Source organism: Archocentrus centrarchus, unplaced genomic scaffold, assembly GCF_007364275.1.
Source record: "Archocentrus centrarchus isolate MPI-CPG fArcCen1 unplaced genomic scaffold, fArcCen1 scaffold_24_ctg1, whole genome shotgun sequence".
In the NCBI taxonomy this organism is placed as follows: Eukaryota; Metazoa; Chordata; class Actinopteri; order Cichliformes; family Cichlidae; genus Archocentrus; species Archocentrus centrarchus.
The window spans coordinates 1,703,123-1,847,301 of NW_022060254.1; the positions used below are offsets into that span (position 1 = coordinate 1,703,123).

Genomic DNA, 144,179 nt, shown 5'->3' on the forward strand with positions numbered 1-144,179 from the left:
GAGCAGGCATCTTTTATTTCTCTGAGCCTAAAACAGTGTATATGGAACATGTTAATAATATGCATTTATTTATGTTTGCTGATATACTTTAGACTATGACAGGGACTGTACTAATTAGAGTAGAGGATGTTATAGGGAAAGAAGTGTGTATTTAATACACTTGTTAACCACTTATGCCACCTTCTTAATTCTCTGTGACTAATAGCCTGACATGAGGGGCCACTTGCTGTTTTAATATAGACTCCAGAAGTAATTGTATCTCCTCAGGACCTGCAGTCACTAGGCTGTGCCACTAAAATGGTGGGCTAAATTTAACTTGTTGTGCTGCTGGGCTTACAGTAATTTAGCTCCAGTCAAAGTCTGAAGAAAGGCTGTCATACTGTCTGACAAGCTGACAGCTGAAATTTCATTAGACCTGTGACCTTAAAAAACCTCTATAGAAGGGCAGATGTTGTGAAACAAAAAAAACAACCTTCTTACATTCTTCCAAGTAAATTATTTCAATTTCCTGAACTTGCAGTGTTGCTACACTGCTACACTGCAAGTGTATCTAAATAATTTTGTTCTATTTCTTCCCACTTTCCGCTGAGCTGTCTTATATTAATTTTGTAAGCAATGCAAGACTATCCCTCCTTCCTCTTTGGTTAGCTGTAGAGTTTGTAAGCTAACCTGAGGTCTTTTCTTGCCCCAAAGAAGTGTGTGTGTGTATGTGTGTGTATGTGTGTGTGTGTGTGTGTGTGTGGGGGGGGGGGGGCATGATGGTTCAGTTGTGATGGTAGTGTAATTGCATTCACATACAGAGGACAAATAGTGTATTTGTATTACTAGAAATTTAATTGCTTTATCTTTCCATTTAAATTTATACTGTTCTTGAATATACTCCAATGGCTCAAAGTTAAAAGAGCCATTTAATTACTTTGTAATTAGAGTAGAAGCCAAATTGCCTCAGTAGTGATAACAGTTTATGTAGACTCCATCTCATTGCATGTGGTCACTGAGGTGGAGAGCCTTCGTAACATTACCCAGTGTTTGTCTGTTTTTTTTCTGATGACGGTTTGATCTATTATTATCTGGGATTATAATTTCCAGCTTGCTAACATTGATAGAAACAGTGTGTGTTGAGTACCGATAGAGACTGAGATGGTGAGCTCAGGTGGAGTGAGAGAAAATGTTTGTCTACCATCCAAAACACCAGCGCTTGTTCCTGTAATCACAGTTAAAATGACCTGTTCAACAAGCTCCAATGTGAAGAAAAATTAACTTTGTTGCTGCTCCCACCCACCCCTGTTTGTTTTACATGACGAAAAATCTACAGAAAAGCTAGAGAAGGTCAAATCAAATATGCAGATCAACTGTAAAATTTGTCTGATACCACATTTAAATTAGGCAGCCTGCTGAAGGCTGTTGGCAACTTTCCTGCTTTATATGACAGTGAGAGCTGCAGCAAGCAGGGGTGAGTCTAAAGGGGGGCAGATCAGTTTTATTTATATAGAGTTAAATCACAACAATAGTTACCTCACTGTGTGGAAGAATCAAAAATTAATAATAAGTAATGATGGATGGATGGATGGATGGATGGATGGATGGATGGATGGATGGATGGATGGATGGATGGATGGATGGATGGATGGATGGATGGATGGATGGATGTGCATATCCATCTTTCATATCCTGGGGAAAAAATACTCCCATGTTTCCTCACAGTGTTACTAGAGGCCAAGGTAACACCAGCCAGTGTAAGTATCTGGTTAGACATTGTGTTTCTAAGATTTGTGGGGTCATCCACGTGTTTTTGGCTCTAAGACATTCCTGCAGTTTAACTAATTGGTGTGTGTCATCTGGCTTCATGGATAGATAAAGCTGGGTTTCATCTTCATAGCACTGAAAATTTACGCCATGCCTTCTAATAATACTTCTTGAGTAAATATAATGTAAATAGAATTGGTCCTAGCACAGAACCCTGTGGAACTCCATAATCAGCCGTAGTGTGTGAAGAAGACTCCCCATTTACATGAACAAACTGGAGTCTATTAAATAAATATGATTCAAACCACTGCAGCACAGAACCTTTAATATCTATGGGATGCTCTAACTAAATATTACCGGCAACAGTATTGAACGCTGCACTGAGGTCTAGCAGGACAAGCACAGAGATGAGTCCACTGTCAGAGGCCATAAGAAGATCATTTGTAACCTTCACTAATGCTGTTTCTGTACTGTGATGAATTCTGAAACCTGACTGAAACTCTTCAAATAAACCGTTCCTCTGCAGATGATCAGTTTTATGACTACCTTCTAGATGGAAGGAAGGTGCTATTTACATCGACTTTTTAAACCAGCTGGGTCAAGTATTTATTTCAGAAAGTGCTGACAGTCAGGGAGCCAGTCGTTTAAACTGCTGCTGCTGCTCTCTTCAACAACATACCGGAAGTTCCAAATATCAGCTTTCTTAAAATGAAAAAGAAAACCTGTGTTAATTTCCTTTAATTTTTGCCATAAAGACTATATGAACAGTACATGGTGGAATAAATAGTAAATGTACTGGTACTTATATAGTGATTTTCTTGTTTGAGCACTCAACGCACTTGTACAACAAGACTCATTTAAGTGATCACACACATATTCATACAAGCACTTTCTTTTTCTATACCCAAGTGCCATTCACACACATGGACACACCGGTGGCATCTTGGGGTTCAGTATCTTCAAAGGATGCTTTAACATGCAGACTAGAGTAGCCAGGGGAGCAAACCACAGACCTTCCCATTGATAGATGGCCTGCTCTGCCTCCTGTTGCCCAAATAATGTGTTCAATCTGTAATCTGTAATGTTGGGGCAGCTTTTACCAACTGAGAATCACTCAACTGAAGCCAGTTTGTCTTTAAAGGATTTAGAAACTGCTATCCATGTCTCTGTCACCCCTGAGCTAGAATACTGTAATGTATGTTGTACATATTTTTTAAACCTTAAATGGGTTAGTTTTTCCTTTACCATTTTATTCCATAATTATTATAATTATTTTCTGTTTTGGTCTTAATCTGAGTTTTGATGTTTTAAGTCTTCTGGTTCTTGTCTTAATATGCCTTCAAGCTTAATTTTAGTTCTTGAACTTTTGTATTCTGGGTTTGGTAGTGCTTCTTTGTTTTGATTCCTGGAGTTTTAGATCATCCCTGCCTTCAGTGTGTCTCCCATTAAGTCTCCGTCTCTGTGTTATATGTTTCCTTGTTAGTTACTTCCTGTTTCATTTTGACAGTCTCTTGTTTCATGTATTGGGTTCAACATTCCTTATCTCTTTTATCTCTGATTTTTTTCCCCACTGTGTTTCTCAACTGTTTTCCCCTCGCCTGACTACCTTGAGTATATATTGTGTGAGTGTTCCCTTGCTCTTTGTCGTGTTGTCCCTCTGTGCTGTCCCCTGCATCATGTTCCTTGATTCTGTGATTTCTAGTATTTGGTTCTCCTGGCCCTGTTGCCATGCATGGTTTTGGATTTTGTTTGGTTCCTGCTCTGACAGCAATAAAACTGCGTGTTGAGTTTACACTGTTTCCTGAGTCATGCATTTGGGTCTACATCTGACCTGACACACAGCAAACTCTGACAGAGCAATATGACCATGATGGACCAAGCAGACACGGGACTCAGTGAGTTTGAGTATATTTTCACCGGATTGTCAGGATCTGTGGACTATGGTTTCCTTCCTTCACTACTGAGCAGAAAAAGTCCATTCTGGCCAGCTCAGTTGGGTTGTACTGGCAAACCAGGCTATGTGGAGCAACTGCCAGATCTTTAAAGATTCTGTCTTGTCCATATACTCCCTGCAGCTGGCTAATACTTCACTGCTGCTACTCCTAGATGACTCCTCATCATCACTGCTGCAGCAAACACTGACAACTGGCATATCTGGAATATCTTCTGGAATATCTTCTTACTACTTTTATTTGACTATTTTTACTATTGTCAGATTTTATTTCTGCATTTCTTTTTATTTTTGAATTATACAGGTGTTTTTATATTATTCTATTACTATTTTTCACATTTTTATCATCATTTAAATTTTTGCTTTTTTTTTCATATTATTATGTTTGTTTATGTGAGTTTTGTGCTTTGAAACTCGTTTCTCCAGCTCAGCCTCCTGTCTTTTTGTCAGTGCCACCTTCCCCAAACCATACATCATAGCAGGTCTCACTACCATCTTGTAAATCTTCTCTTTCAGTTTTGCTGTCACAAATCACACCTGACGCTCATCTCTAACCACTTCACCTCTCTTCTTCACCTCTTATGCACTGCCCATTGCTTTGAATGGTTGAATTGTTTTCTAGAGTTCTCCCATTAGTGATGGTGAGATGAAACTTCATGAAGCATTGAAGCTTCCCATTCAGTTGATGCACTCATGAGCTGAAGCGTCTTGGTGTTTCATTTGCTCTACTGTGCCATCAAGTGGACAATAAATGTAAAACAGGCAATGATTTAAAATGACTCTATGGCTTTGGTGTGTGAAGATTTGAGTTGAAAAAAAAATGAATGAATGATGTGTGTGATGCCAGTACATAGATTTTGAACTTAGTGTCTGTCTTTATGATACAGTGGTGGGGTCAAAAGGGAAAGAAGGAAGAGGGGCTTTTTTGTATGACAGCAGCACATGTAGAAATTAGTGTCTTCTTGGCATCTGCTGCTTTATTGGGGGCTAAGGAAGTCTATATTTTTAAACCTTGGATCAAGCAGTATCAGTGATATGATACTCATTGATTGCAAAGTATATCACTTCTCCCTTAACTGTCTCCCCAGACTCTCAGCCACTGACTGCTGTGCTCTCTGGAGTTTGGACAATTCCCATTTCCTCCTGCTGTAGTGCATCGTATAGTAGTGATAAAAGGGGAATGACTTCTGATCCTGACACACGTAGCGAAACGATCCACAGCTGTTTCTTTTGCCCGCCTCCAGCCCCGCCCCTGCAGTTGCAGCAGTGACCACCATCTGGTTCGGGGATTACCACTATGACAGGCACCAACCACCTTCCAGCCACTGCTCTGAGCAGCAGCCTCAACAATGGAGGTGTGGAACATCGTCCATTGGAACTTGACAACCTCAACCTCCCTCGAAAAGCTGTTGAATTTCTGCCAGAGGTGGGAGTTGAAGATCTCACAGACTGGGGCCTCTGCCAGGCATTCCAAGGGCACCTGCAATCTCACAGCATCCTCCCCCGCCACCTGATCCAACTCACCACCAGGTGATGATCATTTGACAGGTCAGCTCCTCTCTTCACCTGTGTGTCCAGATCATATGGCTGCAGACCTGATGATACAATTACAAAATCAATCAACCTGAAGTGTAGGGTGTCCTGGTGTCACATGCACTTATGGACACATTCAAACATGATGTTAGTAATGGATGAGCTGTGGTTTGCACAGAAGTCCAATAACAAAACACCACTCAGGTTCAGATCCAGCAGGCCATTGCTCCCAATCACACCCCTCTGGGTCTTACTATCATTACCTACATGAGTACTGAAGTCTCCCACTGGAATCATCGGCTGGAGCACCCCTCAAGCACCCCACCCAGCAATTCCAAGAAGGCTGGGTACTCTGTCATTGGGCGCGTAAGCACAGACAGCAGTCAGGACCCATTCCCTCACCCAAAGGTGCAGGGAAGCAACTGCAGAGTGGTAGGAGAGGATACTGGACAGACTTGGCACACCAAGACTTCAGTATGTGAAATGTTCAACTCCCACCTCTGGCAGAACTTTGACAGCATTCTGAGGGAGGCTGAGGACATTGAGTGCAAGTAGACCATTGCTGAAGCTGCTGCACAGAGCTGTCCCTGAAAGGTGGTTGGAACCTGTGGTAATCCCTGAACCAAATAGTGGACATTGGGGTGAAGGGAGCCATCAAGCTGTAGAAGTCATGCCTGGCTTGGTTAGTCTGTGCCACTTCTGAGGTAGCTGATGGGTATCGGCATGCTGAGCAGAATGCAGCTCAGGCCAGCGACTGAAACAAAAGTTTGAGTGTGGGAGGACTTCAGTGAAGTCATTGAAAAAGACTTTTGGTCTGCCCCAAGCAGAGATCTGGGTCAGTGTAACTGGAATGGCAGAGTGGGGTGGTGGTGGTTCCCATCTTCAAGGATGGATCACACTCTTCAGGTTCTCTGGGAAGGTCTATGCCAGGATACTTGGAAAGAAGAGTTTGTTGTCTGTCAGATTCAGCAGGAGGAACAATACAGTTTTTGTCCTGGTCATGAGACGCTGAATCAGCCTGCATGGAAATTTGTCCAACCAGTCAACATGTGTTTTATGTACTTGGAGAAGGCATTCGACCCTCAGGGTAGCCTGTGGGTTTGCTGCAGAAATAGATGCAGAAGTATATGGTGCCATTCAGTCCATGTACAACTGCAGCTAGGGCTTGGTCCACATTAGAGGCAATAAGTCAGACTTGTTTCCAGTGGGTGTCGGACTCTGCCAGGGCAGCCCTTTGTCACTGATTCTGTTCCTAATTTTTATGGACAGAATTTCCAGGCATAGTGGCAGAAGGCATCCACCATTTTTTTTTTAAATTTAATTAATTAATTTATTTTTGTGGATGATGTGGTTTACTTAGCTTCATCGGGTGGTGGCCTCCAGCTCACACTGGAGCAGTTTGCAGCCCAGTGTCAACCGGCAGGTATGAGAATTAGCACCTCTAAGTCTGAGGCCGTGGTCCTCACCCAGAAAAGGGTGGAGTGCCCAATCTGGGTCAGGGACAGTTTGCTGTTCCAAGTGCAGGGGTTTAAGTATCTTGGGGTCTTGTTGAAGAGTGAGGGGAGAGGGGATGCTGAGACTGAGATCACAAATACAAATGCTGGAAATTAGTGTTCTCAGAAGAGTGTCTGGAACTTGCTATACTCACTCAGATTCCTCCCTGAGGAGTGCACGTGTGTGTGTGTGTGTGTGTGTGTTTGTGTTAAAAAAAAAAAATATAATTAGTGTGTCAATGGATGGAAGTATATGAGGTTGTAAAACATCTCCCACGGTCATTTGATGTGCTCTCTCTCTCTCTCTCTGTTGTCCTGCTGCCTCTTTCTCTCCTCTGTTTTGAGCAGACATGCCACTTCAGTTTCCTGTGAGGGGGCTGGGACTATTCAGTCAGTCACACTTGGAATATTTCTTCATGTGGTGAAGTCATAACTGGTGCTCTGGGCTGAGGAAGTGCTACACATATTGCAGCAATGTTTTTCTGCTTCTGCTTGTGAAGGATGGTGAAGTAAGAATCGAGTGTCTTTGTAGTGGGAGAAAATTGTTGCACTGAGCTTCAAACTGCACCAGGAAACATGATTTTCCTCAAACTCACACCCACAACTCGGCAACTTCTCTAAATTGGACCAAAAGAAGGCTTCAGGAGAAGAATGTAAGTGATTACCTAAGGAATTTTTGTATTTTCAAGGCGAATGACTAACCTTATTAGCTGACAGCCTTAAAGTTCATGGAATGTTCTAATATAATTCCCAAAAATTCATTTAAAAAACAAAACTTTTACTTTAGAGGGTCAAAGATTAACCAGAACTTGCTATACTCACTCAGATTCAGACAGTAACAACAGTGACAACATTTTAGATTTCAAGATTGCATCAGCGAAATGTACCTAAAGCTGCACCAATCTTTTTATATTACCATTTGATGTGTTACTGTAAAGGAGGCACTCAAACCTGTAGAGACCCAGCCTCTGTATTTGCCCTCAGTTTTGTAGGGTCATCCAGTGGTACACTATCCCACCATTGTCTTTGGTCATCAGTAGCACAGTTTCTGCTGGCACCCTGCTGGCCAACAGCAGTGGAGGTGGTTGCTGTTAATCCTGGCCCCGACCAATCCATTATGGAAGTCCACATGTTTGACTTGGCAAAGAGCCAGCTTATTCCTACTTCCAGTCCCGAGAGTCAGGATGGTCTGTACAACACAGCAAGCCATAAATCATCATCACACTCAATAATACTCAGCTTATGAATGAGCCAAAAACACTCTCTAGCTTGGCTTCCAAATGGCCCATACACTTGCTTTTTTATGCTCTGTGACTTATAAAATGAAACCTCTGTGGATTAAAAAAAAAATACACAAAGGTTGAGTGGCAGTACAGTATTCAGCCAGACCATGGAAGAAGGTTGCTACCAATATGACATTTGTTAACAGCGCAGTCACCAGTGCAGATTTATAAAGAATGATAGTTTGGTCAATGACAACCGATCCTAAAGCCACAGATTAGTGTTATCAGAATGAAAGAAACCTACATCATACAACATGCAAATCTCGTGCCACAGGTCTTGATCATCATGATATAAACTGAAGAATAACTCCTCTGTGTCCTTTTATCCTCTTTTGCAGGTTTAGCTTCAGGCTCGTCTACGTCTTCTCATATAACTTGCTCCAGTTCTGCGGCCACACATGGATACTGGCTAATACCATCGCCAGGTTTCTTATGTTTGGTCAAGGTAAGGCTGAAGATCAAAGCCAATAAAAGTGTTTCTGATTATACATTCAGATTATAATTTTAAAATTATACTGAAATAGCTCAAATCAAGCTAACATAAGCTTAAAAACTCCTTAAAGCATGTTTGCCTTCACTGATAAAACTTTACATTCATTAAAGACTTGAAAAACTGAACTCTTATGGTATGGCTGTAAGAGACCAATCTGTCAGTGAAGGCTATTTCATCTATTAGATGAAATTATAGTTAAACTGGGGTTTTTCTGTAACTCTATCTGAACATTTTTTTATCCAGTAAATCTTCAATAAAAAATTAGCTTCTGATAGCCCATCAGTACATTAAATGTTTACCCTACTCAACTTTTATTGTCAATTGCAGCCAGAATTGCATAATTCTGGCTGGATATTTGACCACTCTTCTTGGTTTCCTGGCACAGACCTGGCTTTTAAGCATAGTCTGCAAATTTTCAATAGGGTTGAGGTTGAGGCTTTGGAAAGGCCATTTCCAAACAACTGCAGATTCCAGGATCAACAGTATAAACAATTATCTTGTATTTACATTGGATTTGTCACCACATTCGGGACAAATCTTCCTCTGAACCTTGGCAAACTGTCACCCTCAGATGAGAGAAAATTAGGTAGGATATTCAGGAACAACCCAGGAACCACAGGGGCCATGAATGCTGGGACACCAACGTCACCATCCACAAAGTCTTGCATTGTCATGGACTCAGAGGGTACCGACCAAGACGGAAGAGCCAGCTCTAAAATCAGCACCTTCAAGCTGCCAACATGGAGAAGCCAGATGCCTGCTGTTAAGATAAATGCCATGGTGCATACTGATACTGTATGCATTCATATTGCTTAGTCCACTGGATTAAAATGGAGACGCTGCTCTTCATTTACCTGTTGTCATGGAGAACCATGGTATCAGAGCTCAGCTGTTCATGGCTTTCTTTCTCTAGTCATGTGCACACTTAACTCAGGGTGAACCTAGTCAACTGAACTTACTGTGATCACTGTTTCTGCACCTGAAAACTCAGCTGCCCATCTCAGAGTTAATCAACTCTGATTAGCTGTGAGAGTTAATCTCAGATTTAGTCAGCTCTAAGATAGAACTCTATGACATGGCTTGGAATTGAAAACAATGTCTGGAGCATTTGTGATGGTCAAAATGAAAATAAATAAATAAATAAAACGATAATTAAGACCTGGAAAGTGTCAAATCACTGGGTCTGGATGGATGTTGTATGGATAAATTTTTGAAAATATTTTGGGCTGCACAGCCTTATTTTGCCCCACTCTCACCCCAGTATAGAAGAATCACCCTTTTAACCACTTAAAGACTCAACATTCCAGGCTTGGTTGTACCGAGAACAGGCAGGCAAATGACAATTAAAAATTTTTGTAATTTACAGACTTGCTTGCAACATTTCAAACAGCAAGCACATCACCTCCAGTAATTCTTTTCTCGCAAAGCTAAGACAGTAGATATTATCTACATTCACCAAATTCTCCTCTGAAAACTTTACTTGGAACTCTTATTACTGTAGATCTCAGAGGAGGAGTTCATGGATTAGAAAAGCATGGGAGCATTACTTGGTGTTTAATATCTTGCTAGCCTAGCTGTTAATCTTCTTATACTGTAAGCACACTTTGCTCATATTGCTTGCATTTACCCATGGATTAAACTGGTTCTCTGTAATGTAAAGCTTTTTTAAAAAAACAAAACAAAAAACAGTCTGAGGTCTATGGAACTTTGTGTTTTTATCTTTTGTAGACTCTAGATATGCCTGACGACTGAGACCTTTTAACTGGTAATATTTTTTATGATTTTTATTTTTTAAGTTGTATTTTTCCTTAATTTGTGTTTTGTTACCTAAGGCTGGGGTAAGATGGGGAAACAGAGGGTCTTTTCTGTAAACGCACACTGATCCCCAATGAAGTTCACACTTAAAAAAAGCTGCCCTTTTGACTTCATAAGATTACTAAGAATTGTGGTGACTAGTCAGTAGGAATGAGACTTGCATCTACCAAACAGCATATGATTTCTGACTGCAGATGCTTTGGCAGACACATTTTATTCTGTTGGCTTTGTGATGAGTCTCTGCCAGCTGCTTTCCATTCTGGAGCTTTTCCACATTGCAGATGGTATTGAGAAAGCCAGACTCCTTCCTCGCTTCATCCAAGTGTGTATCCACAGTTCACTTTTTAATGAGATTTTACCATCAATCATGTTTTGTTTGTTTTTTTCAACCCAGGCTCGGTTTGACTGTCTTTCTATTTTTCAGGTTATGGAGAAGAACCTTCTGTTGATTATGATTATCATGCTGGAGGAGCTCCAGAGTAAACCAGTTGTGTGTGCGCAGTTCTTCTTCTGGAACATTCTGGACCTCTTACGGTAAACATTACAGTACAAGAATGTAGCTGCATGTTTTTTTTTGCTTTTGTAAATGCACAGATTTTTAAAAATAATTTTTTACATAACCAAAATAACGTAGACCTAGTTTTACACTGATGTAAATACAGATTATGCTGCCTTTTCAAACACCAACTTTACTTTGCCAAATCTTTTGTGAGACCACACATAACAAAGAGCTTAAAGAATCTTTCAGTTCCTTAAACTTGAACACTAGTCCCTGGACTTGTAATGAAACTTGGCACAGTGACCTAACGTAACCTCTTATAAAAGCATGATGGTCTCACATTCCTTCTAAAGAGAAATCCAAGGCAGGTACAAAATAGCAGGAACACTTATACAACCCCCCCCTAAATGGGGCTGTTTACATTCCAGTGTAATGTCATGAGGCGGTGTAATTCAGTTATTTCCAAGGCTGTGAAAAACTAACAAAAGAAAAAGGAACCAACATCCACTGCTGATACATTGTTTGATATGTCTGCTAGATGGCAAATTTTAGGCTGATGTCATCTGAAAGGTGAAGACTTAACCAGTCTGTGTTGTACTATACCATCAGTAATTTAAGGCTGGCGAGAAGAACCTAATACAGAAAATCTCCTGAAAAAAGACAATAGTGGTTCCTGTAGTTGGATCAGGCTTAAATGTGCAGGCTGCCCACATTTCTGCAGTGGAAGACGGCATCATTTCATCCTCTGCAAAAATAATTTGCCCAAAATAGCCCCCCCACCCCCCAAAAAAAAGTTCATGAGCCTTCTTAAACTACTTATGAAAAATCAGAAACAAATCTCCCTGGAACATCATTTCATTTGAACTACTGAGGGCATTGTTAAATCTAATGATGAACAGAAACTCTTCTTACAATGAAATCCAAGTTCTTACATAATTACTTAAACCCTTGATTAATATTTTGATATGTACAGTTAGGTCCAGAATTTGTTTTTTGTTTTTTTGCCTCTATGTACCACAACAGTGCATTTTAATTCAAATAATGTGAAAAGGGCACACTTTCAGCTTTCAGTGGTTTTTTTGCCCAAAAAAATGCAGTAACTGTTTAAGAAATACAGCCGTTTTGTCCTTGTGTTTAATGCTTGGACGAAAATGCAGTCAGTGACTGCCTGAAATGCTGTAGCTGCACTCAGTTGCTGTTTGTTTGTGGGTCTTCCTGCCTTCAGTTTTGCATTAATAACTGAAAAACATGCTCCGTTGGGTTGAGATCATATGCACCCGACTCAGCCATTAAAGAATATCCCATTTTTTTGCCTTGAGAAACTCTTGGGTTGCTTTGGCTTTGGGTCATTATCCATTTGCACCGTGAATCTGATCAGTTTTGTTGCATTTGGCTGAATCTGAGCAGAGTAAATTCTTGTACACTTAACAGTTCATCCTGCTATTTTTTATCAACTGTCACATCATCAATAAACACTAGTGGCCTGTTTCCACTAGAAGCCATACATGCCCATATGGTATGGGCATGTATGGCTTCTCTTTTTGTTTGTCCTTACATACCATGTGGGCAGCCATTATTATGGGAATGTACAATAATGTGGCATGCTTTGAATCATGAGCTGGTTCTCTCCTTCTTATTATTTATTTTAGTTGTCTTCTTTGGTCTTTTAGGACCTTTGGTATTGCTGAGCTGGCCAGTACATTCCTTCTTTTTAAGAGTGTATCAGATTGTTGAGTTGGCCATTCCAAGTTTTTCAATGTTTGTAATAGATTTATTTAGTTTTTTAAGCTGAATGATGGCCTCAGTCATTTACACTGACATCAGTTTGGAACTTACAGTTAAAATTACAGTGAAAAGTTATAAAGTAATATAAGATTCAACATGGCTGTAATTACTTAAAGGTTTATGACAATTTTTCGTAAAACCCCTTGAATTACAAAGTCACACTTTAATCAGATGTTTTTTTTAAATTAAATCAATTGGCAAAATGTCTTGTCCAGCACATTATGGACTTAATTATGTGGTTTGATAGGTATCCTCATGAGCTGCTGTGTATTATGGAAAAACCCTCCACCACCATGTTGTGGACTCGCTACTCACTCTGGATCCCTCTGTACATCCTGTCAGTCATCATCGAAGGTGACAAATCATTATTACCTTTGGTTATTCCATCAAACTGTGAAATCTGAATACATTTGTCTTTTTAATTCTTAAAATTATGGGCTTCACTGTGTGATATTGTGTCAAAGGTTGGGTGTTGTGTAAGGGAAGCAGGGCAAGCATACAGGAAATGGGTTAGCCAAGCAGAGCAGATGATAAAATGCCAGGAAATGAGTGGGGAAAATACATTCCAGTTGAGTGTGTGTGACCTGCTGCTGACTGCAAACACTCTAGGAAGGTTCTTGTATATCAGTGGCTCACAGGCAAAATCGTTAGATAACTCACTCATGTGCTCAAAGCCAAGAGTTTGATGGTGTATAAAATAAAAGCATACTAAATTAAATATTAGTTCCTCTTGTCTCACTAATGTTATAATTATGTCTCTCTCAGGTGTCACTATCTACCAAGCCCTGCCTTATGTTGAGCAAACAGCCTCCCACTGTGCTCCACTGAATTCTACAATAGCTCCAAACATCCACCTTCCCTTTGTCCTGGTGCTGTACCTCCCTGTTCTCACTCTTGGTAAGATGGGTTATGGAGACAGAATACAACACTGTGTTGATGAGACTGGGAAAGATTTAAACATTACACAATAATTACCTGCCGTATAGATGTACATATATGGTGCACAGTAGCACAGCATGGTTGAATTGATACACTATTGCTTGACAACTAATAGTTCCAGCTCCTCGTTAACTCTAATTTAAACTACATTTGTGCCCATTGTAGTAGTCTTCAGTCAGCCAGTACTGTGATGTATTGCATATACTGAATAATACACCTCCCAAGTCATTCAAATTTTTTAGCAGGTAAAAAAAAAATCAGATGTTTTGTTTAATAGCTGAACATTCTGGATTTGTCAAATATATTTCAAACAAATGTAATTAAATTATGACTTAGGTCTTTTTTTTCCAGATCAAGCAGAGAAAAAAAAATATGAAACCACTCTGGAAAAAAAATGTGGAATCACAATTTGTACTTGGTTGCACCTCCTCTGGCTTTTATAACACCTTAATTCTTTGAAGCATGGACTTCACTAATGGAACATAGTATAAAGGTGGTACCAAATTTCAGATCGACAGGTCACTACACTGCACTGGGATGTATCATCAGTGATGGTCCTGGCTTCATCTGGGATTTTGAGTCTTTCAACATCACACCACTTTTCCAAGTGGAGGCTTTATCTGCTGCTTCAGTGATGGAACCCTGCCCCTGTCACACCCAGGAATGTCATAGCTTTGCAGAAGGAACTACCCAAGAAATCTTGGCAGCCCACCTCAATGGCCTAGCAGTGTGCCTGCAAACCATGGTTCCTGCACTCCTCAATAAGTCTCTGATACTTGCTCATCTTCCTTTCATTGGCCTCCTCCATGTATTCTCCCCAAATCATAGTGAGTTCCCACATGTTGATGTTCTCGATGGAGCCAGAGTGTTGTATGGATGATGTGCTCGGGGAATTTCATCTGTTTGCCAAGGCCCACTCGCAGCTGCCTGTCAGGAGCCAGCTCTGTTGTGGAAAGCAGGGATTTTCTCCTCTGTCGTGGTGGAGATTCTTGCCCAGTTTGAGGAAGCTGATGAAACACTCTCTAGGATGGAATTCACTGGTATTGATGGCTGTGCGGACCCACTTTGCAACTGCCTTGAGTACCTAGTCTTGGCACCAATGATAGCAGACATTGGCCAGGGCCTTTAGAGAGCTACTGAGCAGGTGTTGCAGGGTTCCTCTCCCATCACAGTGAGTACAGGTGGACACTGCAGCTTTCCCCCATGTATGAAGATGTGAGGGGCTTGATAAGGTGTCATACACAGCCTGGACCTCAAACCACCAGGAGTCTGGCCAGGTGATCTTGCACTGCACCACTTTCTCCAACTTTTTCCGGGCTTCTTGTTGACCCAGCCTCACCACCCTGACCCATGTTTCCTTAACTCCTATGGGCAACAACTTCCAATTGGAGTTGTTGCCTCTCTTTCCCAGTGATTATGCTGATGTGGCAACTTAGGAAGTAGCCCAGACCTGCTCATCAAGATCCAGTGGTCCCAACTAGGGCCTCCACTTATGACACTGGGATCCCATAAAGAAGCAGAGGCCACAATACCCTGCAAAACAGCATGCTGATATACCCACATCTTGAATTGATCCACTAGCCCAGATTTGTCAATCTCGATTAGCCAGGTGTCAAGATCTTTGCCGGTCTGCTGGATGGCAGCTCTGTCTCTTTAGGCTATGGCCAAAGAATTTCCCCAGACTTTTCACTGGCTGCTCCAACAGTGTGGGAATGCAAGCTGCAGAGATGGTGAATTGGAACTTGTACATAAATTTGCCCTTCTTGATTACCAGGGATCTTGACTTTGGTTTGAAACTCATTATGTCCATAAGATGAGCTTCTCAAGCAAAATCCACCTACTGCCAGGAAATGATGTTGTCAGGCCATCCATGAAGGCTTGGATGGCAGGGAACGGTACACCAGTCTTTATCAGTGACTCATGGCACTCTGCTGATTTATCTACCATACTCATAGCCAGGGCTAAGAGGATCACTGAGATCGTGCAGCAAGTTATAATTCCCTTTTCAAGCCTGTGCCAGTCTGATACAATAGCCCTAGAAGTGACTCTCATCTGGAAGTTGCTGTAGTAGTCCAGCATGAGGGTTTTTTTTTTTTTTTGCGTTTTTGGCCACAGCAGCTTTTGTTAGCAGTGGAGAGACACAGGAAAATGGGGGAAAGATACAGGGGAAGACACACGGGGAAATTGGTGACAGGCCGGGATGTGAACCCGCGCCGCCCGCACTGCAACGCGGCGTATGTATGTGGTCGCCGGCTTCACCACTAAGCCACCCAGGCGCCCCCAGCATGAGGTTTTTGATCTTGCTGGGAACATGATGTCTCTCGAGGGCCACTTCCACGAGCCTTCCACGTTGAGCAGTGAGATGGTGCTGAACTGCCCAATGGCTTTTGAATTCTCATCTTTGGGAATCCAGACTCCCTCAGCACATCTCTACTCCACTCCTCCTTTCCTCCAGAACACTTTGAGGATCTTCTATAGGCGGTGGAAAAGCTTCGGACAGTGCTTGCTTGGAATTCTGTTTGGTCCTGGGGCAGTGGCTGATCTAGCTGCTTGGATGACATCATCGATGTCTTTCTAGCTTGGCTCTCTCAGGTTGAACGTAGCCAATGGAGGGTCTGAATCTATCATTATGTTATGTGTTATGCAGGTAGGTCTTGACTTCTACCACAGAGCACTTGAGGTGCCCATTCCATTTATCTCCAACTTCTTAATAAAGCCAACCGGATCCTTTATGAACAGGCCCTATTTCTTGGCTCTTTCCCTTCCCAATTCCTTATGCCACTCATCTCTGTGAAGAGCCACAAGCTTGTTGCTCAGGATTTCTCTAAGCTCAGCAAGCGGCTGGTGCTTCTGTTCACCAGCTGCCTTAAACTGCTTCTTGAGGATTTTAAGCTCTTTCTGCAGTTGCTCTATCTTCATGGCTCTACAGTTGATGGCAAAGGGTTCCTTTTTCAGCCTCTGCTCATCATAGCCAAATCTCTGTTGCACAGCTGACTAGAATGGCAGTCATCATCTGCAGCCGTCACTCTGCATCACATTTTTTTTTGTAGGATCCCACATACATCTTCCTCAAACTGGTGACACTCTTTTTTTGTTGTTAGCTGGGGGACACCTGATCCACTGCTGGACCACTCTGCCTGGATTGGGAACTGGGGTGCATCCTAGACATGCTCCTCCTGTCTCTCATTGGGATATGGTCCTATGTGCTGCATCTGACACTCCTTCTCCAGGTATTTAATTCGAGCTTGGTGGATTTTGAGCCCACACACTCCCCCTCATTTTTGGCCACAGCGTCTTTTATCTGTAGTAGAGAGAGACATGAAATGGGGAAAGACACGGGGGAAGACATGCGATAGGCCAGGAGTCGAATCCGTGCTGCCCGCACCACAACGTGGCACATGGTCATCAGCTGCACCACTAAGCCACTCGGGTGCCTGCCCACACACATTCTTATGATTCTGAAAAATGCCTTCATCACTACCAAACCTACTTTCTATCGTTGGAATGAGAAAAATGTCGACAATTTCAGTGTACATCTGTGCATTTACTGTTGAGGTAATGACTGCTCTCTCCACTGAATCCCTAACTGGCATGCATGCATGCACCTCATCTAATGAAGTGGGACATGGTTATTTTCTTCTGCTTGGGAGTGGGACTAAGCGCTTGTTTTATTTGGCCTTTATTGTACGTCAGTTTGATTCAACCCATTTCTTACAGTTCTGTGACAAACATTGTCTCCTAATTCTGCACATTTGTTTTTCATTTTCTGTTTTCAAGGTACTCTGCTTTGAGTTTTCTGCCCTGACGCTGATACATCTCCCAGCATGTCCCATTTTTATAACCTTCTGTCTTTTTGTACTTGCCAAAATTTTAAACAGCCACCTGGAAAAGACCAATATCTCTTGCAAAACTGCATATTGAATTTCTTTTTTGAAGAAGTTGTATAATCCTTGTTAGAGCTGTCCTTCCTTTGTCACTCAGGTACAACAGCTTGTTAAGGTCTACAAACACTCTTGACTGCACACAGTTCTGCATATTTCTGTGTTGCGTAGATATCGGTTTTAGAAATGCAGATTACAGTGTGATTTTTTTTTTCTTTCCTCCTCAAAATTGACCAATGCTGTAATTTGGTTGTTTTGTGAGGTGTGTTTCATGAAGCCAGAACGTTCAGCTATTGAAGAAAAAATAGTTTTGTGTCATATCTGGGTTTGTTTAATTGTTACAAAGTAAAAACTCTGACCATCCTCCAAGTGTGGTTACACTTTCCAGGGGTTACAATAGTCATAGATCCCAGTTAACACTAGAGACTTTGGTTATCATTTCAGCAGGATAATTTTCACCTATTCTTTTTTTTTTTTTTTTTTTTTTTTTTTTTTTTAAAAAAAAAAAATTTTTCACCTATTCAAATATCTACTAGATAGACTAGCACAAGTCATGAAAATGAAGCTCTTATGTTAAAATGGCAATTACAGTTCTTCCAGTTTAATTCTACTTCTCTACTCCTCTGAACATCAGGGCTCAATTGCACCAATACTTCCCAATTAAAGCAGCTAAAAGTCCAAGTTGAGCTGCAAGTCTGACTTTGAGTTTGTGACGCGTGTCCTGTGACCACATCTGTCATAGTTTATCTTGTAGAAACTAACCTAAACCTGAGACACAATACTCCCAGTACAACACATTTTACTTCTTGAACCTTAGCCGACCACTTTAATCAACTTTAGTACATCTAAGGACCCCCACCTACCCACCCACCCCAGTGTATAGCAATGGGTTGACAGTTGGTACCCCCCCCCCCCCCCAGCAGTTTTTAGCTCTCTTCAAAAGTACAGAAGATAACCCAGTAAAAAATTTCAGGGCTTAAAAAACACATTTACTGTAAACTGTTTAAAAACTGCAATCAAATCAATTTTACACCCACTTAGAGTATCACAATCTAAAGCTGAATTTTGTTTTTTTTTCTTCAGTGTGATTTATTTTTTAGGCTGCAGTGAGTGAGAAAGCAGGGCACTGTGTAGAAGTACTTTACGACTGTAAATGGAAATACTCCAAACAGTGATGCGTGTTGGAAGGAAATTTTGTGGCAACACCACCAACATTAAGACATGAAAGACCATGAATCAGAGAGCTTCATCCAAGAATGAGCAGCTAAAGAAACAAAAATAGGAGGAAGGAAATCCTTCTGACCCAGAGGTCCAGCACAGAGACCGAGCCCATTATCACAGTCCTTTTAGAGAGGCAAAGAACAACCAGGTAGCTCATACAGTAGGGAAAGTAATGTTTCACTCATGACTCATGTCAGTTCTTCAGCATTAGTTAATGTTAAAGTGTTATTCATCATCATAGTTGTTACTTTAGCATATATAATATGCTATACTCAGACATTCAAATAATATATCCAGCCCACTGAATTAGGTCTAAAAAAAAAAAAAAAAAAAAAAAAAAAAACTCAAAATGCTCAAAATTAGAAAGGTGTGAATTATTGTGGAAAGAAAAATTTGTGAGTTAGTGGTCATTAAAATTTGTGCATAATTTCCGGTTACCTTTGCTCCCAAAACACAGAAAGGATAGGTAGCAACCGTCTGCTTCTCCTGCCATACGCTCGCATGCTCTGAACATAGCATGAGGCAAATTGTGTGTTATCGCTGTCTGTAGTGTGTGTTTAGCGTTAGTTGTTTTTATGAGAGCTTGGTTCGCACTGCCAGCAACAAGTCAGACTCATTTCTCATGGGTCTCTGCCAGAACTGGCGTTTGTCACTGATTCTGTTCATAATATTTAGAGTCAGAATTTCTAAACGGAGCTGATGGATGGAGGGTGGAGGAAATGCACTTCCTACGAAGGGCCTCTGAGCTTTCCCGTAGAGATGGGAGGAGGAGCTCAGAGTAGAGTCACTACTACAGCGCAGTGAAAAGAGCCAGTTGAAGTGGTTTAGCAACTGACCAGAATGATTCCTGGGTACCTCTTAGGTGAGGTGTTTCGGGTGCCTGGATGCGGTGGTCCTGGATTAGAATCCACAACCTGGCTGGGGCCTTTCTGTGTGGACTTTGATACAGTCCAAAGTCATGCAGTCAGTGGAGCTGGGTTAATTAGTGATTCTAAATTGGTGAATGGTTGTTCGTCTGTATTAGCTATACCCTGCCTCTTGCCCTATGGCAGCTGGGATAGGCTCCAAGGGGATCCCACAAGGGTCCAGTGGGGTTGAGATCAGGACTGCAGGCAGGCCATTTCATCCTGTCCACTCCCAAATTCTGGAGGTAGTCTTTGATAAACCCGACTCTGTGCAGGCGAGTGTTGTCATTTTGGAGGATAGAGTTCCTTCTCAAACTGTGGTGATATGGGATTGCCACAGTGGTGGCAGAATCTCATCTCTCCAATGATGACAAACCTGACTGTCAGCCCTTACGGCACCAGAAGCTTAAAACAAGAGTCAACAGTAAAATAAACTGTTTGGCACTGGCAAAGAAGATTCGGCAAGTTTTACTCAACGCAACCCACAAATGAATTTTCCTTACAAATATGCACCATTTAAACAAAATAGGCTTTCCAGTGGTATATGATTTATTGCCAAGAAGCACTGTTCCAACAAAAAAAAATAGTCAGCCAAAACATAAATTTCCTTACTTTTTGTGCTAAGTTTATGTTAGCAGGATCAGAGTAATGAGACCATTAGTTGTAACGTTGTGAGGCTGGTATACAGCAAACATATTTAGATGAGAACTTTAACTGAGAAAAAGAGAAAAGTAAAGACAAACAAGAATCTGCCACTCTAAGATACTTTATTTATCCCAAAGTTGGGGAAATTCCTTAACTTTAAACATGGAGGTCAAGTCAATCAAAAAACTTAGATGAATTTTGGTTTGGAATACAGACTGAACGAAAGGAACCAAAAAAGTTCTCGGGTTCTCCAGCTTCGAGACTATTGAGAAAAGATGGCTAAAACAATAAAGCACGAGCAATTACTGTTACAGGCCTCACCATCTTAATATTTGGGGAAAAAATAAAAATAAATCACTGACTGGGTCAGTGTCCTTTCTGACGAGGACTCTAGGAATATGTAATTTGTGTCACAAATGAACAGTTACTATGTAATTGTAAAGTCGTGCAAAATGCTTTTTTTTTTTTGTTTTTTTGCCAATTTTCTAAATGTATGAGCTGTCGTTTCAGGGGCCTCTGTAACAGTTTGGCAGCTGCTGAAGGAGAGACAACACCAACTGGAGAAATGGAACAAGAAGAGGAAGTAAGGTGGAATGCAAAGACTGAAAAGGAAGTTCTGAAAAAAAAAACTAATCTTTTTTTGAAGTAACAGATGAGACTGAAGCAGAGTGTAGAGATGCCAAATTGACCAACAGTCAACACTGTGTCCATGTCCTTTCGTGCACATGCAGCACAGATTCCACTCATGCACCAAAGCTGGACTGTATGCGTCAGCAGGTTATTGGGGCTCTTCTGGGCTACCAGCCATAAGCTCTGGTCCACACGGCTTTCTTCTTGAACTCAGCAGAGGACTTGAGAGCGAACAGAGCAGCTGAAAGCAGACCATAGGAGAAATCAGCTGGGCATTCCAAACACTTCCATCATTTTTTTTTTCCATCATGTTTTGCCTGTATGGATTTTTGCAAATAAGAGCAAACACTGATGTTTGTGTAAAACTCTCAGCTTATGCCACAATCCCACTCACTACACCCGGTGCAGTTCTTTTAAAACAGATCTGTTTAGTCAGTGTTTCTGTCCAGCACCCATTGTACTATCTAATAAATGCCTTTCTTGTAAATACAATTTTTGGCATATTTTGAAACTGACAGCCTCAATTTATTTCTATAGCTGAAGGATAATCACAGAATATTATAGATGCTGCACAGTTGTTTCTTTCACTTACTTCATTTATCAGTGTATGCTTAAAATCCACATTTTTAGCCCTTAAATACATTTTTTTGTGTACTTTGAGTGTGTAGGAGTGCAGAAAATTTAAATGCATTCTATCCCAGTGCTGCGCAGATATCTTTATATTCTTTTTGGGTCATATTTTTCAGTCTGTTCAGTTTTCTCTATTCCCTGTTATGTTTTCTTTCCTCTTACGTCACAGTATTTGCTGTGGAACTGCTAAACAAGTTCATGGTCTTCTGGATAACCACTTCCGTCAAACTGCCAGTTTTTCCTCGCAGTGATTTTGTAGTCCAAGTTCAGTTATGCTGAAGTTGCAAGTAGACATGTCAAAATGTTCGGTTGTTGGTGTATTCACGCCCCCCGGCATCAGAGCCTCTTCAAAGTGCCTGTTTCTCTGCCGCTAGATAATCGTATCGCTGCTATGAAACTACAAAAATGGCTGAACAGGGTGGAGTGGAACGTTCTGCGACCTGGAGGGGGGGGCGGGGTGTGAAATGTCTCATTCACATTTAAAGAGACCGCACCAAAACGAGCTGCTGTAAGACGCGTCTCAGAAAAGGTGTAAAACAGGGGTCTGTGGAGCTACAGTAACCAGGAATTCAGACCAAAGCATTGCAGTTCTACTTTATATAGACCACAAGTGAATGATTTAAATCCTTCCTTTTCATATGTAAAAGCATGATATGTCCCCTTTAAGCACAGAGCTGCAAATGTAAAGACTGCAAAAGATGACATGGATGAATCAGACGAGTAGAATGTGATGCTTATTTGGTGAAAAACAAATATTGCATTTAAGCACAAACCGTGGCGGTCCGTGTTTTGGGGCTGTTCTGCTGTCTTTGCAAATATGATTGTACCTACAAATACAAACTCAATGTCTCTGAGCAGAGGTTCAGCTGAAATTCAGCTTTCAGCAAAATAAAGACTCTAAATGTGCAAAGAATACATAAAATGCACCGTGCATTTCAGAATAAGATTTTACCTTAGCATACAAATAGACAACAGTAAACTAAATAGTGTTTTAGATTCAGATTTAGTGAAAATACAAAAATAGTTTTGTCCTCTTGTATCTGAGTTTGTTATGTTACATAAGGAAAACTCTAACATGATCATGTGGAAAGAAAAGGAACAAAATCAGTCTATCAAACTAGACTAGCTGCTGGATGCTATGTGATTTATTTTTTTAATCCGGTTCAGCTGCCTTTAAATAGATTTTTACTGGTTTGATTCACTGGTCATTTCATAAAGTAGCTGCTTGGCACAAATGGTGAAGAGAACAGCCCGTTGATACTGCCGTCTTTGTGTTATGCAGATGCTTCAAACTGCAATATATGAACGATTCTAGATTTTATGTAAAGTCTGTGATCATTTTAACAATCCAACAAAATAGAAAAAAAAAGTGTCTGTTATTCACCTTTGGCTGTGCTGACAGTCGTGGTTGACAGATTCTGTTCAGGACCTTCCATGATGCTGAGAAGCCAGTCTATGAACTGAGACACAACATATGTAGTGTTACCATATCTGACCCAGATCTCTACTTCATATAATATTCAACTAATGCCAGATCTTAATTTACCAGGTGGACACAAACATGACTCCAAATTTAAGAACAAATTAAAGCCTTAGTTGTGTAGGATGCTTTTTCCTGTGCCCCCCTCTGCCCTTGCACTGGCCCCAGGTGGGGCTGAAAAACAAACTGATCAGTCAGAAGCAGAAGCACTAACCTTGGGGGTGTGAGTCCTCCAGGGCTCTTTGTCCAATAGCCGAGGGAGGCTATGGGACAATCCTAGCAGACACTGCGGCAGGGCGCTTTCAATGGACGACTCGTTGCCATAGAGACTGTGCGTGACCGTTTGAGGCTTGGGGTCTGGCTGCCACGGAAACCACTGGACCCGGATGCCAAAGAGGATCGGTATGATGTCGTCACTCCAGGAAACTACAACACCAGCAAAGAGCTGGAAGAGGAAGTCAGTGGCCTGCAGAGAGTAAGTTCTCTTTTAAAAACAGCAATACAGGCGTACTTCACACATTGGTAGAATGCTGTCTTGTTGACATTTTAATTGTTTTCTTTTTTTTTTTTAGCTATTCTTGCACAAATTTTAGGCTTTATGAGATCATGACAAAACTGTAGTTTTACAATGAAGACAAAAAGCTATGGGACCAGGATTTCTGCTAAAATGAGACAATCTGTGAGCTGACATGATTCAAAACCCATCACATGAAGCATCATTAGGTTCAAAATTTCTGAATGATGACAAACTTTTGGTCTTTGCCTCTGGACACCATCACAGTGGACTTTAAAATCAAACAGTGAGTGAAGTGCAAACTTTTAGATTTAATTAAATGGTTTACCACAAGGACTGCATTAAATGTTGAAGAATTACAGCTAATTTTATACACAGTCCAATTTTCAGAGGTTCTAAGTTATTATCTTACTGAGCTAATGAAGCTGAGATGTAATAGGTACTTTAATGATTACATGAAATAATTTCAGCTGAGATCCTTGAACTGCTGAGTTCAAATACACAGTGATAACCAGCTAAGCTACATAAACAGCTCTGATGTTGTGCTTAAACAAGATGTTTTCTCACACAGAAAATGATTACTTAAGGAGTTCACAAAACCGTACACAAAACCTTAAAAAAGCACAGAAAAAGAGGAAGTTCCTTCAAAACCAAAAAAAAAACAAGACAAAACAAATTCTCCAGAGACATGATGATCTAGTTCCAAAGTTAAAATGGTATGGAAGTTCAGCACTGTACTATTTTAAGACCTGGAGTTAATAACAGTAATTAAAAAACAAACAAAAAAACCACTGTGGCTCAGACACATACCATTTTGGTGTCTCCACACTGGACGACTGTTACACCATAGGCAACATTTCTGATATGTCCCATTAGCTCCAGGAGCCACTCCATTCGTTTGGAGATGCCTGCAACAAGGAAGCAAGCCAGCGCAACATGCTGATTTAGTCAAATGAAAATCATAAATGATTAAAGGATTTTATTTTCTTGCACCCAATATTTATAACAATTATATAACACAAAGTTGCACCACAAAATTGTAATTCATTTTTTAGATTAGAAGAGAAGAGTTTTTCCTTTAGTTCCACTTTTCTTAAAATAAACGCAGCAGAAACATGGTTTCTGGTCCGACCTGTATTGATGCTCTCTGCCAGGCAACATTGGTAAAACGTCTGCAGGAGGAGCCAGCCCACTCTGTGGCTTGGCCAACCGCGGAGGACCCCAGCAATGACATCATTAAGACTAAGGAGGGGAACCCTGCCCTGAGAGGTCAGGTAAGCCAGGATGAAGCAGGTCTTTTCCATTTGTGCCTAAACAGAGCAAAGTAAGTTTTATCTTTATGACTTTAAAGCCATACTACACTGTGTTTGCAAAGTAACAGACTATATATCAGAAGGTAACAAAAGCAAACTGGCATTTCTTTTAACTTAATTTGTGACTTTAACCGTACATCAGTTCACTATATGACTGTTATAAAGCTTTAGCACAGCAGAAGTGACTTCTAGCTTGCACAAATACAACTAAACCTGACCCATAACACATGACAACAACATTTACTATAAAATACATTCAGTAGCTAAGATGTAAACTCCATCCTACACTTTAGCACGTTAACAGTGGATACGGCTCCTTTGTTACTTTACTTGTGGTGTATGTTACACAATAGTGTACCTCCGAGACGTGTGTGATCCTCTCAATTTCTGTGTCAGACATCTCAGACAGACACTTGGCAATGCCCACATACAGGTCCACTTCATTATCCTAAAATAAATGTATCATGAGAAACAATTACCAGCCAGCAGGGCAAAGATTTAATCCTGTAGCAGTACGTAGGGGCGTCATAACAGGAGGAAAGCGTGACTGACTACCCAGGGTCCAGTAGCAGGAGGGGTCCTTGCAAACCTGGAATGAAGTTTTTTTTTTTTCCTAAGTAATTAGTGTCATAATTATCCTGCCTGATAAATTGGTAGGATAAATTAATTCTGATTCAAAAAACCAGTAGGGGCTCTCTGATGCCACTTTTATCCCAAAACTCCCACGGTTTAGTCCACCCCACACTCAGACTAAACTTTACAGCAAAGCTAATTTATTATATTTAGACGACTGTTAATGACCATAAGCACAACTTAACACTGTGGCAGCACGGTGGAGTAGCGGTTAGCACTGCTGCCTCATATTCTCCCGGTGTCTGCGTAGGTTCTCTCTGGGTACTCTGACTTCCTCCCACAGTCATCCCACTGACATGCATGTTAGTGGGTTTAGGTTAACTTGGCTGTAGGTATTAATGTAAATATGAATGGTTGTCTGTCTGTGTTAGCCCTGCAACAAACTGGTGACCTGTCAAGAGTGCACCCTGCCTGTTGCCCCATGACAGCTGGGTCCAGCCCCTGCGCAACCCTGAGTTGGATAAGCAGAAGAAAATGAATGAATGGATGGAACTTAACACCATTAAACTCATGGCCCTTAATTTCAGAAATAGCCAGAGGGAGTGAAGCAGCAACAGATCCCTCTCCAAATGATGGGACACAAGATGAGCTCATATATCGGCAACTAAGTTATTAAAGGCAATCAATTGTATCAATAGCAGTTTAAACTCGAGCTTGGATCATGCAACACTAAAAGTAAGTAGCATTAAGCTTTATTTTTAAGATTAGGCTTAAAGCTTTCCTTTATGTTAAAGCTTGTAGTTAGGGCTGGATCAGGTGACCCTGAGCCACCCCTTAGTTATGCTGCTATAGGCCTAGGCTGCTGGGGGGTTCCCATAATGCACTGTATCTTCTAATTCACTTTTTTTTTTTTTTACTCTGTTTATACTTCACTCTGTATTTAATCATTAGTTATTATTAATCTCTATCTCTCTCCCTTCAGCCCCAACCGGTCTCAGCAGATGACGGCCCCTCCCTGAGCCTGGTTCTGCTGGAGGTTTCTTCCTGTTAAAAAATGTTTTTCCTTCCCACTGTCACCAAATGCTTGCTCATAGGAGGTCGTTTTGATTGATGGGTTTTCTCTGTATTATTGTAGGGTCTGTACATTACAATATAAAGCGCCTTGGGGTGACTGCTGTGATTTGGCGCTGTATAAAAAAAATTGAATTCAATTAGGTAGGTAGGCCATTAATGATGATGGAGGCAAAATGTGATGTCAAAGAACAGCAGGCCACTAATTGGCCAGGGAGTGTTGTCACTAGCTGAGCCACAAGAGCAACTCCTTCACCAGAATCAAATGTGGCATTTTTAAAACCCGAAAGCAAGGAAAATGGAGACACACACACCAACACTGTGATCCAACAATGAGGTACAGATGTCGGGGGCACATGAGCAATGAGAAAGTGCATCAGGAAGTTTCCAAGCTAATAGACGTGTTTGAATCACATACAAATTACGTCAAGTGGAACGCAACTGTAATGGAAACAAAACAAAACCATGTTGAGTTGAGTTGAGTCAAGTCGTGCTGAGTAGGTACTAGTGGAAATGCGGCAGAAATGTTCTTATAGCTGAGAACAGGCCCTTTGCTAGCTAGACTTATCTAGCTAGCAAAGGGCCTGAAGGACTAAAGCTACTGTAATGATGAGAAAGGTCTGGCCACACTCCCTTACATTGATGCTCCTCAGCACACCCCCAGTGGCAATAGTCACAAGTCCTTGCTTTGGATAAAACAAGTATATGCCCTTTTTAAGCTATCCTGCATTATTTCATTTATTTCCTTCAGTGGATGGGAACAATCAACAACAGGATATCATGATCCCCAAGGTAAAAACATGGGACAACACCACATGTGAAGTGTGAGGATCCCATGGCTTCTTGGCGCCCTTGTTCAAACATAAAAGTGGAGACAAAAATATATAGTTTCAAAATCTGCAACAGTTATACTGCACCTGGATTTGGTTTGGCAGGAAAGTGAAGATCTTCTCCATGGTAGAGCAGAGAATGGCCCAGCAGTTCTGGGGGGGGTTTGGGAGGGACATGGCCTGAGCAAGGCCCTGCAGCAGAGAGCGACACAGGGACATACGCTGGGGCCGGAGGTCCTCCTGAAACTGCTGCACCCCCAAACTCTCCAAGTAGACCTGGAACTTGTCCTCAGCCACATGCTTCATCCACAAGCCCAGAGTCTCATAGAGGTGGGCCCGAGTCTGGTACTTGGGGAGACAGACTGTCAGTGAGGATCTCTAAAGCCATTCCTGGGCTTTCTTATAGTAACGCCTGAGTATTGAACTTGTTGTAGCGGAGAAGGTGAAACTGGATGTCTGTCATGGTTAAAGTGTTGTATACTTATTCCATTTCTTAAACCAAATATTCTTACGCTTTGGTTTATTTTATTTAGACAACCTTTATTGAGTGCTAACCATGTCTTGACACTATGTCAAGACAAGATTAAAGAACGTATGTAAAAAAACATGCTTTTACACACAAGCAATATACAGGCGATGTAATAATATACGGTGGTGATAAGTCCAAAATCTGAAACTTGTAACTTTATGCTTCATAAAAGTACATTAAGCATATTTTTTCTCTTTTTGTCTGTGATGCCTATGCTTTGTGAATCTCTTGCTAATGAAGCGCTTTGAGTGCTCAAAGTAAAGTAGAAAATATTAGAACTAGTTCATTTACCATCTAATGTTAGCTTATCTGTTAAACTAGATGATTCAATAATTACCCAACATAACTAGCTTGCTTTATCAGTATTGCTGTCAAAATAAGATCCATCTGAAGCCACATCAGTTTTTAGTTTTAAAATCTGTGTGAGATCTATGCAGTGCTGGGAGCTGGTGGTTTGCCAGTGTACTGCTTTGGCTAACATACAGTAGTGTTGGTCACAATAATGACTACCGATGAGAACTTGATTACCTTTAAGAACACCTACAGAGATGATAACCTCCTAAATTGTAAGCTTGATCAATATCAAGAAATATTTGATGAAAGTGGGGAAAGCAAACAATCATATAAATCTGACGGAGAGTTTGATATCAACTTTGAATATGTCCGTACAGACAATTTATTTTTCTACTATAAAAGCACTAACACCCGACCCTACTCAAATTGAAATTCAAGAAGAACTTACACTGAGACTGTGCACAAGGGGCGGTGACAGCCAGGAACCCAGAAAGAGAGCAGCGCTCTGGGAAGACTGAGCTTGACAGGCTGCTAGTACAACACACTGATGCTGTACATCCTCTCCTACAAAAGACAATGAAAAAATTGATTGAACAAGGTTCTCTGATTGTGCTTGCCTTTTGGCACAAGGTGTGTGAGAAGTCTTACCAAAGCTAAGCCTCATTAAAGGTGAAAGAACAGCGCTCCAGTTAATGGGAGGATACTGGAAAGTGGCTCCAACTGATGCCAAGGGGGCCAGAGCAGTCTTAACCAGAGCTGGGTGGAAGAATTGCGGACCTGGGTAAACAGGGAGAAAGGACTGTTGTGCTGTTATGTTAAAAAAAATAAGGCTATAAATACTGCTTTTCTCTAATGGATTTTTAAAACCCCACAAACCTTTTTTGCCAGCTTCAGTGATAAATTCAGTGATGGATCTGATGACACTTCTCTCTGTCAGGTAACTAAAATCTGGAGGAACTGAGAAAAAAAAAAATAAAAAAAATAAAAATAATTCATAGCAAATAGTTTAGCCCTTAGATAAGTCCAGTCAAAGGTTAGGGCTGAGTCGGTGGCTAATTCATGTCATGCAGCTAACTAAAACCTGAAGTCACAGTTTGTGTTGTATGGATTTGGGGGGCTATGGGTCAGGTGGTAGAGCGGGTCATCTACCAATCGGAAAGTCAGTAGATCGATCTGCCAGCAGTGTGCTGAAATATCCTTGGGAAAGATCCTGAATCCCAAGGTGCTCCGACGCATCCATCAGAGCGTAAGTGTGCGCGATTGTTAGAAGGTGTTTAGGCAATGCAGCCCACAACTATTGTGATTGGCCTGTTCAGTATCATCGATTCCTCCTTTGTGTTCCCACTTACTTTTTCACCACAGTTTTTGAATTTAACAGTGAGAGAACAACAATCATGGTCGTAATATAAGGAATAATAATCAAAGCATCAATATAAGTTTCTGGAGGGAGAAGGCTGAAACTATTGGAACGGGTGTGAGGGAACGTAAAAAGAAGTGGAAAAAGGCCCTGAAGAAAAAAAAAACTGACCACAACAAAGAGTTGGGGCAAAGGAGGGAAAAAAGCCTCAGCATTTTATTTGTTTCTATTGGCTTCACCGTATAAAAACATTGGGACACAACTACAAGATAATTAACACATAATGCACCAGCACAAGCCTAAATACCGGCAACGATGTCACCTATTTATGTAGGTTACATAGTAGGCTCTACAAAGATTCGCCGCAGAAGTCTAAATCAGGCCTAAGGGTGCATATAAATGTGCAAGTGTTACATTCAAGTTACGTGCAAAATAACGGCATACATTAATGAACTGCCCTCAAACACGCAGTTTCTATATACAAAAAACACAGAAAAAGAAACATTACTTTGTATTTCGAATAAATATTTTTAATCAATCACTATATAGGCGTTACTAATCTCTAGCAGCTTTACCCTAGGTAGTTTATACGGTTAATTTTCATCAAGATTGAACCAGTCTAGGAGGAGTTCAGGAACACACATGCAGACCGCTACAATCATTATAGTATAATGATGATGATGATGATGAGCTGGCAACATCATCATCATAGTATAATGATGATGATGATGATGATGATGAGCTGGCAAAAATTTGTTGAAATCACCAAAGGAAAAAAAATTGAGGATTTTTTTTTTTCCAGCCTGTTATTAACTACTTATTACTACTGTGCGTGTGGTTCAACAGCTGCACAGCAGCAGACAGGAAAACACTCCAGCGAATCATCAACACGGCTCAAAAGATCATAGGCTGTCCCCTGCCCTCCCTCCAGGAACTGTTCAATGCCCGCTGCCAGAGGAGGGCACAGAACATCCTCCAGGACCCCTCACACCCTGGACACTCCTTGTTTCAGCTACTGCCATCAGGCAGACGTTTCAGGACAATGAAGGCCAGAACAAACAGACTGAGGAACAGCTTTTATGCCAGGGCTATCATTGAACTGAACTCTGTGTGGTTTGGACAGTGATGTGGGGTGGTAGTGCTGACTGTGTGCGTGCGTTGGTGTGTGTATTGGGGCTAGATTCATCTTAATTTACTATTGTGCACTGTATTTTAGTAATCATTTTTATCACTCATATTTTTATTATTTTATTATTTATTGTCTGAGGCACCTAGAAAGGAATGCATTTTAAATTTCGTTGTGCAACTTCTGTGTACAATGACAATAAAGATTCTGATTCTGATTCTATCAGGCTGTCCTAAAAGCTCCCTGAAAAGGATGATCCCATATTGGCTTCTCTTCATTGGCTCCCTGTTAAATCCAGAATTGAACTTAAAATCCTTCTCCTCACATACAAGGTCTTGAATAATCCGGCCCCATCTTATCTCAAAGACCTCATAGTACAATAGAGCACTTTGGTCTCAGACTGCTGGTTTTCTTATGGTTCCTGGGGTAGTTAAACATCAAACGGGAGGCAGACCCTTCAGCTTTCAGGCCCCTCTTCTGTGGAACCAGCTCCCAATTTGGGTTCAGGAGACAGACACCCTCTCTATTTTTAAGATTAGACTTAAAACTTTCCTTTATGATCAAGCTAATAATTAGGGCTGGATCAGGAGACCCTGAACCATCCCTTAGTTACACTGTAATAGGCCTAGGCTGCTGGGGGGGTTCCCATAATGCACTGTTTCTTTTTCACTCACCCCTTTTCACTCTCTCTGTGTTTATATAGCATTTTGCATTTAATTATTAATTATTACACTAGGTAACAAATTTCCACTTCTATCTTGTCTTTGGGTTTAAATTATGTTTTCCTAGTTCTATATGTAAACAAACTAAAAAAAAAAATATTTTTGATCACAAAACTTTGCTTTATATATTTAAAACACATTACATATTATATGTATAATTTTCTCATCCAGTGCCAGTTACTAGGGGTTTTCATTTAGGTTTTAACCTGTTTTCAAGCTGTTTTCTCTTCAAAAATTGCCTAAAAATATTGTAAAAATGGTCAATTATAGGAAAAAATAACAAATTGATGTATTTATGTATTTTAGGGCAAAAAAAAATCATTCTAAAAATACCCCACAGCAAAGTTTGACAGGAAAAATATTTTACAATAAAAAGAGTTAGAAAATAGCACTTGCTTGACAAACACAAACATCGTGTTACAGTGCTGTCGATCTCTGTCTCTCTTTCACAGCATCTTTTGTCCCGTCTCTCTCCCCTCATGCCCAGTCAATCACAGCAGATGACTGCCCCTCCCTGCGCCTGGTTCTGCTGGAGGTTTCTTCCTGTTTAAAGGAAGTTTTTCCTTCTCACTGTCACCAATTGCTGCTCATAGGGGGTCGTTTTGACTGTTGGGGTTTTCTTTGAATTATTTTAGGGTCTTTACGTTACAGTATAAAGCTCCCTGAGGTGACTGATGTTGAGATTTGGCGCTACATAAATAAAATTTAAATAAATTGAATAGTTATCTAGGCAACAGGAGCTTTGAACATCTGCTAGTGACCAAGAAACTGTTTTCAAGTGGCGCCTCGGGTAAAATCAAATTGCATAATGACTGAAGAAACATCGCTTTTAGTGATTATGCAGCACAGCGTGGGGACCAGCTGCCTGCTGGTAGAATGCCATCTACTGCAACTTTTAAATCTAGACTGAAATTTTTCTCTCTGACTTCTAACTAAATGTTTTTAAAAAAGCTTTTAGCATTACTGTATTATTACTTTAAATCTCCATTCAAAATAAGTTATTTTTAATCTATCGCTTCCCTATGTTAACTGTGCAGCAACTACAAGCCCAGACATGCACCATACACCCCTGTTACCTGCTGTGTGACTGTGACTGGTGGACATGTGGGCCAGATGCAAATGGCCCAGCAAACAGGCACTGTTGGACTGCAAACCAATGGCTCCGGAGAACGTTACAATCTGCACAAAAAGAGCAACAATAGACCAGCCGATGCAAAGAAACAAGGGGCATACAATCCAACTACTACAAGATGAAACAGAATACAGTTGTCCCTCACTATATCACGGTTCACTTATTGTACTGTATCGCAGGTTTTTATTTAAAATATATATCTAATTCTGTATCGCAGAGTTTCACTATATCATTGGGATTTTGCAGATATTTCATCAGCAGATGAATACTGTACTGTACACAATGGAAACGCAGTACTGTACGCCACTACCGCAAGTTTGCCAACATGAGATTGTACACGGCACATTATTGGCTGACGGAATAGAAGGCGACCAACCACAGCACTGTGTTCTGTATCCTGGGCCCCGATTGGCTTAGTGACCGTAGCATCGGTCTGTTTGCTCCCCCACCAGCATCTCTCCTTGTCCACTTCACATCGACATGTGATCTCTGAGCGTAGTGTAGCTCTGCGGTGTTGTGCTGTTGTGAAATCTTTGTGTTTAAGAGCATATGAAGTGTTTATAAGAGAGTGGGAAAAGTTTATAGGAATGCGGGATGGGTTTATAAAGCCTTAAAATATATATAAATAATAAAATAAATATAACGCTGCTACTTTGGGGATTTTCACCTATGGCGGGGGATCTCTGGAACCTAACCCCTGTGATAGGTGTGGGATCACTGTACACTGAAATGTGCGCACAAAATGCCATGACTGAATGCAAGAGGAAAGAAAAATGCATTCGACTTTCTCCATGGGAGTCATATTTAGTACGCTTTTTTCAACTCTTACCTGTGTAATGGCCCGAATAACCTCATTCAGTCTGCTCTGCTGCTTTGAGCCAAGCTCAACCTCACTCTTCAGCTGCAATCAGAGGACAATCAAAATGTATTCCTGTCCTCAGTGTATCTCAAACACATATGTGTGGACTTCTCACCTGAATGAGATAACTCTCCGATCCTACTAAAGCCACGAGGCCGTTGACAGCAGCCAATCGTTGCATAGTGGGACAGCCCTGTAATATAAAGAGACACCATAACGGAAAGAAAAGCTGAAATCCCAAACATAACTTTGACTGGACAAAAACAAATGTGTGATATATTGTTTACTGTGAGCAACAAACACTAAAATTTAGACTGAGCAAACATATAAAAGTAAGGTATTTGTTGTACCTCAGCGAGTAAGATTTTGATCCAGGCAGCCAGCAGGTGAGGGTGGATGCTCTCTGCTTTACCGTGGCCGGACACTGACAGGCCATGGACCACTAACCCGAGAGCCAGGGAGAAGCCTGGGGTCTACAAATATAGGGTAAACTTCAGAATCCAGTGAAATTATACTTATTCCTTAACTTGACTGAATTTACCTTCCACTACTGACTGTAAGTAAGTCACTACAAACTACTTCTATAGCATTTTGTAACCACATCCATCAGAGAGGCCTGATTGTGGCTTGTAATCAGACCATCCTGCCTTTTGTAACCACACGCTGGTTCATTTTCACAGCCTGTGTATGACTAACGTCCACTGAAATCAAAGGTCAGATCACATATTGTTTTAACCAAAGCAGAAAGGATTACAGCAATTTACAGAGGGCTGCTGAGAATCTGATATCAAACACAACAAGTTGATCAATAAAACCAGCATTAAGTGCATTCATCACCACCACAACACCAACTTCTTACCTGCTGGCTCTCCTCAGTCAGCGTGCGAAGAGTGTCCATGACCTCCTCAGCCTTGGCAGCGTCAATAAGACCGCCACTGAATGCTGAAACGCTCACACATGCAACAGAGTATGCCAAGACCTGCACGAGTGGACACATTTATTTAGTCCCTACACATGTAGTAAAGTACAGTAAAAAAAAAAACTGAATGGTTGGAATTACATAACTATACGTATGTCAACAATAAAATAATTAAGAACAAGAGTCACTTTGAGTGTGCAATATTTACTTTCAAGGGAATAATATTGCATTTTATATATTCATCTTGTTTTCTTTATTCTTTTGAAATTTACTTTAAGAAGCTTGTAGTGCTGTAAAAATCAGGTAAGGGTGGCATGACAGATGTTTACTTTGATTACACAAACATGATGTAGGTGTGGGTAATGAATATAGGTACTGATTTGTAAATAACTGGACATGAATAACTTTAGCTTATTATATAATATTCTACAGTATATTTCTAACTAACTAGGCAGTTCATTCTTTCTTTAAACACATTTTGGGGTCAACTTGAAAGAAAGGCAGATATAAAATGTAAACGTGAGATCAAAAGTCAAATGTGACATGATATTCGATTGAAAACTATTATGTGATATTTAGAATTCCCCATATACCAACATAATTCCCTAAACGTTGCCAATACAAACAAAAGCAGAAGAATTTTAAGCACAGGTTTCAAGATAAAAGATATATGAAAATGTAACCTTATTTGACCTTGAAGAAGAGGTTAGCGGTCCAAAGTAACATGAATCCCCATATATGATTCCCTATATGTTCCCTATGTTGTCAGTACAAACAATGGTAATAAGGAACACAGTTTTAATGGCTCTATGTAGCATTGTTATCACTTTGAACTTCAGATAAATCTACCGACATTGAAGGAAAAGTCAGAGGTCAAATGTGAAATTACATTTTAAATCTTTATATGGTACATTCTACATGTTGGCAATACACACCACACTTTTAAGAATCATAGTTTCTAAGTTATAAGGCTTGTTGTCAATTATCGACCAACAAATCGTGAAGGTGACCTTGAAGACCTTGGTGGATGTAAACCAAATTTTAATGGATTGTTAAAATGACCCCACTCTACACCCCTACAAAGTTTTATCAGAATTCATGCAAAACATTTCAAGCTGTCATGTTTACAGACAGCATGACACACACACACACACACACACACACACACACACACACACACACATATCCACATGCTACCAAAAACAGAACCTCCTCGGTGGAGGTAATAAAAATAAATATGGAACAATGGCAGCACTGCCAGTCACATAATTTATGATGAGCCTTTCTTACAAATGTTGTGTTTTATTCTTTTTATCAGTATAGAAATCGGTTCTTAAAAACAGATCTGTCACTGCATGATGTTTGGCTCAGAAGAAACAATGTAATATACTTAAAGGTTCTATGTGTAACATTAAAAAAATAAAATAAAATAATGTTTTAATGAAATGTCACTGACAATCACAATGTTGTTGCCCAGGCTCTTTCTACTTTCTTATTTTTACACACACACTCTTTTACACACACACACACACACACACACACACACACACCAGTATAGCTCACATTCTCATCAACATTATATTTTCTCATTCATTAAAATGATTTGAATTATTTACTAGAATATAATTACATTCTATAAGAATTATGCATGATTAACTATTTGTACAATCACACACAGATACACTATTTTTTTATGGTAATCAGTTACAGGATGTTTCACCACATCCTGTAATTATGCACCATCATTCTTGACACACGACTCCATTTGCACCATGCTTACTTCCTGTTTTCCTTTTTTTTTCTTGACATTGCACACTTCTCTGATTCTAAAATCATTACAGAAGGATTTGTTACATTTATAATGCTGCATTTCAAGCAAAATTACCATTAGCACAATCACATGTATATTTATTTACTACTTTAACACAATCAAAGGGCTGGATATTAAGTCCCTTATTTAGACAGGCCCTTGGGGATCTCTGCTTTTTGTTTGTGTGTTTGGAAATTTGATTAGAAACAATCTAATTTCGGATTATGCACTATGCTATCACAGGAACTGCTGAAATAATAAAGGCTGTCATCCATCCATCTATCCATCCATTTTCTTCCGCTTATCCGAAACCGGGTCGCGGGGGCAGGAGCCTAAGCAGAGAAGCCCAGGCTTCCCTCTCCCCAGCCACCTCCTCTAGCTCATCCGGGGGGACCCCAAGACGTTCCCAGGCCAGATATAATCTCTCCAGTGTGTCCTGGGTCTGCCGCGGGGCCTCCTCCCCCTGGGAAATGCCCGGAACACCTCACCCAAGAGGCGGCCAGGAGGCATCCTAATCAGATGCCCGAGCCACCTCAACTGGCTCCTTTCGGTGTGGAGGAGCAGCGGCTCTACTCTGAGCCCCTCCCAGATAGCTGCACTCCTCACCTTATCTCTAAGGGAGAGACCAGCCACCCTTCGAAGGAAACTCTTTTCTGTCGCTTGTATTCGCGATCTTATTCTTTCGGTCACTACCCAAAGCTCGTGACCATAGGTGAGGGTAGGAACGTAGATCGACCGGTAAATCGAGAGCCTCGCTTTTACGCTAAGCTCCCTCTTCACCACGACAGACCGGTGCAGCGTCTGCATTACTGCAGAAGCAGCCCCGATCCGTCTGTCGATCTCCTGCTCCCTTCTCCCGTCACTCGTGAACAAGACCCTGAGATACTTGAACTCCTCCACATGGGGCAAGAACTCGTTCCTGAGCCGGAGAGGGTACTCCACCCAAAGGCTGTCAAATACAGATTAATATTTAAAGAACTGTTTACGAATCAGGATAGAACCAGTCAAAGGTTTGGACACATATATATGAATATATATGAATGGGTGAGCGGTCCAAACTGTTAACTGGTACTGTCAGTCAAAGTGGCAGTGGTAACCACCTTATAAAAATTATACAGGAGTAGAAGTGCCTGAGCAGAATGTTACATCAGGTTAATATATAATCAAAAGGGTGTGGAGAATTAGATTTCATGTGACCTGATGCTACTGCTCTATCAAAACTACAGACTTTAGGACCTGCCCTTGGCTTTTGTGTCAGTATGTGAGTTTTGTGGACGGCTGTGTTACCTCCTGCACCATGCGTCCCTGTCCACTGCAGTCCTGCAATTTGGCCAGTAGCTTGTCAAGTGTTTGGGTGACGCGGACGTGCTGATTCGTCTGTCCACTGCTGCAGAAGGCAGAGAGCACTAGACCCAGACCCAGGATACAGCCAGTACTGAGGAAGATAAGGAAGTGAAAGGGTAAAAGTAAAGACCACCCCTAAGATCCTGATGTAATAATTGATATACTGACAAACTACCACTCCTATACGCTTCCAGACTTGTCTTTTGAAAAACAAGCTCTCACTTATTTTATATTGTTTCCTCCAGTACCAATGAGTTAATGTGGCCTAATATCCAGCATTTTTGTACGTAGCAAATTATATTCTAATCAGCCCGCGCTAAAATGTTTAATAGGCATATACAACACAAGCATCAGAGTACCAGCATCTCACACCAAAACAAATAGCTCCATCCACCAAACAACACTCATAACCAGTAGGCACACACAGGCAAAGCAACAATATGTAAACTCAACACAGGAAGGCCTGGAGATCACAAGATTCAAGCCCAGAATCTTCTAGTTGTGAGGTGACACTCTCTCAGCTTCTTTTTCACTAAGTATACCATGTGAGTATAATGGATTTACTTCCTTGCTGGCTAACTACTCTTCTCCTGTATGTCATGTCTATACACAGAGAACTAACTTGTATTCCAAGTTGGGGTTGAAGGAGGAGCTTTCCAGAGCATCCAGAGAGCTGAAGATGAGATCTGCATCCTTCTGGGCCAATTCTTCGCTGTATACCAGACAGACAAGGCAGTGAGTAATGGGTTACTCTATGCGTTTGAATCAGAATCTCTTCATGCAGACTGTACCTGAGGCATTGGTGCTGCAGACTGCACAGCACCATACCGAGCCCAAGACCAGAGTGGAACTGGATAGCTTGGGAGTCATCTGCAGTAGGGGAGCCCGGTAGGCTGGCCTGCAGCACTGACAGTACCTGGATCAGACCATCTCTCTGCCACGCCATGAGCACTGAGACAAGCAGCGACAAGGACAAGCTTGCACAGGAGCGAGCTATGGCACTTGCTGTGTTCTCACCCGAGTAGGAGCGCTGAGGATGACAAAGAGGAGGTGGTCAAGTATGCTTGTGTGTACAATTAATTTGGATGCCGTTTTCAACAGAGCTTAAATGTGTTTTTCACCATAAAAACGTCATGTGGCTATTTCCAGTAGTTAAGTTATGAGGATATAAGTTAAGGGCAATTGGAATAAAGGTACAAAACCCAAGAAAACTGGGACGTGGCTGAGGCACATGAGAAAGACGGCAATGACAAAGAAGTGGCATACTTACAAGGATTTCACATTATATTATACTTGGGTGTACAGGAATATTACTCCATAATGCACCCATACTGCAGAATTACCTGATATCAATACATTATGTATAACATCACTATAATCATAAGGCAATCATGTTGTTTACATCTGAGCAATATTGCTGAGTGGTCAATATGTCTGTACTTTTTGTGGTCATTAATCATCCCTGACCAACATATTAGACAATGTTCAGCCAATCAGAAGTTGGCATCACAGGCTAATTAATAAGGTTGCAGTCTAGATAGTTTTTCTATAAACAGACTGACTGGCTCTTTACCTAGTTTCTCACTATCTAGCTACTGCCAGCTGTTCAGTGACCTAGGTCAGTTGTAGATATGGGGACTCATCACTTTCTCCATTTCAGTCAATAATGGTCAAGTAGTTATAGCCAATCACACAGTATAATATGATCACATGATTAGGCTAAGCCAATCAGGCATGAGAAAGAGGATGCATATCATTAGCATAAATTATCATAGCATTAGCACCCTGAAATCCTCCATGTTCTTTACTCTCCACTTTAGATAATTACAGCCAAAGTGTACAAAGGGTACATATAAACATCCAGGAATATGAATATCATGTTGCCAGTCTTTGAAGGGTAAAGAACTCCTTGTGGTTTTGGAGTTTATAGACCAAAAAGGTAAAACCTCACAGACAGACAGACAATATGATCACAATATCCTCCCGCTTTATTCTGCAAGGGAGGATTAAAAAAAAGCCATCGTGAAAAGATGGTACAAACTGGACCCACCATCAAAAGACTGATTAAAAAGTGTTCCTTTTATTTTTTTTATTAGAGTATAGTATCAAGTCAATTAAACTTCTGAGATATTGATCAGGTTAGTTAAATAGCAGAGGGGGTGTTAATCGGTTTTAGCTGTTTTAGTAGTCATTAAAATAACAAGGTGGCATAAGTTGCTATGGAACTGGAAGCTTACACATCGAGAAAGGCACCATCAAGGTTCAGAGGTATAAACAGGATTTAGAGAAACATATGCTCCCATCCAGATGAGGCGTTTTTTCAAAATACTCAGCCGATTCTGTGGAGTCAGGTGGGAGAAATGCTCTGATTTTTCTTGAAATGGTCCAGTGAGAATCATGTCACTGTCACAAATTTCGAATATCTGATAAAGGCTTTAGAGAATCTCCAAATTACTACGTTTCTTATTTAGAATTTTCTCAGCATTCAAATATTTTCCAAAACAGGGTTGCAAAATACTTGGATGAGACTTACATGCAGGAACCAGGGGAAAACTTGACCTTTTGCCTTGTAGCTGCTGCTGATTATGCTGAGCAGGGTGTCAAGCACCATAGTCAGCCAGGTAGCAGTGGGAACAAACTCTGGTCCAGCCTGTTGTGACAAGTCAGAGTTTTCTGTTAATGCTATTGCACTAAACATTAGACTCAATTGTTCTTTTAATTTTATTAATTTTATTTTTTAAATAAATTAAAAAATAAAATAAAATAAAAATAATTTTAAAAAATTAAATTAAATTAAAAAAATAATTAAAAAAAAACAACAATTTAAAAAAAAAAATGACTCAACTGTTCTAAGTACCACTGATTTAGACAGTAGGAAATCTATATATGTAGCACATGTAGTTTTCAGGTTATGGAATGACATATATACTGTATAATAAGGCTACACTCACACTGCAGGCCTTAATGCTCAATTCCAAATTTTTGTGAAATCCTGATTTTTTTTCTGCGTGGCCGTTAACATTTCCAAATATATGCGACTTGTATGTGATCTCCTGTGCGAACGGCAAACAACCTCAAAGTGTCCCGCGTGCGCAGCAGAGGACACAATAACGTCACACGTAGCGAGCGTGCTCAGTGTTTGCGGAAGTAAACATGGATCAGTGATGTCTGTCGAGTGTCAGTGACGTGCAGGTCGAATGAATGCGACCTGCCGTACAGACACAGGTCACATTTGAAAAGATCTGATACATATCGGATTTAGGACCACATATCCAAGTGGCCTGGGTCGCATTTGCAAAAATCTGATCTGTGTTGTTCAGACTAAAGAAAAGGGCACAAAAAAAAACAAAAAAAAAAAAACAGATTTGGGTCACTTCAGGCTGCAGTGTGAACATAGCCTAAGACACAGTTTCTTACCCCAAGGCTGCCATCGCTATCAGCAGGCAGGTTGCTCTCATACTTAGCAAGAACAGTAGCCAGGCCACTAAGAGCCAGGATGGAGTTTCCCTGAACAACAGGACTGTCTCTGAAAAACACACAGAACAATCCAGCAAAAAAGAAAAAAAAAAAAATTTGACAATGCTTCTGGTTTTACCTGAACTTCAACATCAGGCTGTAAACTACAGGCCTCATCAAGAATTTTTCTTACGAATCTAAAATGTTGCAAACACACGCAAGGTACTCACTTTGCAGCACCTTTGATGACGTCTGCCAGCTGATCTCTGGCCCTACGGTCCAAAAAGAGTGAAATAAAGATGAAGAAGAATGGATATGCAAAAATAGAGAAATAGTGAGTACTGTCAGTATTTCATCTGGTTCACGCGTAGTAATGTGAGAACTACTTTAGTCTATTTACACCCCCGATTCTAAAAAGGTTGGGACGCCATGTAAATAAAAACAGAATGCAATGATTTGCAAATGTTATAAACCTGTATTTTATTCACAGTGGAGCATAGAAAACATCTCGTGCTTAAATTGAGAAAATCAACCATTTAAAAAAAAAAAAAAAGTGAGACAAATACTATTGTGTAGCATCCCCTCTTCTTCTAACAATGTCTGAGAACTGAGGAGAACAGTAGCTGGACCTCAGGGAGAGGAATACTGTCTCAATCTTTCCTGGTATAGGATTCTAGCTGCTCAAAAGTCCTGGGTCTTCTTTGCTGTGTTTTTCCTTTTTGGTTCAGAAGATGCGGCGTCCGTTTTATGAAGAATTTCACATTTCAGTTTGTCTGACCACAGAACACTTTTCCACCTCACCTCAGTCCATTTTCAATTAGCTTTAAAGATGGCAGCATTTCTAGAACATGTTTGTGGCTTTTTCTTTGCTTTAACCCACATTTGTTGATGACACAAAGAACTGTGTTCACAGTCAGTGATTTATGGAAGTGTTCCTGAGTCCGTGCAGTGATTTCCATGCAGCACCACCTGAAGGCCCAAATCACAGCCATCAGATACTGATTTTCGGCCTCATCCCTCATGCGCAGATTTCTCCAGATTCTCTGAATCATTTGATTGTGTACTATAGACGATGAGATTTAAGTCTTTGCAATTTCACATTTAGAAAAACTATTCTGAAATTGCTCCACAACCTGTAGACAATTTTCTGCCAATTGTTAACTTCTGCCTATACTTACTTCTGAGAAATGCTGCCACTCGAAGAGCTCTTTATTTCTCCCCCAATCATGTTATTGACCTGTTGTCAGTTATTCTAATTAACTGCAAAATGTCCCACCAGCTCTATCTTTTTAGCCCCACACTTCCAGCCTTCTGTTGCCCCACCCCAAATTCTCCTGAAACACTCTGCTGTAATTAAATTCAAAATGAGTCTATATTTTTTTCTTGAAATAGTAAAATGTCTCAGTTTAAACATTTTATATGTTTTGTGTTCTACTGTAAATAAAAATGGATGGATAAGGAGATATGGAAATCATTGCAGGATTAAAGCAAAGTTCAAATGCCAAAACGATCATATGAAGCAAACATCTCATTTTCTAAGCTTATCGATTACTTGACATTTTCTTTTCTAATTTAATTTACAACTTGTGCTGAATAAGCATTTTGAGTTTTCACAAAATGCTTGAAATTTTCTGAATGACCCTAAACTTTTGAACAGTAGTGTATAGAGCATCCTAACATCAATTTTTCTTATTTTGAGATAGAAACTCTCGAAGTTAATATTAAAGAAAAATATCAGCCATGTGATAATGATAATTATTCTGTGTAACTGGTACTGTGAAATTTAAAGTATGTCTTTCTTTGCGCTCGATGTACTCAGCAGAATAAGCAAACAATTGTCCGTTTGCATTAATATGAAAACAGACAGCCATTTTGGTGAACAGATAATCATATGAATCGTTATCTGGCAGTAGAGTACGGTAAAGTACCATACTCATAATCAAGCAAAAATTAAAGCTTAGTAAAGATTTGACCTTAAACATAACTTAGTAAAACCAATCCTGGCAATGCTATTATCAAAATAAACACCTTCCAGTTTTTTAACAACATTCTTAACTTAATACTATAGATAAGTTTCTTATAAGCGCTTACTAATGTCTTAAAAGAGCACAATAAATATGTTCACATGGCCCATAAAATGTTATTAAGCATCTTATAAAAAGGACTTACAGGTGCTCTGTAACCTTTTATTAATTCATATTACAAGGACCTTAATTAAAAGTGCTAACATATATAAAAATAAGTGATTCTCACCACAGCCAGGCGCAGTGCTGTTTGTACTGCAGCTCCTGTGGGTTCTCTTTGCTTTGTTTCTGCTGCATCTCCAATTCAGCACGTCGACCCTGTGAACACAAATCAGTTAAATCAGAGTTAATCGCTGTACATGATCAAGCAGTGATTTTTGTCTTATTGTTTCATTCTCATCTTTCACCAGTTGTTCAAGAGTTTAACTGTACTGTTGAGTATAACTGACATGTTTGTTAGTGCATGCAGGAACATAAGAATGTGTCCCATCAGGAAATCAGTACTGTTATTTTACTAGGAATAAAAAATAAAGTTTGCTTCCGGTGACCCTGCTGGGTGAGTTTCAGACCCCCTGGTCATCTTTTCCTCGGTTTTCATTCCTACGCTGATGACACTCAACTCTATCTTAGTACCACACCCTCCTCTCAGCTCCCCCCTCAGTCCCATGTCAGTTGTCTGCATGAAATCAAAAACTGGATGTCATTGAATCTACTTAAGCTAAACAGTAATAAAACAGAGCTCTTGGTTGTGGCCCCCAAAGCCCTACTTCAGAAAGTTGGAGACCTACTCATTGACGTAGATGGTTCCCCCCTCTCACCTTCACCAGATGTTCACAACTTGGGTGTCGTCTTAGACTCCATACTTTCATTCAAGAATCATATCAAATTGGTCACTAAAACAGCTTTTTTCCACCTTATGAACATCTCTAGACTCCTGCCTCTACTTACTGATTCTATAGCAGAGACCCTTATCCATGCCTGTGTCTCCACCCGGCCAGACTACTGTAATGGGGTCTTGTTCGGGATCTCGGGCAAAGCCCTGGACAGGCTCCAGTATGTCCAGAATTCAGGTGCCAGGCTTTTAACCAGCACTAGGATCTGGCAACACATCACCCCCACCCTTACGGAGCTACTTTGGCTCCCCGTAAAGTCTCGCATTGTGTACAAGATCCTTCTCCTCACTTACAAATCCCTCAATGCTTTGGCCCCTCAGTATTTGTCCGACCTCTTGCACCCATACAAACAGCCTAGGACACTGCGGTCCTCAGCCATGGGTCTGCTCTTTGTCCCTCGCACCAAGAATAGAATAGAATAGAATAGAATAGAATAGAATAGAATAGAATAGAAAAGAACAGAATGCCTTTAATGTCATTATACAGAATGTACAATGAGATTGGAGGGCCACTCCTGTTCAGTGCCATGCAATAGAAAGACATACGTTCAAAAATATAAAATAGAACTTCTGAAAATATACAGAAAATAAAACAGAATGTATAAAAACCTCCATCACTTTTGGGACAGAGCCTTCAGTGTGGCAGCCCCTACTCTCTGGGGTAGTCTCTCCCTTCTCAGCTTCGCAATACCCCATCAGTGGACGCTTTTAAGAAACGGTTCAAAAATCACCTGTTCAAAAAGGCCTTCAGTTCCTAGTTTTTGTTTTGTTTGGTTTTTTTGTCCAGTGTCATTGGGTTTCTTGAAAGGCGCTATATAAATCTAAGTTATTAGTATTATTATTATTATATTTTCTTCTTTACAAAATTAAGTACTCTTCACAATCAATTAAAAAAAAAATTTCCCTGCCTGCCGGGTCACCCCTGAAACACCTATGAGACTACAAGTGAACGTAATGTCCATCCATTCTCTTCTACTTATCCTGTTCAGGGTCACGGGGGGGCTGGAGCCTATCCCAGCTGACAGAGGCAGGGTACACCCTTTACAGGTCATTCACCAGCCTGTCGCAGGGCCAACACAGAGAGACATGTCCAAGCAGTGACTAAAAAAGCCTGATGTGCAGTCCTGTCTGTAAGTGATTTTCAATTCAATGTCTTCAAAGGTGACTGGATGTTGGCTACAAAAATATCCCTGTCTCCAATCTGCTCTTCTTTTCAAATGAGTCATAATGATGTAAATTGCTAAATCTGGGCTTCTTAATACCTAATCTGTAGTCATTTTGAATATTAGGCCTCACTGATTTTAAGGTTTCATGGACTCACACTTCTGAACATTTTCTGTCACTTACTGAGCATTAATTTATCATTTTAAGTTCACAGGCCTGTGGGCTTGTAGATAAATACAGGCCTGTGTACAGAGAGGCTGACATTTCTAGCAAGCTTGTGTTGCTTCAGTTCTAGGTAGGGTGTGAACAGCAACAGCCAGCCTGTCTGTCTTACTACATTGCGCCACATGGAAAGACAGCACTGACACTTCACTGTGTCCATCTTCGTCTATGGGAAGGTTAACACATGTTGGCTTTAGACATAATTCTCTCTCTTTATACCATGTAGACAACAACATCTTTCTAGAACACATTTTTTGCAGCATACTTTTGCAATAAGCTGCCTCTCACATGCCAGAAGCACAAACCTCTAGGACAGCGTAGAAAGCTCGCCTCATGAAACCCCTCCAGGCCTGTGGCAGGAGGAGGGCACGGTGCCACTCAGAGGGCTGAATGTTCACCTATACACCAAAATAAAGCAGAATGAGAGATTTACTCATTCCAGTGCTGCAAAAAACAGAAAAAAAAAAAAAAGTGTGAGAGGCAGGGGAAGAAGGACAATTTACATACTTCATGAATGAGGGCTGTCAGGGTCTGCTGGTAGCTGCGGCTGCGGCTGATGAGGAACCGACTGATTGGTCTACCAACGCGATCAGTCTGCACAGGTAAGTTGTACGAGAGAAGTAGCCCAGCTACAAGACAGAGAAAAGGGGTGAGCTATAATGGTGTTTCCACGCTGCATTTTCAGAAAGCTTGACCCTGACTGCCAAGACTCAAACTCGTCTGGGATTTTTAGTAGCTGCATCTACATCCTAGGTCACATCGTTCTCAAGTTATCGTGTTCACAAGACTGTCTGAAAAACTTGACCTTTGACGTTAAAGTCAAGGTCCCTGAGATTCAAACTCGTCCGAGATTTTCAGTAGACGCATCTGGGGTCTGAATTTGAACATCCTATGTCACATTCTTCACAAGATTTTCAGAAAACTTGACCTCTGACCTAGACCTTCAAAATTTAGGTTCCTGAATATCAGCCATATGGCTTGAGAAATACAAGCACAAATTGAAACTGGAAAAACCAAAAGTTTATTACTTAAAGATATCACACAACCTCTGGATGGATAAAACAGTGAAATGCAAGAATAAAACACCAATTACATTCAAATGTTACTACACAGCATAATATTAGTCAGATAATCTAAATGAGAGATTTTAATTAATCACCTGCTAGTCCTGGCTTCAGCCCAGGCTGCTTGTTTTTCTCATAGGTCTTCAGCATGAAAAATGGGATTCCTGCCACAGTTTTGCCCTGGTCTGAACGTAGGCCACCCCCTCTCAAGGCTGAGAAGTATATTCCCCGTGGCATCTGAGTCATCTCCTGCTTCACCAGTGATGTCAAGAAGAGCTCAAAGGCTGGGGCAAGGTAAAAAAAATCAAGATGAGCATCTCTGTATAACATGGTGATATGACACCTGAAAGTTTACACATGCTCCCGCCAGTGAATTAGCAGTTCACTCGAGAGAGCACTGGCCCCTGTTCATCAGCAGTGATTGTACTCAGATAGGTTAGGTGAGTTAACTGACTCCAGACAGGATCCACCCCAGAGATAGTCCCTATTGTGTAGACTGTCATTCCACTGTTTACTTCAGCGGCCATTGCTGGGTGAGAGGCGTCCACCTTTCTTTACTCTGGAGGAGGCTGTAAAACTTTGTGAAAGGAGTCCGATACAAGTCGATGAGTCAGTGATGTTTACTTCTGACTGATGACAGCGATACTGAGTTGAGTTGTTGAGCATAACTAGTTAACTTACCTAACCTTTTTGTTGGTAAGCACTGTTGTTTTTTGCCACTGTTATCTTCTGTTAGTGAAACAGTCTTTGAAGTGGAAGTAACATTAACGGACTCTGACGCTTAGTGCATAAGCCCTGAGACTGTAATCAGACTGTTTATCAGAGTGAAAGTGTGATCTTTAGGACACTCAAGCCTAAGGTTAGCTAGCATAATGTTAGCTTATAACCAGCTGTTTTAGCCAGCTCTTGTAAGCTCTCTGGAGACAGAAGGATCATGTGTCTAATCTGCCAGCAATGAGCTATTGTGAAAATACTGGGATTAAATAAGCATGTTTATGCACATTTTTGTGTGGTAGAGGCCTGACTTCAGTTCAGGAGATTATGCTTGAGGTGAAGAGGAAGAAGGCGATGTTTTATTAAGATGCCGGTGGCGTTGTCCCTTTCCTTTGTGTTTTGACTTCTTTGGTGAAGGGGACCCTTTCTTAAATGATAAAATGTAGGTATGAGCCTTCTTCAGTCTGAAGGTGAACACACAAATTTAAATATCCCTCCACAGCACACGAATGCCTACAACTTGTCTTCTCCTCCGCCTTTGGCGTACAGCGTATGTGGCCGGTCTATAGCCACATCTGTAAAATGCCAATAGTTGGAAAGGAGATGTCCTTCCAAGTCATTGTATTCAAATATGGTGGGGAACATGGATGTCCACTCCAATGTATGTTAAATGGATTCATATGAGTTCGTGAGAATGCATCAGTTTGTGGGTAAATATAATTACAAACTTATCAGTGTATATTTATGAGTACAATATCCTTTTTTTAAATTAAATAACCTAAAAAAAAATTACTGACTGTACCTTTAAGTTGGTGCAGTGTTGCTATGGCATCGATGGATATAAAAAAAAATTGCACAGAACACAAAAATGAGTGAAATTCTTGCATGGCTATCTCCTTCACACATGAAGTACTGAGGGTTCAAAAATATTTGAAGGTACTCGATATTCTCAGTGTGCAATGCTTCCTTCTGGCACTGCAATCCCCTCACTTCTGACTACCTCCCCTCTCTTTGTTGCCATCCCACTATAATTCTCCAGTCTGAATGACACTCCGATGTTGTTGCTGTAGATCATGTGCATGAATGCCCCGTTTACTCCTGGCATACACTTGATGTAATCCATGTAGAGTAGATGGCTAACGTTTGTGCCATTCCATAGTTGGTATCTGTAGCCGGTCTTACTGATCTGGCTGAGGGGGTTCAGGCCTATGCAGAACAGCAGTGGGGACAGAGCGTCTCCTTGGTAAATCCTGCACGTCATGGTGACTTTTGCATTTGGCTTGGAGTTGGCCTCTTGTGTTTTTCTGTGCTATTTCAGGGATACTTTGATAGCATCCCGCTATTAGTGGCACCAATTGTGTTTGATGGGTTGCCTGGCCATATATATAGTCTAGAGATGCAAAAGAAGATGGCCTTGAAGGGGAAAGTTGCCAAATATAAATTAGGCAAATTTTTGATTTTTTTCCTAGAACTTTTGATCAAACTGTGATCATAACACAACTCAACTGAAGGCACATGCTTTTATCTTTAAACCATTTGTATTCTGTATTTGGTTCTTCTCTATTGTATCCAATTTCAAAAGATTCAGTCACTGGATACAATGGGATACAAACCGTGAGGACTGAAGACAACTCTAGTTTACCTGGAAGAACAGATGGGGCAGTAAGAGCTATCAGCTTCACATAAGATGAGCCTGGGATGGAGAGATCCTGCTCATTTTCCTCTTTTTCTTTACTCTCTTCATCATCCTCATTTTCAGGGAGCTTTGTAGCTGGTCTGGCCTACCGATCAAACAGAGTAGCAAAAACAGAGTCGTCTGAACAACCAAAACAAATTAAACAAAGAGCTGATGCATGGCAGTCTATGGGAACTTTCTGAACATGCTAAAATAATATCTGAAAATAATGTCAATATCTGAAACAGTATCAATCTGACAAGACTGAAATGTGGTAGGCAACTTTCCTGTAATCTAGTAACTCAATTATATTTGGAAATTTCACTAAATTCTGACCACAAATTAAGAAAAGAACATTGCAAAAATTGTCTGGCTAATATTATGGAAACCATGAGTTACACAAGAGCAATTTTGGTTTAGAGGATGATGATGATGAAGAGGTTAGTGCAGGCCACAACTATGCATCAAAAGTTGTTCTTCCATTTTGAAAATGGAAAAATGCTAAATTAAAAAGTATAGACTTGTTAGTAGAGTGGAGCAGGTCTCTTAACTGCCTCAGGAAGGTGATTTATGGTGTGGTCCACTTCAGGAAAGTTTGCTAAAGCCCTGTAGCCACAGCTGGCCACCTCTGGATCCTGTAAAAGATACAAACAAAGCTTTTCCAGTGTTCTCTACAAATTTTACTGAAAAAATATGAAATATCAGAATACATTTGTAGATGCAGTAGTAAGTGCTATGTCACTTAGTTTTGAGCAGAATTTGAGAGAAACAAAAAAGAATGAGCATCGAATGTGTGTGTTTCAGTAGACTGACCTCGCTTACAACATAATTCCAGAGAAAGCTGACCACCTCTTCTTTCAATTTCTAATAAAAAAAAGAAAAAAAAAGAAAAAGAAAATGTCTTTTTAATCTAAAAAAACAAATAAAAAAGAAAACACAACCACAAAAAAAAAGCACTACAAGCAATATAGCATTTAACTTTTTCCTATTCTGCAGACTTTCATTCAGCCCAATGACCACACCCAAGACTGATCCAAAAACGGTCTTCCTACACTACATTTTAAATGAAAACGAGAATTAGGAGGAATAAAAAACTAGCCTGGCTCTGTCCATAGTTTAAAGCTACACATGTAATACAGACGTAGACAAATTTGTTGGTACCCTTTTGACAAAACCAATAATAAAATATTGAATATTAACTAATGAAAAAAATCAGAAATCGCTTTTGAATTGTGGTTCAGAATTCTTTTATAAAAACCAAGACCCATCATTGATGGGACCATCCTCCCGCAATTAATGATCGTTGGAGTATTCTGTGTATACATGTATATATGAGGGTTTTTATAGGTTTTTTTTTTGTGTGTGTGTGTGTGTGTTTATGTGTACTGCTGCTGTGCAACACAGGAATTTCCCCTCGGGGATGAAATAAAGTACTCTCTCTTTCTATCTATCTAATGAAAATATAAAATAAATGTAGAAGTCAGGATAACATTACAGACCCATTTCATAACAGAAAACCCAAGCAGACATCTTTTTACCTTCTGCACTCATTTGGAAGAATTTCCCTAAACTTTTATCTAAATACCTTTAGTAACCCCTGGGTTAGTAAAGATAAAGTACAAATTCCAGTAAAAATATGCAATTTTTTTTTTTCAATATTAATAGTACTCATTATTTTTTTAATTTTAAGCATGCTCTAAGACAGTGATCCATCCATCCTCTACCTCTAACTGCATGTCTTTGGACTGTGGGAGGAAACCAGAGTACCCGGAGGAAACCCCCGCAGACACGGGGAGAACATGCAAACTCCACACAGCGAGGTCCGGGCCAAGGTGGAACCAAACTAGATGTCACTCTAGCTGTGAGGCAGTAGTGCTAACCACCACACCACCGTGCTGCATCATTCACCGAGTGATGTTCTGTTATTATCTTCTACATTCCTACCGAAACTTTTTGGTAACCACATCCTAGACCGGACAAAAAAATTGCTTCGTAAACAAATTAGAGAAAGTACATACTGCACAAAGGTGTATACTACATAAAGTCTTTCTACAAAACTCATATTACATAATCTGCTGATATCATCCCATCCATCCATTTTCTTCTGCTTATCTGGGGCCGGGTCATGGGGGCAGCAGCCCAAGCGGAGAAGCCCAGACTTCCCTCTCCCCAGCCACCTCCACTAGCTCATCCAAAGGGACCCCAAGGTGTTCCCAGGCCAGCTGAGTTTTTACACATTTTGTTAAAATTTTAGATCATTTTACAGAGAATTGACCATGTTATTAGAACATGATATGATGTCAATTTTTTGAGGGCACCCTGTATAACACAGAGTTTCACTTACGTAAAAAAATTTGAGTTTCTGTTCGACACTGTTAGCTCCTTTTGTTTAAGACAGACTGAGAGGAAGACAGAAACATGGATATACACACACACATTAACAAAGAGTATTTAATGAATTAGATCAGGTACCTCATACTCCTCTGACTTAACTGTGAGCTCGGGAACAAGAGCCAGAAGCTCAGTTATGGCTCGAATCACCACTGGCCGGGAGTCACAGCTTAGCTCAGGCTGAAGATTTCTCCATGTTGAGATAATATCTACTACCTGAGAAATAAGATATTTAAAAATGAATTACTGATGTGTATCTATAATTAAGACCATAACTTAAATTCTGCTCCTACAATCAACAGAATCACCCAGATAAACGAGTAAACCTGATTCTTGAAGAGTACAGGAAACTTAAAAAGACAAAAATGAGCACAGTACAAACACAGTACCTCTGCGCGACACAGCTCCTGTAGTCCTTGCAGGGCGAGAGCAGCAGGAGTTGCCAGGTCTGGTCTGTTGCACCATTTTAAAGTGAGTGATATGGCAGCCAACATGTCACCTCCATGCTGGTAAGGCCTGAAAAACACACACACACACACACACAAACATGAACAAAAGAAAGTGTGTGTGTGTGTAACTTTGTAAAAGTAAGGTGACCAGGGCATGTTCAATCCAAACAAATTAAGGCCAGCTGCCAAATACTGCCAACTATTGTTGCATATGGCTGCAAATATTTCACAATAAAAGCAAAGCAATGCATTTCTGGATAATTAAGGCTTTTAAATTGAATTTGTATTGTAGCTGTGCAGGTTGACTCCTGAGGTTTACTCTACCAGGCCCTAAAGCTGCTGGGGATCAGGGGGAATGAACAACAAGAGAACCAACAGGCACATCACTGATACAGCTGAGAAGGCATCAAGATGGATCAATAAAAAGCGGTGACCCATGGACCACTCAAGATACCCATTCAAAAGCTGAGAACTGATCACCCCTAGTTGGGTCACCTGGGCATGAGTGCACGATGTTAAACGATCTGATGACCCCAGGTTACATCACCGATGATGTGTCAATGCGATCTGCAAGTCTTGGGGGAAAGGCTAAAATGCAGAATAAAATCATTGGAAAATGCAGTATTATAAAGTCTTACATTTCTTATATAAAGGTCTTCTGTATTTCACCTGTTGTAAAGTCAATCACTGTTATTCAATGTGTAATTTTAGACTTGCTGGAAAATGTGCTGTTAATTTTTTTAAACTCATAAAGTTGAAGCATGTATTTGTCACACACAGGCCAGGTTGTGTTTTATGATTAATTAATCTTATTATTATTAGAAATTATTATGATGATTATTTTGCAATTATTAACATTTAATTTTATAGTCATAGGAAACATTCCTGCAGTTTAACTCACTGATGTGTGTGATCTGGCTTCACAAATCCATAAAGTTGGGTGTCATCTGCATAGCAATGAAAATGTATGCAATATTGCCTACAGGAAGCATGTATAGTGTAAATAGGATTGGTCCTAGCACAGAACCCTGTGGAGCTCCATAACTAATCTTAGACTCCCCATTTACATGAACAAATTAGGAATCTGTGGTTACATTTTTATTTGTGAAGTAATTCATAAAGTCATTACTAGTTAAGTAGTTCTCGGCTCAACAGAGCTCTGACTCTGTGTCAGCCTGGCTACACTGCTGGAAAAAACTTGGGGTTGTTCTTATTTCCTTCAATCAGAGATGAGCAGTAGGATGTCCTAGCTTTATGGAGGGCTGATGTGGGGTACCAGCTTTCCTATCAGACTACTCAGCCTTTTGGCTAGAATTTGTTCGAATTTTTCGATCTGTGTTTAGGCCTGTAGTTGCCTACCTCCCCCAGATCTTTCCCTGCTTTTGGACCCCCCCTCCCCCCTTTTTTTTTTTGGAATCAGTAGTTATAGTAATAATTGCCTCATTCAGGGTATGGGGAAGTTCCCCTATCCCAAGCACCTAAACAAACATTTCATTTAAGTGGGGAACCAATAAGTCAGTAAACTATTTGTAAAATTCATTACCAAATCTATCAGGTCTTGGGCTTTTGCCGCTTTTCAAAGACATTATGGATTTGGCAATTTCCTTGGTTGTAATCACGGCTCCCTAAATAGTCACGGTCAGTTTAGTTTAAAGTTGGGAGCTGGCACTGATTCAGGAAAGCTTGAGTATCTCCTGGTGGTGCTTTAATTTTTGATGCATATAACCTCTCATAAAACTGTTGGAACCATTTATTTACATCTTTATATGAAGTTAGAAGTCCTCCGGTCTCTGATTTAATCTTGTGAATTGAGCGCTCGTTTGCTAGTTTATGCAACTGTCTGACTCAAACTCAAACAGTTTCTCTTTTTAAAACATAAAGGCTTTACTAATTCTGAGTGTCTTCTATTTATGAAGTAGTTCAGTTAAAATCTGATTAACTTTCTTTAGAAAGGTGTTGTGCATTTTTTTACATCAAGCTTGTGTATCTGATCATCCACTTTTAATTGTGCCTCTTTGCTATGTCTCCACCTAGAGGTCTGAAATGAAATGATCGTCTTAGTCCATCATGCCCATTAATTTTTTAAGTATGGGGAGGTCTCACCTCTCTTTGCAGATGTCCCTGATGCAGGCGGCCCGGGCCAGGATCTGCTCCCACTGGGTGTCCCTCCCCACCATTACTCTGCTGTCTTGCTGGCCCATTAGACGCTGCAGGTCTGGGTAGACCCGGTCCTTGCAGAAATGAAAAAAAAGAGGTGCACATGAAGTCAGAGGAAATTTTTTACAGAAGGTTTAAAAATATGAACATGATATTTAGTGATCACTTATTATTGCAGACCTGTTTCTTCCAGAGAGCAGTCATGAGGCGCATTGCCACTGGTCTCAGCTTGGGGCAGCTGGCCAGCATGTGAAGAGCGTGCAGCACGATGGGAAAACAGAGCTAGAATATTGAAGCACATACGGTCAGAGCCGAGGAATTTGTTGACACGAAACATGCTTTGATAAGAATTAAATACATGTTCAAAGCTAAAGAAGATACACACTAGAAGTGAGTGGTTCATTGCATATGAAATTAAACTGGACTGGTCTCCATTATTACTTACCACTTAGAGTACTTTACACTACCAGTCACATTCACAAAGCACTTCATGCACTATATCTATCTTACATAGAGCTTACACAGCTGTGACGGCTGCGGCTCAAGTGGTAGAGTCCAATCGCAAGGTCGGTGGATCGATCCCTGGCTCCTACAGTCAATGTGTCAAAGTATCCTCGGGGAGAATACTGAACCCTGAGTGTGACAGTGTGTGTGGATGTTTGATAAAAAGTACTTAATAAGAATAGATAAAGGTAAAATGACTACGAATGTGTGTGTGTGTGAGTGAGTGAATGAGATTTGTTGTAGAAAGCACTTTGAGTGCTCGAATTGAGCAGAAAGGTGGTATATAAGTACCAGTCCATTTACACAGAGTCATTTTAGCCACCAGTTATTCTCCTTAATCTTGCTGGATACCTTATGAGTCCCAAGGTTTGGCAGGCACTGGAGGACAGCATGAGCTAGGCATGGATTCTTTTCCCTGGTCAGTTTGAACAAAAGAACCAGCATGAGGGAAGGGACCTGCAGGGTGAAAACACTCACATCAAAAACTGAACTGCACAAACACCAAATCTACTTTGGTTTTTTTCAGAGTCACAGAGGCTGTATGATTGGCTTGACCTGTACCATACACAAACCCCAGCAGGTTGAGCTGTGGTGACAGGTTCAAGATACACAGATGAAATGCTTCAGGCTAGAGTCAGCCCTGCCTCCTGTTTGTCATTATAAACCCTTATACACTCTGGTTAAATAAAGATAACAAAAAATATATAATAAAGTCACAAAGAAATATGAAGTCCTAACAAGTGATGCTCAGCAAGGAGGTTAAAAATAAGGAAATAGTGGGAAATCATTTAGGTCCTTAGATACGCAACAGCTTTGCAGTGTAAGAGCCTTTAATTAACACCAGGCACTTAGTGCAACGCTGTGACTCACCCGTTGCAGAGCAACCACTTCACCTGCATGTCTTGAGAGCAAGAGGGAGGGGCAAAAAAATATATAGCAGAGATTTTTCCACAAGTTTAATCCCTGTTGCTGACTCAAAAACCATCCCTTTTAATCAATAAATACGATTCCAGTAAATTATAATGTAATTTTTCCTCAACACCACTTTGTGTCTTCACACAGTGGTTAGCTTTGCTACTACTATCACCTTTGTCTTCTCTTGTAACAATGAACTCCTGCAGACTAAGTGCTGCAAGTAGGTAGATATTTGGCACTGAATCTAGTGAATTCAAATATGCCAATAACCTCCTACCAATGCATCAAAACACCAGCGTATGTGGCACTCTGGGAGCAATTAGAGCAGTAGGTGAATACTCAGGGGCCTTGTACAAGCTTGAGTAATGAGGGGCATATAACACCATGTGATATTTCACATCATCAGCTAGAGCTAGCAACTCCGTTTACAGTCCCAAAGGGAAGTCTGTCACCTTAAACCACTCTCTTTTTACAGTGGCAGCCTACCAGCAGTCCAAGACTGATCTTAGTGTTGGTGGCATACCATGTCCAAAACAGCAGTGTTTCAATATCTGTGTGCTTACTGGTCTAGAAAATTTTGATTCAATATCAAACCACAAAATTCATATAAAGATGAACACAAGTCAGCTCTCTAGAAGTAGTCAAAATATTAGATAGATCAATTTTCCCTAAATATTCAAGTCACTGACTTCAGAGAATCAACTGTGTGGGTTACCTGGCAGGGGTCAGCAGCAGCGATGGCCTGGCTTGCTTTCAAAGCCAGCTGGCAGACGTCTTCCTGATCCGTGATGATGAGATGAGTCACAATGAGGACAAGGGGGGAAGACAGGCGCTGGCTGGACGACAGGGCAGAGCTGACCGCCAGCAGCCAATCAGCTGCTGATGCTGGATCGTTAGCCACTTTGCGCAGTATGGACAGAGCCACGCTGAGCTCGCTACACCAGGAACTGAGAGACTGCGGCAGTGAGGGGCCAGGCTGAGGGGAAGACAGATTAATGAATAAAATCAGTATCATGCTAAAAATAAATTAAACACATTAAGAAAATTAATGCCAAAGAACACACAAAAATGACAGCTATGGATATGCCTTCTACAGAGTTGCCAAACTCACTGAATCCTGTATATTAGTGAAGTTTACCGTAATCAACAGAGTAAACAAAGCATCAGAATGAGAAAATATTCCTCTCACAAAAGTCCAGCAACTGGTTGATTATGGACTGTTGTTGAAAGAAGAGGCAATGCTACACAGTGATAACAACTTTGAGACATGTTGCTGCCATCAAATTCAAAATGTTTTTCTTAAAATGGCATATTGTCTCAATTTAAACATTTAAGATGTTTTCTATGTTCTGTTGTGACCAACATGTATATGGAGGAAGTGGAAAAGAGGGCTCTGTTATGTCCTGGAACACCACTGAGCCATTGGTTCAGGTATGTTGATGACACCTGGGTGAAAAATCAAATCTCAGGATGTTCCACAGTCTACTGATCACATTAACTCAGTGGACAAATACATCGAGATCACCAAGAAGGACATGGAAAAAGGTAGGCTGGCTTTCTCGGGCTGTGAAATTTCCATCAGTAATGGACATTTGAAAGTGGACATTTTTTTCTGAACACCGCATCTCTGTAGCTTTCAAACCACAAAAACATGCTACTACAAAAATGGGTCCACCCCAAGGACTGAGTACTCCAGCACAATTATTAATAATTGGCTGTTTTTGTTTTTTTTTAACTACTTTTGATTTTACCTTTAAAAAAAACATAAACATAAAAACATAAAATCTGAGTAGAAAAGTAAATTTTGTACAACTATTTACAGAACAATCAGGCGTCAATAAGATAAATACCTGGGTCTCTCCACCTTTTTGGTTTGAGAACTGAGCCTTTCAGATGAGAGATGCAACATCTTCAAGAAACTTAAAGTCCAGTCGCCTTTTTTCAAGCTCCAGAGACTACTATGACCTGGATGACTGAGAACCTACACAGACAGAACCTTTACCACCTTACAATGCTGTGATTGCAGTTATTCCTCAACTTTCTGTGAATAGTACTCACTGCCACTGATTAATGGTCATGACAATGTATATTTTAATGATCATGAAACTGAGCTCACGACCCACTGTTAAGCAATGGTGCTAGTTCCAGTTGTTATGCAAATGTACTGTTCATGAGGTTGGGGAAACCTGCAGTCAGCTGAACTGAGGAAGTCACTTGAATAAACGATGAAAAGTTTCTCCCTCTGAAAACGTTATATCCAGATAAACAGAATCAACTTTCGGGGATTTCCTTACCTGGAGGACTGAGCATGATTCAAGACATCTACTGTGAATAAAATATAGGTTTATGAGATCTGCAAATAATTGCATTCCACTTTTATTAACATTTAACACAGTGTCACAACCTTTTGGGGATCTGGTTGCACCTTAAAGAAAGGTGTGTGGAGACTGCACACAAAGGGCAGCATTCGAACTTGTCTGTTGCCTCATTTTAAGTGAAAACTTGTGTTCTTCATTTCACAGAACGTTACCTGTGGGGGTTTATCTGTTGGCCTGCTGATGCTGCGCAGCAGGCTGTGAGCCAGGCTCTGGTTGGTGCTGTGTGTATTCTGGTCAGACAGCGGCTCAGTGAGTCCCAAACAGGACAACACCTGCAGCACAGGAAAAATCAGGACCGGACTCAACCAGGGCAACACCTCCGCCTGTTCAGGGGCCAAACTCAGTGCTGTGTTGAGCGGAAAATGCAAAACAGAAAATCCCATGTAGGTTAAGGATATAACCTAGCTGTGCCTCCACTAACCCTTTTTTATTGCTTCAAAAATGTGGGAACAGTTATATTGTTAGTTGTTCGACTTATACCTGTAAAAATCAGGCTAACACCAGGAATACATTTGTCCAAAAATAATCACTTGTTTTAAAGGTTGTGTGCTGTAGATTTTGTTTACCAAGTCTTAGCAGGCCGGTCTGTTGTTCTGAAGGGGCCTCTAACAAGAGCAGCGCCACACCCATCAACAGCTCATCCAGTAGCAACTCCTACAGAAAACAAACAGCAATGGCAGATCGATACATTAGACGGTCTGGTGTGTGAGATGCTAATGATGACCAGAGGCACTGCATGCCACTGAGCAAAGAAAGGCAACTGCATGGAGCCCCAGGCCAAAGGCCAGAGGCCACTGGTAAGCACAACTCATCTGCTCCATCAACTAAAGAAACACACAAACCTAAGTTACTAAGGCTTTTTGGGCTTTTAGTCACATTTCTACACGGGGAACAGTACACAATGAACACATCTCTCCTTTTCCTCTCTGAGCAGTGCGCACACAGAGCAACATTCGTGTTTCTTTCTTTCTTTTACTTTCCTCGATTGCCACTACTGCATGAAATCGGCCTTTCAAAATGCAGCTTATAAAATTGGACTGTGTTAGTGTGTTAGATTAATGTTAGAATAATTAGGATTAGATTAGATTAAAATTGACTTTGATCAGAGAACATAACTTTGGAGCACTCAGCAGCAGTCCAGTCCTTTTTGTCTTTAGCCCAGACGAGACGAGGACTGCGACAGCTGAAACCCATGTCTGCATACGTCTGTGCGTGGTGGTTCTTGAAGCACTGACTCCAGCTGCAGTCCACTCTTTGGGAATCTCCCCCACATTTTTGAATGTGTTTCACAATCCTCTCCAGGGTGCGGTTATCCCTATTGCTTGTACACTTTTTTCTACCACATATTTTCCTTCCCTTCGCCTCTCTATTAATGTGCTTGGACACAGAGCTCTGTGAACAGCCAGCCTCTTTAGCAATGACCTTTTGTGTCTTGTCCAAAAGATGACCTTTGACACCTTGCACAAGGAGGGCAACTGTCAAATCAGCAGTCTTCCCCATGATTGTGTAGCCTACAGAACTAGACTGAGAGACCATTTAAAGACCTTTGCAGGTGTTTTGAGTTAATGAGCTGATCAGAGTGTGGCACCAGGTGTCTTCAATATTGAACCTTTTCACAATATTCTAATTTTCTGAGATACTGAATTTGGAGTTTTCATTACTTGTCAGTTATAATCATCAAAATTAAAAGAAATAAACATTTGAAATATATCAGTCTGTGTGTAATGAATGAATATACAAGTTTAACTTTTTGAATGGAATTACTGAAATAAATCAACTTTTTCATGATATTCTAATTTTATGACCAGCACCTGTACTTGGCCCTCTTCTCTACCTCCAATAGGATCAATTCTTAGAAGACATGACCTTGCATTCCACTTTTATGCTGATGACTGTCACATTTATGTGCCACTGAAGCAGGAAAATGCATATTCTGCAAACCATGTCTTACAGCGTATTAGAGTTATCACAGCATGACAATAAAAAAGACTGAGGTCATGTTGTTTGGGCCTAGTGACACCTCCAAAATTCATGTTCATCTGGGTACTTTGAGTCAATATCTGACACAGACGGGAACAAACCTGAGTGTAAATTTCGACAGTGACCTTAAACTCGACTACTAATTTAATCTGTCCATCAAGTCCAGCTTTTATCAATAAAGACAACTGGCCAAAATGAAGCCAAAATGAAGCCACTTTCTCGGCATCACTTTCTCGGCATCACTTTTGAGATTTTAATCCATGCTTTTATCACAGCTAGTTATGCACTTTATGTTGGGCTGAACCAGATTCTACTTACCCAACTACATTTTGGTTCAAAATGCTGCTGTTCAACTTTTAGTTGGCGTCAAAAAAAATGGGACCACATTACACTGATTTTAGCATCAGCAATTATTTTTAAATGTCTTCATGGCCTCTCCCCACCATATCTGTCTGATCTGCTCCACCCATATGCCCTCTCATGCTCACTCAGGTCAGCTGATCTCTCACTGTTGCCCTTCCTAAAGACAAAGAGGAAGCTGAGAAGTGACTGTGCTTTTTTCAGTCGATGCGCCAAAACTGTGGATTGATCTCCCTTAGCACATCGGGCAGGCTGACTCACTTTCTGCTTTTAAATCCTCTCTTAACACATTTCTTCTCTTTGGCTTTTAACTCAGTCTGAGATGTTGGCTCTTATTGTTTTAACTGTGATTTTATTTCATTTTTGGCTCTCATAGTTACCTCCGCCAAGGAGGTTATGTTTTCGGTCGCGTTTGTTTGTTTGTTTGTTTGTCAGCAGGATTACTCCAAAAGTTATGAACGGATTTCGATGTGGAGTGGTTGGAAATGACAAGAGGAAGAAGTGATTAAATTTTGGCGGTGAGCCAGATCATGATCTGGATCCAGGAATTTTTCTAAGGATTCTTCACTATTGCGGGATAGGGGGTTATTGTTGTCTGGGAAAGATGAAAGATTATTTCACAGTATTTAGATACACGTATTACAGCGTCACTGACCCTATGGCCTTGGCAGAGGTTTGCGCTCTCTGAGTACTTCTAGGTTTTATATTCATTTAACACTTTTATATGTATTTAAAATATTTGTTTTAAATATAATGCTAAATAACTAAATGTTGCTAGTCCAAAGTTCTAGCCAGCATCGCTTGGCACTGCGCTGGGATGCAGTATCATCGCGCCAGGATGAGAATTTGCTATTGGAGCTGTTTGCTATTACCACAATTAGCAAGCCAACCCCTGAAACCCAAGGATCACCACTGATGATGATTATGAGGTTTTACTCAAAAAAACAAAAAAAACCTTCTTGTCCGGTTTAGAGAACCTTATCTTAAATCTCACTGAATAATAAAGACTGCTAAATCACCTGTTGACAGGCTGGCAGGAGCTGCTGTATTAAGCTGAGGAGTGGTCTGCAGTCTCCATTCAACTCAAGGCATCGCCGACAGGCACACAGCAGTTGCAGAGCCATGCCTGCTCTCTCGGTTTTCCACTGGTCTCCACGAGCCCCAATGAGATCTTCAAGAAGAGCACCCACAAATGCACACAGCTCCATGATTGCCTCCACGCTGTCCACCTGCAGTGACAGAGGGGGAAGCAACTTTTTTTTTTGAACATCTTGTACAAAAATATAATTAAATGAGACAAAACTCCTACTCAGGAGAAAAACAAAAACATCGGACATGTAAATCACAGCTACAAGGCAATTTAAGGATGTAATTTTTAATATCTCAACAATAATAACAATAACATTAGCCCAAAATGGCAAGTACAACTGAATTTTCCATCATTTACAAATGCTCACTTGAGTTAGTTGTCATACTACATAATCTGCTGATATCAATGCATTATGTATAACATCACTATAATCATAAGGCAACCATGTACAAAACATAATGCAACCATGTGAGCAACACTGATGAGCAGTATCTATGGCTTTAATATTGCTCAATGATGAGCCATAGTCTGCACTTTTTATGGTCATGAGTTATCCCTGATCAACATGTTAGACAATGCTCAGGCAATTGGAAGTTGGCATCACAGGCTAATCAATAAGGCTACAGCCTAAAACTGATGCTAGACAGGCTCATGACCTAGAAATTTGGGATTCCCCAGTTTTTCACTATCTAGCTACTGCCAGCAGTCTAGCAACCTAGACCTAGGTTTGCAGTTTAGCAACTACGTTGCCAGACCAACTAGTCTCCAGTTGGTAGACGTGGGGAATCCTCACTTTCTCCATTTCAGTCAATAATGGTTAAGTAGGTATAGTCAATCACACAGCAGAATAGCTTCACATGATTAGGCTAAGCAAATCAGGTATGACAAAGAAGCATCCAGGAATATAAATCTCATACTGAGTGTCTTTGAATAGTAAAGAATACATATACCAAATTTCATGGCTCAACTCTTTGTGGTTTTGGAATCTAGGTAAAACCTCACAGACAGACCCCCGGACAAAACGTATGAATATCATATTGCACATCTTTGAAGAGTGAAGAAAATATATGCCAAATTTCATGGCTCAAGTCCTTGTGGTTTTGGAAACTATAGCTCGGAAAGGTAAAACCTCACAGAAAGGTGCCTGGACAGACGACGATATTCTGCAGCTTTATTTTGGACGGGAGGATAAAAACCCTAAAAAACGGGCGCCTGGGTGGCTTAGTGGTGAAGCCGGCGACCACATACACATGCCACGGTGCAGTGCGGGTTCGTGTCCTGGCCCGTCGCCAGTTTGCCCGCTTGTCTTCCCCTGTATCTTTCCCCCATTTCCTGTCTCTCTCCACTTTCAATAAAAGCCGCTGTGGCCAAAAATGCAAAAAGAAAAAACAAAAAACAAAACAAGTCGAGAAAAGCTCTGCAGGTACTAGTGGACTGAGATCAGAAGCAGGAACCACCCAAAGTCAGTAGAAGTGAGTGTATGCAAATGTGCAAAAGTGACACTTTTAAATGAATGAATACGTTCCTGTGGGTCCACTGCAAGATACGTGTAAAGATGTGTTGACCAATCTAGTTTTTGCAGTTACCTAAAAAACTTCACTGTGTTACCTGCATGTGTGGAACCAGTTGACAGAGACAGAGCAGAAGGCTGTCAGACACAGGTGAGGTCTCTTCCTGGTCCTTGTTCTGGGGGACTGATCTGGATCCTCGCTGAACGGGAAGTATCATGGTAAGGAGACTGTGTCGAAGGAGTAAGTGCTGGGGTTGCCTGTGAGGTTCACAGTACAGGTACCGCAGGAAAGGGGCCAGCATGATGATGTAAGCCGTTTTATTTCTGTAGTGAATACACACATAGTGAAGTAATAAGAATTTCAAACTCAAAATGTGTCTCATCTCCTCACGGCAAATATTGGTCAGTCTTCAAAGTAATCAAAGATATGTAATTTTCGACCCAATGTGAAATTAAAACTTCCTTACACTTAAGCCTTGTAAAACAATATGTGGAATGATAGGAACTGATATGGACTTACCTGTCAGCAGCCTGCCGGATGAAGTTATCTATCTCGAGCAGCAGAGCTGGCCAGCAGTCCACTCTATTCTCCAGGGCTGTGATGTATGGGTGAGGGCTGCTCCTGCAAAACAATGGGACGGGTCATGAATACATTCATGAATTCATGAATAACATTATGACCACTGACAGGTGAAGTGGATAACACTGATCATCTCGCTGTCATGGCACCTGCTAGTGGGTGGGATATACTGGGGAGCAAGTGAACATTTTGTCCTTAAAGGCTGGCCTGTGTGGTCTGATTCCACAGATGAGCTACTGTAGCTCAACCTGGCAAAAAAGTTCATGCATGACATGACAACGTGGACAATGCTGATTAAAATGACTTTTGTCTCCCCTAATGTATTTTAAAGAAAAAAAACATAGTCCACAATGACACATTCATATTTATGGCTTCACAGGATGCTCTATAAGTATCTACTGCCATGGTCAATCCTGGTATCAAAGGGTCCCACCACTGGCCCCCATAACATATTCAGAGCTGATTCAACCAAGTCTGATAACTGGACTGTGAGAACGTCCAAGTACAAACAAACTTGCTGACAAAAATAAGGGGTTAAACTCAAGTGAAAACAAAATGATACAATTGAAAATATAAATATTAACTACAGCTGCAAGCAGCAATGAGTGCAAGCAGTGAGGCTGTTGGCACCCATAGTGATTCTAGGTTCTTTTATATCATCATCATCATCATCATCATCATCATCTTTTTTCTCCAATGGGAGTCTATGGCAGCCCCTAAACCTGTCTGGTCAAAAGTTGTGCACACCTTCTAACATTTTTTTCACCAAGCTATATGTTACCACATTGAGAACCGGTGTTTGCGACCGTAACTTGTGACTCATTTGGCCGATTTTGGCAATCAAGGTACTGTTGGAATCCTTGGATCTAGCCAAGTACAACGCACTCAGTGACAGGTCACAAAGTTTGTCCAACGTCCAACCGATTCAGATCAAGCCTCACAAAAGTTGTCAGATGGATTTTTTTATTTTCTAAAGCGCTTGTGTGTCACAGCCAATCAAAATCGGTGGCGAAGAGCCAAACAGGAACTGAGTTCATATCTTGGTAATACTTTAAAAATGTGTTTTGACCAACAATGGCTTACGTGTTTGGATCTACTGTAATTGTTTGACCATACAACATGCTGGCAGAACTTAACACCTCTTCCTTGCTATTCTCTCAACTTGTTTCCTAGCAACAGTCACGTTTCGCTGCTCTTTGCAGCTATAGTTTGAATTTGAGCTGGTGATGTTTAGATTCCCAGCATGGTAGCACGGTGGTTAGCACCACAGCCTCACAGCTAGAAGGTCTGGGTTCAAATCAACCCTGCTCTGGGCCTCTCTGTGTGGAGTTTAGGGCTGCAACTTTCGGTTATTCCATCAAGTAATCAGATACGAAATACTTGTCTTGTTAACAGCTCATCTGCATATTTTAACTTCCATAGATTTACTGCAGTTTTTCACTCTGTGAAACAAACAGTGGTGGATGGAGGAGATGCAACGTTCTCCTTTCTTCACATTGACACTTGTTGATCAGGTGCTTGATGAAGGGCTCCTCCAGCTGTTTCCCAGTAAAGGTTTTAATAGTGACTACAAGAAAAAGTGCTGCTGCTTTGGATGCTAGAAAAACGTTTCCTTTCGCTCCACCTGAGCTCACTGCCTCGTAAACGGCTCCGCCTCTTTGCGTGTGCTGTGTGTGCGCAGACAGACTGCACATAAAACAACTGCTGCTGTTGTGTTATCAGTGTTTTTGTGAAAAGACTGGGAGCTGCATGAGCTTAATGTTATAATGCTTTGCATTCACACGTGCCCTCCTAAATATGTTTCTATTGCAGGTCAATTTTTTGCCGCTAATTAAAGCATAAAAAATATTTTGATGGAGCCCCTCGGTACCGAACGGGTGACGGGAGTTTTCTGTCGTTACTGAACGATTGCTAGTGCGCTAGCAAACTGTGGTGACAATGGGCACAACACACGCACACGCACGGGTGTAGAGAGCAGTGGAGGCATGGAAAAATGTGTCAGTGATGATCCACTCAGCGTTAAAGGGTCATTTTTTCCAAATGGAAAAATCCAGATGGAAATCTGTCGCAGCGATAAAGAACTTACACACTTACACGGAGACGCCTGAGCTGCAGCATCAAGGCAACAATTCTGTGTTGAGAATTTTTTATAATCAAAACATTTGAGTTACTCAAGGAATCATTACAGCCCTGGTGGAGTTTGCATGTTCTCCCCCATGTTTGCATGAGTTTCCTCCGGGTACTCCGGTTTCCTCCCACAACCCAAAGACATGCAGTTAGTGGGGTTAGGTTAATTGGTGATTCTTAATTGCCTAATTGAAGGGCTGCCTGTCTCTCTGTGTTAGTCCTGCGACAGGCTGGTGACCTGTACAGGGTGTACCCTGCCTCTCGCCCTGTGACAGCTGGAATAGGCTCCCACCCAGTTCTTGTTTTTTTAAAGACTTTAAAGATCAATGCTGTACAATCATTCTACCCTGGAAAAAGAACAGTTGAGAGAAATGATTTAAAAGCCCCAATGTATCATGACATTTATGTCCATGATGAGTGTATGTAAACTTTTGACCACAACTGTAGATTTCGTGATTGTACCTGGGCACACAGGCAAGACACAGAGCATGTGTGAAAGCCTGTATTATCCTGTGTATCACACCAAAATCACAGGAAATCGGGTGGTGCAGATAGAGCCCCCAAATCTCCTGTGATGTTGCTAAGGACCGAAGTGGCTTGGTGTCTCAGTGGCAGACTGCAAAGAACCACGGTGAACAGACACTCAACAATGGGCACCAGTGTGTATTCCCCATTAATCCAGCAGCATTTACAGTTACCCAGCAGTGCCAGGTCTGACAACCAATAGTGGGCTGGACTGGCTGGCCAATGGCGCCACCCTGCTGCCCTCAACACATTCATCTTCCCACCAGGGAGGTTCAGGCTGCCAGACAGCCACAGACAGAAAAGACAGTGATGAACATGGAAAGAGACAGGACAATGGAAAGGAGAGAATGAAAGAAAGCAGGAAGAGAGGCAAAGAAACAGAAGGAAAGAAGAAAAATGTAAAATAAATGAGGAAATTATTTTAGAGGTAAATAGAAGAAAATGGGGAGTGGGGAAGGAAGAGCAACATGACGGAAAAAGAAAAAAGACAAAGCAGCTCAGTCATTTTATCACCCGCTGCAACTGATTAAGGAGGCCCCAGGAACTTGGCAGAGGAGCCGATCTAAGGCTGGTAGAGGATGAGGAAAACAAAGAGAGGCTTCCCTTTAGGCTTCAGCAGAATGTCTGCCCTGGGATATCCAACAAACAAGACTGACCTGCACCACAGCCCTCCTCATCTCACTAGTACCTGCACTGCATTCAGACACTATCATTCCTGAAATCTCAAACAATATGCCAAAAATAAATATGTAAATACATATTTATCTTGCAAATGTCTGTCTGTCTGGTCTTTGCGTATCTTAACAGTTCATCTGATTCAGACTCTTGGGGACCTAAGTAAGCACAATAAGGCTATTTGGATGAGTGGTTCTCAGACTTTGCCTCAAAGTGTTGGTCTGTTACAAGAGTTTCCATTTGAGTGCACCTCATTTCCACTCTGTGTGTGGGGGATACATCTAAGTAATAAATTAATAAGGCCTTTTACAAAAATTCATCACTCGTGTTCTAAAACTCAAAACAAAACCAAAGCTGGACAATTACGCACTACATTTTTTGTTTATTAGGGACGAGCACTGAATGCTTTTGAATAGCTCCATTTATTAATATTTACACAAGTAAATCTTATTTTCAGGGGTTAGACGTGCTCAAAAACGTATATTATGTAAAACTGCTATGTTTCAAGTACACGTAAAATCCCAAGATGTACAAAAACCATCTCTTGGAGCCATGCTGTTGACCAGGGGTCGTGAAAGTGGGGCTTCAGTACAGCTTCTGCCCATTTCCTGTGGTAGTCACAGGCAACAAAGACAAGAAAATTGCCACATGCTCAACTGGACTTAAATCAAAATTAAATAAGTGGTGCTGAGCACAACAAACCCCGCCTCCAGCAGACATTTTAGCTGATTTGAAAGTTGTCCGTCTCACAGGCAGGTCACTCTCCAAACACCGAAGCACCAATACAGCACATAGGTCCTATTGTCCGTACCCATAATTTTCCAAAGTTTAAAAAGTTGAACAAAAACTATTTTCATTTTATGGTCATTTTCATTTTTTTGTAAAGGCTTTATCTGTTAAAAATGAGAAAATACGTGATTTCTTTGATGGGAGATAAAAGGGGAATTGAGTGATCAGATTAATTGGTCATATCCCAATCAAATGTTACATGTCCATGGACAATCGTGATATGCTTCTTACTCCAACTCTTTTTTCCAGCTGAGATATCGCCCAAAAATATATGTTAAATGGAGTTTCCCCATGTTAAATTCAAGGAGCCTGCAAATCCAGAAACAGATCCAGATGGTGGTCAGTTTAGCACTAGTTCTTGGGCCTCCACAATTGTGTACCAAATATCAGATGAATTCGACTGACATATTTAAAAAATGTATCTATGATATAATTGGCTACTTTTGATTTTACATTTATATTTCACCATAGAAACTTTTCTCCTTGCCTTGTTTGGTATCATTTTTTTTTCAGCACAACCTCACGTGTGACTGTACCGTTTCATTTTGATATACTGCATTAACACATTGAACCCAAAATCACACCAAAACAAAAACAAAAAACATGAAAACAAAGCAAATACATAAAATCAGAGTAGGAAAAGATTTTGTTTTTCTTTTTGTTTTTTTAAATGGAGTGACCATTTTAAGAGCCTACATCTGTATATTGTCCAGTGTGCATCAAATCACATGTTTGACAACAGTCTTGACCTGGTCCTGTATTTCAAAGCAACTTCAACATTTCCAGGTTATCTTCCCATAATCTGGACTCACTCACCCAAACACTCAATTAGGATGGGCAGTCACACAAAGCTGCTTATCAAGTTAGCCTAGGGTTTATCAAACTAGGTAAGAGAGCATTCACACATTCAGAGCATTTAAAAACACCTAATGTTTAGTATTAATCAGCATCTGAAAGCACACGTGTAAGGTTCTGCCAGAGATTTGTTATAAGGTCTGTGTAGTCTGATAGATTATACAAGACAATATGTATAAACTTCCTAAGACATTTTATATATATGAGATACTTACCTGACAGAATAAGGACAGGTGAAGTGTGCTTCTTTGTCTCTCTGGTCAGCCTGCATCTCTAGCAATCGCCGGATGACTTTTAGCAACCCCTGAGTGTTTCTGAAAACATAAAAATTATTCAGGATAACTCTCAAAACATCTCCTGTCTGTGTGTACTTGTGTATACTCATTTTTGCCCAGGATATGTCCTTCAGTGACATATTAAACAAATATGTAGGACTGCTTTCTTGCATTTACACATTTTCCCCAAAATTGGAGACATCTTGTGTCAGACTGATGCTGAAAAGCTAATTCATGCATTTATTACTTCTAGGCTGGATTATTGTAATTCATTATTATCAGGCTGTCCTAAAAACTCCCTGAAAAGTCTTCAGCTGATCCAAAATGCTGCAGCTAGAGTACTGATGGGGACTAGAAAGAGAGAGCAGATTTCTCCCATATTGGCTTCTCTTCATTGGCTCCCTGTTAAATCTAGAATAGAATTTAAAATACTTCTCCTCACATACAAGAATAATCAGGCCCCATCTTATCTCAAAGACCTCATACTTCCATATCACCGCAACAGAGCACTTCGCTCTCAGACTGCTGGCTTACTTGTGGTTCCTCGGATACTTAAGAGTAGAATGGGAGGCAGAGCCTTCAGCTTTCAGGCCCCTCTTCTGTGGAACCAGCTCCCAGCTTGGATTCAGGAGACAGACACCCTCTCTATTTTTAAGATTAGGCTTAAAACTTTCCTTTATGATCAAGTTTATAGTTAAAGCTGGATCAGGTGACCCTGAACCCTCCCTTAGTTATGCTGCTATAGGCCTTGCTGCTGGGGGGCTCCCATGGTGCACAGTGTTTTTTGTTCACTTAACCTCTTTTCACATACATTTATACCCCACTCTGCATTTAATCATTAGTTATTATTAATCTCTGTCTCTCTTCCACAGCATGTCTTTTGCCCTTCTTCCTACCCCTACACCCAACCAGTCTCAGCAGATGACTGCCCCTCCCTGAGCCTGGTTCTGCTGGAGGTTTCTTCCTGTTAAAAGGGAGTTTTTCCTTCCCACTGTCACCAAGTGCTGCTCATAGGGGGTCGTTTGATTGTTGGGGTTTTCTCTGTATTATAAGGTGCCTTGAGACAACTGTTGTGATTTGGCACTATCTAAATAAAACTTAATTGAATTGAATAAAACAGAGTCAGTGAGTGATGAGGATGCCTAGTTCAGCATAACAGGAAACGAGTCTTGATGAAAAGAACATCCAACATCACTTGCATCGTTGTCTCATATTGTATACATGCTCTAACTAATAAGAAATAACATTTTTTAATCATCGACTGGAAGGTGTGCCTACAACTATGGTGCAGATGGCCACAGTCAGTGCCAAGAAGTTTTGGTACTAGACCCAGTGATGCTAATCGTGGTTATTTCACTAATAAGAAGACCTTAAGGAAGCTGCACACTGTCACTGCACCCAATTGTTGTCTGTGTATTTGTTTGGAAGAGATCCTGTGCAGAACACCCACTGTGATGAAAGAAATCACCGACTCAGGTGACAGATAGGTGCCTTTACCTGTTTTAGTGCAGATGAGGCCAGAATTATTAGTTCCCAGCCCGTTCTTTTTTGGTGACTCTCTCAAGCTCCTCCAGATTTTATGATCTTCTGACATGGACCTTGGTTTTCAGTTAACCCCACAGATTTTAAGTCAGGGCTCTGTGCAGGACAATCAATAATATTTACTTTGGTCTTCACACCTGTGTCTCTTCTGCAACCTTGCAGTCCATTCCTGTGCAGGCTTCTAGTGATTGTCTTCTTTGAGACTACAATTCCCAACTTGGCTAAGTCATTCCCTAGGCCCTTGGCTGTTGTTCTGGGATCTTTAGACACATCTCTCACTAGTTTTCTTTCCAGAGTCTTTGAAATCTTTCACTTCCTACATATGTCAGGCTTGCTCTGTACTGTGTGGCTCACTTGAATTTCTTGATACGTCTCACTACAGTTCTTGACACTTGGAAATGCTGTGATAACTTTCTATATTCATCTTCAGCTTTGTGCACAGCAGTGGTTTAAAACTCAATAAAAAAGGTATGTTTTTAATACTGACCCGGGTAACTTTTTTTCCCCTGAAATAATTCTGCTATTGTGTGCAAAAAGATTAATTTAGGGTTCTAGCCAGCAGTTGAACGCCTGGCGCTGCGCCGGGTTGAGAATTTCATCGGTTCACTGTTGGAACTGATTGCCATCAACACAATTACTGTGTGGGCGCGGCGATTAACAGCAGCGAGCGGTCACAGGAAATCCAAGGGGACCCTAATGCCTCTGTGCATTTAGTACATATGTCTTTATAACAACTATTAAACTTGGCAGGAGTTATGCAGCTTGCATTTACACATTAGTGTAAATTATGTGCTTATGATTATAGATTAAGATCATGTGCTCCGGCATAAGCTGATTTCTGATCCTCTAAGATTTCAGGTTTCAAATCTTCATTCTGTGCATTTTGCTTAAAATCTGAATTGTTTAAACACAAAATCAATTGATAATAAAACTCTGATATTATGCCCTTTCTTAAACAGTCCTTTGCTGTAATTTCAACAGACATTTTTCGAAAATACTTTCTATTCAGATTAAATTTATTCTGAAGGTCTTCAAAAGACACATTTGATTTGATGATACTGATTGTTCCACCCAGGGAGGAGCGTCTGCTGTGGGTGGAAAGCAGATCTTTGAAGTATTTTAATGATACATTTAACAGTTGGATTACCTGTCTGTCATTGTTAGATCATTTAAACGGCAATATTTTTTTTTTATATTTGAAATTAAATATTTAGGTTATTTTCAAAACATAAAAAAAATATTGCCATTCAAATGGCAATATACCAGTATATGAAATATTTAGGTTATTATACTGGTAATATTAAAAAAAAAAACTGTATATATATATATATATATATTTCTGTGCTTCATCTCATGAGCAGTTTGCTTTTAATTTTCTTTGTGGGTTTTTTTTGTTGTTGTTTTATTGTTGAAATTAATATACAACGTTCAGCACAAGAAGCTGTTAACACAACACGTAACAGCCATGGCCAAACATTTTATACAATTTGTTACAAGTTTTTAATTTGATTTTTTTTTTTTTCTGTAGCATTGTGAAAACAGTCATAACTTTCACAGACTTTTGTTACCAAAGAAATAAATTCACACAAAGAGTTGCACTCCACTGCCAGCTTTTGAAATGTCAAATGTCTTTATCAGAATTTTCTAATTGAAAACAGCTGCCTTGGTTAAACATTGTGATGCATGACCCTGGTGTACAGTAGTGATGGGACTACTGAACTCAGGCTTCGGAGCGCGTGTCGGGAAATCCAGGAAGCCTTTTACAAAACACGCATCAAGGCTTGCTTCATTAAGGGCGAATGACATCACTGATGACATCTGAAGCCTCAGTGGTTCAGGCAGTGGCTCAAGTGTTGGCGTGATTTATGAAAGCGCAATTGAGCCTTGCAAAATTTGTGTGCTATTGTTTGTGTTGGAGTTTCACCAGTTTGCCTGTGACACAGAGGAGCTTGTTGTTTCAGCTCTCCCTTACTGGCAGAGATCAGTTGTGCGCACATGAAGCCTCGAGAAATTAACCTTTTCGAACCAAGTGGATGGAAAGCTTCATGAGGCTTCATCTGGCCATCACTAGTGTAGATTAGATTAGATTAGATTCAATTTATTGTCATTGCGCATGTCACAAGTACAGTGAAACAAAATGCACTGTACAGTAATTGTGTGTTGCATACCTTGCAGAAGGCAGGAGGTTGAGGACACCATTGAGGACGTACTGCAGGTCTGCGTGGCCCTGATCCACCAATAACACCAAGGTGTCACAGCAGGCTGAAGACACCACAGCACAGTCACTGCAGCACTGCTGCCACAGAGCGTCCAATGCTGGGCCCTGAAACACAAAAAAAACCCAAACAAAACCCCACACAGTACAGTTGGGTCAGATTTGGTTTTTATAATAGAAGTAAAACAAAGATATTGCCTAAGCATTGATTATTTTCACACATTCACTAAAGCTCTGAACTGAAACTGCCTGCTGTGTGGTGCCGTGGTCTGACAGACAGGTTGTAACAGAAGGAAAGGAGCAGGCGGGGGATTCTCTCATCTCAGTTGCTGAGCCTTTAATGAATCTGTGCATCTAATAAAATTAGATGCACACAATTGATAGAACACAAATCACATTTCATTTATAATTAGTGATGGGAATCGAGAACCGGTTGCTTAATGATTCCGCTCATTGATTCCACTAACATGAGGATGCATTTGCGTGATTACATCACACACGCACCTTATTTGGTTCGGAATATATCCAACAGTGTCAGGACAGAAGCGTCAAGATAAAAAATGTTACAAAATTATGTTCACAGTGTTTCAACAGCAGCTGTTTTACGTGCAGTCTGTGCACACACAGCAAGCGCAAAAAGGCGGACGAGCTCGGATGGAGCGAAAGGAAACGTTTTTCTGGCGTCCAAAGCAGCAGCGCTTTTTCCTGTAACCATTTGTGAACACAGCTTTATTGTCTTATGTATATTATCATGTTCAAACTAGTCCAATACAAAAGTAAATGCTTGATGTTAATGACTAAAGAATCTAAAATCACTGGCCTTTAAGCCACTTTATTTTTTTTTTTTTAAAAAGGAGGGAAAAAAAAACATTTTAAGGGAACTCACCTGGGCAGAGGACTGGGTGATCTGCCCATTTGACCCTTTTTCCTTTAAGACAGCAGCAACAAGATTTCTCACTGTCTGGAAAACAATAACAAAATACATAAGAACACAATAATTTTAAAAAATGTAGACACCTCTGCACTATTAACCAATATGGGCTGGTTCTCATGTAGCACTTTCAAACTCAACTTGAGCACTCAAAGCATTTTCTACAACATACCTCATTCACCCATTCACACGAGCACTTTTTCTACACCTAAGTGTTTTCTATCTAAAACAAATTCTAAGTGGAGGTTGAGAATTTGAGCTTTTAGCTATCGGAGCAATCGTCTGATACTTCCGACCTGTGAATTTTTTTCTGACTTCAATGACCACGTCGCAGAGCAACTAGGGGTTTTGCGTCTTGCCCAAGGCATGTAGACGGAAGCAGCCAGGAACTGAACCACTGACCTCCCCATTAGTAGATGACCTGCTCTACCTCCTGAGCCACAGCCACCCCACTACACTTCAAAAACCATGCTAGTTTGTACACAGAAGATAGCCAGGCTACTTCTCTCCCTCTGGTTATTCTTGCTGACACATTGACTAAAAACATTGGCTTTTCTGTTGACCTGAAACTTTTTATAGTTTACTGAATTCACATATTACTATTTCACTTTCAAATGACAAGACACCACCTTTATCACACCTTGGAAGTGTTACTCCATTTGTTGTTTCACAATGTTTCCTCTCACTAATAAAAGAAGTGAAGACGTACATTTGTAGACACACCCCAGGGTAGGTGGATTTACCTTGTATCATGCAAGAAAAGGTTTGGAATTACCAGATTTCTGCATTGACTCATCATAAAAATGTAGTTTGATCTTCATCTAAACTGCAACTCAAAACATGCTCTGACTAAACCAACACTCAAATAGTTGTACAATTCATTTATTTGTAAAACATACTGAGAAAAAAAAAAATTCATTGCACTCTTGAATTTAGTAGCTCATGAAATCTACTTCAGCAGCAATAACCGCCATAAAAATTCTTATCTCTACTATTTGTTTACATAATTTCTTGATTGAAAAGTCAGCTGGGACATGGTGTGAAAAGCAAATGCTAACTAAACAGTATGATTTTCAAATCTCATAAACCCATACATAATTTACAATAAAACATAAAATATAGCAAATGTTTAAAATTAAGAAAATGTAACAATTTCAAGAAAATTAGAAGCGCATTTTAAATTTGATGGCAGCAATACACAGAGCCATGTAACATCCCCTCTTCTTTTAGCAACAGTCCAAAAAACATCTGAACTAAGGAGGAACTTAGGAGAACAGTGGCTGGATTTTCAGGAGAGAAATCTTGTCCCATTCTTACCCGATCTTGGATTCTAGCTGCTCAAACAGTCCTGGGTCATCTTTTTTTTTTTTTCAATTTCACGATGTGCCAAATGATTTCATTTGGTGAATAGGTCTAGACAGCAGATAGGGTGGTTCAGCACCCAGACTGTTCTACTATAAAGCCATGCTGTTTAAATAGCTGCAGTACACGTTTTAACATTGTTTTGTTGAAATACGCGAGGCCCTCCCTGAAAAAGACATCATCTGGATGGGAGCAACAGTGACAGCACCTTTCCAGACATGCAAGCTGATAATTTCACAGGCACTAATGCACCATACGGGTCTTTGGAGTCGCTCTTTGTTTGGCCCTTCACCAATTTCTCACAAATTTCATTTAGGTAATTAATTACTGTGGGACAAGGGAAGCACAATGTTGCATCATCTGGATGGGACACAAGTCAAACAGGAGAATCAGCCTCTTACCTGGGCTTGTATAATGGGGCTAGGGAAATCAAACCGTGTCTTCAAACTCTCCGTCATGTCAGCAGGTCATACCTGAGAGGATCCAGAATCTCCATTAAAACAAGCAGGCAACATTGTGTCAAAGAAATGTGAAAGAAAACTTTGCTGTTAATCTTTACCAGTGAACGTCAACTGGCGGCCTGTGAGCCACATTCGGCCCCCTAGAGTTTTCAATCCGGCCATCCGAATATTACTGAAATCAAGAATAGCCCATCATAACCCGTTAAATACCCGTCTCTGACTAGTCTGAATTATCAAAAGCCTCAACATGCCACTTTCCATTGCCCGCAAACACCTCTATGTCCCTAGAACCAATCAGAATGCAAGATTGGATCATGTGAAGTATTTTCAGCACTGTGCTGCAGTGAACAGCCGGCTTTTGTTGGTGGTGATCAGATTGCAAACACAGCTGAAGGTGAATCCAGCCTTGTATTGTGTAGAAACAATGTTCGGTGATCAAACTTGTCTATGTAAAGGAACTAAAAGTCGTAATGAGATTTCCGTCGGTGAACCCGCAGAAGGATCGTTACTGGCTCCCCGGCCCGCGGGGGGCTCCGTCTCCTTTGCTGGGCCATCAGCTCAGTGACTTCACAGCAAACCCCTAATGGGGTTTGATACATTTTTATTGAGTATCACAATTTGTATTAAAAAAAAAAAAAAACAAGTCAGAGCTTATTCTTACTCAGAGAATAACAGGAAGCCTGAAAACAAGCAGGTTTCATTAAAAATACTTTTGTTTTTTGAAAGGTCAAAACAATTACTACAGCAAGGTATTGTTAATATTTTAAATTTTGCTTATATAGCACATAAGTTTTAGTAGGCTTTTTCTTTTCATTTTTTCTTGTCTTTTTGCTTAACAAAAATTAATAAATATCATCCAGCCATCTTAACTGCTTATCTAAGCTGTTCATCCCATAAAACGATTTGTGCTTTCAGCTTCTCAAACCTAGGTTTTGTTTGTATATTTTTAATGTTAACTTTTACTTTATTACATTATTGTAGCCTGAATATTTTGAACTTTTATTCTACAAAAAAAAAAAATGTTTTGTACCAGTTTATCTGAACTACGCGGATTTCTCTTTACCTGCCGATATCAAACTTTAAAAAAGTATCCCATAACTCCCACTAAATTCCCACAAGGATAACAGTTATTTATTACAGATTCTATAAAGCAACAAACAAGTAAATATATTTAACAATTCCCTACAGCACATTAGGGTTGAGTTAGTCAGTTCCCTTTTCTTCCTACTTCTTCTAGTTAAAACAGCATCAGTAAACACATATTGCTCTAACAATACCATTAGTACAGGGAGCCTCTAGTAACCCAACTCCCTCCCCAAACACAGACACCCAATCCAAACCCCTGCTGTTACCAGACCGATAAGCCAGCTTGTTGTGCTGTACTGCCCACCACCCTGATCCTAACAGCTTGTCCACTGGCTCCCACACGACAGCTGTACAGAACCATAAACAGGTAAGTCAGCACCTGTTTAACTTTATCAAGAGCTCATTTACTAATATCTGTGGAATGGAATGGACTGACATTTTTATAGACCTTTTCTTGTGTTACTGACCACTCAAAGCAACATGGCTTTCTATATATGCCTGTCACGGCACGTTACAGCTCTCTGAAGCTTTTCAATATGTCAATTTGAGGACGACATTTTAAGTGACATTAATGGAAACATCTTAGTTGCCGTTTGTTGTGTTTTAGTTGAAATTACACATTTGTGAAAGGTTAGCTTAAAGCTTTTTAAAGTTTGGTGTACAAACATTTCCAGCAGTTTCCACAGGATGTTGCCCTTACAGCCAAACAATATAGGCTGCCCTGTATTGCTAGGTTTGCACTAGCAATACAAGCAAGTACAATGCATGAGCACAGTTGAGTCAACAGTGCTTTAGAAATGACACCATGGAGGCTTTACTGTGTGACAAACTGCACAAGCCTGATGGCCCGTGGCATTTTTGATGGCCATTCAGGTGGCACAATACACATCTTTTGGTGACCATGGTGGAGGCCCTGAGAACTCAGCAGAGCTGTGGGGATTGGACCAGGGCCGAGTCATTATACTTATCAGGAAACAATATCACTTTCAGTAAGTTCCATTTAGATAGGTTGTTGTTTCTTCTACGGAAAAAAAAGAAGCTTATTTCATTTGACAAAACATGTTTTAGCCGCACTTCAGACTCTGGGGAACTGTGCCAGGAATATTTCACTGAAGAACGCTACTTTCATTTGTCACAAGAGGTCACCACAGCAGACAGCTCTGTATGCTTGATGTGGCAGAGTCTGGTTCCTGATGGAACCCCAAAGGGAGGGTGACTTTTCACTTGCCAAGCAAATGTGTCCAACACTACACTATCGAGGTACAACAGGAATACAGAGACTATAGAAATGGAAAAATATGTGCCCTATTAAAACACACCATCAAAAATTATTTTCAATATTACGGCAATGATATTCTGGGGTTCTAGCCTTCACGCAGTCATCACCTGCAAATGATTTTCAGCCATGTATTAAAAACAATACTTATATTTAAATGTATTTAGTGTTTGCAGACGACATTGTGATCTGTAGTGAGAGCAAGGAGCAGGAGAGAAGAGGAAAGAAAGTCAGTAGAAGCAAGTTTGTGTGTGAATGAGAGGGAGACAGGTGGAAAGCATAACATGCAACGATTAGCGATAGTGAAGGTAGATGAATTTAAATACCGGGACTCAACCATGCAAAGAGACAGACAGTGTACAAGAGAGATGAAGAAGAGACTGCGGGCAGGGTGGAGTGAGTGGAGATGAGTGTCCACAGAGATTTGTGACAGAAAGATGGCCGCAAGAATGAAAGGGATGGTTTGCAGGATGGCAGTGAGACCTGTGGTTTGGAGACAGTGGCACTAACAATAAGGAGGCGGCAGAGTGGTAGATGTTAAGATTTTCACTGTGAGTGACCAGAATGGACAGGATTAGAAATGATTATATCAGAGGGGCAGCTCAGGTTGAGCAGTTTTAAGGGGCGAGATTGAGGTGGCTTGGATACGTGCACAGGAGGGATAGTGGATATAGGATGCTCAAAGGATGCTGAAGACATCCTTTGAGAAGAGGAAGACCTGTGAGGAGGTTCGAGGATGGTGTGGAGAAGGACATGCAGAGGGCTGGTGATAGAAGAGCTTGCTAAGGATATGATGAGATGGAGACAGATGATCCACTGTGGGGACCCCTAAAGGAAGCCACTGAAAGAAGAAGACTTGCAGATCTACCTGCAGAGCTCCCATTACCAGAATTAGTGGTCCAGTTTGGCAGCAAGATTGCAGTTCTTTCTTTAAAGTAGACCGTTAACTGGGTTACATTAACGCCGAAATGACTGTTCTTCGGTGCGTTAATAGAAAAGTATTTCGGTGTAGTTTTGTAAGTGACAGTATCCTGTTCATAAGTGAAAATAAAGTTACTGAGGCGCGCGAGCTGGTCCTAGATTTCACACACACCAAAGCAGACACGGAAGCACTTCACCACAAACCTTTAAAGCATTAGACCACCCAGAGCTATTTGGTGGTTATAAGATGATAACTAACTGTTAAATAGGTTGGAATCAACTTAGCAACTTGAACAGAACCTGCAGTGCTAATAGTAGCTTACCAAACATATCAAAACAAGCTAATGCTAACTTTATACGACTGACGGTAGGCTCGTTATAATAAATACACACGACTGTGCAGTAAGCTGAGTAAGATAAACGCAGCTCAGTGAACGTTACATATGTTACTAGAAAAACTTTACCTCCTTCATCCGGCTTCCAGCGAAACCACATGGAAATACGGCGTGCAACGAGGACCAAAACTGACAGAGAACGGTCCGTCTCACGTGATTACGTCAAGCTTAAGATGACACACACACAGCGTTAAACTTTTATACTGTCAGAACTGAATTCATATTTTCACCGCATTTAATGGAGCACTGCAATTATTATTAGGGTCTATTGTAAATGCTCTGTTTTTGTTGTTCTTGTTCAGGCAAATGAATCGCATTTTAAGGGTCTAAACATGCTCGAAAACTCGTGAAATTTTGTATGAGCGTCAGGTCTGGTGAAAATTGACATATTTTATTGACTAAGTGGAGTAAGCTGGCTCGGTATAAAAAATTGATCCATATAAGCCCCGACGTTGTGGTTCACATATATTTATGAAATTTGGCGCACACGTAACATTCCAAGACGTACGAAAAATCCTCTTGGAGCAGTGGCCTAAACCCAGCAGGAAGTCCGCTATTTTACTATTTTTATTATATCCTTTATTTAACAGTCACAACAATAAAAAGAGACAGCTACATTCATACATTGCACATCAAATAAACAGATCCAGAAACACTAAGTCAAGATGAACTGAATAGGAGCAGTAAAATCTCAAAAACTGTCACCTGAGACTGCTTCTTTCTTGATGCCTTTACAAAGCCTTAAATTCCCCAAGAGTGACCAGTTCTGTCAGTTTCAAATCCATCTGGAGACCATTCCATGAAGAAGGGGCGGCTTATTTAAACGCTTTCTTACCCAGGTCTGCTTTGACTCTAGGAACAAGTAATTTAAGGAAATGCTGAGAACGTAAATCATCATGGTTACAAGACTTGATCATGTCAAGTCAGATAAGTGGGAAGTGGACCAAGAACACATTTGTAAACAAAGAGCAGCCAAATGAGAGAGTCTGCAGGCCGACAGAGAGAGACGGCTTACAGCAGCAAACAACATACAGTGACGGACACCATATCCACAACCAGTGATAAAACACAGAGCACAGTGATACACCAAGTTCAGTTTCTTTATGTGTTTTTCAGGTGCAATCCTAAAAAAAGCAGGTCACCATAGTCCAAGAGAAACAGGATTTAGACACAAGTGTGTCAATCAGTAGTGATACCCAAATACTTGTATGATGCTTTAGTTATTGATCCCTGAGCTGTGGTGACTTTTGGAAGGTTGGCTACTAATGCTTTGCCATCAGAGAAAAGCATCACCTTAGATTTTTCTGTGTTTAATACCAATTTAAGATGAATTCAGTTTGACTGAATTCTATCAAAAACAGATTAAAGAAAATCAGTGGTTTGCGCTACTGAGTGAGACACACAGTAGATTACAGTGTCATCAACGTACAGATGAAACATTGCATCTGGCATATCCTGACAAAGATCATTAGCATAGGTGAACAACAATGGTCCTAATGTTGAGCCCTGAGGGACACCCTTTGATATGGGAAGAAATGATGAACAGGACAATGCAGAGTGGACACACTAACTTCTGGCTGTCAAGTAATTCTTGAACCAGCCTAGAGTCTCGCTAGACAAGCTGAATTCAAAGAGCCTGCTCAGAAGGATGCCATGGTCAAGTGTAGCGAAAGCTTTCAATAAGTCAATAAATAAAGCTCCACAGTATTTTTTGTCATACAAAGCCTCAATGATGTCATTCACTACTTTAATGGCAGCAGTGGTGCCGCTGCTTTCTAAACCCAGACTAATGTCGACACAGGATGTTATTCAAATCTAAATACTCTTTAACACAAGCTTTTCCCAAACTTTAGCCAAGACATAATTTAAAGATCGTCCTTTAGTTGTTTCAAACTGAAGAACTGCCTTATCTGGACCAGCAGACTTGCTTGTGTCAAGATTTTTCAGAGGTCTACAAACCTCAGACACATGATAACAACTGAATCCCCTGTTCACACAACTGAGGCAAAAGTGTGTGAGATTCAAATATGTGCCCAGAGGAAACAAAGTGTTCATTGGGTCAAGAATTGTTAGTTTGTTGTTAGTTCATGTGAAGGTCTCCGTGAAACTGTTACTAGGATACAGACTAAACATCCAGAGGCAGTCTTCGTAGTTTCAGGAAACTTCGATCATGTTTCTCTCCTCTATCGGACATTCACACACATGTTAGATAGAAAGAATTTAAATGTAGAAAGTGCTTGTATGAATGTAAGTGTGAATGGGTGTATGAGACATGCTGTGTAAAGGGCTTTGAGTGCTCATGTAGAGTAGAAAAGAAGGATTGTATGCGTGAATATGTGTAGTTATTTACACCTTGGTGTGTGTGTGTGTGTGTGTTTTTTTTCAGCCAAATTGCCAAACATGTTATAGCTGTGTGTTTTTAAAAAGTGCTATAAAGTTGTGATGATAATTATTTTTATTATATAACACTTTATGAAAAAAGTTTTTCTGATTTATTCTAACTTTGGGAATTGTGCATTTCAGCATATGAAATAAAACTGACTTTCAAATTTTAATTATTTATTAACATATATGTACACGAAAGGGAAATTAGATTTTAGTTTCACCGAATTATTTCTTTTTAACAGCAAATGTTCATATTGTGGTAGCCAGCAACCCCCGGATTATAATTTTAAGCTTCAAACTCGAGTTGGAACGACTTTGAACGCTACATTTAACTGTTTTAAGGCACTGTCTTGTGTGTTTTCCCCTTGGGACCTGAATGCACCATAATTACGGAAGGTTGCCGCCACTTGATTGGCGATTCGCGTATCTGTTGTTCTGTTATTGGTTCTTTGCATCTCGTGCTCGGTCTGCGGCCTCAGCGGGTACACCTAGCTGCGCGTGCGCTGTTTTTCTCAACGCAATCCAGTTTGTTGAATTTAACCAAGGCAGTAACGGAAATCCCAACATTTGATGCTCAAAATAAAAGAAGGAAGACTTTTTTTTTTTTTTCTCTCTAAGTGAACTTAATTTTAGCAGGTGTCAAACTATATTTTGAGTACAATAATGTCATTATATGTTATAAAATATAATAAAAATAACTGTTATTAGATACAAGTTCTGTTTGCAAACAAATGTTATTTAAAGTTGTGGCATACAGTGTTACCATCAATTAAGTGAGGTGAGAAAGAGTCTTTAAAGATTTTGGGACCCGTGGATGTCCAGCCCCTGGTCACTTAGTGCTGGAGACTACAGAACATAGTAAGACCTCACAGATGCCAATGAAGACACACCTACTTTCCTTACTAATACTGTACAGTGGAAACAAACAAAACAGACAAAGAACAAAAACAAAACATACAGCTTAACTACATTTGATAGCTTTAAAAGAAACAGGAAAATATACAGCCAGACTCAAATATTTTATAGCATAGCTTTATACTCTTGTTTTAGAACTTGATCTTGGAAGTAATTGTCTGTGCAACGATTGTTTGGAATGATATGAAAGAATAAGTATTTTTTTTTATTAATTTAAGTTATTTATTTAGGGTTATGCGTATGCAGGACAGTATAAAGTCTTTAAAAAGAGCTGTGTGTACATATCCCAACAACCAAGTACAAAAGTAGGGAAGCAATTTGAACCTTGTCAACCTTGTCAAGTTTGAGATTATCTTGGGGAAAAAAAGTAAAGAAAATGGATAAATTACTGACAACGAGATACAATAGTAAAGAATTAAAAAATAGCCACATATCAATGCAAAAATTCACTTGTGCAGGGCAGCACCTGGAGTACGTCGTTACTGTAGAGGTTTTATTTTGAAAATTCCCAAGCGGAATTCCTGTAGGTAAATTCAGGCAATTTACAAACCGGCGAGCCTTTCAAAGTCTTGAGTCCGAGTTCAGTCCGTGAGAAACCATGTCCGCCGTTAAAGGCAAACTGTACTCACCTCTAATCTAATTTAAAACAAATTCTCCATGAAATAACACTAACGCGCGGCCTCAAGTATGGCCAACTCGGTGAGTAACCATTCAGAATGGTTTGTTGTGCCCGGTTCGGATTTACCGAGTATATGTGTGGACATTTTTGCCGTTTTGGCACATCGGAGGGGTCCGTGGTTTTTCTCCGTAACAAGGGTTTTTCGAGCTGCACTGCTACTTAACGCGCCGCTATCAGATGAAAGAATAGGGAAATGCACATTTCCTCCCAAAGATAACGGAATAGAAAAAGAAAAAATCATTAGGAAGCAAAAAAAAAAACAAAAGCTTTTCGCTAATGCACAAATGAAGGCTATTTCAGAATAGCTGTAGTCTTCCTTAAATTCCTCTTAAAGATAGACCCAATGGGTAAAATCAGTTGGCACGTTAATGAGGAGATGCCAACTTTCCTGATAAGTTTCAACGTTATTCTTAGGATGTTAAAGTTGAACAATTATGTAACGTTACTACACGAAATAAAGCAGAGGAAAGAAAAAAAAAATGTTGAAATATGAGCAGCGTAACACGTCCTGTTTTAGAGTATACCTGTAGGCTTTAGGAAAAATAAACGTGTGTTTCTGCAGTGTTAAATGAAATGTTGACTTTTTAAAAATTGGAATGAGATACGAGGTAAGAGACAGGCAAACGCGATGGTGTTGTAAGCCTTAAAAAACTGCAGAAACCGTGGCAGCTGTTGGTTTAGACTTCTTCTGCCTTTATCCTGCTTTAACTGAGCTCTGCTGAGTGTGGAGCGTTGACGCTAACCCGGCATCACTTTGTACTGCAGGGTGCCGTTCAGGTGAAACTGGAACTTGGTCATCGTGCCCAGGTCAGAAAGAAACCCACAGTGGAAGGCTTTACCCACGACTGGATGGTGTTTGTGCGAGGACCAGAGCACAGCAACATCCAGCACTTTGTGGAGAAAGTAGTTTTTCATCTGCACGAAAGCTTCCCGAAACCAAAAAGAGGTAAGGAGAGCTGCTTTCGGGGCTGCTGGCTCTGTGTAGTGGATAGTTTCTCGCATCTGCAATTGATCAGCTGCACATAGAAAAAAATATGTATATGGGTACTAAAGAATAGGTTTATGTTTAATTCTCAGAGGGCTGGATCTACAAGCTGTAAATAATGGGATCATAAAGGTGCAGAATGCCGCCTGTGGTTTGTTAGTGTGTTGCTTCTTAATGTGTATGCAAACTTAACACAAAAGGTAAAGACGCTTGTGTTTGGTCAGGTATTGCTTTGTTGTAACAGCGCTTCTCGGCAATTAATTCATGTTGGAAAGCCAGTTTATTTCCCCTTAAATGGCGCAACATTTGCAAGGCAAATGCATTTGAGGTTGAGCAGCAGAGTTGAGTATGTGGGTTGCGCCTATGAAAAACTTTCCAAATCTGCTCTGCCAACGCTAAACAGTAAAAAATATTTTTGCAGTAAAATTAGAGAGACGCCGGGATCCGAAATTAGCCAATGGTATGCCGCTCCCGGATTGTGACATCAGCCCATGCTGCACCGGCCAGCCGCTCCAGTGGCCAATGTCGACGCTAAAATGGCCAGCTCGGCCAATGGTGTGTAAGTCAGTCTGCCGCTGCTTTACGCTGGTGCTCCAGCAGCTCTGCTGCTATTGCTTAAGCCTGTGCATTTTTGGGGTTCGGTCTCATGAGATGCAGCCCCTCTGTTAACACTTTGTACACAGGATCCAAGGTTATATGAGCACTTGTGTCTTTCTGCATGCATGAGAGGGCACTAAAAGACCTTTTCACTCTGCCCTTAAGTGTCAGTCAGGTTTCTAGTCTAACCATATTAGCAAAGGCTGACCCGGCCATAAACTGCTGCATCAATATGAATGTAGGCCTGAAAGTTCCTAATCAGGTGTTTCAAAGGCAAAGTTGTATGGGGCAAAGTTTTTTGAATTACCTTGTCAGAGGTAGAAATGAAAAGATACTGGTTTTTAACAACATAATTATGGCATCTGTGGTTTGAAAATCGGGTCACTACTGTCAAATCACTTTTATTTAGGCTCTATAGAGTCACTTCATTGTGCTTAAAGCACATCCATTGCAGCAATATAACTTTATTATTTACTTATTGATTACCAAAGGACAATAAAAAGCCATGGTGTGTGACACTGCGGCAGTATTAAATGTTAAGAAATATAATAGTGGCCACATAATCTGTGTTTTATTCACACTGGGTAAAACAAATGTTTGTAAAAGGAACTTTAAATACATTTTTTTTTTAGACTTTAATGCACAAGAAGTTACACTTCAGCTGGTGCTGACTGACACTTGAGTGCAGTATGAAAAGATCTTTTAGTGCCCTCTCATGAATACAAATGCTCATATAGCCTTGCATCCTGTGTACAAAGATAGTGTTAATAGAGAGGTTGCATCTAACCCCCCTAAAATAAATAAATAAATGCACAGGTTTAGGCTACTGTCTGGCAAGAGTGGCCTAAAGCAGTGGCAGACTGGCCGTTGCTGCATGGGCAAATAGCGGGAGTGACATACCACCGGGCACTGTTGGATGTCAGTGCTGCTGTGATATGATCAAACCTCTGCAAAAGTTTTTGTGATAAAGAGAAATCGGTCTGTAATTGGAGAGCATTTTCTGTCTCCACTTTTATATGCTGGAATTACTTATGTGTTCAATGTCAGTAGAGTCTGACATTGAACACGTGTTTGGAAGGACTGATGCAGAAATGTTAGTGGTTTAATTATTCACTCTGTAATGTTTTACTAGCCACATATCAATTGCAGTAAGTGAACTTCATTCTTAAAGGTTTCAACAGTGTCAGTGGTCTTATGTTTTGCTAATAACAAAATATGCAGACGTCTGTGAAAAATATCTACATTCCTTCTTCACGATCATTGTATATGCTCATGTTCCTGTTTCAGTTCACTATTGACTAGCTTGAAGTTAAAGTGGACCCCTGTCCTTTGGAATGACCTGACTCAGGAGATGAGGCTTGCAGAATCACTTGCCTATTTGAAGTCACTTCTAAAAATACATTTTTAAATAGCTTTTATGTAGTGGCTTATTGTTTTGACTGTAATTTACCTTAGTCTTGCTTTTCTTTGGCTTTATTGCATCAGAAAATCTGCCAAATCACACATGTGGTGCTACTGTACCCGCTGTTGTGATCTCTTGTGACAAGGGAGCAGCCAAACGTATGTTTGTAAATATGTCAGAACAATCACAGTTGCATATTTCTGCCTAACTGCTCAGCTTACCACTTACTGTTGTATCTAGTTAGCTGGCAGGTGTATGATGACAGTCTGGAGAACCTGCAGGCAGACTACATACTTTAGTGATGCACCAAGTGCTGCAAAAAAATCCCCCCTCTGATTAACTTACTGTCAAGTCAAAGAGGTGTTAGAAAATAGTGAAAATCATCAGTCACAATTTCCCAGATCCCATATTAACATTTTAGATTGCTTGCTTTGTTCCACCAGTATCTCAAAACAGTGAAAAGTCAGTTTCTAATATCTAAATCCAATATTTTAAAATATAAACACTAACAAAACAAAACACTGTTTTGAAAAAAGGAAGCCCCTGCTTAGTATGGCTGGGTGACATTGACCAAAACTCTCAATATTTTTAGGGTGAATAGATGATAAATATATCAGTATTGATATTACATGCAAAAATTTGTTTTGTTTTTTTTATGGTACATATTTAAAAAGACTTGGTTTCTCACTCAGGACCTGTTATAATTTTCAAACTTTAAGACCTTTCATGTCTTTGCATTGTGATTTTTAAAATAACTGCTTCACAGGGCGAAGAGTTTTCTCTTGCATGGTGATAAGTTCAGTGTCTTTGAAGTGAGGTTATATGAGTTGCTGATATGCAGTCAGTGCAGTTGGTACATCCCCAAGCACAGAAACTAAAGCCTGAACTGCTTTGGATGTGGTCAGCAGCAAAGGAATTTGAGCCAATTAACAGAAAAAGTGTCGCCTGTGGTATCTTTAGAACATTGTCACCACTTTACCTGTCATCGAGCAGATGAGGAAGTGAAAACGTTAAATCCACCAGACTCTACTGACAAAAATAGCAATTTACCAAGCAAAATGCAGGAGTTGTACACAAGGTTACTTATCTAAAACTAAACTAAAACATTGGGTGAAAAAACATTTTAGGTAACTGGAATAAAAAAATTTAAAAAACTGGACTTTTGAAGGGACATGAACTAGCTGAAACAGTATTGTCAAAACTGGCTAAAATAATATAAATGTATACAGTGAATGTCAGTTTGGTCGAATTTGTCAGCACAACCTGCCTATCTGTCTGTCGTTATGGTTGTCAACAGTTGTGGTGCACACAGCAAGTTTGAGATCTTATCCTGAACTCATTTACCCCAGCGCCTCCAAGCAGTCTGTAAATCTGACTCCTAACTGCTGATGTGGTACCTTGAAAGGTTGAAGTGTTTTTCTGATTACAAGTTACCAAATTAGTTCTGGCCTCTGTGCTCTGTTTTCTCTTGCACTGTTGGCTTTTAGTCATTATAAGTGTGATATTGTGCACAAGCAGTTGGCCTAAAGCCCATCAGGAGAATACTTAAGCTTCAATAAACCATATGTGAAGATACGTGCCATAATACTTTTTCCTTTGTCAGTGAACTCTTAGAGGCCTGTTTTTTTTTTTCTCCCCCCAACTATCAACCAAAGCTCTTCTTGAGCTCTTAGCTGTTTAAAGTATGAATTATTTTGCGAATAAATATCTTAATTTAATTTATGGTTTTGCCTCACCCATATCTCCCTCTGGTACAGTTGCCTCTTTTAATAATATCGAGTGCCTAGCAAACAAGAGTTCTATCATCAGTTAATTAGACCACTTCATCCACTGAATGCTTTCATGGCCCTCAAGTTAACACAATTCTGTATCTTCAGAATTTATTGATGTTAAATTGCTACAATATGTCATCTTAAATGACTATTTGTCGCAGTTTTTCGGTCATGATAGGTGTGATAAATCATTTTATATCAGACAAAAATTGTAAACTTTGGTTATGTCCCCTCACTCACACCCCCAATAATGCTGGCGTGGATCAAAATCGGACGGTCCTTTTCTGTGTTAGTAAGTCCATCAATTTTGCCTAGCTCCCCAACACTATTGGCTGAAATGAAAATTTTGAATCTCGATTCATCACCCCATAAGACCGATTGTCACTGATTTTCAGTCCAGTCCAGTCCTTCATCTGCTATATCTCAGCCTTTACTCCCTGTTTCCCTTCTTTAAGAATGGTGTCTTCACAGGCACCCTTCTAATGAGACCATTTCTGGTGGGGGCTTTGGTGAAGAAAAGATGGATCAACTGAAAGGCCAGATGCATCATGCAGGTCTTATCAGGTCTTTAGCACCTTGTTGGTGCTAAATATTATTTTAAAGCTGACAAACTGTTATCTTTGACTTTTTTTTTTTCTTTTTTTTTTTTTTGTGTAGATTCAACAAAAGAAATTATTTTTTTTTGGTCAACAGGCTGCTAGTAATAGAGTACCTAAAAATACAGTTACATCTGAATGATACTCATGTCAGTGTTAAATAGCTTAAACCCATTCCTCTGAAAATGATCAGTTATAAGGACTGGACTGAAAATTTGTGGAAAAAGCAGCCAGTGTCCAAAGAGTCTGGAGAACTCGAGGCCACTTAAAAAAAAAATTACAAGAAAATGTGGCTCCTTGGAAGCAAAATATAAAGAAACGAGGGGTGGCTCAAGTCTTTTACATAGTCCTGTAAAGTCAATAGCATCCATCCATTCGTCCATCCATCCATCCATTCGTCCATCCATTCATTCATCCATCCAAGGCCAGTGATATTAAAAATGGTGCCACACTGAACCAATCATGTAATTGGAATTGAGATAGAGCCATGTCAGGTTAGCTTGATGCACACAGCACAGAGTGTAGGAGGAGGAGCACAAGTGCTAATATTCGGGCTACTTCATCTGTACAGTATGTTAGGAGTGTGAGCAAAATTAAAGGGAAAATCTTAATGAAAACCCAAGCCATCCTTTTAATTTGAGCCACAGTTTTACCAAACAAGACACCCCAACCGACACAGCCCACACCTCAAAAGACGAGGACACTATTGAAAAGAAGGGTCTGATGAATTTGGTAATATGGAGATATATTGGCTATTTAAAGTCTGACAAAGAAAGAGTAGCCTGCACTGCAGATTGTGTTGAAAGCATGTTCCCACAAAGGCAGGTAATATCGCTGTTCATTTTTACCATCTGAAGCAGTGCCATCTGTAGAGCACACACAATGCAAGACATTACAGTCTGAGACAGTTTCTCCAGCCTTACAACAAAAAAATGAAGAGACACAATAAACAGCTGCATAGTGTGTCATACTTTGCTTCCACATCAGATCAGGTTTGTTGTCAAATTGGACTTCTGATCAATATGAGCCTCGTTGCCCATTTTATTGAAATGGTACTGTGTGTGTGTGTGTGTGTGTGTGTGTGTGTGTGTGTGTGTGTGTGTGTGTGTGTGTTCTTCCTTTGCCCACCTTGTAGTGTTAAGTGGACGACAACTGACTGAATGTCAGTTTTGTTTATATTCTTGGTTTACAGTCATGAGTTTCTTGAATTTCTACTCGGGATAAATGCAGAATGTTTATTTATTTATTTATTTTTGGGGTCTATTGTTTTGTATAGTTTGAACCTATAAAAAAGGATATAGTATAGAGATGGTCTCAGATTTTATTTTTTATTAATTTATTTGTAATTGGCTAAATGATTTAGTTTTCCATTTAGTTTGTGGTGACTCCTTTGGTCTGTAACACTTCAAGATTTTGATTGGTCAGAATTAAGATTTTAGTTTCATTATATATGCCTAACATTTATTTAAAATACAGTTGCATAATGTTCTACACTAACATGACAGGTTTAATTTCTGACAAAAAATAATAATAAAAAAATGGCTAGCTTTAGCTTTAGCCACTTTGCCTTTGTTAGCTTCTTGAAAATTTCCACGTTCAGCTGGGTGGGGGGCGATTTAAGTGTCTGGTTAAATTTACTGTTACAAATCTTGGCCAATCACTGCTAGTCAGCCTTTGTTCAGAAATGATGTGTGCAGAGGTGCAAACTAAAATAAAGGTGTCCCACAGGGTTCTGTTGTGGGACCTATTTTGTTTTCTCTTTTTATACATGACTTGGGTAAGGAAAGGACAAAATACACTTGCATATTGTTTGAACTGCATTTGACTCATTGCAAACTGCTTACCTGCATTTAAAAAAAGATTTGAAAGGTTCACAAAACAAAGTTCATGATTTTCTCAAAAGCTTGCCTGCAAGAGCATTTTTATATCTGATGATTAATCCACATAAAGAATGCACGCTTGTAAGTATCTGGTATGTATATATGACAAACTTTAATGTACACATTGTTAATCTTATTAGGACGCTGAAACTGAAGATTGTCTTTTATTTTAAGAATTAAGGAAGCTTGAGGCAGCTGACTTTCTCCTTGTGATTGATTATGATGATATGCTGTATGTGCACACAGCCTCCTTAGTTTCAGTCTAGATTCATATTCTGGAGTTGGCCATCACTGACAGCTCGCAGGAAACAGCGCTGGTATATTTTAATCTATGAAGTTATAACTTCATAGATTATCATAAAAACTTTAAATTTACCTCTGTAGCCTTCTCTGATTCAGCTCAGGTAGTTTTATTTATGCTCCTCCAAACAGTTTGTTTTTAACTTTTGACATATTGAGAAAACAGCATTTTCTTGATATGTACCTCAGACATAGTACGCTTTGCAGAAAGATCTAAACTTAAACACACACAGCACTATTTTGAAATGTATAGGCATGGTTAAGAATGTCGAGGGTTGGAATGTGATTGGTTTTTTTGAGACCTCTTGTTGCTCTTTTAACTCAAGTTATCCAGTTGCAAAGAATGTTTTGACTGGATGGTAAGCTTGTTGCATTTTGGTGGCTTTGGCCCCAAGGTGCCAGGTACCTTAACTGGTATTGGATTGCCCCGAGTTTGATGTGGTTAAGATTGCTCACTTTTTATTTAAGTGCAGCCGTACGTGCTGGCTTACTCTGCCCACTAATATAAAATGAGGCATTTAAACACGTTGTAAGCAGAAAGTAAATCTGCAGAGGGAATTGAGGACTAACATTTGGCTTTAAAGGCTGCAGTTTGTGTGCTGATTTAGAAGATAACCTTTTCCATATTGTTTAATTTTTTATAGACAGCAGAAGTATTTGCTATGAATGATGACAGAATGTGTAGCCTTGGAAACTGGAGATTTTGAGAGGGGAGGTACTGGGAGAAAAGAATCAATTTAAAACTAAATGGACTGGGACATCTTTTTAACTTGTCCCAATTTCACCTGGCCTATCAAATGAAATACACGCTGTGTGTGCTGAGATATCTCCACCTGGATCTGCTCTTTGCATACCTGCCAGCAGTGTTTAATGAACTGGTGGTTAGGCGTGGAAATCTTGCATCATGATTGTTTAAGCATAAAATACGGACCAAGGGTCTGTCAGGATTTCACAGACTGGAACTAATCATATGTCAAGCCCTCTAGTAGAGATTTTAAACATACTGAAATCTATCATAGTTATTTAGTTCACTTGCAGGTGTGATTTGAAGCTTGAGATTGATCTGCTGTTTAGAGTTGTCAGCTTTATTTTATTTGCTCTTATAACAATCCTGAACACAAGAAGGTTCATACACCCAGCTGATAAGATTTCAGACAGACTTTCCACATCAGCTGTTTCCCAATTGCTCTAAATATAGTCCTTTTATGTCAATATGTCACCCATTTTTTTTTTTTTCCAACTCACACAAATCCAAACATAGAAAGCAGTCAGAATGAGAAAGTGATAAGAGAGTGCGAGTCTAACTTCCTCCCACGCTCCAAACGATTAGTTGTGTAGTCAGAAAAGCTGCCAGCCACACATTAAGATTAATGACGAGTCAGTCAGTAAAACTGCCACCGCGCTTCATTATTGCCACGCAGTTAACGGGCCAGCGTGGAGGTGTCGCCATGGAGACAGCCAAATGGCAAAGCTGTTTGAACAAATCGAGGTAAAGAAGGTCTTTGGAACCAGTGAGGGGGGGGGGGGGGGGGGGGGGGGGGGTGCTATTTGGCAATAGGCAGCAGCAGCTCATGCTGCTTAAGCACCTCATTTGGAGTGCAGACTGCCATTTAATCTACAGATGAGATGGAATCTCTTGAAAGGTGTTTGTGATATTTCAGAGGATTGTCACTTTTATAGAAAGATGAGAGATAGTGTAATGAGGAAAAAATGGCTCAGCTCCCTGAAAAGAGCTTGAAATTAGTCGTTTGTGCGGTGCAGAAAAATACACTAGAGTTGAGCTTCTTTTTGTGTTAGGCCAAGGTGCTTTTTGTCATGGAGGGGAAAAAAAAAATTCTTGCAAAAGAGTGAGATGTTGGGTTAGTCTGCCTTGGCTTCCTCTGCAATGACCAGATCTATGAGATTCTATTGCAAAGCATCTGAAACCACCAGCACTGGATTACATTAATATTATACACTATACGCTTGTGATAGTTTAGTGCCTTTCTTATTTCTGAAAGGTTGATCATTACAAATTTGGTGTATGCCATAAACAAAATCCAGTTTGGTGTTATCTGTGTTAGAAAATTATAGTCAGGTTTAAAATTATTTGAATCATTTTTTTTTTTTTTTTTTATAATGCCACAGGGTTTTTTTTTTTTTTTGCTTGTTTTTTTAATTCAACAGTCACGATGTGATTGCTTTAATTTGATCTTATATTCAGTTAATTATTCATGTACTCTGAATGGGATCAAGAGGACGTTCTCCTCAGTATTCATCAGCCCGTCCTGTTAACGTTCGCTGTCAGCAGGATAAAACATCCGCTAATGAGAGCAGTGTGCCTTTTACACTTGTTTATGGTAGGTAATTTAATCCACAGTAAGGCTTACATGACAGGGAGTCACTGTGTACGTCTTTGGGATTTTACATTAACATTAGCGTCTGCCACCTATGAAATGTACATGTTTTCATTATTTTTTTGTTTCAGTTGACATCAGAGCCTTCTAGCCACTTCTGAGGGCAAGTTTTAAAATTGAGTTAAAAAAAAAAGCTTCAAAGTGATAGATATTCTGAATCTACAAAACCAACACAATTGAGGGTCAATATTTTAATATTAGCGCTGCAACACCATTATGAAGTGTGCACAGCCACAGATCGATGTCTTAATGAGTGGGCCAGCATGTCAGCCTCTGGCTCTATGTAACACTTGCATAAAAAGTTTTAGCTCCCCTCATTTCTCGCAGAGGCTTAATTTGAGGCTTGTGTGCACCACATACACTATATTACTAAAAGTATTCACTCACCCATCAAAATCATTGAATTCAGGTGTTGTAGTCACTTCCGTGGCCACAGGTGTATAAACCAAGCACCTAGGCATGCAGACTTCTTCTACAAGCATTAGTGAAAGAATGGGTCGCTCTCAGGAGCTCAGTGAATTCCAGCGTGGTACTGTGATAGGATGATACCTGTGCAACAAGTCCAGGTGTGAAATTTCCTTGCTACTTAATATTCCAGTCAGCTGTTAGTGGGATTATAACAAAGTGGAAGCGATTGGGAATGACAGCAACTCAGCCATAAAGTGGAAGGCCACGGTAACAGAACGAGGGTCGGTGGATTCTGAGACAGGCAGTGCGCAGAGGTCGCCGACTTTCTGCAGAACCAATCGCTACAGATTGCAGGAGATCAGGATTCTTTCCCATCCATGTCTGCACGTTTTTTTTGTTTGTTTGTTTGTTTTACATTATGATACGTGTCAGCGTAAGTGACAGAGGAAAAAAAAGAAGAAATAAATGTATGAATGTAAACAAACATCAAACCTCACTGCTTCACACCAGCAGGTTCCAGCTATGTCTGAATGAATGAATGATTGTATTGGCATCAATACTTGGGATACTGACACCTCTGATGAACCAGTACTGGTTTAATACAAGTCCCCAATACCCATCCTAAGCATAAGTTTATAAGTATGGCAAAAACATGCTGAATTAGTTTTTGTGATAATTGAAATTCAGTTTTGTTATACTGTGTGACAATAAGGCATTATGTGCAGATTTTTAATATTGCAAGAGAGTCAAGGCAGAAAATTTAAAATGGCAGGAAAGGAGCATATAGCTATTTGTTGCAACTGTTGACATGCGTATCTAGAGTGTAACTGTGGGTGTTTGATAATGACCGTTTTAAAACCCACCCAGATGGTATCAGCCCACATCTAGAAATTCAAAAGTTGTCTGGGATTAGTTTTGATGGGCGGCACCTAGAGATATATTGTACCTATTTTGGATGAAAATGAGTGGGACGGCCCTGAACCATGCCCCCCCCCCCCCCCACACACACACACACACACACACACACACACACTGTCCTCAGAAATCATACCCACTCATGTAAGTTCAACACAAAGAAAGCAGGAGCCTTGAGAACTGCAGGCTGGCTGCTGTTGCTGGCAAGTAAGGCTGGGGAAGGGGAGGAGGTGCAGATACGGGAGGCAGCCACCTCCAAATAACAGGAACTGAGTTGTAAATGCCAAATCTTCCTCAGTTCAGTCAATGAAAGGAGATTTGAGGAAGTGGTTTATTGAAGCTCTATTTTATATGGGCTGTTGGCAGCTCTTTCACTCCTTTCTCACTTGCCCCTGCTGTAAAACATTTGTCTTTTATTTAGAACTCCTTCCCACACCAAAGATGCAAGATCTGTGTTAGGACTTGCTGTAGGACTCATTTTATATCTTTTTATATTAGCGAAATGAATACCCATAAGCCTGAAGGTTATTATGACACAACTAACTAACTGTGGGTTTTCTTTGTGCTCCATGCTCTGGGTAGAATGTCACTTTTTCATATAGCACATCTAACAATTGGCAGAACTTTGTCAGGAAATGACCCCTCTTGATTTTAATAGTGACATGAGATCTAGGAGTAGCTACCTAGCAGTGCACCGATCTAGCACACCTGTGCATTAGTCCCTCACTGAGCAGTATGTCTTACCTCATGAAGTTCCAAGAAGCCGGCATACCGGTGCACATATAAACAGAATCACTCAATCCAAGCATGATACAGGTTTCCTGCTGCTACCTACCTCTATGCCTACACACGGTGATGTAGTTACCAGACATGGTGTGTGTATTTACATGTATGGATTGTACTGAGGGTATGAGTCTGATTGTTGGGCCTTTACCTTACAATATAAAGGACTTTAAATTGACTGTTGTGTATCGGTGCTATGGAAATACAGTTCATTCCAATTGAACATCTACATGGAGCACAGAAATGTGGTTCTGCATCTCTCTCCTTTTTGAAACACCATAGTGCTTCAGCATTGTAATTCTTCTTCTTTTGGCTGCTCCCTGGAGGGTCACCATCACATCCTGCATGTCCTCCTTCACTACATCCGTGAATGTGTTCTGTGCATGTTTATGTGCAGCTCCTAAAAGAATACAGCACATTAGTTTCTTTCTGTTGGTGCTTGTTCTGTAAGATTGGCTTAGTTAGGAGAAGTGCTTTGAACCAGATGGTACTCTAATTATAACTGAGAAAATAATTTTGAATAATGCCTGCATGTTTTACATTTTTGAGACACAGTTTTGTAGGCATGAACATTGACCTGGAGGACTCATAATTTGGATTATGTTTAAAATATCCTAAGAAGCATCAGGAAACTCGAATGTTGTTCTATATCAGACTGTCTACTTATTTTTGTTTTTGTGGAACAATCCAGTATGAAAGTTGAATGAAAAGAGCATTTTCTTTATTCTGTTACCAAGAATTTCATATTTAAAAAGTATTTTACATGTTAGGAAGAAAAATGATGGACAGTAAATCAGCAAGTGGAAGGGGTTTATAAAAAAATACTTCCGGACTTATTTTGTGGCTGGGCCAGTTGTCTAGCCTTATCTCATTACAAGCAGTCTGTGTAGAAAGTCCAAATGCATTGTGACTGGTATTGTTCTGTGATTGATTCTGGGATTCTGCTGTGATACTAATAAGGCCCTGGCCCTCAGTGGAAGATTGTGTGACCACTGGCAACTCGTCTTTAATGGTCACTATATTGTGCATCACCAAACCCCAACAAATGTGCTGTACTAACTGCCTCAGTTGTTTCCCTTTAGCAAGGGCGGTCAGTTGTGACTGTTAAAACATCATACACAGATTTATGGAAGCTGGATCACGTATTAAGATCCAGCTTATTGCCTAAACCAGTGGTTCCCAAAGTGTGGGCCATGGCCCACCAGGGGGGCGCGAATGTACTGCAGGGGAGGGCTGCAGCACTTTCAGAATTTTTTAAATTTTTTTTATTTTGATGAACCTTTATTTTACCAGGTAAAAAGTTTGACTACTAGTTCTCATTTACAAATGTGAAATTACTCACAAGCATGTATTGTTACATATTTACATAAATGTATTTATATAAAAGTGAATTAAAAGTGGTAATTGGAGGTGTTTAGTTTGTGATATTACTCATTACTCTGACCTAAATTTACTGCTCTTGTACTGAAGTTTTTTCCCCAAGTGGGTCACATATTGGCATTATCATTTTACATAAGACTGGGTAGTATTAGCAATTTGTAGCCAACAGCTGGTGTTATTTTAGGTTTTTAAAAACATAAAAGTAACATGTATGTTTTTCATTGTTTCATGTTGGAATCAGTAATTTATTAGTTACATTTTAGAAAACTACAAAGAAGGTAATCTACAGTTTACTTTCGGCCATGACAGTGAATCCAAACAAATGATTTTTCATATTTACATGAAAAGGGTCATTACTCATGTCATATGTTTCAGTTAAAATGTTCAAAGAAAAAAATCCTTAGATTTTAAAAGATACTTGTATAAAACTCAGTTATTGTTCTGTAGAAAGCCTCAATACACACTTTTTTTTAAAAGAACTGGTTATTTTATGACCTTGATGGAAAATTTCAACTTTAGTTATTTCCTGTTTGGTTATATTGGTGAGGTTACTTGGCCTGCCATAGCTGTAACTCTGACATAAGAGGAACATTGTTGATTTTGAGGTAAAGCTGTTGGTGACAACTTGACATCTGTTTGTTCAGCCTGCTAGGTCTGGAGTCCTGAAACTGGTGTTCACCCTGAATGCGCAGTGATTTGCATTGGTCAGGGTTTTTATTTATTTATTTTATTTTTGGGAGATCGGATGCCCAAGATTTTACAGAGAACTTGGGGTTTGCACAGACCTTCTCTGAATTCATAAAAGGATGATTATTTTCCACTGCAATGGATGGAAAGCCACAGCTCATATGGAACGGAATCTCCAGTTTAATAGCCTAAGTTGTAGTAGGACTGCAAGAACGGGGCATCGGTGCACTGGTTTCACACTAGTCAACTGCTCAGAGCACCCAGCTGCCTGAACTGGATATAATTGACATTAAAAGACATGGCTCTTATTTAATTTATTAAGTTTTTTGTTATCTCTGTGCACATCTTATTTTGGTAATTATTTATTGGTTGTAATATGGTGCTCAATATTTTAATACAAGTAGGACTTTATTTTAACATTTCCATGGGTGTGTCTTCACTATGATTACCAATCCACTTGGTCCTGCCATTTCAAAAGTCTTCTGAATCTGGCCACTTTCTACCATTTCTTGTTATTAATTATAGGGCTGCAACTATCAGTTATTTTAGTAATAGTGTATTTAATTGATTATTTGAGAATTACCTTTGTCTTATTCATCTGCGTCTTTTAACTTATGTAGATTTACTGCAGTTTTTTGCTGTGTGAAACAGTGGTGGATGGAGCAGCTACAAAGTTCTCTTTTCTTCATGTTGGTGCTGTTGATCAGATGGTTGATGAAGGACCTCCAGCTGTTTCCTAGTAAAGGTTTTAATGGTGGTTACAGGAACAAGTGCTGCTGCTTTGGACGAAAAATGTTTCCTGAGCTCACCATCTCGGTAATGGCTCCGCCTCTTTGCACGTGCCACTTGTGCGCAGACAGACTGCATGCAAAACAACTGCTGCTGTTGTGTTATCAGTGTTTTTGTTGAAAAATCGGGGTCTGCATGAGCTTAATGTTGCAATGCTTTGTATTCACAAGTGTCCTAAATATGTTTCTATTGCAGGTCTATTTTCAGTCGCTAATTAGGGATTAAAGTATAAAAAATATTTGACGGCGCCCCTCGGTACCAAACAGGGCTTCCCGTTGTTACCAAATGATTGTTGTGCTAATGGCAGCGCCCACTAGCAAACTGTGGAGATAGCGTTGTGTTCTGGTAGCTAATAGCTGAAATTCTCAGCCCAGTGAGCACAACACACACACACACACACAGACACACACTCCCCTTTCTTGTGCTGCGAATACATTATATGGTCCAAACAAAACTACTGCAGCATCTGTGTGCGGCACAGAGGTAAACACAGACAGAGCAAGATGACAAGTACTTTTAGTACTTGTACAAGTACTTTTATCTGTGCCCAACCTAATTCACAGCTGTGAAAATTGCATTGCTTTTCTCATGTAATACACACCATGCAGTGAAATAGTGGTAGAAAAGTTTATGTTGAGATAGCAGAGTCACGCCCTTCTTCCGCTTTCATCACACGTTCTTGGTTTGAGACCAGCTGGCTTGCAGGGCCTGAGTAAAACCCATTTTTCAGCCGAGCACAGAGTGCGCTCATGGTGGAAAAACTGCTGAATGGTTCAAATACTGGCACCGGCACCAGTCAGTGGAAAAGGGCCATAGTGGTAATCCCAGAACCATATGGTGGACACTGGAGGTGAAGGCATCCATCAGGGTGAAGGGACAGTCTTATTGGGCCTGTGGGACTCCAGAGCCACCTGACATCAGCCACTGCCAGGCCAAGTAGAGTGCGGCTCTGGCAGTGGCTGATGCACAAACATGGGTGTGGGAAGAGTTCAATGAGACCACAGAACAAAACTTTCTGATTATCTCAAAGTGATTCTGGGAAGCCATCAGGCCAGATTCACCCTGAGTTCCTTAAGGCTTTGAATGTTTTACAACTGTTCTGATATTCTGTTCTCTGCAATGTTGCATGGAGGTCTGGGGCAGTGCCTCTGGATTGGCGGACTGGTGTGGCAGTTCCCATCTTTAACCTTCAACTACAGTCATGGCTGAAATTGGTGGCACCCCTGAAAGTTTTCCAGAAAATGAAGTATTTATCCCAGAAAATTATTGCAATCACACGTTTTGTTATGCACATGTTCATTTCCTTTGTGTGTATTGGAAAAACACAAAAAAAAGAGGGAAAAAAAGCCAAAATTCATATAATTCTACGCAAAACTCCAAAAACGTGCTGGACAAAATTACTGGCACACACAACTTAATATTTGATTGCACACCCTTTGGACAAAATAACTGAAATCAACCACTTCCTATAACCATCAACAAGCTTCTTACATCTCTCAGCTGGAATTTTGGACCACTCTTCTTTTACAAACTGCTCCAGATCTCTTATATTTGAAGGGTGCCTTCTCCCAACAGCAATTTTAAGATCTCTCCACAGGTATTCAATGGGATTTAGAGCTGGACTCATTGCTGGCCACTTCAGAACTCTGCAGCACTTTGTTTTCATCCATTTCTGGGTGCGTTTTGAAGTATGTTTGTGGTTATTGTCCTGCTGGAAGACCCATGATCTTGGACACAAACCCAGCTTTCTGACACTGGGCCCTACATTGCAACACAAAATCCTTTGGTAATCTTGAGATTTCATGATGCCTTGCACACAGTCAAGGAATCCAGTGCCAAAGGCAGCAAAACAACCCCAAAACATCTTTGAACCTCCACCATATTTGACTGGAGGTACTGTGTTCTTTTCTTTGTAGGCCTAGTTCTATTTTCAGTAAACAGTAGAATGATGTGGTTTACCAAAAAGCTCTATCTTGGTCTCATCTGTCCACAAGACATTGTCCCAGAAGGATTTTGGCTTACTCGCGTACATTTTGGCAAACTGCAGTCTAGCTTTATGTCTCTGTGTCAGCAGTGGGGTCCTCCTGGGTTTCCTACCATAGTGCTTCCTTTCATTCAAATGTCGACAGATAATTCGCGCTGACACTGATGCACCCTGAGCCTGCAGGACAGCTTGAACTCCTTTAGAACTTGATTGGTGCTGCTTATCCACCATCCGGACTATCCTGTGTTGCAACCGTTCATCAATTTTTCTCTTCCGTCCACGTCCAGGGAGGTTAGCTACAGTGCAGTGGGCTATAAACGTCTTGATTATGTTGTGCACTGTGGACAAAGGAACATCAAGATCTCTGGAGATGGACTTGTAACCTTGAGACTGTTGATATTTTTCCACAATTTTGGTTCTCAAGTCCTCAAACAGTTCTCTTCTCCACTTTCTCCATGTTTAGTGTGGCACACACAGACACACAACGCAAAGATTGAGTCAACTTCTCTCCTTTCTATCTGGTTTCAGGTGTGATTTTTTTTTTTTTTTTTTTTTTTTTTTTCACCCACAATTTTGAAAAGGTGCCAACAATTCTGCCCGGCCCATTTTTTGAGTTTAGCATGAAATTATATGGATTTTGCCCCCCTCCCCCTCTTTTTTGTGTTTTTCCGATACAGACAAAGGAAATGAGGTTTGAGGTTGTAGTTAAAAAAAAAAAAAAAAAAAAAAAAAAAGAAAGATCCCAAACAAGGCGTGGTAAACAGTTTGTAAGCTGAAATCTGAAGATGAGTAGTCAAAAACAACCAATTTTACCCTAGACCCCAGAGGGTTAAGAAAGGGGGACTGGAGAAGGGCTCCAAATATTGAGGGATCACCCTTCTCAGCCTCCCTGGAAAAATCTATGCCAGGGTTTTGAAAAGGAGTCTGTCCAACCTTGGGTTTAAGAGGAACAATGCGGTTTTCGTCTTGGTCACGGAAAGCTTGAAAACCTCTCTTGTCCATCAGCTTAAGCAAGCAAAATTGTCTGCATGCTCTGTTGTGCCAAACACCTTTGCTGTGCCAAGAGGAGCTGTATTGTAGGCTCCTCTTGTTAGTTTCCTTCTTTGTTTTTTTATTTACAAGTTTAAATGACATGGCCCAACAACACCAGAGCCAGCAGGGATGTTTGCAGATCATTGTACTCTGCTTTTGTTTACATTTTCCACAGCATTCTAACACGTTTGGGTTTGGAGAACTACCGTTAGCAGCAATAACTTGAAGTAACTGTTTTCTGTATGACTTGAATTTCTTGAAACCCCTCTGAATCCTACACTGTAACCTGACGTATATGTCCTGAGAAATGTAACTACACGTCAGCATGAGCAGATGAAGATGGATGGATGTACCTATGGTGTGCTCTAATCTCTCTGTTAGTGCAGCATCCATTCCTAACTGAAATTCCTTTGCAGATGAGCAGTTAGCTGTTTTACCACTACTGTTTCAATAATTAAAAAAATAATAAAACAAAGGTTAGAAATCTGTTTATAATTAGCTAAAACAGTTTAATTAAGTATTTAATCACAGCCACCTTAATAGCCTGTGCTTACAAGCCTGTTAATAAAGATGGATGAATCATATTTAAAACATTAATTAATGCTAAAGGCCCTTTCACACCGGACGCGTAAATTCCGTGCGAATGTTTCGTGCGTTAAAAATATTTTTCGGACTCTCCTGTTCTTAATGCAGCCGTTCACACCGACCGCGTCATTTCACAGGACGAATTTGCGGCATTTATTTTTTCGGATCAAGTTCGATTTTTCTGACTTTCGCAAGCGAACAAACAGGACTGACCAATCAGAGTGCTGCATTTAGCAGCATGCGAGGTCATAGCTCAAAACACGAACCGAGGTACTGAATATACAGTGATGTGGGAACAATAAAATCATAATATTTTACCTCAGACACACAGCTACACGCTGCTCCGGGTCAGTCGGCTCTCTGATATTATCCTCTGCCTCCTCACATGTGATCCCAACTCTGCCAACAAGAGCTCAAACTGTCCCACTGACATCCAGAAATTTGAGTGAAAGCATCCCTGAAGCAGCTTCAGCTCCGTGATCAAACCATGAAACTCTCCCTGCTGCTGCTTTCTTATTAGTTGGATGAACCCATAAACTCTGTTTCTTCCTTCTCTTGTTTAGAAACATCGGGACCATTACATCATCACTTGATGTCGACTGCATTTTTTTTCCACTGTGCGTTATATAAGGAGGATTTAGTCGCAAAAATGCAACGCATCCGGTGTGTATATAGGTTACACGACAGGTTCGCATCCGAAAGATTCGGAATTTCGTGTCGTTTTTACGCAACGCATCTGGTGTGAAAGGGCCTTAAGACATATTTGAACAGTCTTATTGGAATGGGGTCTAATAGGCTGAGTTAGAATAAATTATTGAAGTTAATGCAGAAAGATTGATGGGAGTAAAGAGTTTAAGAAATATTAATAATGTTATGTTCTTTTTAGAGAGAAGACTCTCCCGGCAACCTTTCCAAACAACTCATACTTGTTTAGTCTTTTTCCTGTCCTCCGTGCATTTTGGGTTACTTTTTCACCACAGATTTTGAATTTATCAGTGAGAGAATAACAATCATCATGACAATACAAAGAATAATAGTTATAGCATGAATACAAGGACTGGTGTGGCTGTAGCTCAGGAGGTAGAGCAGGTCAGCAGCATTGTATTTGTTTTGTTTTTATGGTTTTTTGTTTTTTTTTTGTTTTTTTTGTTTTTATCAGCTTGCACTGCATATCAAACACCGGGACACGAACACAAGATAACTGGCACATACAGTAATGCACCAGCACCAGCATAAATGCTTGCAACAATGGCGTCCGCTTATGTAAGTTTTGTCATTGGGTCTGCAAAGATTCACCACAGAAGTGCCAAAAGTGCTTTTATAGAGGTGGTTACAGTTGCTGATGAGCAATTAATCAAGTGCATTTCATTAGCATCATTTGGCTGCTACTTTCCCTCTCAAATCCTATGGAAGTAGTAAGGGTGTATTTAATTTTTCACATACTGCTTCTGCATTTTAGCTTAATTTTTGTTACATAATGACAGTGAGAGTAAATGATGACAAGCAGCTGAGTCTAATAACCACATACATATTTTGTTGTTCATCTGAGGTTGTATTTAAATAATTTTAGAACCTGGTAAGGAGCATATTTTTTTTATGTCCTGTTACATAAACCTTAGAATTGAAAGATGGGGTTCTTTCTTTTTTTTCACATGACTGCAGGAAGAACACATTAATTCATAGATTTATTTGAACTTGTCTGCAAATACAGTAAGTATTATTACCATCATGCTAACGGCCTAGTGTACAGAGCCATGGCTAACACGTTGAGCATTGTCTTCTAAACATCAGCACAGTAGCATTGTTACTGTCAGCACATTTGGCAATAGCATTTTGGTCAGAGCGCAGAGTTGCTATTTTTTTTAAATTATAGTACTGATTTTACAAAGATACCATCAGCCTCTTATTATAGAGTGTTTTTCATTAAAGCTACACTGAGAATATATCAGCATGAAATCACGTCCATGCAAGAAAAATATACATATTACAGAAGTATTCTTTGGGGTTCAATTTATCTTTGTCAACCTTGGTTTATGGAAATGTACCTCAGTTGTCCTCAGCAGTGAGATGGACTTTAGCACTGTCAGATGAGCCATCAATCATGTTGCTTCCTGAAGGGGGTGTGGCTTCACAAATGGGCGAGAACAGGAATGACGAGACTGATGGAAAAAAGCTGGGTGGTACTTCGGGTGAATCTAGATATTCCCAAGTTCTTCTCCATCACTTCAAACTTTCTTAGGAAACAGTGAATTTGTGGTTTTATTTTTTTCCTTCTTGGTTTTATTGCAGTGGACTACAGCTTGTGAAATGTTACTGGACTAAAAAATGGTAAAGGTGCAGCTGACATAAAGTAGATACTTTCTATTGGTTGGTGTTTTCCTTTTCCTTTTCCTTAGCAGTGCAGTAATGCTATTGTGATATCTAAACAGGTGACAGATTAAAGCAAAAACCAGCATTAAGTGTTAAAGGACAGAAGGCACTGTTTCCCACTCTGTCTTTGTTCAAACAGACTAAAATTTTAACACTAATTCTAATATTGACACATTAAATTGGACAAACAAATAAGGCATTGGTAGTATGAGCATTGGTTTGACAGAATTTTTAAACTTTTTTTTTTTTTTCTCTTTTTTTCAAACTTGTCTTGTCTGGCAGCTTAAGTGGGCAAAATTATTGCTGCATCCTCTGTTATGCCAAATACCTTTGCTGTGCCAAGAGAAGCTCTATTGTAGACTCCTCTCACTGGTCTCTTTTATTTTCATTCTTTGTTTCTTTATTTACATGTTTAAATTTAAATGGTATGGTCCAGCAACACCAGAGCTGACTGGTGGGAAGAGGCAGAAGTAATGATAGAGGAGGGTGGGGTGAGGTGGGGTGGGGTGGGGGAGATAAAAAGAGAAAACAAAATGGGGGAAGGGGGGTCGGGGTCATCAACTGCGGGATCTGTAACAAAACACACAAAAACAACAAACAAACGATTACATCTGTGCCCAGTAAGTAAAATTATTTGTTTAATAAAGCATTAAAGTCCTGAGTTCTGCAACCTATTAGTACAACAATAAGGACATTGGACATTTTAATCCCCCCACGATCCAAAGGCAAGCATGACTGAAAGTATGACCTGGCTTTTCCACTTTTCCTTTTGACTCCAAAAAAATCAGATTTGAAAAAGATAAAGTAGCTTTAGTAAAACAAAAATTTTTACAGTAAAAGGATCTTGTTTTCAGTACGATTGTTCTTCCATTGGGATCCTGTGTCAAAGTGTTGTACTGTTCAACAGCTAAATTCAAACAATATTTAAAAATTAACCAAAGTGTTGTTTTTGTTTTTAGTTGTTCTTTCAATAAAAACACCAAACTTAATTAGTACATTTTCTGTATTGCTACTTTTTTGAGTCCAAAGGGATCCATTCTGAAAAACAAACCCCTCCGGGGAGGAACACCTGTGCTCCACTAGAGTTTGTTTGTCTTTAAGGTCCCTTATGAGTAAGGAGGGAGGTCTTGGTCTTGTTATCAATGTTAAAGGCTCTGGTTCTAATTTAAGCCCCAGCCCACTGTACTGATAGATTAGAGTAGGCCACAGAAATTCAGTTAATGAGATCTCATGAGAACACAGCAGCAGGATGTTTAACAGGATGATTAGTGTGTTCAGTGACACAGTAAAAGAAGCAACGGTCAGATGTCTTAATAAACTCTCGTCCCTTCAAATGGGCAGAGAATGTGTTAAAATGGGGTGGAAAGCTGATAAATGTAATGGTTGGATTTTTAGTGTTTGTCAGAGCATCTGTCTCCCAGCTACCGCCAAACAGATGGGTACACTACATTCAGCAGTGAGTCCTGCACTCCATTTCATTGACCTAAAAAAATTTAAACATTTCTGAATTGTCAGCCACCTTATGCTGAAGGTTCATGACCTCTGTTTAATAGCAATTTTCTTTTTCATTTTAGTGTGCAAGGATCCACCATACAAAGTGGAGGAATCTGGATACGCAGGCTTCATCTTGCCCATTGAAGTTTATTTCAAAAGCAAGGTACATTTAAGAAGCTCAGTCATCAGCAGCTGTTATGTATTTGGAACTGTAGATTTGATTGAAAGTATATTAAATGCTTTAATTCACCTTGTTCTACCAGTTTTGTTTTGGTTGAAGGTAGTATACTATAATTGTCAAGACAGCAGAACCTCTCAACAATTATAGCCAGTTTTTGTAATGTAGACTATGAAAAATTAAGTGTTTAGTCTTTTATTGTATTTCTTAGTGTGCAGTAACAAGGTGAACAATACACAAACAATGGTCATTGGCTAAAGCAGTCATACCAGGTTGGTCCTGAACTGAAGCTTTTGGAAATTAAATAACCTGAATTGTATCTGTTCAGAATTCCATATAATTTTGTGCTGTAAACCATCATGTGGTCATCATCATCAGGGTATTGAACAATATTTTTACCCCTCAGCCTGAAACGGCTGATGGGGTATTGTTGTCAACCTGCCGGGCAGGCAAACAGCCAACGTTCAACTCTGTGAGAACAATGTCACCTAGGATGTTACAGTTCGTGCTATAGATGCATCTACTAAACATCTTGGATGAGTTTAACTCTCGGTCAGAGGCCAAGTTTTCTGAATATCTTGTGAACTCGATAATGAGGTCACCTAGGATTTTCAAATTGATACCATAGAGGCATCTACTAAAAATCTGGGACGAGTTAGTTCTTACCACAATAATGCCAGTCACAGAAAGTGACAGGATTCTCAGTGGGTTATATTTCTTTTGATTTTAGCATTCCTTATTCATGGTTCTTACTTCGCCTTGTTTTTTAATTGATATGCTGAATAAAGTCACTATTAAGGTCTACTGATACCTGGTAATTGTGTGTTCTAGAACTTGTACTTCCAGGGGATTTGTGCCACCTAAAGTTCTACTGCCTGGAGGGGTAGCACTGGCAACTGACAGTATTTTTTTTATTTTTTCAAAGTTTTCTCCAGAGAATCTTGTGTTTTCAAGCTGTTGCAACACCTCTCTCTGTATAATCTGGAAATCTCTAAGCTTCTGCACTAAGTTATTGAAATGGTGTCTTGAACCTGGCTGTGCTGACCACCTGAAACAATACGGCTGGTCATACACACAGCATAGCTTGCCCCAGTGGAGGTGACATCCCTTTTGGCATGCAAGAGTGACGACAGCAGGTAGAATACATCAGTTTTTATGGCCTCATGTTGCCTTTGACTCTGGCAAACCAGACAGAGCCTTATACAGCAAACCATTTTAATGAAGCTGAAATAGTTCATCATAATTACTGAATCAGATCCATAAATTAGCAAATCTAAATAAACTAAACTGAGATAAAGGTTCACAGAGCAGAAAAAGATGCACTTGGTGGCATTAGAAGAACACACTATATTTTCTAAATGCAAAATTCAGTGATAGCAATTTCGTCCCAGATTTTTAGGTTGTGACTGGTTATATTTCACATGTTCTGCACAGAAAGAAGTTTCTTTGGGGGTTTTCTGCCGGAAAGCATTTGTAACATGTTTTAACAAGTCTTTGTGACACATGCTGAAGCTTGTGCAAGGGTTTGTCTCAACCCAAACCATGATCTTTTCCTAAATTTAACCCAGTAGTTTTAGTGACTGAACTTTGCCAAACAGTGATTGAAAATGAAAATGACCATTTAAAAAAATGTTCATACTACTTAAACTTGAAGTGTAAAAGTAAAAACTCAGTTGAACTTTGGTTTAACACAGGATACAAACCCCAGTCTTCTGGGTGAAAGTCCCGTGTATCCACTTCATCCTCTGTGACATAATCCAGGTGCATGCTGTGCATGTCATACTTCCTCATCTGACCTCTAAACCCTTTCTGACAGAAAGTCCTGAAGGCAAACTTTTCCCTGAACATTTTTATTTTGTCTAGAACAAATGTAATTTTTCAGCTAGCTGTTTACAGTCACAAATTTATTTCCCTTATTTAAGACACTGCATGGTATTTGGGGTCTGAATAAACTCTGCAAGCACTGAATTAAAAAACAAATATGATGTTGGTAATGTCAGGTTCGTGACTGATTATCATTGTTTTCCTTTGTGTCCTTCATGGATGGCTTTCCAATTTTCCTCAGGAAGAACCGAAGAAAGTTCGCTTTGATTACGACCTGTTCCTCCACCTGGAAGGCCACCCACCTGTCAATCATCTCCGCTGTGAAAAGCTCACTTTCAACAATCCAACAGAGGAATTTCGTAGGAAACTACTGAAAGCTGGAGGGGTAGGCATGAGGGGCTCAGGCTGAAGCACTTAAAACATTTGTGGGGGTTTTTTTGTCCTGGTTTGTTTCATTTTAGATTATAGATATATTTTTACAAACCATTCCAAATAGTTCCTCTCTCAACTTGTAGCATTAAAGTTCCCCTTTAAAGAGTGTGCTGTTCCCCAGTGTAGCAAATAGGGCTTGCCTTAAGGTAACTATGTATGTGCTGCTCTTGTTGTTGTGGACATTTTATGGTGTATTTACTTGAGTGAACAGATCAAAGTCTTAGCATGCACCTTTTGTGGTGTTTATTTTTTTTTTAGTTTTTCAGTCCTTCTGATAGTGAGGATTATGCCAACAATGAGTGACAAGTAGTATAATGGTGTGCCCTTCTGGTTTCTCTGCTTTACGCAGCAGGAAAGTGCCAAAAAAAAACCAAGCCATGACCTAAACCAATGTATATATCAAACTGTGAACTTAGTGTACCATTACACAGATGTCAGCATTTACACATATCTTATATTGATTACATAGGATAGAATATCAGTAGGTGCCTAACACATTAACACCGAACCTGTCGTCAGCAACAGAACGCATTTAAAATGTCCTGCCGTTCATGGACTTCCAACAAAAACCATAATAACCCCAATGTTGGGTGTGAAGTGCAATTTCTCAGCTTCCAAAAACTGTTTGCATTTTTCCAATAGGACAAACAGTCATGTAATTTCGGTAATTCAAAGTACGTTTGATCAAATGTCTCAGTGGTGATATGCTATGTGTTAATCAGCTGTTTACAGCAGGTAACAGCAAGTAACGGGGGTATTGGCAGCAATCAGGTTAATACAAACCATTGTTGCAGTACTGTGAAATCAGCTGGCCACAGTAGTTTTAACAAGGAATGATGCATTTGTTGGAGATCCTTTTCAGCAAAGGTGGTCAGATGGCTAATCAATTCAGTTTTATTTATATGCCAAATCACAACAACAATCGTCTCAAGGCACTTTTATATTGTAAGGTAAAGACCCCACAATAATACAAAGAATACCCAACAACCAGACGTCCCCCTATGAGCAAGCACTTCACGACAGTGGAAAGGAAAATCTCCCTTTTAACAGGAAGAAACCTCCAGCAGAACCAGGCTCAGGGAGGGGCAGTCATCTGCAACAAGTGGTTGGGGGTGAGGGGAGGGAGCCAGGACGAAAGATGCACTGGAAAAGAGCCAGAGATTAATAACTAATAGTTAAATTCAAAGTGGTGTATAAACACATGGAGTAAAAGGATGTGTGAAGAAGAAACATTCAGTGCATCATGGGAAGCACCTGCAGCAGGTGAACAATACACAAATAGTGGTCACTGGCTAAACAATAATAAACAGCCCTAACATTAAGTTTTATCATAAAGGAAAGTTTTAAGCATAATCTTAAAAATAGAGAGGGTGTCTGTCTCCCGAATCCAAACTGGGAGCTGGTTCCACAGAAGAGGGGCCTGAAAGCTGAAGGCTCTGCCTCCCATTCTACTTTCTTATACCCTAGAGACCACCAAAGTGCTCTATTAGGGTGATATGGTACTACGAAGTCTTTAAGATAAGATGATTCCCTATTATTCAAGTCCTTGAATGTAAGAAGAAGGGTTAGGGTTAGAAGGGTTAGTTAAAAAAACAAAAAACAAACTCTAGGCATAGCAGTCCTGGCTGTCGAGCTGTTGTTGTGACGGTGCTGTCTATTCCACAAAAACTTAAATGTTGGTCATAACTCAAGAATGATGTGACCTAGAATATTCAAATTCACCCCATGCATCTACTAAAAAGATTGAGTTCAAATCTCGGTAACCTTGACCTAAAGGTAAAGATCAGAGGTCAGGTTTTCTGAAAACCTTGTCAATGTGATAACTAATGATCTCACCTAAGATATTGAAATTTATAGATGCCTACTGTTCAAGTAGTCGCACAGTTGTTCACTGACTTTAATATAACAGCATTTTGACCCCCACCCATTAGCTTGCTTATTAACGCTAAATGCGTTAATGAACAGGTGAGCAGCTGTATAAAAGCCAGGAGAGTTACACTTACATATCACACATTCAACGTGTCCCAGAGCACCGTTTCCTTCCACTAATGTGTTTGCAGAAATCACATAAAAAGCGTACACTTCCTACTTTGGTATATCCCTCATCACATTGTCAGCAGGAACTAGCACGTTTTTAATGCAAACCACTAACTATGACAGGAGATGTCATTTTGCTGGGAACTGTAGTTTTTTCTCCAAGGCCTCTCCCAGCTCCTGGGATTTTATGTTTAAAAGGAAGCCCAAAATTGTCCTTTGAGCTCCGTTTTTCCTCTTCTTCACCCTCTCGTTCACGCTGGTTGCTGTATTACTTTCTGTAGCGAAATCGAGCGTAAACAGGACCGCTGCGAGATTGCACGTGCACATTGTGAACGAAAGTGGTAGATTGCAAATTGCAGTGAAATAATACTATAATGCAGCAATCTAGCCAAAGGGGAAAAAAAATCAGTCTAGTATCAGTGACAGGGCAGAGCGTGCGCCTGTTTGCTAATTGCAATGATTGCAAAGGGTGCCGATAGCAAACCGGCGAAATTCTCAGCCCGGCACAGCGCCAGGCAATCAGTCGCTGGCTAGAACCCTGCATTTTTGTTGAAACATTTGTTTCAGTTTAGTAATTAGTTAAGCTGTTGATGGTGATCTTTTTCTTCTGTTGTCTTTTACAGCAACGGAATCCTCACAAACGACGTTCAGAAGACTCAAAAGTAAGACTTCTAACAGGCTCTGGGAGTTACACTACAGCTTTATTAAAACATTTATTAAGCTCGCCTTTTTTTTTTTTTTGCAGTTATACCAATATTTCCATCTTCATTGTTCAGATTTACAATCACAGCCTCAGCAATCCAATGTAGACACAATGCAGCATGTTACTTTTGGCTGCATGTGCTAGACTTTGTTGTAGCACTTTAATGCAAGGGATTTCAGTAAAACAGGCGGCTTTCTGTTAAAATTTGTCCTGTTACTGAATTGGTGCACTTGAGTCATACATCACACATCTAGTGCCCTCTAAACAATTAATCATACAAACAACCTACAGTCATCTGAAAAATAAATCTTTCACGGGACTCTATGTGGTCCTATGAAAAATTTAAGTACACCGTTACTGCTACCGTAGAAATTATGAGGGTAAATGGCAGCCAGGTGCTGCTAATCAATTGCACCTGATTAATTAATTGATAACATGTTAAATGTTAACGTTCATGTTAAAGTTCATTTTAAAAAAGACTGAACAAGTATGGCTTGTTTGGCTTGTTACTAGGAGAAAACCTCTTCTTTCTAAAAAGAACAAGGCGGCACAGCTTAAGTTTGCAAAATTGCATCTGAACAAATCACAAAACTGTCCTTTGTATGGACAAAACCAAAGTGGAGCTATTTGGCCATAATGCACAGCGCCATGTTTGGTGAAAACCAAACACACATAGCAGTACAAATGCCTCTTACCAGCTGCCAAGCACAGTGGTGGAGAGGTGATGATTTGGACTTGTTTTGCAATCAATGAGTCGCCCTCGAATTCCTCTGCATACCAAAGGAGTCTAGAGGATGTCTCTCTGACAGCTAAAGCTTGGCCGAATTTGGGTTATTCAGTGATCCCAAAGACACCAGCAAATTTAAAACTGAGTGGATGAAAAAGAAGAGAATCAAGACATTGCAATAGACCAGTCCATAACCTTAATGACCAAAACAACTTTGTACAGAAGAGTGAGCCAAAATATCAACAATGTGAGTAGAGTCATACAGAAAACAGTTACTTTGTTATTGCTGCTAAAAGCTGTTGCATCATGGGGTGTACGTAGTTTTTTGCAACTGCATAGAGTTCTGTAAAAACTTTCACAGAGTCTGTGAGACGAGAAATTCAAGATTTGTTGCTTAACATACTGCGTGTGTTCAGGATTTGTTTTTGGATGTGCCAGAAATCATGGCTAACAGTTTATGCTCTTTAAATTTTAATAAATCCAACGGTAATTCAATAAAACATCTATGACTTGTCATTGATAATCCTTTACTAAGCTTGCATTATTGGAATTCTCATGTACACTTACTTGAGATCCAGAAAGGTTAAATAAAATTTTACGCTCTTATTAACAGTTTACTATGCACTTAATAATAGTTAAGTATGCTTCTTTTGCAGTATTTAAAATAAAGGGCTTTTCCGAAGATGAATACATTTTTTATGCATGTATAAATTGTGTAGTATTTTTTTTTCACAGCCTCTCCATCAGTAGAAAACACAGATGTTGATAAAATCTGAAATGGTAAAAACATAAACACACGCTTTGAGTTTTAGATTTTTTTATTTATGATTTTCTTATAATGGCAGCTCTATCATAGTGTTTGATTTGGACAGGCTTATTAAACACCCTGACACTCTTAAATTGCACAAAACAACAATTTTTATTCTGTTGAAGTTGATGATCAGGGAGATTTAAATAAAGAATTATTGCATGTCATTATCATTAATGCTCTGCCTGAATGGTAAATGGACTCATTCTTATATAGTGCTTTTCTACTTTACTTTGAGCACTCAAAGTGCTTTATACAACATGCCTCATTTACCCATTCACACAAATTCATACACGCACTTCTTTCTACAGCAAAGTGCTTTCTATCTAACATTCACACACATTCGTACTCCAGCGGTTGCACTGGAGAGCAACTTTGGGTTTGCATGCCAAGGATACTTTGGCATGCAGACTGGATCAAACCACCAACCTTCCAATTAGTAGGTGACCTGCTCTACCTGAGATATAGCCATTCCTAACCCACTGAACAGGGCTACGAGTTAGAGTTGTCCTGTGGGCAAGATGACGTGGCCACTGAAGGAGAAGAGAAAGAAGAGTTGGAGCAGGGTGAAAGGGCACAGAACAGAGTTGTGGGAAGCTGCAACTGATATAATTAGAACTAGAGGTTCAGGTGAAGGAAAGGGAACAGTTAAGGCAGCATGAGCTACAGTGTGAAAAACTACAGCTTGCACATGAAATAGAAATTAAAACAATGGAGCCTAGAGGTCAAACCCAAAGTTTGATGTTCATAAAAACATTAATCTGGTCCCTCCTTTGAAAGAAAAAGATGTTGAAAACTGCTTTCTGCATTTTGAGCATGTAGCAAGCACTCCGCAGTGACCAATGGCCCTGGGCCTGACTGTTCAAATATGGTCTAGTTGGTAAAGCTTGGTAGGGATTATTTGTCATTAAGTTAAAAGAAGAGCACAGACTGACCTCTTTTTAAAAGATGCTATCTTGTGAGCTTATGAGTTGGTGCCGGAAGCTTATTGGCAGCATTTTCGGGGTTATTCTAAAAAAAAAAAAGGACAGAAACTTAAATGGAATTTGCTCAAGAGGAAGAGAAATTATTTGATCGGTGTGTACATCCCAGAAAGTGCAGACTAAAGAGCAGCTCTGGCTACTGATCCTCCTTGAAGAGTTGAAAAACTATGTTCCTGTTCAATGAGCAGAGAACAAAAATAGTAGAAGAATCTGCCGTGCTAGCTGAGTATGTTCTGGGCCATAAAATATCATGTTAGGGTATTGGTAAGCTCCATTTTAATCCTAAAGGTAGTTCTGTTCTTTAGCGTACTTGCTTTTCAACCTTAGCTAGCAGCAGACTGACTGGCTCTGCCTCAAATGGCAAAGCTTCTACTTCCAACAAGGGGAACTTAAAGTGGAATTGCTTCTATTGTAAGAAGTTAGGTCATATTATTGCTGACTGCCATGATTTAAGTAAAAAGCAGGAAGCCACATCTGTAGCTTGGAGTGGTTCTGTGTGCATTGTCTCCATTGCTGACCAGAACACAAATCATACTGTCCTGACAGTCCTGACTCAGGTTTTTAATCCTTAATGACATTGTAACTATGTCAGTATTTGCTCCTGTTATTCTCATTTGCATTTTGCAAGAGACTGGTGCATCCAAGTCGGTCCTTTTGGAAAGAGTGTTGCCATTGCTCAATAAGATTTTTCTTGGTTGTGCTTTAATACGAGGACGTGACATCTTTTATCTTAGGTCTCCGCTGCATATAGTGTGGCTTGGTCACAGTATTTGCACTAGTGAGATTGTGACCTTATCTCCCTGTAAAGAGGATAAGTCTCATTTTAGGAAATGACCTTGCTGGTAAAAAGGTCTTTCCTATACCTGTGGTGACACCCTATAGTTTCTGAAACACAACCAGATTAATTCAACCTCTCCAGGCCCTGTAGTGTACGCTACCTGTGACTCATGGCCAGTGTTGGAAAGCTGAAACTCATCAACCTGTGACCTAGGGTGTCCTGGTGACACATGTACTTATGAATACCCTTACATTTGACCATAGTGTTGGTTATGGACACGTGGTAGTTAGCACAGAAGTCCAATAACAGAACACCACTCGGGTTCAGACCAGGCAGGCTGGTCCACTCATGGTCAGATTTCACGGTCGTTCCCCATGTGAGCATCGAAGTCTCCCAGTAGGACACTGAAGTCACCAGGTGGGGCACACTCCAGCACCGCACTCAGCAGCTCCAAGAAGGCTGGGTACTCTGAACTGTCATAAGCACAAATTATAGTCAGGATTCATCCCTGACTTTTGGGCAGGGAAGCAACCTCAATACCTGATTCTTCTCTAGCCAAATGTTTTGAACCTGTTCAGCCTAAAGATGATTTGTCAGCTGCTGGTGTTGGCTTTAACTTAGAAGGTAACATTTTGATGCATAAATAGTTGCCCACTCTTAATGGCTCTGTCTAGAATTCGAACTACCAGCTGGTGTTACTCACTGCTTATCACTCACATATACTGATCCTGGCACATGGAAGTGGTATATCTGGCCATCTAAGAATTACTAAGATGAATGATCACATACTAAAACATTTTTTCTGGCCTCGGTTGAAGTTGGATTGTTTGCAGATTGTCTACCTAAATTAAATGCGCTGGATTATGTGAGCTCTTTTCAAGAGCCACATCATCATACTTGTGAAATACAATATTACCAAAAGTATTTCCTTGTCTGCCTTTACATGCATATGAACTTGAGTGACATCCCATTCTTAATCCATATGGTTTAATGATTTCGTCCCACCCTTTATAGCTTTTGTCAAGGTTTAGGAGTGTGTTTGAGCATTTTTGGCCATTCTTCCAGAAGCGCATTTGTGTGGTCCGATACTGATGTTGGACAAGAAGGCCTGGCTCGCAGTCTTCACTCTAATTCATCCCAGAGGTGTTCTGTCCAGTAGGGGTCAGGACTCTGTGCAGGCCAGTCAAGTTCTTCCACACCAAAACTGCTTTAAAGATCTTGCTTTGTGCACTAGTGCACAGTCTTGTTGGAACAGGAAGGGGCCATCCCCAAACTGTTCCCACAAAGGTGGGAGCATCAAATTGTCCAAAATGTCTTGGTGTGCTGAAGCACTAAGAATTCCTTCCACTGGAACTAAGAGGCTGAGCCCAGGTCCTGTAAAAAAAAAAAAAAACACACCATAATCCCCCCCTCCACCAAATGTTACACAGTGCAGTCAGACAAGCACTGTTCTCCTGGCAAAAGCCAAGCCCAGACTCACCCATCGGATTGCCAGACAGAAGTGTGATTTGTCAGTCCAGAGAACACGTCTCCACTGCTCTAGAGTCCAGTGCGGCATGCTTTACACCGCTGTATCTGATGCTTTGTACGTGATGTAAGGCTTGGATGCAGCTGCTCAGCCGTGGAAGCCCATTACATGAAGCTCTCTACGTGCTGTTCGTGAGCTAATCTGAAAGCCGTATTAAGTTTGGAGATCTGTAGCGATTGACTCAACATGAAAGTTGGCAACCTCTGCGCATTATGTGCCTCAGCAACTTCTAAACCCGCTCTGTAATTTTACATGGCCCACCACTTTGTGGCTGAGTTGCTGTTGTTCCAGATCGCTTTCACTTTTTATAATACCTCTAACAGATGACTGTGGAATATTTAGTAACAAGGAAATTTCACAGCTAGACTTGTTGCAGAAGCAGCATTGTATCACAGTACCATGCTGGAATTCATTGCGCTCGTACAAATATTTTGCAAATGTTTGTAAAAGCAGTCTGCATGCCTAGGCACTTGGTCTCATACACTTGTGGCCATGGAAATGATTGGAACAACTGAATTCAATGATTTTAATGGGTAAGTAAATACTTTTGGCAAAATAGTGTAGCTAAACAGGCCATGACAAATTTTCAATCTAAAAGGAAGAGACAATTTGACAAAAATGCAGTACAATACACTCTCCAGCCTGTGGACTGGGTATTGTCTCTTTTCCCAGTACCAGGTTTAGCACTGTAGGCTAAATTTACTAGTCCTTAATTGACTGAAAATAAAAAAACAATTAACACAGACATGCCATTTGCACTCCAGACAGAAGCTAAAGGTTCAGGCATGTAGTTTTAGTATGTTGAAGCAAGTCACTGTCAGTGCACTGTAGGGGCAGGTCCTCACAGTGATGCATATTGTGTGCCCGCTTAGAAAAATCACAAGCCTTGGTGCAGCTCTAAGGTCATTTCTTATCTTACCGATTCTCAACAGCGATGTCATGGGTTTAAAATGTGATTATGTTGGCTTGTTTTCAGATGTGCCTAGATGCACAAATATACTAAAACATGACATTGATGTGGGAGGTCACATTTTAATCAAGCAGCACCCTTAACATGTTAACCTTATCAAACGTGTATTGATGAGTATTTTCTAAAATGGTGCTTTTGCCCTAGTACCGACTCCGTTCGATTTTTCTTTTTTTTTTTTTTTATAAGCACCTACTCAGCTGTGGTTCCAAGCGAACTGAGTTGAGTCAAAAATTTGACGTCAACAGAATGCATCACACTGATTGGCCAGGCAGTGGCATGCACTATGAGTCATAAGCAACTCCTTCACAAGGATCAAACCTGCTGTTTTTTGTTTTTTTTTTAACCTGGCAATGAAGGAAATGGCTACGCACTAACCAACACAGACGTTTTGTGCTTGGTGGCTGATGACAGAATCCAGAGGAAGCTAGAAGGAGCTTGTTTGTCTCGTATACAAATTATGTGACAGGACTTCCAGGCGGCTTTCCTGAGGTGGTACTCAATTGTAATGGAACACTAACAAAGCCAAGCTGAGTAGATGGAAAAGAGGCAAACAAATAGTCTTGAAGTCCCAAGTACACATTCTTGGACCTCCCCATGTCTATTGGCACCAAAAGCTGACTTAACACCTGGATTTCATACTGTCTGCAGGAAGGTTAATAATTTCACCAAATTCCTTTTCTCTTCCATGTGGATTACAGGATTACATTAAATGGGTAAGTTCAGCTCATTATGTGACAAAATTAGAATTGTTTAAGGGTTACTGATTCTGTTTATGCACAGAATTTCTAGGTGTAGCCAAGTGACGGAAGGCTCAGAATCTCATCTCTGCTTTTTGCGGATGATGTGGTCCTGTTGGCTTCATCAGGTGGTGGCCTCCAGTCTAGCGGGTAAGAGAATTAGCACCGTAAAAGGGTGGAGTGCCCACTCCGGGCCAGGAAAGAGTTGCTACCCCAAGGGGAGGAGTTCAAGTATCTCTCAAGTATAAGACCACCCATGAGTGAAGGAAGAAGGGAGCGGGAGACTGACAGATTGGGGCCGCGGCTTCAGTGATGTGGAAGCTGTACCAGTCCATTGTGGTGAAGTGAGCTGAGCGTAGAAGCGAAGCTTTCAATTTACCTGTCAATCTGGGTTCCTACCCTCACCTATGGTCACAGGCTTTGGGTAGTGATGGAAAGAACAAGATCGCGGATACAAGAGATAGAAATTGGCTTTCTCCTAAGGGTGACATCTGCTCCCTTAGAGATGAAGTGTGAAGTGTGCAGTCACTCAAGAGGGGCTCAGAGTAGAGCCATTACTCCTCCACAATGAAAGAAGTCATTGAATTGAGGTGGTTTGGGCATCTGACTAGGATGCCTCCTGGGCATCCTTTGGTGAGGTGTTCCGGATAGGTGGAGGCCCCGGCGTAGACCCAGGACACGCTTGAGAGATTATAACTCTCAGCTGGCCTGGGAACACCTTGGTATTCCCCTGGATAAGATGAAGGACGTGGCTAGGGAGTTTCTCTGCTTAGGCTGCTGTCCTTGTGACCTGGCACCAGATAAGTTGAAAAGATGGATGGATGGATGGATGGTTACTGGTACAGTGTATCACAAAAGTGAGTACACCCCTCACATTTCTGCAGATATTTAAGTATACCTTTTCATGGGACAACACTGACAAAATGACACTTTGACACAATGAAAAGTAGTCTGTGTGCAGCTTATATAACAGTGTAAATTTATTCTTCCCTCAAAATAACTCAATATACAGCCATTAATGTCTAAACCAGCGGCAACAAAAGTGAGTACACCCCTAAGAGACTACACCCATAAATGTCCATATTGAGCACCGCTTGTCATTTCCCCTCCAAAATGTCATGTGACTCATTAGTGTTACTAGGTCTCAGGTGTGCATAGGGAGCAGGTGTGTTCAATTTTGTAGTACTGCTCTCACACGTTATCATACTGGTCACTGAAAGTTCCAACATGGCACCTCATGGCAAATAACTCTCTGAGGATCTGAAAAGACGAATTGTTGCTCTACATGAAGACTGCACACAGACTACTTTTGAGGGGTGTACTCACTTTTGTGATACACTGTAAGTGCCTTTTGACATAAAGAGTTTCTGAGCTGGCTGACTTTATCACTCCAGATGACTTCCTTCAAAATATTACCATGGCTTTTGGCATGCAGAACACCCTCCCCATCTTTCAGCATCTGATGTGGAACGTGTTATCTGGTGTGGCTAACTGCGAGGCCTATAAGGAGGATCTTGTGATGTTCTCACCTGATTGGGAGAATTACATGGACAAACAAGAGAATGCTATTTTCGATTTGGCTGCCTGTAACAACTGGCATTCACTTTAGAAACAAAATGCTTTTTGTGTGCATTGGCAGAGTAGGTAAAATTCAGAGAAATCATTTTCAGCATTGTCATTTTGTTCCTCTGTTACTGGATGCAAACAGCAATAATTTTGCCCTCACTTTGCCAACATGGCAGTACCAGCGGGTTATTACACTAATACTAACACCCTGTGCTAATAAAAAATCTTACGAAATGAGAGTTTATACAATCAAACAGACCAAGGCAAAAACACACTTGGGTTGCTTTACCTAGTCATTTGGTAAATTGTAATTTTCTGATATTCTGTTCTAGCCATGGTAGCTACTTTGACCATTTTACCTGAACTTGAGAGTTCAAGTATGCCTAGAATACATCTCGTTAAATAAGCTTTAGATAAAATGAAAAAGTATTGTTTTTAAACAAAATAGCTTGGATTCAGTTATAAAACAAAATTAGACAGTTTCTGACCCATTTCGTTCCAAAACCTTTCAAACCATATGTCAACCCATCTATGTTATCTGACTGAAAAATGGTTGAGTTGTAGAGTTGCTTTGGGGAAAATATCTGATGAGACATCAGATATTGGCAGCTTTGTGCATTTTATTTGCTCTCATGCCAAATGCAGCGTATTTGGAACTATGCCCAGTAAACCAGAACCATGCCCAGTGTATTTAAGGGATAAAGCTGTCACTAACAGTCTATTTAGGCATATTGGTACACTGGAATACATATGAGTCATTGTTTTAATCATTACAATGGCAAATTGCAATACATGTTGCTGAAAATGGATCCAACAGAGATTTTGAACAGTTTGCTGGTGAACACTAAGGTACTGGAATTGAATCAGAGACTGTTTTGCCACAAGTTTTTTAATGAGGAGAGTTGAATCTCATTAAAATTTGTTGGAGTACTTTTTTTTAAGGTTATTGGCTCGAAAAATAAGGAATGGCTAGCCCAGGTCTGTGATCAGTTGCTTCTTCAAGTGGAGGAGTCATGTATCTCAGAGTCTTGTTCACACGTGATGGGAGAGTGGAGTGGGAGATTGACTGACAGATCGTTGCAGTGTCAGCAGTGATGCTGACGTACCGATCTGTTATGGCGAGGAAATGAATGTGAAAGTGGAGCTGCTGATTTACTGGTCAATCTATGTTTCTATCCTCATCTATGGTCATGAGCTCTGTCTGGTTAGTGACTAAAAGAATGAGATTGGAGATACAAGCAATGGAAGTGAGTTTCATCTGAAGGGTGACTGGGAGCAGGTTGAGGTGACTAACAAAACAAAAAGGAATCAATCGCTGTTTTATGTTTTTTTCCTTGCTCAATATATATGCATGTGTGGGACAAGCTAATCTGTAAATGGTGTGAGGCATAAGTGGATCAACTGCATAGCGTAAAGTTAGAAGAAGAAGAAGAGGGGTTTATCACTGAGAGGACGTTGGTTTGAATGCTTCTACTGGGATCACTGTGGGGCCTTGAGCAAGGTCTTTAACCCCCAGGTTGCTCCCTGGGTGCTTTCTAGCTGCCCCCTGCTCCACATGTTGTGCTGAGTGTGCTACATACTGCATGTGTGATGGGTTAAATACAGAGACTGAATTTCGCATACACACATTAGATTATTCACTTATCCATTCAAACCTTTGGAGTGTGGGTGGAAGGGAGAGTATCTGAAGAAATCCAGGCAGACACAGGATCACCGTGCAAGAGTTTGAACAAGGAATCCTCTGGTTGAGAAGCTGCAATGCTAACCACTATATGACACTACCACTCCAGAATGCGTCCAGCTGAGTGAACTGGGGGCAGCAACAGAACCCTTGATAGCTGGATTAATTTATTCCCATGCCAAAAAACAGGAATAACCTGTTAAAACTTTACATGACCCCAGTAACAACTTATATTACCCAAAGACAAAACCATGCAAACGAAAAGGCCAAATCCATACAGACGGTACACTGATGACATTCTGTTCTGGGAAATCAATTCACTGTTCTGTATAATATAAAATACAAATACATATACAAGTTGCTTAACAGGGATGCACAACATTTTCATGATTTGTATTCATTTGCGGGACTTGACTCCAAAACACCATGGCATTACTTAATTTAAGTTCTTGAAACAGTTCCAGCAATTCTTGACACAAAAGGTTTGGTTCAGTTAATATGTAAATAATCCCCTCCTGTAAAGGCAATCAAAAAAATGTTTGCATTAATTTGTTAGTGTATGTTTTAGTCAGCACTCAAAGTGTGAGACTGATTCATTTATTTCCAGCTATAATTTCCCTGCTAGAAACTGAATAGAATGCATTTATTATGTAAAGCAAAATATTTAAGCTCATTTCTTTTCCTTTGGCAGGTGATGGTAATGCAGGAGGGCTCGACCTCCCTGTTTGGCTCACACCTCAAGCTGCCGACACTTCCCAACAGCTCATTGACATCTTCCTTGTCTGACCCAAAAAAGAGCAAAAGCTTCAATACATTGAAGGTCAGTGTTGTTTCCAGGTACAGCCCAGTGCTAAATGGTGCTCTCTTGGTGACACCCATCTCTGAGAAGTCTCCAGGCTTTAATCCTCCATGTGTTTGGCAAGTTTGGGGTCCAATATATTTAAACTCCCGCATTTCAGAGTCATCTAGCTTTGGCTCAGGCAAACTTGGCTGCTGCTCATCCTGAACCTACTCGTTACCTCAGAGACATACTGCACTTTAATCAAATTTTCTTTCAATATGGGGGCATTTATACACAATACAAAATTACTGATGACATTAAATAAGGAAAGCAGGAGAAAAGGCTTAAATGATGGGCTTTAGAAGCCACACGTGAGATTAAAAACATGACCTTGGAAAGCACAAAATGTGAAGTCTTTCAATATGTTATTTTTAGTCCCTTTTAAATGGTGTCATTTAAGAGCCAGTTAGGAGAGGTCAATTTCACATGGAAACAGTTTGCAGTCTAAACACAGTGTGTGTGATGAATTACTTGTTGAGTCTGAAGTCACACACAGCCTATTTTTAGCTGGTTGCTAGGCAACATGACATCGTAATATCTGATCTAGATAAGAATGAAGATCTACCTGTGTGCTGACTTTGGCTGCTGAGTTCCTGGTGGTCTAGAAGTTGTTTAGAGAGACAGATATTTAACATATTACAGTAAGATGATTTATTTCAAGGCCTAGTCACCATGGTCTAGAGACCAGTTGGAGACATCCTGCAGTGACAAAAGCCTACTGACTTTCAGCCTTGTCTTGATTTCTCAAGATTCTCAGAATCTTTTGGTATGATGCACTGTAAATAAAGTGATATTCAATCTTTGCAATTTTATGTTGAAGAACATTATTCTGAAATTGTTCCACAATTTGTAGAGATTTTTTTTTTCCCAGATTCATGAGCCTCTGCCCACCTTTACTTCTCAGGAACTCTGCCTACCTAGGTATAAAAAAGACCATCTTAATTATGTTACTGGCGTTTTGACAGTTTACCAAATTAATTGCTAAATTTTCCACCAGAATAATTTTTGACCAGCATATGTCCTTCAGCGCACACATTAAACAAATATGTAGGACTGATTTCTTGCATTTGTGCAATTTTTAAAATTAGAAACAGCTTGTCTCAGAGTGATGCTAAAATACTAGATCATGCATTTATTACTTCTAGGTAGGACTACTGTAATTCATTATTATCAGGCTGTCCTAAAAGCTCCCTGAAAAACCTTCAGCTGATCCAAAATGCTGCAGCTAGAGTACTGACAGGGACTAGAAAGAGAGCATATTTCTCCCATATTGGCTTCTCTTCATTGGCTCCCTGTTAGATCCAGAATTGAATTTGAAATCCTTCTTCTCTCATACAAGGTCTTGAATAATCAGGCTCCATCTTATCTTAAAGACCTTATAGTACCGTATCACCCCAATAGAGCACTTTTCTCTCAGACTGCTGGCTTACTTGTGGTTCCTAAGGTATTTAAAAGTAGAATGGGGGTAGTGTCTTTAGCTTTCAGGCCTCTTTTCTGTGGAACCAGCTCCCAGTTTGGATTCAGGAGACAAACACCCTCCCTATTTTTAAGATTAAGCTTAAAAGTTTCCCTTTTGATAAAGCTTGTAGTTAGGGCTGGATCAGGTGACCCTGAACCATCCCTTAATTACACTTCAATAGGCCTTTAATCATTAGTTATTATTAATCTCTGTCTTCCTTCCCTTACCCCTAACTGGTTGTGGCAGATGACTGTCCCTCCCTGAGCCTAGTTTTGCTGGAGGTTTCTTCCTGTTAAAAGGGAGTTTTTCCCTTCCCACTGTCGTGAAGTGCTTGCTCATAGAGGGTTGTTTTGACTGTTGGGGTATTCTCTGTATTGTAGGGTCTTTACCTTAAAATTTAAAGTGCCTTGACATGACTGACTGTTGATTTGGTGCTGTCTAAATAAAGTTGGATTGTCACGGTTCTGAAAGTTTGTTAAAAGTGCCACTTTAGTGATCCCTTTAATGACAGTCAAGAGGCACTGTGTTTCTTTTCCAGAGTACTGAAAGCCAGAGTACTTTTTTTTTTTTTTTTAATATGAGCCCAGGGAGGGGATGAGTTTACTGCACTGGAGCAGGTTTACATCCTGAGGCCCCTAGGGTCACCAGCAGATAGACCAAAGGTTTTAGAGCTTGTCGGGCAGAGTTGTAACAAACCCTGTTGTCTAGACTGCTTTAATGGATTTACTACATTGGTGAACTATTGACAAGGGGCTGGGGGTGAGACAAATAGCCCCTGTTGTTGGAGCAAATGGATTGGTTTCTTTCTCCACATTGCCTTTCACTCCACTTTTAAGGTAGTGCCTCTGTGGCTGTTGGCAAACTTCCTTACACCCCACTGAAAAACATTGCTCAAGAGAAGTCCTGAGTTAGTTAAGCCATAAATGGATACTAAAAAGACTCTAGATTTATTTTTTTTTTTACAGATGGCAATACTGCAGGGTGGCATATATGTTTTCTCTTGTGTAAAAAAACAGCTCCATGGTTTTTACTCACTTTGTTCTTTGGGAGTGTGTGAGTAAAAGTTTTTATATTTCTGAGTTATTATCAATGGAACTTTGGTTATGCCACCTATAAGCAATAAAAACTGAGACAATCATCAGACAACAATGTGGCCATTTTGTATTTGCCCACTGACCTAGAGTGACCTTTTCCTTTCTTTTCCTTGTCCCCTAATACTTTCAGCTGAATTTCTTTTCCCACCTTAGCTGCAGTGTTTCTTTGTAAATTTGCCATAATATCTTTTGTTTTTTGTTGGTTTTGTTTTTCTGGCTTGACATCATATCTCATTCACAATTATTTAAACTGTCCTTGCAAACGATTTGCTCATGCTGCAGTCCTGGAGATCTGATCTTGTTTTTCAATCCACAGGATGGTTCTAAAGGAAATAGTTTCCTCATCACAGCCACAACCACCAGCACTGACAATAGCAGCATCTCCAAACTCCACAAGCCCTTCAAGGACCATAAAGACAAGACCCCAAAAGACTTAAAAGAGACCTTAAAAGAGCCCAAAAGTGCCTTTAGAGACTCAGGCTGGGAATCTGGAAAAGTCCCCAAAGAACCTTCCAGGAAACCCAAAGAGAACCAGCCACTTAGAGAAATCAATCCTAAGATGGGCTTCAAGGAGCCCAAGTCTTTGTCTAAAGAGCATAGGACTGAGGGAATAACCCATGGGTCAGGGCTAAACAAGCGTCTGTCTGCCCTTGATGGTGATAATCATGTGACCAAAAAACGCAAAAAGGGATTTGTGAATTCCTCCGAAATGTCAGGGTTAGACAGTCAGAGTTTGGATAAGAAACTCTTGAGGGATAGATCACAGTTGCAGACAAGTAAATTACGACCAGAAAGTGATGAAGCAGAACGCAGGAGTCTGACGACACTTCCGGCCTTCCAGGACCTGGTGGATCCTAATGACTCTGATATGGAGGAGCAATCTACCAGATCAGATGTAAGTAGGACACACCACAAAAAGTTTTATTGTCATTAGAACTGGGAATGAGCTAATTTATTGGCTAAACAAAAGTATCGGCTAGTGATAGCCTTGTTGATTGACATCAGCCTAATAGCAAAATGACGGTCTCCTGTGGCAGTGGTTGATATTTATTTGTTCTCAGTTTTACTCTTGTTATATCTGGAATCTAGCATAGAGATTTGTATGATTGAGTGTGTGCTCATATATTGTGTGTGATTCATAGCTCAAAGATTTGAAAATAATTCTTTATTTATAATGACGATGCCAATGTTTTGCTCTTACAAAAGAGGGAATTATAATGGCAAAAAGTTATCAAAAACAATTATATGGTTACTTCTCCGGGTTTAAGCATTGGCATTGCCTGAAATTTCACAACCTCATAGTTTGCCATAACTGTGAAGCAACTAATTTCAATCCATTTCCATCATATTGTCATAAAGGTTTAAGAAGCAGATGTGGTATTTGGCACTTGCACCAACCCAAATTGTTAGACTGGCTGAATTTAGCATTTAGGCCACTTTACTGGGAAATTCATAGAAAGGGTGCTGCTTGTAAAAAGGTAGCTAACATTTTCTTCAGAGATTTTAACGAGGTGCATTTTGTCCTTCCTGTGGATAAGCATAAAAATCAAACAGCAGTATGGAGACAATCTCCATTAATGGTGGTCTGGGGGGAATAAGAATAAGGGGTGGACAACAATAAACCTAGTGGGAGTTCAGCTGCATTCGCCTGGGTGGCCCAACAGCATGTCTACGCAACTAGAGAAAGATAAATATAAGATGCAGGAGTTGCTTTAACAGCAAACGACTAACTTTGTACGCTCTTAACATGTTTACATAGGAAAAAATTAAATAATATAGAATGTGCTTACTTCTAAAAAAAAAAAAAAAGTATCTGCCTATACTGTGAGCCATGAGCCAAATTAGGAAAACTCTATAGTGGCTCTTTTCATGAATAGGTTGACATTTGACTGGGTTCCATGTCCACACACATTCTGTATAGAACTTCACTATAAAGATGGTCTGTTTTAAAGCCAAATCGTAGACAAGAAAGATTTATGGTTTTACTGCACCTGAGGAGAAAGAGAGGACCCAACCATAAATAGCATAGTTCCTCTTTAATCCTTTTAGCTTTTGAAAGAAGAAAGTGGCTGAGAATTTGTGGAAGGTGGGTCTAAGTTCCTGTTTTCCGAGCATTTTTCTTTTATGCAGTAGTGTTTTGATTTCTATTCTCAGTGATTGTATAAAGTGCAAGTCTCTTATGCTTTATGGTTTCTCTGTGATGGCAGCTTGTTTAGTCAGGGAAGTTCTCATTTAACTGTAGCAGAATCTGTGTTTTTGTCTGTGTTTTATGAAAATAGCTTTCAGGTTTTCAAATACCAGGCCAGGAGTGGTGAGGTGGGGGGGTTGCTGGTTGTAAAGAGGATGTGGGGTGACACATTCCAGGTGTTTGATTCTGCCCAGGCTAACAACCCTGGTGGGCCTGGGCCAACACAGACCGGTGCTCTCATTTGTGGTTCTCAGTGTTTCTGACTGAGCACTGCAGCAGAGAGGAGGAAATGCGGAGTAGCTGATGACATGAAGGGAAAGCCGACTGGTATTTTAGCATGAGCACTTTGTTTTTAGGACACTGGATGTGGGCATGCGCTGTGACCTTTGTGGCCTGCACAAGTTTGTTTAAACTTATGTAGTGAAGTCATCACTAGAGTCTTCTTTGCAGATGGGTTTATGTGTTAGTATTATTACAATGTCACATTGACATTCTAGTGACATTTTGGTTGCAGACAAAATTCATACAAGGGAGTTTATCTCCTCACTAAAGCACTTTAAACAAACTGCACACACTGGTCTGTTTCATAATGTGATAATAGAAGACAGCGTGGATGACAGAATGACAGTGTTTATGTGGATAATCATACTTCACTTTCATTTGTGCAGGATTTCCCACACATAACTCCCCAGCTATATTCACAGTCAGTCAAATATGACTTATTTTAGCATTGTTGTTCATTTTTGTCTAAGGGAATGCCTTCTACCTTCAATTTACTGGTGGACAGCCGCAAAGTTTATTCACTACTAACCAGCTGTCCCAGGTACTTTCTTTTTTATGTGTTCCCACCCAAAAGGCTTGCAGGCTAGATTACTCATGTTGTGGTCCTTAAATTATTGCTCTGCATTCTGCAAAAGGACCTCATGCAGTAGTTGGACATATTCAATCTCCTTCTGCTTTAGAGAATTACTGTAAGCTTGAAGGTTTACCTGCAGAACCTGCAGCAGGTGAAGAACTGGTTCAGTCATGTGTTGCTATGCAGAGATGGAGAGAGAAGAGGATGACACAACATCATTACACAGCACTCTTAGATCCCAGCCTACCAGGAAAAGAAACATTGTCTGTGTCTTTTCTTCTAAACCTGAGCTCCAGAAAGAAAACCAAAAAATGTCTATTCAGCTGAAATGTTGTTGTCTTATAACCTCTTTCAGATAGCCAGTTGAATGGGATTTATTTGGATTAATCTGGAGTGATAAATAAATAGTTTTATTTCAACAGCCCCTGTTGAATTAGACAAACAAACCAAATAGACTTCTGCTGGGGTTTCTTTTTGGGCATCCAAACTGTGCGAGGAGTTGAGACAAGAAGCCAGATTGATGCCTGTTTATTGTCTTTGATGAGATTGGCTTTGCTTACTTGGAGTAAAGCAGAACAAAGCCCTCAACAGGAGTGGTGGTAAGATTTATGGCACTTTGAAGATGCCCATAAACCAGCAGACCAGCTGTGCAGTGTTTATTGGCAGGAGGTGACAAGCACTGAAGTCTTTTGTCCTTACTCCTCTCTTTTTCTCTCATGCTTTTCTGGAGGTTGCTCCTCACCATGTTGTCGCCTTGGGCAGCTGTAGTTTACACTGGCAATGCTCCTTTATGTGTTTAGGTTTGCACATTGAAATACTACTCCATTTTTAAATCCCTTTAAACTTAGACGGTGATGCTTTTTAAGACCACATCTCCAGTCAGTCTAAATGAGTCACGCACTTTATCAAGCCTGGGTGTACAAGCCTGTCCTGGCTGTGATTAGATACTGCATGACTTTGGGAAATGGCTTAACAGAAGGGATTTTCCTTTGGCATTGTTGCTTTTTATAAATCAAAGCAAAACTACAGACCTGTCAAAAATTTAGAAACGTAAGAATGTGAAAATGAAGGTAAGGATTGTATGGAAATGCATATTTTAAAGTGTGAAATGTGTTGGTATATGTGCCTTTAACATCATGTGTTGAGACTTTGTTACAAGGTTCTTCCTTCTATTTCTGCTGTACTTTAAAACTATTTGTATATATGCAAACTACTACTTTGGACCCGGGCATTGCTGAGCTACTGGACAGTCTGAGGTGCAACCTGGCAGCGTCAGAATGTTCCAGATGTGTTCTACTGGATTTAGGTCAGGCGAGTGTGGGGGCCAGTCAATGGTATCAATTCCTTCCTCCTCCAGGAACGGCCTGCATTCTCTCACCACATGAGGCCGGGCATTGTTGTGCACCAGGAGGAACCTAGGACCCACTGCACCAGTGTAGAGTCTGACAATGGGTCCAAGGATTTAATCCTGAATGGCAGTTAGTGCCGTTGCCTAGCCTGTAGAGTCAAAACAAAACAAAAATTTTTGCTTCAAAATGGTAGACCTCCTGTTGCATTTGGGTCATAGGGCCAACGGATTTTATTGTACAAACTATGTATCTGTAGGACTCTGTAAAAAAAGATTGTAGGTGGCACTACAGCACCATTTTGCACTGTGCATGTGTGACACCCATAAAATGCGTAAACGTTCACCACACCTGACACGTGTGCAAATTTCATGTGTTTTTGAGCATGTTTAGGCCCTAAAAAAATGTGATTAATTTGCCAAAATAATAAATGGAGCAGATAAAATAGAGCATTTTCACTGTCAGTGCTCGGGCCCTGAAAATGTTGGAATGCTGTGTAAAATGTAAATGAGAACAAAATTCAGTTATTTGCAATCTCGTAAACCCATATTCTATTTGTAATATAGCATAGAAAATATATCAAATGTTTAAATGGTGAAAATGTACCATTCTTAGCTTAACAGTTTTGAAGAAAAAGTCCAGTTATTGTCATAGCCTTGGTGTTACGGCATCTGTTCCACAAAAACTTTATTTATGTTGACCATAACTCGATAACGCTGTAGGATGTTCAAATTCACACCATAGACACATCTACTAAAAATCTTGCCTGAGTTTGAATCTTGGCAACTTTGACCTAAAGGTAAAGGTTAGAGGTCAAGTTTTCTGAAAATTTTGTGAATGTGATAACTAACAATCTCACCTAGGTTGTTCAAATTCGTGCTACTCTCAAACCTATTTTTCCTGGTAAAGTTTGTTCTTTGGATGCCAGAACATAAAGAATTGTTTGGGCCATGGCTCACCAAACTACTGCTATTACTAACTGCCTTGGTGGAAATGGTATTTGTAAGGATCATACTTAATACTCTGCACCGTCTTAATACTCTAGTCTGCAGTTCTTGGTTTAGTCATGCTCAGTCCACTGTCAGGAAGCACTCATCACTGCTGACTGGCAGCAATACTCAAACTCCTCCAAGTCATCTGCTCAGGGTGGTTTTGTCCTTTTCACAGTTGCTCAGACCATTGCACCTGACCGTTTGTCATGGACAAAACTTTGACTATGAGAACTGTTTACTTTGTGTTTGTCATGATGCGGACTCTTTTCAAGGTAGTCTTTTCTGCTTTGTCTCACAGTGGTTATAATGTTTTGACACAGAGTATAGCTGTTCTGAATGCTCACAGATAAACATTGATTAACGTTGGGAGACCTTTGAGAAATTGATTCAACAAAAAAAGGAAAAATCGAGCAAAAATGCCAAAAAAAATTATTTCTTAGCATCGATCAGTCTTCAAACTCTTTGAGCGTATAGTCCCCCACACTGTAACTCTTAAATTCCTGTCCTTTGTACACCCTTGTCTTTCAAACCCTGTGCCCAAAATTAGTTCAATTCTGTTTTATTTATATAGTGCCAAGAAACAGTTGCCTCAAGATGCTTTATATTGTAATGTAAAGACCCAACAATCAAAAAAGGGAGAGAGATGGGACAAAAGACATTTTGTGGAAGAGAGCCAAGGGTTAATAATAACTAATGATTAAATGCAGTATTATGTAGTCTTGGCCAAAGAACTGTTACAGAACTCAACATAGGATAAGACTGATGGGACTGATTCTAGGTTGTGGGTTTGTCCTCTTTAAGCAGGCAACATATATGTTGTAACAGTATTCGGTTGTTTGATTTGCAGTTAGTTCAGTTCTTTGAATACAGCTTTTCACAGATATCAACGCCATCCAGAATTATTACCACCACATTTATTCAAAAAGCAATTTATTCCATATTTCTATTATTTATTTGTCTTTCTCTTCTTTCAGTCTGAACAGCCCAGTCCAGCCAGTTCCAGCTCCAGTTCAGGCTTTGCTCCCACACACCACAAACGGCAAGGTAATCAACCTGGAACACACACAAATTGCAGCCCATGTCATGTTTAGTGGTGCACCTAAACATTATTGCGGGCTGTGCTGCAGACTCGTGTTTGACTTTGTCTTTTGGCAAGCTACAAAGTACAAAAACACCCTATTTTTGTGAAATAACATTTTGGTATTTATGTGGTATTCAACACTACCACTCTCCCATTCGCCACAACTTTGACCATTGAGTGCAAAGAAAAACTTAGTGAAGCTAATACCATACATGTCATACTTTACATATTGTGCCAAAACCAAGGTCACCAGTATTTTCTCTTTGTGACATGAAGATGCTTACAGTTGTATGGAATTAGATTTATATCATACGTACCATGTGAAATAAAATATGATCACAAGCAAATAGTATTATTTCACAGGTGGAGACATTCAGTGCCAAACAATTAAAATACCTGTGTAAATCAACAACCTGTGTGTAGAACTAAGCAAACAGATGAAGCAGACACATCCACACAAGGAAGTGTCCTTGGCAAGTGCTGTAACTCTGCTTTCGAAGTTGAATTTTGCTTGTAAAATGCAATCTGATATTTTTTGGTGGCATTGGAAATATTAATTTCACAATATCTCATTATGATAAAACTACTGGTCATATGTCAGGGACTGTGCATTTGTTGTGTTCTGATTACCTTGGGGACCATTGTTACCTTCACCTACCACAACCTCATCTAACTCTTCTCTCAGCCCTTGGTATTTATCGAACTTCTTGTGTTCCTTCATCTTGATTTTACTGTCATCAAGAATGTATTGCTACATTCATCATTATAGCGTTCCTCCTCTGCTTGTCGACTGTTTCTGTGTCCAGTTGGTTAGCCATCACTAGTTTGTCTGTCTTTATCTGGAAGTCCCACAGGATCATAGCTTTTTCGTTCTTAACCACCCTTGGGGGCATATCCCATTTTGACCTTGGGACCTCCAGGCCATACTCGACACAGATGTTCCTATATATGCCAGCCACTTGGTTATGGTGCTCAACGTATGACCTGCTAGCTAGCATTTTGCATCCTGTTGTTAAGTGCTGGATTGTCTCAGGGGCATTTCTGCACAGCTTACACCTGGGGTCTTGCCTGGTAGACCCCAGTTTCTTTTGATTTTGTGCTTAGAGCTTGTTCTTGTGCTGCCATGATTAGTGCCTCTGTTATCTTACAACCCAGCTTTGTCCAGCCACTGGTAAGATTTTTCAATGTCAGCTACTTCTGTGTCAGCCGTATATGCTATGCCTGTCCTTCCATGATCGTTCCTGTTCCTGCTCCTGCACCTCTTCTTTCTCAGTTTTCTGCTGCCTGAGGTATTGACTAAGCACATGATCAGTTGCGGCCATCTTCCTGATGTATTCATGGATCTTTGTTGTTTCATTCAGGATAGTGGTTCTGACACTCACTAGTCCTCGGCCTCCTTCCTTCAGCTTAGCGTACAGTCTCAGGGTGCTGGATTTGGGGTGAAACCCTCCGTTCATGGTAAGGAGCTTTCTTGTCTTGATGTCAGTGGCTTCTATCTCCTCCTTTGGCCAGCTTGTTGTCCCAGCAGGGTATCTGATGACCGGCAGGGTGTTTGTAATGTTTGCCCAGATTTTGTTCTTATCATTCAGCTGACTCCTCAAGACTTGCCTTACTCTCTGGAGGTACTTGGCAGTTGCTGATTTCCTAGCAGCCTCTTCATGGTTCCCATTTGCCTGTGGGATTCCAAGGTGCTTGTAGCCTTCCTCAATGTCTGCAATGTTGACTTTTGGTAGTGCAATCCCCTCAATTCTGACTACCAACCCTCTTTTGGTTGCCATTCAACTACACTTCTTCAGTCTGAATGACATTCCAATGTCATTGCTGTAGATCATAGTGGTGTGGAACAGTGAATTTATGTCTCATTCACTCCTGGCATACAGCTTGATGCTATCCATGTAGAGGAGGTGGCTGATGTTTGTTCGATTCTTAGTCGGTGTCTGTAGCCAGTTGTTTATAATCTGGCTGAGGTGGTTCAGGCCTATGCAGAACAGCGGTGGGGCCAGAGCATCTCCTTGGTAAATCCCAAACTTGATGGTAACGTGCAATTGGCTTGAAGTTGGCCTCTAGTGTTGTTCTCCACATTCCCATTGAGTTCCTGATGAAGGCTTTTAGGGTCTTGTTGACCTTGTACAGTTCTAAGCATTCCAGGATCCATGTATGAAGCATAGAGTCAAAAAATAAAACCCAAATACTTTCTCAATCCAGGTGGTGGTCAGTCTGGTCTTAGTCTGGAGTGGCTGCTCTATCTACCAGTAGCTGGTGTTTTGCACCTCTGGTATTTCTGCCAGTTCTTTTCTGGGCTCCACTCATGTTTTGAGCCATGTGTCTGCTTATCTTAGCCGCTTATGATGCCTTATAGGAGCTTCTATGTTGTACCGAGGCAGGTCATTAGCCAGTAGTTGGATGGGACCGCTGTACTTCTTAGGCACCCCTTTCTCGATCACACCTTTCTGAACCTCTGATAGCTGGCTAACTTCCCTCCATGCTGCCTTGATCTTAGCCTTTTTTCTTCTTACCACGGAGGATACTGCTCCTTGTGGCTGTTCATCTTATAGCCAAGCATCTCAAGGATCAGTGTTGCCGTGTTATACATCAGCTGGTTGGTTTCAGTGATGGTCGAAGTAGGGATTGTCCTTAGTGCTGCATTCACATCTTCTAGTAGACTTTCAGAGTGTACTTCACGTAGTCTTGGTAATCGGCCACGGATGGTTCAGGTTTCCAGCTTAGGCATGATCCTTATATTTCAGGTCAGCTGTTCTGGCATTCAACATACCAGTTGATCTTGGGGCTCAGTACCCATTCTCAGAGTGTGGAGATGATGATATCTCCCCCCTGACCTGATCTGGCTCCCCATTGCCATAGCATTTGTGTTGTACCTCTTCAATCTCTAGTTGAGAGAGCAGTTACTTCTTGTGGATGTTGGAGCACTGAGCTGCTAGTTGTTTTGATGTCAGTCTGGAATGTTGGGTGTTGAAGAATCCATAGGTCCCACATCCTCTTCATGTAACCCCTATCGCTGGGGTTACATTTATAGTAGCATTCCAACAGTTCCCGATTTTCATCTTGTGTTCACTTATACTGTATTCTTAGTCCAGTAGCTTATATTGTCAATATGCCCTGTTTCCTCAACACCTGACTGTGTTAATCCAGGTGATGTCCGAGCCGGTATGGCTTTAATCATATCAATCATATATCTCTCTCTCATATTCCAAGGTAGGCTTGGGTAGCATGTTGGGCCTTGCCTGGGGACCTTTACTGGTGCAAGCCCAGGCCAGGATTTGAACCACTGACCTATTGTTCTAAAGATGGTAGTGTTACCACTAGTATTTATCTAATGTATATATGTCTTTTAGTAGAATGGCGATTTATGATATATCTGTATTTGTTTTTCTTTCCATAAAAAGACAGTTCTGAGTCAAAGGTCCCAAATGTCCCAGATTTCACACAGGGACTTTCATTAACATACAACTGTAGATATATATATGAGAAATGGTTCAAAAATAAATCAGCACATAGTAGCCCTTTAAGACCTATAGAAAAATAGAACAAGTCCACTGGACCATATCTTTAGTTATACATGCTGTAGTGCCATCTTGTGAAATATTTAAATTCATTATACATCAATAGAATTAATATGTATGAAGGAAATCCATTGTAACTACATAAAGAAGCTAAAAAGTGCACTAACCCACAAAGACATTGAAAACCTTTTTTTTTTTGTATCTACATATTATGCTAGATACAGAAATGCCATAGCTGTACATGCTAATGCACACGATAAAGTGCATTGAGTACATTTTGTTGTTAGGGCTTTCTATGCAATTTTTGGGAACTCGTTATAGGGAGGATACAGGGCTCTGGGACATGTTGAATGCATGATAAGTGTAAATCTAATGGTTTTATATGCAAAAAGAATTATTGCTCCTATCGCATGTGGTTGCAATTCTACCGGCATTTGAAAGCAGTTGGGAGTGCCGGTGCTCCGGCTGTTCATAATAATGTTCCTTGAATAAAATACAATATTGTTTTCCTGTGTAACAAAATATTCACAGCTGTGCAATTAAAATGACACCAGAAAAGATACAGACCACAAATAACAAAAGGTCGACTTGCTCTTTATAAAAGTAGGTTTCCACTGATGTAGTGAGTTTACCAAAGTGCTCCCTCCTGTAGTCCTGTGCAGGGATCTAGCACTTTGTGCAAATAACAAAACATGTAAACAGATTGAATAAAATCAACAAAATTCCATCCTTTAGTCATTGTATCTTTTTGTGCAAGTCTTAAATACCATTAAAAATATAATGCAGAAGGCCAGGCCAATTACTGTACATCTTACAGATTTTGTGCCAGTGAAACTAGTCTGTCATCAGTGTCAAGCATCAACGATGCCCTCTGGCAGGGTACAGTGTTCCTACTGAAGGGGAGCTGGTGGCTGGCACACAAAGGTATTTTTTAGCCAAGGTATTTTTTTTTTTTTTTTTTTTTTTTAAAGGCTCAGTACTAGATAAGCAATTTCATTCTGTTGCCACCATTTGAGAAGGTTGGGATCACTCTCTACACATAAACTGACAACAGGTAGCTAGAAAGTTCATTTTCTGTTGCTTCTGTGGGATCAAACAGCTCCTCTGTGTGAAAGTGCTGGTGGTGGCTGGGCTGTGCTGAAAGAAGTTTGCCAGTGATCTCTTCTTTCTAGCTGTGTGTGCCATTGCTGCTTGTTCTTGGTCTGCAGACTCAGGCACAGCTTGGTCAGGCAGCTCAGGCAAACAACTGAGCAGAGACTCCGCCTCCAAGGCAACTTTGTTTTAGTGCATCCATTTTCTCACTGTTTGGCACTGAACCATGGATCCACAAAAGAAGCGATGAATAGGTCTGCATATTTATTGTTGATGTAATCCACAAGGCTGGTCTTGATGGATTTACAGAGGTTACTATTCTCCTCTCCAGGTGCCAGGAGACTAGAGGTACACAAGTGTAGCTTAGAGTTGACATGTGGCAGGGTAACATACATTTCTTCTGAAAAAGCATCAGTGAAGTCCTGAAGGTGTTCTTTCTGTTTCTGAACTGCCTCCAGGGCAGAGGTCCTGGAGGTAGGGGCAAAAGATCTGGTTTTTATGTCAACAGAGAGGACTTTAGAAAGTGCTCTTTCCTGCTCCAGAACCCTCTCTATCATTAGCAGCCTTGATCCCCAGTGAGTGGCGGTCTCTGTTATTAGCTGGCGACTTGGAAGATCCACCTGTATCTGCACTTCAGCCAGTTCTCTTCTTTTCTTCAAGCTGTGGGAGAAGCTGCTGAAATGACCCGGGTGATGCGGGTATCATCTATACCATATCCTGTAGCACACAAAATTAAAAACTTTTAAAATCACTTTCATTTTTTATGTAAAGAGGCAGATGACTCAAAGGTAAATTAAAATTAATCTCTGTTTAGTAGGCATGTATAAGATTTAACTATATTTGTGTACTGTATAATATATAGCCTACCTTAGTTAAACTATCTTGATAAAAATCAACAGCAAAGGAGTGACACGTGTGTGTGTGTGTGTATTATAAATATATTCATATTTATTATATATTTCATATTTAGCTCTCTAAGTGATTCTATAAGCGTTTTACTTAACGTTATACCTGGCATATTTTTTTCTTTTTTCAAATCAACAGATTGAATATTGTACTCACCAATAGCCAGCTGCCAGTCCAAAACACTGCATCCTCGGGCTCTTTTTCAATTGCACTGCTGTGACATTATTAGCCTCGTTGTTAGTAGTTATAGCAACCGGTCCCGTTGGGTTGAGCTTCCAGCTTGTGAGGGTGTCCTGCTGGGCTTAAGCTATATGCTCTCCGGTTTGGTCTTGGGGAAAGTAGCCAGTCTGGAGACAGGCACTTTTTAGTTCCCAGTCTCCCATGAAATGTATAGTCGCACTATCTACTTGTATGGCTTGCAGGTCCTACTGGACCACATATTGGTGGTCAGTGCAAAGTGAGACACTGGCGAGCTGGGCAGCGAGACTCTCTAACTTCAGTATACATTTTTGTCAGTACTTCTCTCGCAAAGTAATTCCGACTAAGAACAGCAGTGCAGTACAGCAGTGGAGACAGAGCATCTCCTTGGTAAATCCCAAACTTGATGGTGACTTGTGCAGTTGGCTTGAAGTTGGCCTCTAGTGTTGTTCTCCACATCCACATTGAGTTCCTGATGAAGGCTCTTGGGGTCTTGTTGATCTTGAATAGTTTTAGGCATTCCAGGATCCATGATGAGATATCGAGTCATAGGCTTTCTTGTAATCAATCCAGGCTGTGCTCTGGTTGGTCAGTCTGGGGTGACTGCTCTACCAGTAGCTGGTGTTTTGCATCCCTGCTATCTCTGCCATTTCCTTTCTTGATCCCACTCATGTATTGAGCCATGTGTCTGTTCATCCTAGCCTTTATGATACCTTATAGGAGCTTCCATGTTGTACTGAGGCTGGTTATTGGCCAGTAGTTGGATTGGTCTGCTCTCTGGGCATCCTTTGGATCAGGACTGTCCGGTCTTTAGCCTTTAGCACTTGGTTCATTTGTCCTGCCAGGCACTCATGGGATCCAGTTAGCTGTAGATGTGAATTGTGTCAGGGACTATAGTGGGATTTGGCAAGTGGGGGAACCCTGAGTTCCAGTGTAACAGTGCAACATGGTAAGATGACTCTTTTAGCAATAAGTTGCAAAGTAACTTGTATTGTGACCTCCAGTAGATTTGTTTTCTTTATGGACAGGCCGTGATCAGGTGACCTGTGCTCCTGCTGTCTCTGAAGTTAGCTGCTCATTGTGGATTTAGCCAACTACATTCTACAGTGCATGTAGATATAACATGAACTTTCCCAACCCTAACCAGTATAAAGAATAGACAGTATGAAAGATGAAAGCAGCTAATGTGACTTCATTCACTGCTTTGTGAAATCCAGTTTTGAAATCTCAACATAAGTGTTTTCACCATCACCATTTTGATGTTTTGAAACTGGATTTGATGAGAGAGGGGCTGGGTTGTCTGCGCACTTGCCAATCACAAGTCACTGGCCATTGGGCATACTCAGGATGTTGCATCCTTTTGTGCAAAATTGAATTACCAAAATTTACAAAATATACATAACATTTTATGTAGTATGAGTGACTGAACCCATAATGTCATCAGATGTTGTGCTTCACGAGATGAGGTCAGAGAGCCATTTTCCCCAAGACTTCTGTAGATCCAGAAGTCACAGGCATTGCCACCTGCAGTTTTAAAGCACCTCTGCAGTGGCTTCATTTTTAGACACTGAGATAAAACTATGCTCATCTTTTATTCTGTCCTTGGTATTATTTAAATTTAGAATTGAAATTAATTGAACTCTTAATATAGTGTTAAGGTGGAATTTTCAAGTGCTACTAAACTGCAACATTTCCTTAAATTGAGCAACAAAGTTCTTAAGCTTTTCTGTGTTCTTCAAAGTTTCAGTCCCATTGCCACAGGTGTGTAAAATGACATGCATAGCCATGCAGTCTGCCATTAGTAGGGCTGTGCCATATCATATTGTCTGTGATCAAATCAAAAATGTCTTCTCATGATATCAATGATAGTGATGCCATGAATTTACATTTCCTAGTGTGCACTACATTGAGACAAGCCCAGACATGTCTGAGAAAGAGAGCCACATGCCAGCCTTCAGTGATGACTTGGTAGTTAAAAACGACACTTTACAAAATATGCAAGAAAACTGTTACTGCTAAATAGGGCTGTATCCCGATCTCATTGCTATAGCGACACCATGTGTTTGTTCCCTAGTGTGCAATAAGGAGGCAACCCCGGGCATGTCTGGGAGTAAGAGCCACATGTGTCAGCCTCTAATAACGATCTAGTGCCTAAAAAGGGAGCTACTTCAGCAACCTCCAACAAAGCACAGTATGCTGCAAAATATGCAAGAAAACCGCTCCTGCTGAAGGTGGAAATGACATGTTTGACTGCTTGAGGCAAAACACATCGTGGACAATACGACCAGGCTACATATGAGGAGATATTAGCAGCTGGTGATGTGCGAGACAGGAAGAGCAAACGATGGATGGAAATTGCTGATACAGTTACACGGTGGAAAAGCAGGGCTTTAAGCAGTTGGTTAGTTTTTTAGTTTTATGTGACAATATTGTGCAGCTCCTTAAGAGTTAAAAGGTTGTTACTTTAGTTATTGTTAAACTAAAGTGGTAAGCAGTTATTTTATACTTAAAAATTTCCAGGGAAAACACTACCTAGGCTACTTTTGTGCTTACATTTGACTTATGCTTTGTCACTGGATATAATGCTTTGTTGCTACTATTGCATTTTAATGCTGTTGCTGGCACCTTGTAGAAATGAATTCACACTTTGTATTAGGTGGTGTCATCAGTGACACTAATTTACTTCCTTTTAAATTCTTCAAACATCAATAAAATGTTCAATATTTTTTTCTATATCATTACAAATATCGTTATCGCCAATTTTCTTGAAATATTGTGATATAATTTTGAGGCTATATCACACATCCCTACCTGTAACCATACCTTTATCTCTGTAAAAAGAAACACCTTTAGCTTGACCTGTTTCAGAAAGTGGTGAAAGTGGCTGCAGTTAAAAAAAAAACAAAAACAAAAAAAAAAAAAGGAAAATATTTGACATCTAAATTGACTGAGAATTTTAAAAACAACAGTTGTATCATCTAAAGGGGATAAATGATGCTTCCTATGATTTTGTCATTTATGACCATGCTAGGTTAGGAGTCCTGTCCTGAACTGTTTCTTCATTCAACGTCTGTGCCATTCGTTCTGTAGCCTGTGCTCTGCTGGCCGCCTTACATATTTTTTTTTTTTTGCATTTTTGGCCATAGTGGCTTTTATCGACAGTGGAGAGAGACAGGAAATGGGGGAAAGATACAGGGGAAGACACGCGGGCAAATTGGCGACAGGCCGGGACGCAAACCCGTGCCACCCGCACCGCAACGCGGCATATGTATGTGGTCGCCGGCTTCACCACTAAGCCACCCAGGCGCCCCTTCTTACATATTTCTGATTGGATTCTTAATTCAGACGTGTGCAGATGGATTTTAGAGTCCAACTACTATTTATTTTTATAGCCTCTACCAATCAGAACAGCTTGAGGAAGGAGACAGGATCCTGTTTGACACAGAGCTGTCAGTCATGTATATAGAGTTAAAAATGTGCACGTGTCCCCTTTGAAAGTCAGATAACCCATCAACAGTTCCTGGTGTTTTTGTTCCCACACTCCCACTGACATGATTTGCAGCTTTTTGCATATGTTTAAATAAAAATAACTCAGACTTCATTGAAATGTTTGTTCTGTCCACCTCAGTGCTCGGCTCCCTGCAGTCAGTGATGCAGGATCTGCACTCAGACGACAACGATGATGATTCAGAGGATGACAATGACGACATGGATTCAGACACAGATCGAGCAGCTCATGCACACCTCACACACCACCAACGCAGGTTAGTAACTGGAGGACAGCTTTTTGAATGGCCTCTGCAACACAGTAGTTTCATAGAACTGTGTACAGACATGGGCAATGAATTCCTTTTAACAAGAGTATTGCTGTTACTTAGGTTACTTGGAAGCAGGTTGGTGATTTTCTGTACACAATGTGTATATGACAAAATCACTAGTCCTCCTAGAGCACTGCTCAGAATTTAATCAAACTTGGACACGAATGGGTCTTCAGACAACGTACAAGTCACACATGTGGTCCTCAGTGGATTTTAATTCTCAATTGTTTGTGTAATACAACCAACTTCTTCAAGTCAATTCAATTTTATTTATGTAGCACCAAATCACAAGAAACAGTCGCCTCAAGGTGCGTAGTGACAACAAAACTTTCTGTCTGTAATGCGCACATTATAATAACCTGTGAATTGTGATGGATTGTGAGCCGTGTTGGTGATTTGATTTAAATTGGTTGCAGGACCTTGACAGCTACAGTTTACATAATACTTAAGTGTGGGTGTTATCATTAACAATGGTATCCTTAAGTTATACTGAACTCCTTTGAGTTTTTAAAAAACTTCCATTAGTGTTAAATAAATACACTGCCTGGCCAAAAAAAAAAAAATGTCGCCACCAAAAACAAGGTCACACTCTAATATTTCGTTGGACTGCCTTTAGCTTTGATTACAGCATGCATTCGCTGTGGCATTGTTTCGATAATCTTCTGCAATGTCACAAGATTTATTTCCATCCAGCGTTGCATTCATTTTTCACCAAGATCTTGCAGTGATGATGGCAGATTCTGACCACTGCGCAAAGCCTTCTCCAACACATCCCAAAGATTCTCAGTGGGGTTGAGGTCTGGACTCTATGGTGGTTAATCCATGTGTGAAAATGATGTCTCATGCTCCCAGAACCACTCTTTCGCAATCTGAGCCCGATTAATCCTGGCATCATCATCTTGGAATATGCCCGTGCCATCAGGGAAGAAAAAAATCCACTGATGGAATAACCTGGTCATTCAGTATATTCAGGTAGTCAGCTGACCTCATTCTTTGAGCACATAATGTTGCTGAACCTAGACCTGACCAACTGCAGCAACCCCAGATCATAATCCAGGTGGCAACTTTTTGTTTGGCCAGGCAGTGTATGACAAATGAATCAGCTGAAGGGCTGTATATGGATTTGGGTATATAATCTCTGTACTGTATTTCAGTGTGAAAAAGTACCTACAGTTACTTGTGTTGCAGGATTCTAGCCAGAGGTTGATTGCCCCGCTGTGCTGGGCTGAGAATTTCACCGGTTTGTTATCAGAACTGTTGCCACAATTGTCACTATTGCCACAATTAGCAAGCAGTTGTCTGATACTGTCCAACACACAATCTGCTTTTCAGTAACAGCCCTAGGCAGCAGTTTTTAGCTTAAAAAAAGAAAAGATGTTTCAGGAATGGATCAAAGAAAATTACAGCTTATTCATATTTGGACGATTTTCAGCTTCATGGGGCTTTTCTCTTGAATAACTGGTCTGCTTCCTGCATGGCTGCTATTTTTTTTTTGTTTTTAAATCGCTTCCTGGAAATCCCATTGTTCTTTTTGTTCTTGCCTCTGTAGTAACCAGCTGATGTAGATATCTTCAGGCTAAGTAATTGTTATCTTTAACTGATAACTGGTGTTTCGTAGCTGAGATTCAGCTCTTTTCACATTGACACAGATGTTGAGTCAGTTCGAAATACCAGTTGATGATTGTTCTCTGCACAAGTTTGAGGTGTGTGAAACCGCAAACATGCAAGTGATCATAACAGCACTTCTATTAAACAAAGGCAGACAATGGCCTTAAAGAGGAAATCGGCTCAATTGAATTCAATATTACGTGGTGATGGCATTGATTACACATTGTTTACACATTGTTCCACTTTCCACAGGTGGACAAACTAAGCATAATAATAAACTTACCAAAAAAAAGTAACAAAAATAATTACACATACAATGATGGAAGACCTGATCCATAACTGTCTGCATCAGCTGATTACAATGGTGAGACTTGCATTGAAAATGTGTATTTTAAAGTGTTTGTTTGGTTTTCACCTGTGATTACAAACCTAGGGTTAGTTTAAGCGATGGCAGTGAGAATGACAGCTCCTCCCACTCACCCCCCTCCTGCAATGAGGCACCACCCTTATTAAAGACTACTAATAACCAGGTAACCATATCGATAATATACTGGCTTATGTCTGAGGTCATAATAATTTAAAATGCTACAAGAGAAGCCACTGCACACAGGTCTGGGTCACCCCAGGTGACTTTGCATCTGTTTACTAATCTCTCTGTCAGATACTGGAAGTGAAGAGTCCCACCAAGCAGAGCAAGCAGGACAAGACCAAAAGCATGGAATGTGACAAGGTACACGAGTCTTTTTTGGTTTTTTTTTAGAATGAACTGGTACATATGAAATAGATTATGTATATTAATCTTGTTCTACCCCCCTTGGGTGTGTGTTCCTCAAGTTTGGGTCCTCTAACAGAGGCTAGATTATATTAGATTAGATTAGAAGCCTTTATTTGCCATTATGTAAACATATAACTTGTCTTGGGAGTTTGTATATTATCTGAACAGTTCCTAGCACTGCAGTTTTCCACATCTGCTCCATTTGTTTCTTCAGCCCTTGTTACTTCTTGATTTTCTCATGCTCCTTCTTTTTAATCTTATTGTCAGCTGAGCCACATGTATCACAACTGTGGTCTTCTGCTCCTTGTCAAAAACCATTGTCTGCTTTGGCAGCTGCTTGTCTGTCTGGACACTGAAGGCCCACAAGATCTTAACCCTGTTCCTCTCAATCACCTTTGGAGGTGTGTTCCATCAAGACTTGAGGACTTCCATATGTGGTGTAGATATTCCTCTACACTATCCCAGCTGCTTGGTTGTGCCTTTCATTGTATGCTGTCCCAGCTTGCATCTTACATCCTGCTACAATGTGCCGGACTGTCTCAAGGGGCACCTTTGCACAGCATGCAGCTTGAGTTGGCTTGGCTGTGGTAGACTGCTGCCTCTACGGATCTGGTGCTTAGAGCCTGTTCTTATGCTGCAATGATCAACGCATCTCTGCTGTCCTTTTAGCCTTTTCTAGACACTATCTGCTGATGACACATCCTATGGAAGGGCTCGGCCTTTCATGATATTTCCTTATCTGTTCCATTGTGGATGCTCGTTGTTTCATCCTATATCGTGGCTCTGACCAACTAATCATAGTCCTCCTTTCAATTCCACATAATGTTTCCTGGACTTTGGATGAAACCCTCTGTATTGTGAAGCGTGTTCATGTCTTGACATCAGTGGCATTCATCCCCTTCTGTGGCCAAATTTTCAATCCAGCTGGGTATGTGATGACTGGCAGAGCATTTATGTTGATGGATCTAGAGGTTTTTAGCTGTAACCTCCTATTAATGTTAGCAATAATATTATTACTTTTCAAATCTAACCATTTATACTTGCCTTAGTGTTACTCCCTGATCTCCTTGTGGCTCCTTATGAAATGTGGTGGTTCAGTTTGAATTTTAAGCTTGTTCATTATGCTCTGTTGCTTTTTGGGTAAGAATACTATATGACAGGCATTAAGCTAACCCACGTTTGCCGTGCACTTTTCAGGCTTACCTGGATGAGCTGGTGGAGCTGCACAAAAGGCTGATGACACTAAGAGAAGGTCATATACTGCAACAGGTGAGACGAGATTTCAGAAAGTATCGGATACTTGTGATCTTTAATGGCAGCGCCTCCAGAAGGGGGGCAGCATGGCCACAGTTCACCTGTCTCCCCATGTTTTGGATGGGTGTTCTGTTAACTGTAATTTCCCCATTGTGGGATCAATAAAGTATTATCATCATCATCATCAGTGTCTGCTACTGTCTGCCATCATTTACAATCCCCATTCTGACAAAGCTGGTACTCAGTGTAAAATGTAAGTAAAACAGAATGCAATGATTTGTAATGCTTAAACCAATGTTTTATTCAAAGTAGAACATAGAAAACATGTCAGATGTTTGAACTGAGAAAAGACCTGTTTCCAGAAAAAATTGCATCTACAAATTGTGGAACAGTTTCAGAATTTTTGTCAATCTAAAATTGCAAAGATTTTGTATATCTTATCGTCTACAGTACATAATATCACCAAAAGATTCCAAGAATCTAGAGAAATTTCTGTGCACAAGCTACGAGGCCAGAAATCAATATTTGGACCCTCAGACAGCACTGCATTAAAAACAGGCTTGATTCTGTCATGGAAATCACTGTATGAATGGGTGATGTGGTAGGCTTGTCCATTTTGCTGAAATTGAATTTTCAAAAATGCAACTCAAAATGGTACTCAGTACATCCCCACCACCACCAGAGAATGTCGGGCCCTCGGCCACCCTCATGACGTCTGTTTCTAATTGTCTGGTCAGAGACATTCACAACAGTGGCTGCTGGAGGTCATTTTGTAGAGCAGATACCAGTCCTGTTGGAGCTGGACTGCTATCCAGGTGGTTTTACCTTTTCCGGTCTATAGAGCCCAAAACCACAAGGAGTTGAGCTGTGAAACTGGAGTTTTTAGCCTTTAAAGATGTGCAACACTGTAGCCGTGTCCAGATTCAGTGGCTGCATCCTTCGAAGGCCACATTTGTAGGCCAAGTACGTCACAGCGAGGCGACAAAGGATTTGTTTACCGTGTTTTAGGTTGTTGTTACCAAAAAGTATTTGTAGAAGAATCACAGAATATCAATTTAAAGGGATTTGATTTAATGAGTATTGTTAATATTGAAAACGTTTTTTTTGCTCGAGTATGTATTATATCTTTACTAACCCAGGGGTGACTTAAAAGTATTTGGATGAAAATTTAGGGCAAGGCCTCCAAATTAGGGCAAAATAGTTTTACAGAAGGTAATAAGACGTCTGCTGAAGAGTTTTCTATTATGAAACTGGGCTGTAATGTTATCCTGACTTCTCTATTTCTTTTATATTTTCATTAATAACGGGAAGATATCCCCATCAGTGATGAGTCTTGTTTTTTTTTAAGAGACTTATTATGCTCGTTTCCAACTATATATTTTTATTCTGACATTTCAACAGAATAAAAATTCCCCCCCTTAGAACCCCATTCCATTCTGGTTGGCCAGCTTCCAGAAGCCTGAGTGTGTGTCTGAGATGTACTGGTTCTACTTAGTGGGTATGCTGTGCCTGCAGCAGATAACCGCACAAAGAAATCTGTTACTAGCTGAGAAAAAAAAACTGCTATTCTGAGGAGTATGCT

General features: G+C 40.3%; 3 protein-coding genes across 7 annotated transcripts in view; 2 read left to right on the top strand and 1 right to left on the bottom strand.

Moving 5' to 3' along the window:
- Positions 1 to 7,137: 7,137 nt before the first annotated feature.
- On the top strand, positions 7,138 to 20,834 carry hacd4 (3-hydroxyacyl-CoA dehydratase 4). Of its 3 annotated transcripts, none has more exons than XM_030723192.1 (7): positions 7,138 to 7,376; positions 8,345 to 8,451; positions 10,228 to 10,264; positions 10,509 to 10,848; positions 12,846 to 12,952; positions 13,364 to 13,495; positions 20,700 to 20,834. In XM_030723192.1, exons 4-7 carry the CDS (start codon positions 10,547 to 10,549, stop codon positions 20,774 to 20,776), a joined length of 618 nt encoding a protein of 205 aa, XP_030579052.1. In that variant the 5' UTR covers positions 7,138 to 7,376; positions 8,345 to 8,451; positions 10,228 to 10,264; positions 10,509 to 10,546; the 3' UTR covers positions 20,777 to 20,834. The 3 variants fall into 3 exon arrangements, with proteins under 3 accessions (XP_030579052.1, XP_030579051.1, XP_030579050.1); XM_030723191.1 differs by lacking the exon at positions 10,228 to 10,264 and having other exon boundaries at positions 10,509 to 10,636; positions 10,739 to 10,848; XM_030723190.1 differs by lacking the exon at positions 10,228 to 10,264.
- Positions 20,835 to 20,923: 89 nt separating this feature from the next.
- focad (focadhesin) lies at positions 20,924 to 78,412 on the bottom strand. Of its 2 annotated transcripts, XM_030723187.1 has the most exons (45): positions 78,352 to 78,374; positions 74,703 to 74,776; positions 74,545 to 74,616; positions 72,737 to 72,811; positions 71,804 to 71,958; positions 68,034 to 68,132; positions 62,788 to 62,889; positions 62,366 to 62,591; positions 60,687 to 60,896; positions 57,894 to 57,981; positions 57,480 to 57,673; positions 55,665 to 55,925; positions 54,386 to 54,490; positions 53,711 to 53,812; positions 53,477 to 53,604; positions 51,314 to 51,440; positions 51,006 to 51,140; positions 49,347 to 49,397; positions 49,085 to 49,168; positions 48,501 to 48,639; positions 46,240 to 46,428; positions 45,588 to 45,709; positions 45,386 to 45,478; positions 43,032 to 43,120; positions 41,009 to 41,050; positions 40,740 to 40,848; positions 39,856 to 39,972; positions 38,114 to 38,352; positions 37,945 to 38,034; positions 37,266 to 37,413; positions 34,109 to 34,228; positions 33,600 to 33,722; positions 33,365 to 33,442; positions 33,220 to 33,291; positions 32,335 to 32,437; positions 28,930 to 29,010; positions 28,702 to 28,830; positions 28,502 to 28,617; positions 27,318 to 27,578; positions 25,115 to 25,204; positions 24,576 to 24,753; positions 24,254 to 24,351; positions 23,144 to 23,395; positions 22,834 to 22,909; positions 20,924 to 21,060 (listed from the first exon to the last, which is right to left on the bottom strand). In XM_030723187.1, the coding sequence occupies exons 3-45, from the start codon at positions 74,599 to 74,601 to the stop codon at positions 20,987 to 20,989; spliced, it is 5,427 nt and encodes a 1,808-aa protein (XP_030579047.1). In that variant the 5' UTR covers positions 74,602 to 74,616; positions 74,703 to 74,776; positions 78,352 to 78,374; the 3' UTR covers positions 20,924 to 20,986. The 2 variants fall into 2 exon arrangements, with proteins under 2 accessions (XP_030579047.1, XP_030579046.1); XM_030723186.1 differs by lacking the exon at positions 74,703 to 74,776 and having other exon boundaries at positions 78,352 to 78,412.
- Positions 78,413 to 82,147: 3,735 nt separating this feature from the next.
- The window catches only part of mllt3 (MLLT3 super elongation complex subunit), a 66,195-nt gene continuing 4,163 nt past the window's right edge, over positions 82,148 to 144,179 (top strand). The window contains exons 1-12 of one of the 2 annotated variants that reach the window (XM_030723188.1): positions 82,148 to 82,281; positions 83,027 to 83,207; positions 104,697 to 104,779; positions 106,860 to 107,003; positions 109,711 to 109,749; positions 120,260 to 120,388; positions 123,279 to 123,857; positions 129,319 to 129,388; positions 138,771 to 138,906; positions 141,002 to 141,098; positions 141,230 to 141,298; positions 142,541 to 142,612. In XM_030723188.1, the coding sequence (XP_030579048.1) occupies positions 82,270 to 82,281; positions 83,027 to 83,207; positions 104,697 to 104,779; positions 106,860 to 107,003; positions 109,711 to 109,749; positions 120,260 to 120,388; positions 123,279 to 123,857; positions 129,319 to 129,388; positions 138,771 to 138,906; positions 141,002 to 141,098; positions 141,230 to 141,298; positions 142,541 to 142,612 (1,611 nt within the window). In that variant the 5' untranslated portion in view covers positions 82,148 to 82,269. The remainder of the gene's footprint in view (positions 82,282 to 83,026; positions 83,208 to 104,696; positions 104,780 to 106,859; positions 107,004 to 109,710; positions 109,750 to 120,259; positions 120,389 to 123,278; positions 123,858 to 129,318; positions 129,389 to 138,770; positions 138,907 to 141,001; positions 141,099 to 141,229; positions 141,299 to 142,540; positions 142,613 to 144,179) is intronic. The other variant, XM_030723189.1, reaches the window with a different exon arrangement.

Coding starts and splice junctions, on each gene's coding strand:
- hacd4 (XM_030723190.1), top strand. Junction 12,953..13,363: donor CCTGTCAGTCATCATCGAAG/GTGACAAATCAT, acceptor TGTCTCTCTCAG/GTGTCACTATCTACCAAGCC. Junction 13,496..20,699: donor CCTCCCTGTTCTCACTCTTG/GTAAGATGGGTT, acceptor CTGTCGTTTCAG/GGGCCTCTGTAACAGTTTGG.
- focad (XM_030723186.1), bottom strand. CDS start 74,601: ATGACGGAGAGTTTGAAGACACGGTTTGATTTCCCTAGCCCCATTATA. Junction 48,640..49,084: donor TAAATCACCTTCCTGAGGCA/GTTAAGAGACCT, acceptor TTTGATCGGTAG/GCCAGACCAGCTACAAAGCT. Junction 38,035..38,113: donor CTGCAGCACCAATGCCTCAG/GTACAGTCTGCA, acceptor TCTGGTATACAG/CGAAGAATTGGCCCAGAAGG.